The 144,179-nt window shown below is 45.3% G+C and overlaps 1 protein-coding gene across 5 annotated transcripts; it reads left to right on the forward strand.

Moving 5' to 3' along the window:
- Positions 1–3,074: 3,074 nt before the first annotated feature.
- ADM2 (adrenomedullin 2) lies at positions 3,075–117,816 on the forward strand. Of its 5 annotated transcripts, none has more exons than XM_069229440.1 (3): positions 3,075–4,235; positions 10,432–10,620; positions 115,701–117,816. In XM_069229440.1, exons 2-3 carry the CDS (start codon positions 10,499–10,501, stop codon positions 116,098–116,100), a joined length of 522 nt encoding a protein of 173 aa, XP_069085541.1. In that variant the 5' UTR covers positions 3,075–4,235; positions 10,432–10,498; the 3' UTR covers positions 116,101–117,816. The 5 variants fall into 5 exon arrangements, with proteins under 5 accessions (XP_069085541.1, XP_069085542.1, XP_069085540.1 ...); XM_069229441.1 differs by having other exon boundaries at positions 10,435–10,620; XM_069229439.1 differs by lacking the exon at positions 3,075–4,235 and adding an exon at positions 9,023–9,101.
- Positions 117,817–144,179: the final 26,363 nt, after the last annotated feature.

Raw genomic sequence — 144,179 nt, forward strand, 5'->3', positions numbered from 1 at the left:
TCCAGATTAAAACCTGCCTGACTACATTTTTTCAGTGGTTGGCTGGCCACCAGTTCAAGTGTAATTCGGAAAAAAAATGAAATTCAGTTTTTTGGTAATACGCGCCTGAATGCTGGCGAACCTTCTGGCCTGAAGAAGCTCCCCTCCTCCCCCCCTCCAAGCTTGCAAGATGGTTCAGTTAAGAACTTGGGGGTTAAATATGACGATAAGGTATCTTTTAAGTCTCAAATCAGGTCAGTGGTGTGCACTTGTTTTGAGGTCTTACTCTCTCTGAGAAAATGTCTGCACTTCTTGTCTTTCTCAGCAAAGGAAACAGTGATTCAGGCCCTAATAACCTCAAGTTTAGACAACGCTTTATGCTTTATGCTTTATACTTTGGACTACCACAACAGTTGCTGGGTGAGCTGCAAGCAGTCCAAATTACCACTGCTCGCTTACTTTTAAACTTACTAATCAGTCTGCGTATGTCTTTGCACCTGTGAGACCTCCATTGGCTCCCCATTAAGACAAGCATTTGTAATGCAATGGGTCTCGCATTTGCTCGAGTTAGAGCTATTAGCGTCGTAAATTCCTAACCGGACTTTTCTTGCCACATAAATTGAAACTGTAAAATAAAACAGTTTCACATAAGCGAGCCCATTCACAGTGCGACGGCCGCCAGTGGCACCAGCGTGAAGAGACACACAAAAGGAAAAAGAAGTTTGCTCGCAGTCAAACTTAAAAGTGCTGTTAGCCAGGTAACAGGGGCAATGGCCAATGCGTTAACAAAACCTCCCCAAGGAGGGACAAGTGCAAACCATTTACCAATGTCATCAAAGGATATTTGACGGGCAAGCCCACTGAGTGGTACAGATGGGCGGGCAGTGGGTGTGGTTAAAAACTCAGATACATACCAACACGTCGGAAAAGCAGCGCTTGCGCGCTATCATGCTCAACCTAAAAAGGATCAGGTTTAAAGCACTAGTTTTGGTGCATGTGGCATTGTACCAAACTAGAGCAGCCTATCTCAGAACAAATTTAGTTTTTACTGCTCACAAAAAAGCCTGAGATCGGCTAACAAACTGCTTGCAGTAGTTCCCAAAATCAGGCTTACCTATTCCGAAGCTGTCGCTTGAAATAAGATCCATTTGGAGCTTAGAGCTACAATGAGTCCTACTGTATTTTTTTTTTAAGTTGAATACTTGTTTTTTTGTGCAAGATTACTATTTTTCTAGATCTTCGCGCCGGGACACTCCTAGGAGTAGCTGTTGCATGAAACAAATGGTTTTATCATCATTATCATTTATCAATATTTCAGCACAGATATATCGCCTTCTTACTCTCTCACATCTTTCCAATAAGTTGGGGAGTGTAAGTAAGCACAATAAAACACCTACAATTGGGAACAAGAGTGTTCGACATAGTGTCATTGAAATGAAGAAGGATATGCGATAAAAGCAAAATGAATTGTTTTTAAACACTTAAATGACGCATGTCATAAATAATCAGCACCATTAACATTTTTGGAAGGATAAATAGGGCAGTCAACTCTGCCAGGAATTGAGCCGCAAGACGAGTGACGGTGCGAGGTGGTGAAAAATCTGTGATTAGAGTAGAGAAGGGTTAGTGATGAAGATACTAAGGCTCATATTTATACTTTTTTAGCGCCGCATATGCGCCGCTTTTTAACGCAAAAGCTGCGCAAACGTAAAAATATTATTGTATTTTGTAAGTTTGCGCCGCTTTTGCGTCAAAAAATGACGCAAATGCGGCGCTTAAAAAAGTTTAAATATGGGCCTAAATATCTATACCTGCGCACGACAAACTGAATTATCTCCAAGCACGTAAATAGGAGGTGCTGTTACTGCCCAACTCAATCATCGACCTCGGAAGGATGAAGGACGGGGCCAGCCCGCTTTGCTTCGAACCTTGAGACCTTGGGAGGTGAAGAAGAGTTTGAAGAGAGTGGGGGAAGCTTTTGCGATGTGTGGAATGAATGTGGTCAAGATCAGGCTGGGGTATGGATGAGAAGGGATGCTAGAGGGCCTGTGAAGGATGGGTGGGGGAATGTGTACGGCAGTGTGACATGGAGGGAAGCAGTGCTTAATTTGTGCCCGTTTTTGCAGGGGCTCAGCACCGGCACTTATCTGTAAACACCTAAATCTGGGACTTAAACCTACAGTTTAAAGTGACGTAGATTGTGCAGCTGTAGCGGACCCATGTGAAATACTTTGAGCCCTGGCACTTAATGTTTGACAAATTAAGCACTGGAGGGAAGGTCAGAGGTAGGGAGGGAGGAGAGGGTGGAGGCCAGAGGAATGCTGGGAGATGGTGAGTCACTAAGACTGACAGCCTAGATTGAAGTCTGCGTCACCTGCAAGTCACAAGCCTGAATCCTAGCAAAGCGACTGAGCACTTCACCCGTCCTCAATTCATAGAAAAGATTCATTCGGAATAGAGGAAACAAAAACACGTGTTTTAATCATCGAGAGGCGGTTCGGTGTGTAGTGTGCACTTTACCAAGTGCTTCAATGAGCACTATAACAAGGCCCTCAGAGCCTTTAACCCAAATGCAGGAGGCATCATGGGGAATTAATTGGAAGAGACAACGAAATTATAAGCATAACTCGTGACCTGCAAAGTAAACCATTACCACCAGCTAACTACAATTGCACTTTTGCGCGTCTGTCTCTCACACTTCTTTCCTCAATCAGACAGGTAGGCGCTAAGCCCCAATACCACAGCACCTCACTCATCACTAAGGTGCTGCTTCGAGGCGCTCCCACAAAAGCTCACAACAGCCTTCCAGCCATGTGACGCATTTGTGGATTGTGCCATTTGTCCTATAATGCGTTTGACGCCTCACGCTAGTATGTGAATCGCTGAATGAATGCTACAACAGAGAGGCGTCGAGCTGGTTGTGTGAGGTTCAGAACTAGGGAAAGAGTGGAGAAGCAGCCAGGGGAGAAAGGCACAGCATGGGGGGAGCAGGACAGGCAGCGGTGAGAGACCGGGCTAATCGTCCTGGCGCTAACCCCGCCTCGCAGGACTGGGATCCAGTGTTTCACCTGACTTAACGCTCGAGTTTGAGACATCCACTGAGGAGGAGGGAGGGGGGACTCCGCGAAGCAGGCTCGCGGTGATCATTTCGTCGCGGGTCACAGCTCGGGAGTCAGAAGTCGGGGTCAGAGATCTGGGGATCGGAGCTCTCTGCACATCAGAGCACCGGGGATCAGAACTTTGGGAATCAAAGCTCTGGGGACCAGAACATTGGAAATCAGAACTCACAGGATCAGAACTCTGGTGCGAATCAGAGCATTGGCACTCAGTGCTCCGGGGACCCTCAGCCTGGAAATCAGAGCTCCGGGGATCAGAACATTGGAAATCAGAGCTCCGAAATCAGTACTTTGGGAATCAGAGCTCTGGGAATCAGAACATTGGACGCCAGAACTCTGTGGACCAGTACTTTGTGAATCAGAGCTCTGGGGAACAGAACTTTGGAAGCCAGAGCTCCGGGGATCAGAACTTTGTGAATCAGAACTCCTGTGGTCATAACTCTGCAAATAGGAGGTCCAGAGATTCGAAGTCTTCAAATCCGAGTTCCGAAGGTCAGAACTCTGCGAATCCAAGCTCCGGAGATCACAACTCTGCATATTAGAGTTAAAGAGTCAGAAGGCTGCGAATCCATCCTCCGGGGTGTCGGAACTCTGCGAATCAGAGGTCCAGAAATAGGACGGAGTCTGACGTCTGATGTGCAGGGATCACATTTAAGTGCTTGGAATCAGAGCTTGGGACTAAGCACGTACCCATTCGGAATTAAAGCCCCGAATATTAGAGCTCCAGGAATCACAAGTCTGGGTCAGGGCTAAGAGGATCAGAGTTACAGGCACCAGAACTTGGACATTCGGAACCTCGAAATAAGACAAAAGAACACTTGGAATCAAAGATCCGAATATCAGAGCTCCAAGAGTGGAAGGCCACAGAGTCAGGCCACTGGGATTCAGAACTTTGGGACTGAGCGCTAGGGGGCGGAATATGAAGACACCAAGATCTGCTGATATTAGGGGATCAGAGCTTGAGCAGTCACAATAACGGGGATCTCATCACCAGAACCCTGAGGATCAGAGCTCTCTACGGTCAAAACCTCAGAATCCAGGGCTCGGGGTCATTTCTTTCACCTACAGACTGACCACTGGCGCAGAGATAAGGCTCAGACGCCTGGTCCATCCACCACCGAGAAAAACAAAGCTCTGCAGGTAATCTGAGACCACCTGCAGCATTTACTGATGATAAGAGAATGTATGGAAAGCCGGGTTGGACTCTGGTGAGGTAGAACCATCAGTGTGTGTTCTAGATCCCTAGAGTCTGGTGTGTCAGCTCTGGTGTTGTGGAGCCTGCAGCTAGGGCTCTGGAAGGCTAGCGGTAGCAGTAATGTTACAGAGCCAGCAGGGTTAGTTTTCATGCTCAGAGAGCATGCAGGGTCAACTTTGGCGCTCTAGAACTTGCTCAGTGGGCTGCCATGTTCATGCTGCCCGCAGCAGGTATTCTGGTGCCCTAGAACCTGTCAAGTGGCTCTAGTTCTCTAATCATCACCATATGTCCTCTGGTGCTCACCGAGCAGTAGAACCTTTGGTGTGAGGATTAACGCTCTAGAAACGTGCAGTGAGGATAAGGTGGCTCAGAACTTGTCGTGTGAGGTTTAGTTCGACTGTACTTACAATATGGCCTCTAATGCTCACATCAATATAGAAGCTGCAATGTGAGCTCTAAAGCTCTAGAAACTTGCAGTGGGGGTTAAAGTAGGTTAGAAATTGTTGTGTGGGCTCTAGTTCTCTAATGTTTAAAACATGGCCTCTCGTGCTCACATAGCAATAGAACCTGCAGTGTGCTCTAGAAACTTGGCGTGAGGGATAAGTGGTTCAGAACTTGTCATGTGGGGTCTAGTTCCCTACCCCTTGCCATATGGTCTCTTGTGCTCACATTCCAATAGATCCTTCAGCGTGAGCTCAACCACTCTAGAAACTTGCAGTGAAGGATAAGGGGGCTCAGAACTTTTTGTGTAGGTTCTAGATCTGTAGTGCTTACAGCAGTGGTCGCCAAACTTTTAATGCTACGCCCCCCCAGTTGAAAAATAAAAATCATTGGGCCCCCCTCAGAATTTTTCACAATTATTTGATAAAGATGGCAATGTTTAAATATGTCTAGACCTATTTAAACATTGGAGTTAAGTAATGTTACCTTTTTAAAAATGCAATAACATGCTTCTGCTGAAAACGAAGGCCTGTTATCTGTATAATGCTTCTTTTGGCTAGAGTCTGTCTCCCCCCCCGGGATCACTTCAGGCCCCCCTAGGGGGGCCTGCCCCCCAGTTTGAAGACCTCTGGTTTACAGTATGACATCTTGTGCTCGCATAGCAATAGTGCCTTTATTGTGACCTCAAACGCTCTACAAACTTGTAGTGAGGGATAAGGTGGGTCAGAACTTGTTGTGTGGGCTCTAGTTCTCTAGCCCTTACAAGATGGCCTTTCATGCTCACATAGCAATAGAATCTTTTGTGTGAGCTCTAATGCTCTAAAAACTTGCAGTGAGGGAGAAGGTGGCTCAGAACCTGTAAATTGGGGTCTAGTTCTCTAGCCCTTACCATATGGCCTCTCATGCTTACATAGCAATGGAGCCTATAGTGTGAGCTCTAACGTCCTAGAAACTTGCAGTGAAAGATAAGGTGGTTTAAAGCTTGTGTGGGCTGTAATCTCCAGCCCTTACAATATGGCCTCTGGTGCCCACATAGCAATAGTGTGAACTCTAACGCACTAGAAGCTTGCAGTCAGGGATAAGGTAGGTTAGAACTTGTTGTGTGGGCTCCAGTTCTCTAGGCCTCACAAAATGGCCTCTGGTGCTCACAGAGCAGTAGAGCATTTAGTGTGAGCTAAAATGTTCTAGAAACTTGCAGTGAGGATAAGGTGGCTCAAAACTTGTTGTGTGGGTTCTAGTTCTCTAGTATTTACAATACGGCCTCTCGAGCTCTCATAGCAATAGTGCCTTTAGCTTGAGCTGAAACGCTGTAGAAACTTGCAGTGTGGGATAAGGTAGCTCAGAACTTGTTTTGTGGATCTAGATCTCTAGCCTTTACCACATGGCCTCTGGTGCTTGTATTGCAATAGAACCTTTAGTGTGAGCTCTAGCTCTCTTAGACACTTGCAGTGAGAGATAAGGTGGGTCAGAACGTGTTGTGTGGGCTCTAGTTCTTACCAAATGGCCTCTCGTGCTCACATAGGAATAGAACCTGCAATGTGAGCGCTATGCTCTAGAAGCTTGCAGTGAGGGAGAAGGTGGCTCCGGACTTGTAGTGTGGGTTCTAGTCTTCTAGTGCTCACAATATGGCCTCACATTCTCACAGAGCAATAGAACCTGCAGTGTGGGCTCAATGTGTCAAAGCTTTATGGTCAGGTTTGCATTCCCTAGGGTATGCAGCGTGAGCTCTAGTGATCTGAAACTTGCAGCAAGGGATAAGTTGGGACAGAGCTTGCAGCGTGAGCTGTGATGCTTCAGATCTTGCATGGCAGCTCCTTTTGAGCTAGAAGCCTACAGTATGGGGTCTGATGCCTACAGAGCGTGCATCATGGGTACTATTCAGTGTGGCTGTTGGTAACATAGAGCTTGTAGAGTGGGCTCGACTTCCTTTCGTTACGGAACAGAGTGTGAACCCTTGGAACCCAGACCTAGCATGGTGGGCTCAGGAGCTTGCAGTGAGGGCGCTGACATTTTAGAGCTGCCTGAGTGACTCCTGATGCTACACAACTTGTGTGGACTCTGGAGTATTTGTGCATCTAGACTGCAGTGTGGAACCTGATGCTTTAGAACTTGCAGTGTGAATTGGATGCTTCCCATCCTGCAGATTTCATTGACGATCCACTAGCTTTCAGAATGGATTTTGATACTTTAGAGCAGCAGTTCTTAGTCTGTGGTTCTGTAAAACCTACTCAGGAGTACTGCGACTATTTAGAAAATTCAATAATATTAACAGAATAAAATTGAATATAAATATATACATCCGTGGTGTAACACAATTTGAGCCCCCCCTGCAAAGTACCCCAAGGGGGTGCCCCACCCCCGTCGATCCAGTCAGAGCCCTGCTGTCCGTACACAGTGTACTATGCTGAGTGGGCCCCCTGGAGCTTGTGCTCTCACCCCCCCCCCCCCCCGCACCACGGGAGCCCTTGTTACATCAGTGATATACATGAAAAGCAAAGTGTAAAGTTAAAAATATTAGGAGCTTTGTAAATATGCAGGGATTTGACTTTAGAGGCTAAAAATGAAGGGCTGGTGTACAGTTTTGCGGTCATGTTACCCCATCACAAATGTGACGAAACCCCTGTTCATTAAGTCCTTCTGGTCTTCCGGCTCTCTTCTGAGTTGGTGGGACTACCAGTGTTCCAGCAGCACTGCTCCCACAAGCTGTGCCTTCGGAAAACTTACTCCAGTGGACCGGGGCCTGGCTGACTAGGGACATCACCCACCTTATTTAGAGCAGACGGTCTAGAGTGCTTATTTCTGTCAATTGCTTCCTGGTAAGGCAGTCGGTCACAGACAGAAAAAGAAAATAATGATCTCCATGCACTGGAAAAAAACAAAAATGTTGGGTGTGCGGTCTCGTCTAGTGCGTTCACGGGGGCCAGGGCATCATTAACCCCGCTTCAGCAGTCTGAGCGGGGTTGGGTCGCATTGGGCAGTTCTATGAAACATTGAAAAATGTAATGGCTTCTTTGTCATTTACTGGACACTTGTCTCAGTGAAGCTCATACATAGGATCTCTTGCAGTGGAAGGATGAGAGGGAGGCTCTGTGGAAAGAAGGCAGGATAGAGAGAGAACTGATGGATGGATGCAGGGATAGATGTTTGAAGGGGGTGGCAGATGAAAGGAGAGAAGAATGGACGATGGCTTGAAGGAAGGATAAATGGAGCGAAGGATGAATAAAGCAGCTGATTGAGAAAAAAGAAAACGCGATGGATGGAAAAAAAGAAGGATGAGTGGATCGGGGGTTTGGCGGATGGATGGAAAGCTAGAAAAAGGAAGGATAAATGATGGATGAAGTAGGGAGTAATGAAACAGAAAGAAGAATGGAGAGAAGGAAGGATGAATAAAACAAACATGAAAGGATGGTAAAGGCAGAATGGCTAAAGGTGCAAAAAGGATAGAAAAAATAAATGAAAGCAAGGTGGGAAAAGACAAAAAGAAAAACAGTAGAAGACGACAAAGATTGAAAAAAGGATGGAAAGAAGGAAGGAAATCAAGAATCTGAAATTTCCCTCAGGGCAGCAGTGCAGAATGACTGTCAGATTTGCTTGCTTGTTGTGCTCACTCAGAGCTGTTTGATCCACGGTTCAAAGTGTGGGGGTGTTATTTTATGTCTCCTACTTCTCCCTTGACAGGAGTCTCGGTGATGGTGGAGGTGCCTCTGAAGACAGAGATCACTGCAGGGCTAGCACCGATTTCAAAATTTGGTGGGTGGTGGAAGAGATGACCTTCCACACCCACCCTCATCGCCTGCCATGGTCTGAATCACTTATTTAAACTTGATTTGAGAGAGAAGCGTAATTACAGCACATAGAAACTAATATGGACAACTGATACTATTAACTGGGGCACTTGTACGCACCAACAAATAAGACAGCTTGCTTTAACAGCAAAAAAAAACAAATATGTTAGAACCGAGCATATCGCTTTTTCCTTTTAGAAATAAAACTACATTTCGAAAAGCTCCAATCTTCCCATTAAATTTTCTATTTTGGCATTTTTGTAACGAAATAGCATATTTTGTCATGTATGTATTTGTTTGACATATACACGTCTGTGAGGATAATTTTAGGGTGCACGTTTTCCACGGTGTAGGCCGGGGTCCCCGGCTTCCAGTGGTGCTTCTTGGGGCCTCGCAGCTCTGACGTCGCATATAGTGTGGGCTTTGATTCTTCAGGGCTCGCGGCCCGGAGCCTGCAGAGCGGGGGTGTCTCCCGCCCCTCCCTTCAGACACACCTCCCCGGTGCGGCAGCCGTGGGCTCTGCTCTGGGCTACACGTACAGCGCGTCCGCCGCCCAAACGCAGCCTGAAAGCGCCTGGGACACTTGTAAGGGCACGAGGCCGGCTTATTGTTTCCTGCACCTCACCGGCGGCGCCTGCCCCTCTCGCCCTTTCTCTCTCCCTTTCGCCTCCTATTTTCAATTGTCTCCTTTTCTACACATCTCAGTTTCTTATTCTAAAGACAGATCTTAGTTTTTTACCTTCCTTTTTTGAACCCCCAGCATCTGTCCTTCCTTCAAGATTTCATTCTGTCCCTCTTTCTCACTATGTTTTACTCCTTTTCTCAAGTTCTCCTTCTTTCCTCTTTCGTTTTCCACTGAACCCTTCTTACTTTGCCAACATAGCCCCCCGGTCTTGTCCTCTGCACTCTCTCCGTTTCATACTCTCGCTCACCCGTATGTCTCTTTCTGCGCTTTTTTCATTTCTCTTCCACTGAGCCTAGCAGTGCCATCGGTCTTGTCGCTTCCATCTATTCTCACCTCATATTTAAGTTTTTATTCCCCCCCCCCCTTTCTCTGTGTATTTTCCATTATTATTTTCCTCATTCTTTAACACCCCCCCCCCCCCCGTCCCACGATTTGTTTTGTCTTCCCTTCCACACTCTCCCATCTTTCCCACGCCCTCTCCCTGCCCCATCCATGGTCTACCCCACTCTCAGTCTCACAACCCCTCTCCTGCCCCTTTCGCATGTTCCTCCTGCAGCTTTTCCCTGGTTCTCTCTTCTTTGCCGCCCTAAGTCCCATCCTCTCCTCCTTCGGTATCCGGACGGCTCTGGCGCCTCTTTCCACTCTGGTGACACACAGCCTGTTACGTGGAGCTCTCTGGCGCTGCCTCCGGGTTACTCACAGTTTGCGCTGCTGCGGTCTGCCTGCTCTGTGAGAGTTATTACCTGTGAAGACTATCGTGGGCTCCCCTTCTTTCAACGCATCTCTTTAAGTCGGGAGTCACAACCACTGGCGCCCGTCTCTATCTTCTACCTCTGTATTAACTTACCACCGCTTTCTTTTCTCTTTCTCCTCTTATGTCTTCTACTTCAAGTTCACGCCCAGTTCTGAGAATCCCTCACTTCGCCTCTGTCCCTCACTCCTCTCCCCCTCCCTCGTGCTCTTCTTTCTGCTTCTCCTCAGTCCCCATTCCTCCTCTCGCGCACTTTGTGCGTCTTTCCTCATCTCCATCTGCACCGTCTCCTTCCCTTATTAACCCCGTCTCTCCTTGTCACACACTCACTTCTGACTTACCCCTCACCCCGCCCTTTCTCTTTCACTCCTTTCTGTCGCACCCCTCCCCCTCCTTCCACTGGCTGCCCTCTTCAGTCTTCCTTGGTCTCCTCTCGCCCTCCCGCCTCTCTCACTCATGTCTCATAAATTGTGTTTCAGCAGCCGCTCTGCACGTGCTCCCGCGGGGTTCCTCCCCTCCCGGATCAGGACTCTCTCCGGCCTGCCCATGAAGGCCCCGCTGCCGCCTGCTGCCCTGGGTTACATCAGCCTGCTGTGCCTGCTGCACCTGTCGATGTGCCGGGCCCTCCCCATGCACTCCGGGCGCGAGGACCTCCCACCTGAGTCCAGGTAAGCACTGGTATGTGAAAACGTAGGACTGTGTGGTACTATAGACAGTCACAATCTGCCTAGGAGCTGTGCGACCCTGCATTCCAGCCTTGCACTGAGTGATGCAACTCAGCATCCGGGGCCATGCGCTCCCCACCTAGTCACCGTGCTGCGTCCCTGCTACTCCTGGTTGGTGCAGTTTGACCTCTCAGCCTTGCACTGGTGATGCTACCCTGCCTCCAGCCTAGGCAGAGGCTGATGCAACACTCCTTTTCAGCCAAACACTAGCTGACGCGACCCTGCATCCCTCATGCGGTGGACGACGGGCCATGTGCAGCATGATGCAACCCTGCTTCCAACCTAGGAAGCTAGGGGGTGCGGCCCTGCATCTCAGGGAAGCACGGGTAGGCCACACATGGGCTGGATGACGCAACTCTACTTCCAATTTAGGAGGACACAGCCCTGCATCTCGGCAAAGCACAGGGGGATACAGCCCTGATCCAAGCCATCCATGCGCTGGGTGATGCTACCCTGCTTCTTACCTAGGCACGGGGCGTTCAGCCTTGCCTCCAGGCCATCCATATGCTGAGTGATGCAACCCTACTTCTTACCTGGGCACAGGGGGATACAGCCCTGCATCCAAGCCATCCATGCGCTGGGTGATGCAACCCTGCTTCTTACCTAGGCACGGGGCGTTCAGCCTTGCCTCCAGGCCATCCATATGCTGAGTGATGCAGCCCTACTTACTACCCGGGCACAGGGGATTCAGCCCTGCATCCAAGCCATCCATGCGCCGGGTGATGCAACCCTGCTTCTTACCTGGGCACAGGGGGATACAGCACTGCATCAAGCCATCCATGCGCTGGGTGATGCAACCTTGCACCCTATTCATGCCAGCCCTGCATCTGTCCCATTTGTGCACCGAGTGATGCAAGTCTGTTGCCAGGCTAAACACTGGGTGATGCAACCCTGCCTGAAGAACATGTAACTCGGTATCACAGCCTCGAGCCATGCAACCCGACTCCTTGTCTTGGGTGACGCAAGAGTGCCCTGGCCTGAGATCACCATGCAGGGTTAGAGGTATTGGTGGCTAAGTACGAGCAGCAGCGGAGGTGCGCCCAGTGGGGGATCCTGAGACACCACACCTGCCCAGGCAACACCCTGGGTGCTGCTGTGGGACGGCGGCAGGACACCCAGGAGCCAAAGCAGCAAGTGGGCCCCGGGAATATGGGGCATCCACTCCAGAAGGGTCCAGGAACAGAACTAGCGGTTCAGGGGGCATCACAGCTAGAGAGGAGAGGGGCTGGGGCAACCTGTAGCACGTTCAGAACCAGAGAGAGGTACGAGGTAAGGACCAGGCAGTGTGCGGCAAAGAGAGAGGTACGAGATAAGGACTCGAAACAGTGGGGCAAAGAAAAGAGAGGTACAAGGTAAGGGCCAGTTTGTGTGGGGGCAGGAGAGGTACAAGGTAAGGCCAGATGGTGTGGGGCAAAGAGAGGTACAAGGTAAGGGCCAGTTGGTGTGGGGCAAAGAGAGGTACAAGGTAAGGGCCAGTTTGTGTGGGGGTAAAGAGAAGTACAAGGTAAGGGCCAGTTGGTATGGGGCAAAGAGAGGTACAAGGTAAGGCCAGATGGTGTGGGGGCAAAGAGAGGTACAAGGTAAGGGGCAGTTGGTATGGGGCAAAGAGAGGTACAAGGTAAGGCCAGATGGCGTGGGGCAAAGAGAGGTACAAGGTAAGGCCAGATGGTGTGGGGCAAAGAGAGGTACATGGTAAGGCCAGATGGCGTGGGGCAAAGAGAGGTACAAGGTAAGGCCAGATGGCGTGGGGCAAAGAGAGGTACACGGTAAGGGCCAGTTGGTGTGGGGCAAAGAGAGGTACAAGGTAAGGCCAGATGGTGTGGGGCAAAGAGAGGTACAAGGTAAGGCCAGATGGCGTGGGGCAAAGAGAGGTACAAGGTAAGGACCAGTTTGTGTGGTGGCAAAGAGAGGTACAAGGTAAGGCCAGATGGTGTGGGGCAAAGAGAGGTACAAGGTAAGGCCAGTTGGTGTGGGGCAAAGAGAGGTACAAGGTAAGGACCAGTTTGTGTGGTGGCAAAGAGAGGTACAAGGTAAGGACCAGTTTGTGTGGTGGCAAAGAGAGGTACAAGGTAAGGCCAGATGGTGTGGGGCAAAGAGAGGTACAAGGTAAGGCCAGATGGCGTGGGGCAAAGAGAGGTACAAGGTAAGGGCCAGTTGGTGTGGGGCAAAGAGAGGTACAAGGTAAGGGCCAGGTTGTGTGGGGGCAAAGAGAGGTACAAGGCAAGGCCAGATGGTGTGGGGCAAAGAGAGGTACAAGATGAGGACCAGGCTGTGTGGGGCAAAGAGAGAGTTAATGCATGAGAGAAACAGAGAGGTACATTATAAGGACCAGACGGTTTGGGGCAGAGAGAGAGGTTAGGAACCTGGGGAAGGGCGGGGAGTATCTATCCTTCCCAGATTATGGAGTTAGGGGGATACAGGGGACAATACCCATCCCCAGAGTTTCCCCACTTGATTACATTGTGCGGTCTGCAGCCTCTATCTTTACTTCACTATGTATCATTTTCCTTCACCATCCAGTTTGACAAGCCATGGAAGCAATTCAGTACAGGAACTATGCTCCATATATATGGTTAATTAATATAAAATCATTTTACTTTACATTTTGGGAATTTGTGGCTATGTTGAGGCCATGGAGGAATGCTTGAATGCTTCATGATTACAAAATATAACTTCAACTAAACGTCACTCAATTCAGCAGTATACTCGGTTGTCATCGAGACCCTGAGAAACGTGGACAATGCAGTGTTTTTTAATTTATCATTGTTTTATGATATTTGTTGTATGATTTACATCTTTCGATGGACCTGTCCGTGCTTTGGCGATCAGAGGAAGCCAGACCCTAGCGTGGCTCTCCCCAGGGCTGCCCACGCCCCTCTCCTCTGCAGAGGTTTCGTGTTTCCTCCACCCCTGGCAGTGCTAGATAAGGGACAGGTTGCTGTGGGGACAACGCCGAAGGTACTTCATCAGAAAATTAGGTGTTACAGGGTAAATAGCTACTGGCGTTGCTACCATTGGTGCAGCAGGTGCAGTGCCACCAGGGCCCATGAAAACCTGAAAAGTGCTGTAATTTAATATCCCAACAGTAGCCAAAGAGGCCATTTTCTTCGACTGTGCCGAGGCACATGACATCCTCGCCAGCTACTGAGAGGTAAAAGATAAGGACCAAGGCCGCCGCAGGGACAAACCGAGAGGTACAATAACACGAATGTTGTGGGCACGTTCGCTCCTGGGTCCCCCTGACAGCGGGGGCAGCCCCCCCACCATTCGGGCGGTGTGCTTTCCCACCTTCACGCAGCACAAAGGCGGCCCTGTGAGCCCTGAGTCGGAAATAAAGTGTTTTCCCGCGCCGAGGGTGATAATTACACCCTGTCTGACATTTCATACTGATGGGCAGTCCAGGAATGGAAATCTAGGGGATGAAAAGAAAGTAAATTCCATTGGGTGAATGTGCGTGAGGGCCCCTTTGTGGTGTGTGCGAGGGAGGTATATTTGAGCCTCTGGTTTGAAGCGCTCGAAAGGGCCACCTGTGCGCCACCAAGGGCGTCTGAATGCAGCTCCACGGGACCAGCTTAGGATACATATCCAAAATCATCGGGCCTGGCGTGTATTTGACATTTTTGTAAGCAGCCATTTTATAAAAGCCTGGGTTAATACATTCGTTTTGTTGAGAAATGTAAATCTGAATGAGCTGTCATCACGTGCTCGTGGCAAACCGTCGCTTCCTCGACCGCGTACTATGGAGTTTAAAGTAATGGCCACGGGTACGGGAGATCGTCATCACGGGCATTCACGTACAGCCGAACCTCATTTCACCTCAATACACGATTGGGAGTAAAATACAGCGCACTTTGGGTGGATTTACCTAAGCTCTGGGGAAATACGAAACCTATGTGGATCGTTTTGGTTCTTCTGGATAAAATGGTGGGACGCTTAACTCACCCAGATAAAAAGCTTATAATAAAACGAAAATATGAATGAAGAAACTTTGAAAAACTGGTGCCTCCTTTTTAAATTGTGATTTGTCTCTTGGGGGTGGGAGCGAAGTTCCAACTTTACTCCCTAAAAGAAGACTTGACAACCTCTCCCATTATAAAGCCCAACTTGTCTCAGAACGAACTAGCACGTTTTCAACTAATAAGCACCTTGTCTGCAATGGCCAAGATTCCAGAAAAGGGAGCTATCTCACAGCTGCAGCTCCTTTTAGACAAAAAGTTGCTCTATCTCAAATTCAATTGGCCTTTGAGTCACGGCAAGGAGTGGAGTCAGCTCTGCTCGGATCTGGGGAGCAGCAGCGCTTCTGGTCGCGCTGGACTTCAGTGCAGGCTTCGTAACGGTGGCCCAGGGGCCCTGCTGCATCACTTGTCCACCATGCTGGGGGCTTCAGAGAAACCATTAGTTGGTTTTCTTCCTTCTTGATGTGCAGAACTCAACAAGTTAAATCAGGTCCTTTTCTTTGCCAGGACAACGAGGCAATGTAATGGGATCCACAGTCCCCAGTTCAGTCACTGGATCTGTAATATATACTTACCGGTCATTGTTTGATCTTGTTTCCAATATTATTATACATTCCGAATAACAGGCAGAGGATACCCAGATGCATATTAAGTTTTCAGAGGTACCTCAACTACGGACTGTCCAACCTCTCTCGATATCCGAGGTGCAAAAATGGATGCCTAGCAACCATCTGCAACTCAATCAGTTTATAACTGAGTTGGCCACATTTGGTACCTAAAACAGGTCCACACTATCACTGCAGGAGGTTTTGAATTAAAACCTAGACCCTCAGAAAGTTAAAACAATGTTTTTTCAGTAATAGCCTACACTTAGACCCCATGTACAATCTTTTTTTTCCAGGTTGCTTCTTTAACATACATCAGTTTAAATGTATACTGTCCACTGTTCCGCCCAAGGATTGTCTGCTACCAGCAGGTGCTAAAAAGTTGGGTACTATAAAGTTGTCCACTTGGGTACTAAAAAGTTGTCCACTTCAGAATTATAAAGGGTCTGAGGGACAGGATGCAAATAGGGTAGATTGCAGCAGTCTGAGCGTTTTTTAGCTTGCGTAACAGAGACCTTGTCTGCAGTTCGCCCGGCTCTACAAGGGCTTTCTGTGTAACATGGTATTTCTCTCTATGCACTGTGCCTAGTACACAAATACCTCAACAGACCCAGAGTTACCTTTCCTTGAAAATCCACTAGCAGGTCTCTAGTCTGTAGCTTTTTAGTTCACCCCAACCCACGCTCCTGATCCTCAGCTATACTCTTAACACCGGTGGTGGTCACTAATATTTAGGTCTGGGTTTTCATGGCACAGCTACAGTACAGCTACAACACAAGCTGTAAGCCTGACACCTTACTCCTCAGAAGCCCGCAAACATCTGTGGAGTGCCTCAGAGTTCACTGTTCAGTCCACCCTCTTCAACTCATACATGATCACTCTGGCTAATGTCATCCACTCAGACAACATCAACTTCCTCTGCTACAAAGACGACACATAACTCATACTCACCCTCTTGGACAAGACCCACAAAACAAGGAACAAGTTCACCATCCGTATGACCGAAGTTGCTAACTGGATGAAAGCCAACTCTCTGAAACTCAACATGACAAGATAGGAGGAGTGATCTTCAGCAAAAAACCTCACCATGGGACTCTAAATGGTGGTCAGCTGAACTCAGACACACACCCAAAACCCACATCAGGAACCTCAGAATAATCATCGACAGCAAACTGAACATGACCGCACAAGTCAACACCGTCACAGCATCCTGCTTCTACACCCTGAAATCACTCCCAAGCCACACTAAAAAAACTGTTACTCATACCCTAGTCAGTAGCAGATTGGAATATGGAAACACTGTCTATGCAGCGATCACCAAGCAATCTCCTCACACATACATACAAGGCACTACACACCTTAGACCTCATCTGCCTGAGCAGTCAAATCTCCTTTCACCAGCCACCCAGGCACCTGTGCTCCTCAGGACTCCTACTTTCACACATCCCACGCTTACACAGAGCCAGATCAGGAGGACGGGCATTCTCTTTCATTTCTTCTGAAGCATTGAACAACATCCTACTCCACATAAAAGCCGCCTCCTCTCTTCTTGAATTCCACAAGAAGCTGACAGCCTGGCTTTTCAATTAACCAACCTACCATAGGCAGAGCTAGGCACATTCTCAAAGCCAGTGGACCTTCATTGGTGATAGTGTGCTTTACAAATATACATAACATAACATCTGTTAAAGAGGCCTACTGCTTACAAAGCCACCCATTTCAACCACTGACTTTCTTTGACCAGCCCATTTCAGAGATCAACTTGGCTCGGCCCCGTGGATTAGTCATCTCTCTCCTAAAGCTTTTGGTGGTTTGGGCATACCCTTCCACTTCACTGCAATGCTTGCATTGAACTTAACCAGGCATCGCTTTATAACTATTTCCATCTCTGTCTATTCCTGCTGGCTCCTTCCCATGTGTCTCGCTCTAATGTGCTAATACTGCTGTGTTAGCAAATTCAACAAGACCAATTGGCTTTGACATTTGTTTGTTATCCAGCATCTGCTTCGCTGGAGGTTTTTTCAGCAGATATTAGGGTCAAGACCACTGTTGCAAACTCCCGAAGTAAACTGAAAGTATAATATTTGAGTTGAAAGTTTTTTCGATCAGTGTCAACAGAGCGTGCAGGTGGTAGACGCTGTTTAAAGGTTATTGCTCACTCATTATTCTGTCCACCAAAAATCAGGATTACAAGGCCCAGAATGCAAATAAACCTGACTGATTGAGTAATTTAGGCATAGGTTTAGGAAACTCGAGAACACTGTACATCAGCACCTAAAGAAAGAGTACATAGCAGAAACTAAAGTAGTGTTTTAAAATAGATTTCAAATGTATGCATAGCGTGCGGACGCAGAGAAACTCCCCATTATTAGAGTGCTACATGAGCTCATGGGGTCCCCTGAAACTACACACATATCTTTCACAAAGATGCAAACATAAACCATGATTTGAAGATTGTGTCAGGGGGTCTTGTCTGCATAAATGTTTGTTTTCCTATGTGTGAGATTACAGTTTTCCTCTGTATGTGTAATCCACACGTACACAGTGTGCTGGTAAAGCGCCAGTGAGGTATTTCATTCACGCCTTTTTCTGTTGTTTGCTTCCATCTTAAATGTCGCTGTCCAGGAACCGCTTATCCAGGTGTGGATAGGATCTAAAAGCCAGGGAAGGGTGCAGGGTCAGGATTGTGAACCCAGTCACTTTCCTCTGGGGAAATGCTGCATGCTTCTTGGGGTCTCTTTTTGCACCCCATAATTCCCATTAGGACAGTGGAATCCAGCACAGGTCCAGGATAGCTAGATCCATGTCAGGTTTTCAGGATGACGAATCTAGTAAATGTACATACACAGAATGTAAATATAACTCTTTTGGACAGTCGGTGGCATGGATCTGGCCCTCGTAGATGTACATCATCGTCCAACACTTCTTTCTCTCATGGCTCAGAGCCCTCACTGCACAATGAGTGCGATGAGGCAGTGCTGATATCACCATCCTCAGTTCCAATCGCTTACATGATGTAAATGGAGTGTGAATTATGCACAGTCAGCGTCTCAAGCATTGTCCCCCTGCAGGATGCAGACATTGCCCCCCAGCAGGATGCTGAAAAAGTGTCAGGTGCAATGTGTCAAGGGTTCCACTCTCTCTCGCGTTGACGTGGGGTCCCTTTTTTGACCATATCACCAGCCACGTCTGCAATTTTAAAATGTCCCTTCCCCACTGCTTGTGCTTCGCTGCCCTAACACAATCACGTATTACCACACCCTGCTAAACCAAGCCCTATAACCCTCTTATTGGCTGGGCATACAGAATTACAGATCTACTGCACTAGTTTGATGGATGCAAAATTAACTGAAAACCATCTCCTATTCTCCCATGCACCTTGATCGTCAACCAGTCTCCCTCCTTCACCTCTACACTTTTTCTGCTTTTCCAATTTTAGAAATAATCCCCTCCCCCACCTCCACCCACTATTGCTTGATAACGTATCCTCCTCCTCAACCCAGCCTAACCTTTCTGGCCCTATCACACAGCTTAGACAGTACATGGCGTTGATCATCATTTTCCAATGGAAACTCAAAAAGCATTAATCTTCTAGTGCAGTGGATCCCAACCTTTTGACTTCTGTGGACCCCCTACATCTCAATAAATTAAAAACCAAAGAATCATCAGCAGTAGGCCTCTCAGGGGGCTTACTTAGAATAGCTCCTCATTTGGAATGGTGCAGATCTTACATTCTATTCAGTGGATTTCTAAGGTTTTAAAAAAAATATATTTCCTAACTATAGAATCCCTGTAACTTTTGATTTTGTTAGTGAATTTAAATTGTATATTATAACTATAACCTGTATGGTTTCAAAATGGGTATGTGAGTGCTTGTATAGGTTGGTAAGCGGGTGCATGAGTAGGTGTATGGGCCTGTCAGTTAGTGTTTGAGAGGTTTTGTGGGTCTGTGAATGGGTGCATAAATCTCTTAGTAGGTCTGTGAATGAGTGCATGAGTCTGTCAGTGGTCTGTGAGTGGGTGCATTAGTCTGACTTGCTCTGTTTGTGGGTCTGTGAGGGGGTGCGTCAGTGTCTCAGTAGGTCTGTGAGTGGATGCCTGAGGGTCTGAATGGGTGTGTCAGGGTCTGAGTGGGTCTGTGAGTGGGTGCGTGAAGGTCTGAGTGGGTCTGTGAGTGGGTGCGTGAGGGTCTTACTGGATGTGTGACGGGATGCATGAGTGTTTCTGTGCATCTGTTAATGGGTTTTTGGGTGTCTGAGTGGCTCTGTCAGTGAGTGCATCAGTGTTTGAGTGGGTCTGTGAGTGGGTGCATGAGCGTCTCAGTAAATCTATAAGTGGGTGTGTGAAGATCTGAGTGGTTCTGTGAGTGGGTGTATGAGTGAAATTTTGGGTCTGTGAGTGGGTGAGTGAGAGTCCTAGTGGGTCTGAGAGTGGGTACATGAGGATTTGAGTGGGTATGTGAATGGGTGCATGGGTGTCTGAAAGGGTTTGTAAATGGGTGTATAAGTGCCTGATTAGGTCTGTGAGTGGGTGCATGAGTCACAGAGTGAGTCTGTGAGTGGGTGCATGAGTGCCTGAGTGGCTCTGTCAGTGGGTACGTGATTGTCTCAGTGAGTCTGTGAGTGGATTTATGAGGATCTGAAAGGGTCTGTGAGTGGGTGTGTGAGGTTCTGAGTGGGTCTGTGGGTGGGTGCATGAGTGTCTCACTGAGTCTGTGACTGGGTGCATCAGTGTCTCACTGAGTTTGTGAGTGGGTGCATGAGGGTCTGAGTGCGTATCACTTTATGCACCCCTCCCAGCCCACCAAGACCGCAATACATGAGACAGGCCTATGTCATGGTGCACACACATGATCCGTGTTCACCTATGACTAAAAAATCTACATTTAGGATCCAGACAATGGGGTACAGTTGGTCATATATATATATGTATAACCTAGTGGCAGTCGTCACTAGGTAGTTCTGGGTAGTTATAGTTAGCACCTAGTTTCTATAGAAAAGGTGTTTCTTTACTTCTTGTGCTGAGATCCAATTGACTGCCAACATTTCAACAAGTGTTCAAAGCCATCTTGGGATTTGGCTTCGGGGTCGCGAATCCACGGCAAAAATGTATATAAAAAAAATGTTGGCTCCTGCGCTTGTTTTATTAAAGCCCCCGGGTGGGCCAGGGACAGAGGGCATATGAAAAATAAAGGAGGGGGTGCACGGGGCCCCCTCCTAGGGCTTATTTATGCCCCAGGGACCGCCACCTCCCCTTGGTTTAATTTATATAGAATGTGGGTGGAGGGCGCAGCCCCCCACAACCCTGGGGACCGCCACCAACCCGGGGCTAAACGAACAATGACTGTAAGAAGGCCGTGCAGCCCCAGGGACCGCCACCTCCCCAGGGCTAGAGACCTACTAGCGGTTGCGAGTAGGTAGTTATAGTTAGGACCGTGTTTCCATAGAAAAAGCATTTTTTGATTTGCCTATATCTTTTGTGCTGTTTAACGAATCTTCCCGAAATGTCCCCAAAAATTATTGGTTATTCTTGATACACATGGAAAGTTTCGGGGTGATCCATCAAGCTGGGGCAGAGAAAAAATAGGGGGTCAAAAAACGTGTGTTTCCCATGTTAATTCCCATAGGAGTTTTGAACACGACTACAGCCCAAACTGCCGGATGGAATTACGCCAAACTTGGAAGAAAGGTCGGTTTTGGTATGCAGATTACACTTTTGCTCATTTGGTGCAAATCTGTTCAGTAGTTTTCGAGAAATTAAAGGGGAAATAAATGTGTAAATCTAGGGCCCTGGATGCGTCGCAACATCTTCACGGCGATAGCGGCAAATTCGCGAATGCATGCACCAACAGGAATTCTGTGATTGGCTGGCCGCAACCTGACCAGAAAGTTGTGCCCACTATTTTAAGCAACAGACATGTCCCCGGGGCTGAAAAATAAAAGAAAAAGTGGTGTAAGGGGTCAGGGTGGGGGTATCCTGATCCCAGGGCTGTGATATAGGGGTCTTTAAAGGTGAAATTAGGACCATAATTTTTTTTTTACAATGCACGATATTCACGTATATGCCGCAATGCTCAGTGCACACACACCCTCACAGATCCACTCAGCCCCTCACATAATCATTCACAGACCCACTCAGTCACTCATGCAGTATCTCACACTCACTCAAACACTCATCCCCCCACTCACTCCCTTATGCACTCACTCACACACCCACTCAGACACTCAAACACCCACTCACAGACCCACTCACCCTCATGAACCCACTCACAGACCCATTCAGATCCTGGTGCATCCATTCCCAGACCCACTGAGACACTCACATTCCCACTCACAGAGGCACTGATACAATTACTCACAGACACACACACACACATATATATATACATATATATATATATATATATATATATATATATATATAAATACCCAAATGTACCCCATTGCCTGGATCATAAATGATCATAAATGTTTTTTTTTGTCATAGGTGAACACGAATCATGCGTAGGCACCATGACATAGGCCTGTCTCATGGATTGCGGTCTTGTTTGACTGGGAGGGGTGCCCAAAGTGATACCCTCATGGTGGTGGGAGGCTACCACCTTCATTATGAGTTAAGCAGCACAAGTGTGGTGGTGGCAGCATACCGTGTAGTGCTCAGTAGTAATGAACAGGAACGTTTTACCGTGTATCACTGGAGTGAGGCCTATTAGTTCACTCACCTTTTCAAAAGTTTTGCTGCTGTGTCCTTAACTCACCCTTTGCCTACACCTGGTGAATATGGAGTGCTGCGCAGTGCAGGAGTAGTGACTGCACTGGGTGTATGTGTGCCTGGGAAGGGTACAGCACAGAGATAGAGCAGTGCTGTGCAGTACATGTGGGATTAGTGAATGTGGTGAGTGGTTGTATGCCTGCGAGGACTTTTTGTGTGGTTACACTCATACTAGGACACCACACACTACCCAAACCATGTTCTGGTACCTAAACTCTCATGCAAACTACCTAAAGCAGTACTCAAATACTCCTCATTGTTACTCGGACAAGCACTTGAATTACTATCAATGGGGACGTTGGTCGAAAATCTATCACAGTCCCCATGGTGCGCTTCCTGTAACAACTTTATCCCCAGAAAATAATCTATACTGTCCTAGCACAGGCTCAAACTTTCAGTTAACAGAATGCCTTGACAAGCAGCTTAACGCTTGGGGTGGCAATTTTTCCTTGTGAAAAAGCATTTAGAAATTTGAGTAAATCAAATAGCTAACGACACCGCAATGTAGAAACAAAGCCAGCCCAAACTACTAAACATAAAAGTAAAAAGAATAATTTATGTTTTCCGTCTGATTAGCACATGAACCCAATCCAGATGGTGCATTTACGTTACAGTCCCCCTCTCGTCGTTCTCTTACGTTTTTTTTAATACAAAGGCTTCAAACTCAATGCATTTTAAGGTCTAAACTGCATGCAGACAAAATATCTATAGGCATATAGGTAATTCTGCATTATTATCGAATCGACGTATAATCCAACGCTGAATACGGGCAACCTGGAATGCAACTGGCCATACATTGTGTATCGCAACACTTTAATTGCTTCCCTAATAAATGTGCACCCTTTCGGCGAATCGCCATGAAATTTGTTAGTAAAATGTGCAGTTCAATCTCGAGCCTTCCTTTCAAATTTTTTGCGTTTTGGGGAAAGGGACAACTTGGTGGTGGCAAATCCAAAATATTATTTCCTATTTTAAAATCCCATACGGATGTTTGCTATTTTTTTACGCAAAGACTTGAACATAATTAAACCAGAAGGCATAAACGTAGAATTTTAGACAGAATAGATGATTTTAAAATTTTTGTACAAATCTATTAATTCGTTTTTTAGATATTTATATTAAGTAAAATGGCTTAGCTGGTGTCGTAGTGTTAATCTTCCATATATTTGGAGCGGTATGTTCATGAACTGGACTGACCACCGATTGCAACTCAAATTAAAAATGAATCTGATTTGCAGAGAAACATGTGTTTTTGGTTATTCGATGGATTCTTCAGATTGCAATCCGATTGGCTGTTGCCACTTTAAAAACGTTGTCATGACGCATGTGTTCTTGATACAAACCAGTGCAGCTAGTGTGTGAACTTTTTGTCGAGACAGAAATTGTCAGGAGCAAGAGAGAACACAGGGAGCCACACTGACGCCTGGAAGCATGATATGGGCAGAAAAGGACACATGTTGGACCCAAAATAAGAAATGTTTCCCATATTTACATTTCTGACCCAGGTGGCATCACACTGCACGTTTGTGGCCATCTGTGAAGGACTGTGACCAATTCCTAAATGGTGGCTATTTGTGCCTTCTTGAATTATTGTGACCACGGCTCTGTGACCTGGAAACATCCACCAACACTTCTGAGAAGCGACTCACTCAGAAGACCACATTCCAGAAGTAATTCATAGAAGCAAATAATTTCATCAGAAGTGTCACACTTTCCAGTAATTCCTCTGGGGAGTGGCATACTCCCAGAAGAACATCTGGGAAGTGTCATCCTTCCATAAGGGGATGGTAACCATTTTTAAATGATGGCAGTCACCATAATGGTTTGAGTTGAATGAGTTGTGGCCATTCAAAGATGGCTGCCAAGGTTTGTGGATCCAACCCCTGCCTGGGATAGAGCATGAGAAAAGACCACTTCCTGTGTATAGTTTCTAATGATCATGGCAGAAAGCTGCGCACACCAGCTTTGGAGATGGGTTAATTGAACCAAGAGTGTGTTTGAATGCCATGTTCTATGCTCAGCGCCCACAATGCAGGTCTGAAGGCAATGCACATCATGCTCTTTGAGGCAAGTTAGGGAACAAGGCATGGCCAAATGCTATACCTTATGCCCAGAGTCTGCAGAAGACTTTGTGAACACAACAAATGTATGCAGGATGTTGTTGAAGATCGTGCCCTGTACCAAGTGTTCCATTCAGAAGGCAATAGGTCACATGCACGTGCTTTGGGAACATAAGTACTGGTTACATGGCATTGTTGAAGGCCACTCCCTGCGCCCGTTGTGTATCGCACTTGGCTGTAAATCTGTACACAGAGGCTGTGGGGTCAGGAAAATTGGTCACATGGCATGGCTGAATGCCAAGACCTGCATCCACAATTTACTGTGCACACTGAAGGCCACGTTCAGCAGCCTGTGGGAGTGCGGGGGCTTGTGGGAGTGCACGAACTGTACCAAATGCATGGTGTGCATGGCCAGAAGCTGTGTGCAGTGTGCTCTAAGGATGCATGGATTAGGCAGAGGGCATCACTGCAGGCCAGGGCCCAAATATATCATTACAAAATCAAAAGAACTCACTGATAAGAAGTTGTTAAAGGCAAGTTAAGGTTCTTTCTTTAGATCAGAACGGAACATCAGCCACCTGTGGTAAAAAGCAGTAATTTCCCTAAAAAGTCAGTTAAAAGGATACTGTGGTTGTTACATGTTAGAACGAGTAGCACAATCATAAGAACCCACTCATCGTTCATGACATCACTGATGACACCACATATCACGCCACCATTGCCCTGATCAATTTTTGCACAGATTTTGTGATGTAAGTGATTATGTCAATGGTGATATGATACGTGTTATTACCAGTGCTGTTGTTGCTTGTGTAATTTGGAATGCCATCTTTGACCCAATGTGTGAAGACATAAACAGTGTCACTGGACAAGGGATGGGTCATGGTGGCATTGCTCACCATAGATGGAAAATTTCACTGTATTTTAAGTTGCAGCGTTTGAGCAACCGTTATGACAAATTACTTTTGATTTGGTGATTGTCATATGTAAGTGTAAATAAGATTTTAAATGTCTTTGACTAACTTCTCATGGTTCCCAGAACATTGAAAAACTTCATATTTTAGGAGGCCAAACAGGACCATGAAAAGGCAGACTCCCCAGGATGTGAAAGGTGACGTACATCGCATGGATTCTGAGCAGAGAAAAAAACTTGTCTTCGTTGATTTCTGAGGGAACCAGGTGACTGGCAGGTCGCAGTTAGAATAAAGAGATTTCATTAGAAGGGGCGAATCAGCCACCAAACAAGGCAAGGGTGCCCACTACTAAAATATATTGATCATATAAAATGCCAACCAGTTCCCCTGGTGTTGTAGCCACCTGTGGAGGGTTGGAATGTCCCCAGTCAGGGATAGTATAGGATCCCCCCTCTACACCAGTCCTAGCCCTCCTTTGTTGATATACTCTCTTGTCTGGAGAAACATGGTAAGCTGGAAAGAGAAATCAGTCTCCCTCTGTAATGTGATCCTGGTATGTTACAGGGCGCTGGTGGTATGGGTTGTGAGCTCTAGCCTGTCACATTCATGGAAGGTTATGTTGGTGTGTAAGTTTCACTGGCAGTGACAAAGTCAGTGCAGCGGTGGGCCTTACCTCCCGCTCTGCTCATGAGGGTCCTCTCTAGAAACATTCCCCGAGTGAAAGACCAGTGTTTAACAAACCCTTTTCCACACATCAGAAATCCTCTCCAGTGTGGATTATCTGTGCAGCAGACAAATTAGAATCCAGAGATCTGTCAGCTCACAGTTTCTCTAGATGACGCCTTTACCAGTGGGCTTGGGGTAAAAGAGAAGGTTTGCACATCCGTCTCTCTTCTGTTGTGCACTCTCGGGCTTCAGGCATAAGAACCTCAACCACGTGGATGCATTTTTAGGTATCAGTAAGGACGGGTGCCAAGACACAGCACTCCCAGCACCCAGAAGGTGAAACAACTCCCTGTTGTCGCGCAGAGGGTACATGTCCCCCCCACCCCCTGCTGCCCACAGAGCAAGGAGATGCAGCGGGTTGCACAGTCATCCCCACAGGTTCTCCTGAGGACTGATTTGAAATAATTTATATTCTTCATAGTGCACCCTAACCATCAACTCAGTGCAGAGAATGTAAAGGAAAGAGAGAGAGCAGGGAATGCCTCTCTGTCCACATGAAAAGTTTTCTTGGCCTCCACTGGGAGAACCACAATGGTGGCAGCAGTGGCCCCGCTGAGGGATCCAGCTCCTTCTTCCCTACTACAGTGAAACACTGCGCTAAGGCAGCCGGCACTAAAGTAACCTTCAGGCTGGGCCTCCACCGGATCACAAGAGCGCCATACAGTGTGAATATACAGCTTCATTAACAATTGCAGACCCTCCGACACTCCGAATAGAGACAACGCGAATTTAGAAAATAATTGGCTACATTTCACCTTCTGAGACCTAAATGTCATAAACTTTTTGTTGAGTTTAGATTAACTGTTGTGGTAACCTAATGGGACCAGACAGAACAAGGACTGAACATCAGTGGGACTGGATTACAAAGCTTGGTCTGTCATTCACTACCAACTTTTGTTACAATGTAAAATAGCAAAGTTCAGAATGTCCAGGTCTTTGAACCTATTATATGGAAGCCCTGAGCCTCTCAAACAGGGAAAAGTAAATTTTGATTGTTCCGAAAATAAACAACATCCTCTAATTAAAAAAACTCTACATGTATTTTAGCTGGAACATAGATTGATACTTCTCAGCCCAGATTATTCTCTTTGTGATCTTCCTGGCGTTATTTGTTTTCTGGTAAATCCATATCTTCATGTGTGTTTTTTTGTTGGATGTCGAAGGAACTGTTGCAAAGCGCTCGAGTGGCCAGTGAGGAGACTTAACACTATCTAAATGTATTAATGATAAATAAGAATGGCCGAGTTTCAAAGGCAATATATTACTAATGAATTTATGACACTACAGGGAGCTTATGATGGACAGATATCTGAGGAATTTACAACCGACTCAAATATGATGAAATATTATGGACATAAACACCCATGAAGAATTTATGAGGAGTGTATTACCATTAAATGGCGGAAAGACCTATGAGGAATATGCGATGGGTAGATAATAATTTGTGAATGCCAGAGAACATTTTGTGAAGTCAACGCAGGAATTTGTGATGGGAAAACAAAGGAGACATGCTTGATAGCGATTAGAAATGTTGGATTCATAAACATGAGGAATGAGTGCTAGACAGACACATGAATGCATGATGCATCGAAATATGAAGAATCTGTAAACGAATTGATATGCAGTTTTTTCATTTGCAGTGAGCAGGAGGTGTGTTGGATTCAAAAGAATACGAAAGTATTATGGCCATAATTTTAGGAACAATTTGAAGGATTGAACTAAGAAGTACTGATGATGCTAAAGGAAATAAAAGGAATTCATATTGGGAGAGATAGAGACATTATAGTGAACTTATCTTTGGGAAATTCAATTTAGACACAGGAAATATGAGAAATGTACAACTGACAACATTTTAATGTATTTTTTGTGTGCAAATTAGTGATTCATCACTCCTTTTGTACATCATTTGTTACAAAATCCATCACGATGCAGAAGCCCATACGAACTAACAACTAATTATAAAAGAGTAAGAAGTGACCACAAAGAGTAATATATGTACTGGGCCTTCATTGTCGCTGAAAGAACACGCACAGACAGTGTTTGCTGAGAGCACACGCATGGAACTGCGTCACCCGCAGTTCGCTCTTTATTTATACCCTCGTGCTCCGTGCCCCTCCCGGACACGCAGAGCACGTCAGGCGCACATGGAGAGCCCGCATGGCTCTTTATTAACTCTTTACATCCCCCCCATGTTTTACTCCACATGGAGGTTGGACTTAACAAATCCAACACCAAACTTAACACACAACGGTATAAAATCACTTAGGAATAGTTCGTACTACAAAACACACGTAAACAGTCCACCTCAATGAAAACACGGTCCTTACGAACCAACAGACCTTCCGTCTTCATCCTGTTATAGCCACCTGGCAACGGAACTCCAACTATGAGCAGCCTACATGACAGACAAAGTCCTTCAACTGACTACTCGGTGCAGGATTGGGACGTAGATCATATCTTCGACTTCTTGTGCGCAAACTTGCATTCCCAGGGGCATAAACAGGTAAGGTTTGTTCAGTCAGCACCGGCCTCCTGACACTCTCTACCTCATTGGTCACCACAAGTGACCCGCCGGTAATGTCCTCAAACTCTCCTTCATCATCAATTGGTTCCCTCCGTCCAGCTTTCTTAAAATGTGACACATTCCGTGTCACTCTTTGTCTTCCTCTGGCCGCAGTGATCATGGACCCCTTCACGCCAATAACCTCCCATACCTCGGGTTCAAACGGAGTTATAAACTTTCCTCCCCCTCTCCGACATTTCACCACCACTTGGTCTCCTTCTTGGAACCCTCGGTACCTTGCTCGTCGTTGGGTACTCGCCCTCTGATTAGTAGCTCGCCGTAGTTTTTGAGTGGCCTTAACATCCAACACCGGAGGTCTCCATTTAGGACCTGATGGAATACAGTCACGTGGAGATACTTTGAACATCAAAGAGGAGGGAGCACAACCAGTAGTACTATGAGGCGTTTGACGATAGGCACTCAGGAATTGGTGTAGACACTGTTCGCTGTCTTCCCTTTTCTCTACTCCAATTCGAAGAGCCCGGTTCAAAGTTCGCATGAACCTTTCCACGTCCCCATTTGCCTGAGGCCAGTAAGGCGTTATCTTCCGATGATGAATTGCCAGACCCTCAAGGTATGACCGAAACTCTTGGCCTTGGAATGGGGGACCATTATCCGTTCGAATCTCATCAGGCAAACCAAACAACGCAAATGTCTTTTGTAGAACTGGTCGCACGTTCTCAAACGCCGTCGACGGTACCACCTCAACCACCGGGAATTTAGTATAAGAGTCAATCAGAACAGCAGTTAATCTCCCATCTGGAAAACTTCCGAAGTCCATGCTTACTTTAGCCCATGGTTTCAGAGTAGCCGGCTCCGTTATCACTGGACAACTCGGAGGTTCCACGGACGTGATGATACAGGAGTGACACCGTCCTACCATCTCGTCAACCTGGCTGTCCATACCTGGGAACCATACCTTGGCACGTAATCTAGCTTTGGTTTTAGCAGCCCCTTGATGTCCTTGATGTGCCAGCTCAATCACTCTAGACCAGAGACTTTGTGGAAGTACAATCCTTCTTCCCCGTAGAACCAATCCTTCATTATCAGTAGACAGTTCATCTCGCACTTTCCAGATACTTTGCATGGCCACTCTCTGTTCCGGGCGAGACGCATGTGTTTTTTCTAGAAAATATTTCCACTTTTTATGGCTCAACGCATCTTTGACGTGGCTCAATATGATGTCTTCCTGCGTGGCACTTACAATCTCTGGTACGAGAAGGGCGTTAGGACACGCCGACTGCACGACCATGCTTACAAAGACTTCCGTACTCTCCTCATCTTGTTCTTGTTGCGCATCCGACACCTGCGAACAAGGGTGGCGAGACAGATAATCTGCCGGATTGTTTGCCCCTGGCCGGTAAACGACAGTGAACCTATAAGGTTGAAGGAGAACGGTCCATCGCTCAATCCGCGGAGGTGCAAGACGCGGGCAACCAGCGAACAACGGAACTAAAGGTTTGTGGTCAGTCACCACTTGAAATTCGTGCCCGTACAAATACAAGTGAAAATGGCGGCACGCCCACCGGATGGCTAGAGCCTCACGCTCAATCTGCGCATACCTGGTTTCAACGGCCGACAACGCCCGGCTGGCATATGCGACCGGGACCCATTCCTGATACCTCTGTTCTTGCAAGAGGACAGCTCCAAGCCCGACGGGGCTCGCATCTACCACTACTTCGGTCTTTCTGCTGGGGTTGAAATAGGCCATAGTTGCCTTGTCTAGCAACGCCTCCTTAATATCCATGAAGGCCTGTTGTGCTTCTGGAGTCCAGTCCCAACGATGTTGCCCTTTAGTTAGCTGCCGGAGAGGTTCAGACATGGTGGCTAGATGTGGTATAAACCTCCCGCAGTACGTGGCCATCCCTAGGAAGCTACGAACCTCCGTGGCACTTTGCGGAACCGCGGCCTGACGGATAGCCTCAGCCTTCCGTGGGTCCACTTGCAGGCCTTCTTTCGAAAATACATATCCAAAGAATTCTACCGAGTTTTGGTAAAAGGCACACTTCTTTTTATGAAGCGTTAGTCCCGCTTCAGATAGACGTTTCAACGTCGCACGTAGATGACAATGATGATCCTCTCTCGTCTTGGAGTGTATTAGAATGTCATCACTCAGGTTGATTACTCCTGGCAACCCCGACAGGGTTTCCCTAATCGCATTTTGAAACACCTCCGCCACGGAGGACACTCCAAAGTTCAGTCTCTTGTATCTTCTCAGCCCCACATGCGTCGAGAAAGTGGTAATGTTCCTGCTTTCCGGGTCTAGCTCTAGCTGATGATACCCCGCATTGAGATCCAACTTGGAGAACCACTGTGCCCCATTCAGATCTGCAATGATGTCGTCCATGGTGGGCGTTATGTGTCTTTCCCTTCGAATAGCCTTGTTTGGCAGTCGCATATCAACACAGAGGCGAATCGCTCCTGGCTGCTTGGGTTTTGGCGCAATCACCAGCGGCGACACCCACGGCGTAGGCCCATCCACCTTCTCTATGACCCCTTGGTCCTCCAGCAACTGCAGCACTTTCTCAACGACAGGTCTCAGATGAAAGGGTACACGACGATGCCTTAGCGCCACCGGAGCCACGTTGGGATCTATGTGCAATTTGATGCGTTTTCCTCTTAACCGACCCAACCCCTCAAATAGTTGTGGAAACTCGTTGAGAAGGCGTTCCACTTGAGTCTCATACACCTGTCGTGCAAAAAACACCAGTCCCAACTCTTCTGCCGTGCGACATCCTAGCAGAGTGCCACGATCCCCAGCCACCACATAGAATTTGGTTTTTGTTGATTTATCTCCACTGCTTACAGCCACCTCCACTGTTCCCTTGAGGGGAAGAGGGTCTCGCCCTCCATAATTGTATATCTTAGTAGTTGTCTGGGTCAGTGGCGGGGCAGGTATTAGTTGGTGGAAAAGCGTTTCATCCATGACATTGACCGACGCCCCTGTGTCAATGAGTACGGAAACAAGCATGCCGTTGACATGAACGTCACTCATGGGCGGCGGTCTCCTTTTCCGTGCCTTGCACCCCGTGAACGATATTACAAATATGTCCTCTTCTTCATCTTCCTCGAAGACCGGGCCACTCGCCATCGCCTGGTCTCTCACCTCCTCTGTGTCCTTGGATACAGCTCTAACACTTGTATCTCTTCCCTTCTGCTCTCCTGGCTTATTCCTCCTGGACCTACACACTTTGGCAAAATGATTTGGCTTGCCACAACAGTTGCAGGACTGTCCTTTAGCCGGGCATCCCATGTTCGGCCGGTGGTCATACCCGCAGCTTCCACAGGCCCTGTCGCCGGGCCTGGCAGCGCTTGTTTTCCGCTGCGCTGCTGGGCGTGTTCGGATCGCATCCACTTGTTCCTCCTTCACCTGGACTACACGAGACGATGACGCAGCCGCTAATGACTGACCTCTTACTGCCGCCATCGCATCCGCTCGTACTGCCGACAGTTCATGTGATCTTGCAAGAATTAGAATGTCATCGAGGGACATGCCCTGCTGTCTCAAAATCAACTTCCTCAAAGCATTCGACCGGCACCCTTGAATGATTTGCGCACGGATCTCCTCTTGCTGGTTGAGACCTGTGCACGAGCTCGCTAGCTTTCTCAACCTGGCATAAAACATATCCATCGACTCGATTTCGGTCTGCTGGGCCTGTCGTAGTTTAAAACGTTCGTAATCCGAGTTGAGTTGCGGGTCGAAGTGCCTGTTCAGAGCAGTTACTGCTGTATCAAAATCAGCCTTATCCCCTGTGTCAGGAAGCGAGTCAAAGAGCTCCTGTAGTTCATCTCCACCCATCAACAGCATTACTGACCTCCGCACTTCCCCGTCCGTTTCCCTGGTTGCACGAAAGTAGTTTTCTAGCCTGTTTATCCACAAACGCCATCTGGGCGCAGCGGTAGCCGGGTCAATTAGTTGGCTAAACGGTGGTAGCGAAACGATCGAGGAGTGAACCCTGTTGGTCAACTGTGCTGGGAGCTGGGGGTTCCCTGGTGGCGGTGGAGGATTGGCATCATCCTGTGGTGGGGCACTCATCTTTACCCCTTCTCACCCTTGCGCTGTACACACGGTGAAGCTGTCCTTTCGTTTTTTTTTTGTTTTTGTTTTTTTTTGACTCCGCCTTCCTTACTTCTTTTGTTTTCTACTTCTGCCTCCCTTTTCTTGCCTTTTATTTTTCAGTGACCATCTCTTTTTGCTTACCGCTGTTTTTTTTTCTTTTCTCTTCTTTTCTTTTTCCTTTTTTTTTTTTTTTTTAGCCCCTCCCGGGGGCGGCACACATCTGACGTGCACCACGCGTCTTTTCTTTTATTTTGGGCTTCCTCCTCTCCGGCCTCGCAGGAGACGCACGGCGCGCCCGGCCAGGGAAGCACGCGTCTCCTTCGGCTGCTCCCGGGCAGCGAGGGACGCCCTGGGCGGGGCCTTGTAGCCTCGCGTGGTGCTGCTCTCGGGCAGCGAGGGACGCCCTGGGCGGGGTGTCAGAGCCCCACGTGGTGTGCTCCTTGCGGGGGAGGGCGCGGGGCGCGGCTCACCGTCTTTGGGTTTCCCCGATCGGGAAACCGGTCAGTTTCTTCGTCGTCCGCTCCGCCAGTCGCGCGCCTGAGGTTCCCTTCGTGAACCCGGCTTTTTTTTTCCGGCGACCGGCCCGGCACCACTATCGCGGCAGCCGACACTGCTCCGCTCTCCTCCCGGTACGTTTTCTCAGCCTGGCCTCGATATTTAACTGCACTTTCTTCTACTGTCCCGCATTTCGATCCCATCCTCGTCGCCAATGTACTGGGCCTTCATTGTCGCTGAAAGAACACGCACAGACAGTGTTTGCTGAGAGCACACGCATGGAACTGCGTCACCCGCAGTTCGCTCTTTATTTATACCCTCGTGCTCCGTGCCCCTCCCGGACACGCAGAGCACGTCAGGCGCACATGGAGAGCCCGCATGGCTCTTTATTAACTCTTTACATCATACAATGTAAACATTTACACAAGAAAAATAAAAGGAATATCCAAGAACATAGTGTGGCACAAAAATAGTGAGGTTGTAGGAGTGTCAGAGAGAATAGATATTAAGAGTAGAGATCGGAACCTGATCGGAAAATGTTCCTGGGGAAAATGCATGAAGCAGATGCATGTGACTTATAATTAGATAATGGTGTAATTCATGAGCATATGGTGGGCGAAATGCGTGTAGAGATGCCTGAAATTCATGAGGAGATGACAGGACAACTCATCAACATGTGCTGGGGGAATACACGTGAGCAGATGATTAGCTAAATGAATGAGCAGTCAGCATGAAATACGTGAGCCAATTAAGGGGGAAGTTCCTGATCAGATGATGATGGAAAGTTTTGAGTAGCGTCTGAGCGGTTTCTACTGGCAATTTCTGAGCGGATGCTGAAGAAACTTGGTCAGCAGAAGCTGGGGGAAATTGTAAACAGATGCTAGGAAACATTCCAGAGTAGTTTATTAACTGAATCTAGGAAATTTACATTAGCTGATACTAATATAATGTTTTGATCGGGAACTCAGGCAAATTATGAAGATCATTGGAGAACGCCTTAACCAAATGAAGGTGAGCATGTATGACCGATACTTATGTAATTCATGAGCAGACAACTCCACTTTGGGGAATGTATGTTCTGATATGCAAAGTTCACAGGGCTGAGTAAACCCAGGAAAAAGAGAGGGAAGCTGGAGGGGCCTGGGCAAAGAAAACTCATTCCATGATGGCGGAACGAGTGAGTAGGCTATCCGCTCCTTCATTGTGGCATGATGCTTACAATTGAACCATCTGAAGGAGACGGTGCGTGGCGTTTTATTGTGGTTCATTTTTCGCTTCATAATACCTCCCAGATCACATATGTCTACCCTTTTCCCACTGTATACTCGTATGCAGTCTCCAGCTCTGTGTTTGCACTGACAGGTTTGCTTCCATCTGTACTACAGTTGTTTCCGCACGTTGCCCCCCCATCTGTGTACAGTGTATTTTTTGCATTACCTGTCTGATTTTGCTTCTGCCATAGTTGCTGGCAGTGGGCTCCTTGTATTCTCTGCCCTTTGACGCTCAGCTTCCTCATAGCCACACAGACTAACCCTTACCGTGCTGGGCTTTCTGCTTGCTTGGTCAAAGTTCTCAGCTCAGACGTGTCAGGATAGGTGACGCTGAGAGAGTGTAATGTGTCTCACCACCCCTCCCCTCCCCCCGTACCCCCTCCATCTGCACTTAATTAGATAAATGGCTTGTTTTTGTGCCACGGTTAATGTTCAATCCTGTACTGAGCTCATTTTGCTTCACACACTTGAACAAAACAAGTCATTTATCTAATTATTCGTAAACGGTGGCAAAACAAAATGTACACAAACAAAGCCGTCTGGGGAACATGTTCAGCTGACAGGGTGTCTTACACGAGTTTCTGTTCAAATCACCTTTCCCTTTGACCTTATTCACAAGCAGAAAAGGATTATTTATTTTGGCTGACCTGCACTGGGAACCATCAACTTTGCACCCACCTCCCCCCTGCACTAGAAAATCAGTAATCTCACCTGCGCTTTGAAGGCATCAACACCTGTACCGCCTTCATTGACATGGGACGTCATCAACATCGGCCTGTCCTGTCGTTGGAAACCACCAACCACCCCTGTTCTGGTAAACCCTCAAAATCTGTTCCGATGACCTGTACTGGGAATTCACAAAGACCTTCTGCACTGACCAGAGAAGCAATCAACATGTGAACTCAGACTCGGTAAACCATGATTATCTGCCGACTGAAGGGCACTGGAAAGTCACTCAATTGTGTATCACTAGGTAACCGTCCAGCTCTGCCATGACTGTCATGGGGACCATTAATACCTCACCCTCTAAACTGGTGGATCAACAACATCTGCTCTGTGGACAAACACCGAGAGGCCAGCAACACCTCGCCTGTGCTGACAAATGATGACGATCGCTCCCAAAGACCTGCACAGCGAAAGCAGCATCCATTCTCTTTGCGCTGCACTGGGAGGTTCTCATCATCACACTGTCAAGACATCAAAAGATATCTTTCCAGCACATGGTCCTCAGTCTCCCCTCTAACCTTGTAACAGAACACTGAAAAGGATCAATTAACCCTTCAAACTCATGAGAAAACAGGGAAGAACGATAGGGAAGGAAGAAACACGACGCCTCATCTGTGTCATAATGAACAGGTCTTACCTCAACCCCTCACTTGGGGAAATTTATGGAAGGTTTTGCCTCGCCCTTGCACCACGCAAGGAGATTCAGAGCGATACAAGACCTAGAATGAGATTTACCAAGCCACGCATGGCTACTTTGCGTTCACTGCGTGGCTTGGTATGTCTACAGAAACACAAGGCAGCGCAAGTCGCTGCCTAACGTTGCTCTGTCCCGGAGAGGCCTTCCATTTTGGAACATACCCAGATTTACCATGGAGTGGCAGACCTGGGAATGCGTCAAAATGTGACACATTCCCAGGGGAGGTGCAACAAGGAGAGATATCTTTATTTCTCCTCGTTTTTCCTCTTTCTGTACATGCTGCATTCTGCAGTACACATTGAAAGAGCAAAAATGCTCAAAAGATTGGCTTAATGCATGAAGGTGCCCCTTCCTGCACAAAAACAATCCTGCTTGCAACACAGGCACCCATGCACAATAGTGCAAGGGTGGCTGTATTTGGCGCTAGGTAGCACCTAGTGTGCCAGCTCAAGGAGAGGACATCAATGTGCCATATAATGGTAAATATGGGAAATTACTGCCCTCTCCCTCCCAGGCAACTGAGCGCACTAAGGTGTGACATTTTGATAAATCTGCCCTTCAGTGCAGACAATACACCACTTGAAGACTGTCAAGAGCTTTAGCCTTTGAATCAACAGCAAGCTATCTATGGTGGCCCAGGCCACGAATTAAGCATCAAACTGTTTCGTCCTTCTCAGGACACTGAGAAAACATTTAGGATGGGTGCCAGAACCCTCACGTAGAGGGGCTGTTCAAGGTCTAGTATTATCAAGGTTTGAATATGGTAACCCTCTTTACCTGGGGAGTCCCCAATCCATACTAAAAAGACTCAAGGTAATCCAAAATGCCGCCACCTGGATTTAAAAAAAAATCCCTAAACATCAATCGGCCACAGCAGCTCTGGTGACTTTGCACTGACTTTCAGTGTTCAAGAGAATTGAGTTCAAGGCACTGTCTTGTTCATCGAGCTATATACAAAAAGGGACGTTGGCTAATACAAAGACTGTTAAGATCCCACAAACCAGCTATTGTTTGAAGTCCCTAGGATCAGAAAAAGCAGAGGTGGCGGACACTCCTTTGCCTTCCTTGCTCTGAACTCTGGAACACTCTTCCAATGGGAATAAGGAAGACAGAGTCTGAATTGAGGTATAGAAACTTATGAAGACTTCCCCGTTCAGCTAAACTTTGGAAGACATGTGAACATGTAAGCACAATGCTGTGTAAACGAAATAATCTCCCAATGCTAGGAGGCCCTTCTGGATAGCCATGTGCTTTAGAAATCTACATGAATATAATAGAATATGGAACTCTCGACATAAGAGAGAGAAATTAGATATCACAGTCAAATCGTGCATGCACTCACTACCAAGGACATAAGAAGGTCAACAAACTGGTAACCTGAATAATGTAGACTGAGAGGCAAGACGAACAGTCCTAGAGAAGACACTCTATTCAGAGAGGTGGGAATACGAGAGTAGACATGAGAAAATAAAGAACAGCTAAGGTGCGAACTGAGACAAAACAAGCAGGGCCCACCAACATGGAGTTGTCAGGCACCACTCCATAGCATTTGCTTCCTTAATGACTAATTCTGCCCCTAGTAGCCCAGAAGAGGAATCTCCATGCCAAGGGACCCATCTTGGATTGGGAAGTTCCTATCTGAGTCCGACGTTTGCTGCGTTGGTGCAGGTAACACACAGTGGTCTGATGCAGAGACTGCAAGTTGAACGCAGTAAGCATAATGATCATTCTCATTTCCTTCTTAAGATCTTTTAGGGTCGTTTCTTCGTTGTTTCACGTTGCTATCAAGGTTCATGAACTTTCACTGCACTGAGAATTAATTAACATATGCCTCTAACAACCTTGGAAGAATGCAATTTCCGTCCCTGCTGACTGACATTGATAAACATCAACAATTGCCTTCATTGACCAGCAAATTCACCATCTTCCAGAGCGAAATCTATTATAGCAAATATCAACAATTATCCCCAATGAGAACCCATCAACACTAGCACCAACCAAAAAGCCATCACTAGCTGCTTCTTTGCTTAGCACTGGTAAACTGTTAACATCTGCCGCAATGACTTGAAACACTATTAACAACACCTCCCATCCACTAACATTGGCTCCTGTTGTTTCAATGTCTGCTCCTTTTAGCTTGGGAAATCATCTCTTCCCAGCAGTGGGAAACTATCAACAGCTGCAACTGCTGCCCCACAAAACCATCCAAATATTGACCTATGTTGAAACTGTCTCAACACCTGTCTTCTATAACCAGCACTGTCAAACTATCAACATCAAGTATCAACTGCGACCATCACTGGTAGAACGTACGCATCTGATCCCACTCACCAACATTGATAAAGATCAAAACCTGTGTCTGTCCAGCACATTCAAAACAACTACATCTGTCCCCGCTGACAGCTGAGAAACATCAGATCATTCAACTAGTGGTTGATATTGGAACACCGTCAGTTACCTTCCGTGGTACTATAGTAATTTGGGAAGCAGGGTGTTTGGTAACAGACAGTTTCATAAACAGTACTGATAGGAAGTCTTGCCAATTACTGTCAGTTTTTCGTCAAAGATAAATGGGTGACACCTTGCCAACATCCTACCGCTGGCCTTTAAAAGAAAGCTGCTGTGTGATTAGGAGTAGTATAACCAAGGAATGTAATCATGGTTGGACACTGACAATCAGCACTTGAGCCTGTAAACTCATGGATTATTGGCAGTGCTTAATTTGGGATGGTGTTGCTGGTGCGTGGCACTTGCATTTATTATTAAACATCGGCCCACATTTATGAGAGTACACCACATGGTGGCCCTCTCGGCCCAAGTTATGAGCTCAGCATGAGTGTTTAGCAATTTAATGTATTAAAAAAAAAGAGAAATGTGGACTTCAAGGCTATCCCTGGAGCTTAGGGTTACCTTCAGTAGTCCAAAATGTCACAGTTTTTAAGTGTGATGGTTAGTAGGTAATACTGCCACTGCCACAAGGTAGCATTGGCAAGAGCTGTGGGTGGTGTCTGCTGCAGTGGAATACCTTGGGCCTTGCACTTATATTTCTACAAATTGAGTGCTGATTATTGATTTACAAATGCTAATGTATGGCTGAAGCTGTAGGTATATATACAATTTAAAGGATCGGAGAGGTCTGAAGCTGAAGGAGCATGAAAAAGGCAGATTGGTCAGGCCTGACAAACTGCTAGTAAATATTCTGTGCTTTGTTTGCACAGTCGCCAACAGTAGCGTTACCGATCTTAGCTAGAGACCCATACTGAGAGTCAGTGTCTTTAAAAACAGACCAATGAACTGCAGTCGTTCCCTTTCCTTAATGTTTTCTGTAAAGAGGTGTAAAGCAGGAGAATATGCAGAAGGTACAGTAAGCAGGGGGAGCATAGAAATACAGGCATTAACAAGACACATGGGCAGGCAACAGAATGCGGACGTTTTGGAACACCGAGGGCCGTAATACAAAAAGCAGCATATTTACCATAATAGGGCACATTTTCTATCTATCAATCTGACCATATATGTATATGGATGGAATTACACCAAATTTGGCAAAAAGCTGGCTGTCGGTCCTCAGATTGTGCTTTTTGTTAATTGGTGTAACCGTTCAGTAGTTTTTGAGAAATGTAGGGAAATTGAAATTTGTATATCTCGTGCAGTGAAATGCACAGCTCTGATTGGTTGCCAACACTTCAAACCAGGAAATGTTGGCAGGCATCTTGAGACTCGGCTTTAACAGAGTCCCATAAAAAAAGGTAAAAAAAGCAAAGGGGGCAGGTAGGTTCCTCTCGGACCCCTCACCAGTGCTAAGGGGTCAGGGTGTCTCTACCCTAGGAGGAGAAACAACAGGCAAGAAAGAAGGAGAGCAGAGGTGGGGGGAAGCAATACAGAGGGTGGGTGTTGTCAGAAGACGCAATGGGTGATAGAGGAGAGCACAGGTAGGGGGAAGCACCAACAAGTGCAAGGGTAGAGTTGCCATCTTTCTTAGAAAAAAGTACCGGCCCATTGTTTATGTTTTGCTATTCCAAGAGCTGGTGTGTCAAAAATAATTCTTGTAAAATTATCAGGATTCTTTTTTAATGTGGCAATTGTCCCCCTGTTTGCTCTAATAATAATTCTGAAACAATTTAAATAGATAGCTCTCAAATACGTTTTAAATTATGTATTTATGTGTTTCCTGATTTAAGTTTATGTTCCAGATGGGAAAACTACCAGATTCTACGGCTACTCCCGATACTTTTCCTGGCCCAGACTTGAAAATACAGGCCGTGCCGATAAAAAAACCTGCCATGTGGCAACTCTAGGTGGAATTGAAGGGGAGATGCTCCTGGCTAAAGCAACGTGGGTGCTAGTATGGGAGAGGCACACAGGCAAGAAAACCACACAGAAAAAAGTACATGAGGGCAAGCACAACATGGATGGCAACTAGGAGAAGCACAGGGGTGACAGACAGCAATATGTAGTGCAGGGGGAAAGAAGTACATGAGAGAGACAGCTATTGTTGGAAATGACCCTTTTTGCAGGGTTATCCCCAAACTTTTTGCCTTCTTCCTCCTATTTTTTGTGGTCTGTTTATGCTGGTTTATTGTCTCTGCGCACTTTACCACTGCTAATCAGTGCTAAAGTGCAAGCGCTCCCTATAGAAATTGTACTGTTGATTGGTTTATCCATGATTGGCCTATTTGATTTACTAGTAAAGTGCACTAGAGGTGGCCAGGGCCTGTAAATCAAATGCTACTAGTGGGCCTGCAGCACTGGTTATGCCACCCACATTAGTAGCCCTGTAAACATGGCCAGACCTGCCATTGCAGTGTCTGTGTGTGCAGTTTTAAACTGCCAAATCGAATTGGCAAGTGTACCCACTTGCCAGACCCCAACCTTCCGTTTTACTACATGTAAGGTACCCCTAAGTTATCCCCATGGGCAGGGTGTAGTGTATGTTTAAGGTAGGACATATACTAGTGTGTTTTATATGTCCTAACAGTGAAATACTGCCAAATTTGGTTTTCACTGTGCAAGGCCTATCTCTCTCATAGGTTAACATGGGGGCTGCCTTTAAATACCCCTAAAAGCGCATATTACCTTTGAGAGCAGATAAAAATTTGGAGTTTAGGGTCTCTGAACTCACAATTTTAAAAGACATCTTTTAGTGAAGTTGGTTTTTAAATCGTCTGTTTGAAAATGCCACTTTTAGAAAGCAGGCATTTTCTTGCTTATACCATTATGTGACTTTGCCTGTTTGTGGATTGTCTGCGTCAGTTTGACATTTGGGCTTTTCACACCTGTCCTCTAGACAGTGACACAAAGGCGGCTGGGGTGTAGCCTGCATGTCTTGATTAGCCATCTGTGCTGGAGGGGAGAGGAGGAGTGGTTACCCACACTTGAAAGGACTGTGCCTGCCCTCACACAATGCCGTCTCTGACCCCCTGGTTAGTGTCTGGGGACTGGCCTGGACAAGGAAGGATCTTGCAAACACTTGAGACTTTGCTTTGAAGTTTGACAACTTCAAAGGCAGAACTGGGTATAAGAAGAAGACCCAAAACCCCAGACTTTTAGAATCTTTCTGGAATCAAGAAGAACCTCTGCCCAGGAGAAGAGATGAAGAGTTGAAGGAGGACTGTCCCTTTGCTGTGCAGCTTCTCTGGACTCGCCTGCAGTTGCTGCTTCTGCCTGAAATGAGTTTAAAGGGTGAACTTTTCTGTGTGTCCTGCTTGAGAAAATTCTCCAAGGGCTTGGAGGAGAGCTTGCCTCCTGTTGGAAGTCTCAGGGACACCAAAGACTTCAGTTTCCTCGACCTGCAGCACTGCGAACTGTGTGTTTTGTGCTGTTCAAGAGGAGAAACCACTGCAACGCCGGCAACTACGCTGCTGGCCTGCACCGTGACCTGCCGACGCAACACGGAGTCACATTGCCCCGCTTCGCACCACGACCCTGGTCTTCCCGACGCATTCATCGGACGACTTCACTGAGCCGCTGCTTGCACCGCGACCTGTGGGCCCCGCACTCTGGCATCGCCTGCTCACACTGCAGCCTGGGCATCCCCGCCGACGACGCTCGTGCTGACACCGGAGCCTTGTGGCCTCTGGATACCGCTCGTGAGTTACACGAAGCACCGTCCCATCCTGCACCGAAGCCCCGGCCCACCAACACCAGCACCATCGACTCCTATGTCGTCACCAGGCATCCTGCCTGCGCTGTGGCCTGTGGATACCGCTCATGAGGGTCACAAAGCACCTTCCCATCCCGCACCGCTGGCTTGGGCCTACCGGCGACATCACTTCAGCAACGGCGATGCCGCTGCCTGCACCATGACCTGTGGTCACCGCACGTCGCACCGCCCCGCTTCACACCGCAGCTCTGGTCTCACCGATGCTGCTGGATGCCTTCACCGAGCCGGTGCCTGCACCGTGACCTGTGGGCACCACACATTGTATCTTCCTTCTTCGCACTGCAGCCCTGATGCCATCCATGCCAGCACACCTAACTTCATCAGCCTGGAGGTAGATCTGTAACACGTGTGCCCTCAAGGGCCTGATGACTCCTGCACCGATTCCGGAACTGACACCACGACGTCAGTGACGCTGCTCTCCTGAGCTCACCGCGAGGATCACGACCCCCTGCAAATTCAAGGTACTGTTTGCGGGACTTCCCGACACCGTAGCTGGCCCGCAATGCTGTGGCAGGCCCGAACTGTTGGTTTTGTTGATCACGACGCCGTGATAGCCCCCAGGTGGGGCTATCGACTTGAAGGAACTGTAGTTTTGAGTAAATCTTGCAGAATTCATATTTTTCTTACTGTATGTTGGATTCTCATCGTATTTGATCTTGTTTTATATAGACAAATGTAAGAAGTTGGCTCTGTATATACTATCTCAAAGTAAGAGATAGTGTGCACAGAGTCCAAGGGTTCCCCTTAGAGGTAAGATAGTGGCAAAATTAGATAATCCTAATGCTCTATTTTGTGGTCAAGCAGTAGGCTTATCAGAGGGTAGTGTTAAGCATTTGTTGTACGCACACAGGCAATAAATGAGGAACACACACTCAAAGACTTAACTCCAGGCCAATAGTTTTTATATAGAAAAATACCTTTTCTTAATTTATTTTAGAACCACAAGATTCAAGATCTGCAGTAAATACATAGAATGCAAGGTACTCCACACAGGTAAGTAAGGGACTTTGAATAAGAGCAGTAACATACACAATATAGGTTAAAATGGGAATATGGTATTTTAAAAGTGGACACAGTACAAAAATCGACAGTTCCTGGGGCAGGTAAGTATTGGTTAGTTTTTCAGGTAAGTAAGGCACTAACAAGTTCAAGTTCCTGGGCATTGGGGGTTCAGGGCAACCCCAAAGTTACCACACCAACAACACAGGGCCGGTCAGGTGCAGAGGTCAAAGGAGGGCCCAAAACACATAGGCGCCTATGGAGAACAGGGGTGCTCCGGTTTCAGTCTGCCAACAGGTAAGTGTGTCTTAACAACCTGTGTCTTCGGAGGGCAGATAAGGGGGGTTTTGTAGAGCACTGGGGGACACAAGTAGGCACACAAAACACACCCTCAGCGGCACAGGGTCGGCTGGGGGAGCCTCTGGATCCTCTCTGCATCCTCTCTGCATGCATTTCTGTGGGGGTCCAGTGGGGTCGTCTCAGGTTACTTACGAGGTCGCAGTCGCATAGGAGTCCTCCCTGCAGTGTTGGTTCTCGAGCCCGGGCGTCAGGTGCAGAGTATGAAGTCTCACGCTTCCGGCGGGAAGAGTGAGTTCTTGAAAAGTTGCAAGAAAGTTGCAAAAGTTGTTGCTGTTTGTGAACAGTGCCTCTGTTCTCTGGAGTTTCTTGGTCCTTCGGTTTAGGGCAGTCCTCTGAGGCTTCATAGGTCGCTGGTTCCTGTCAGATGCGTTGCTGTGCAGGTTCTTTGAGTCTGGAGACAGGCCGGTAGGGCTGGGGCCAAGTCAGTTGTCGTCTCCGTCGTCTCTGCAGGGCTTTCAGGTCAGCAGTCCTTCTTCTTGTTGTAGGTTGCTGGAATCTAATTTCCTGGGTTCAGGGTCGCTCCTAAATACTGAATTTAGGCATGTGTTTAGGTCAGATGGGCAGTGGCCTATAGCTACTGTCCTTGAGGGTAGATACACTCTCTGTGTGCCTCTTCCCTGAAGGGAGGGGGGCACATCCCTATTCCTATTGGGGGAATCCTCCAAAATCAAGATGGAGGATTTCTAAAGGCAGGAGTCACCTCAGCTCAGGGCACCTTAGGGGTTGTCCTGACTGGTGGGTGGCTCCTCCTTGTTTTTCTCATTATCTCCTCCAGACTTACCGCCAAAAGTGGGGGCTGTGTCCAGAGGGGTGGGCATCTCCACTAGCTGGAATGCCCTGGAGTGCTATCACTGCCAGGTGTTACAGTTCCTGCAGGGGAGGTGAGAAGCACCTCCACCCAGTGCAGGCTTTGTTTCTGTCCTCCGAGAGCACAAAGGCTCTCACCCCAGGGGGGCAGAAACTCGGCTCAGTGGCAGGCTGGCACAGACCAGTCAGTCCTGCACTGAAAGATTGGGTAAAATACAGGGGCATCTTCTAAGATGCCCTCTGTGTGCATTTTGTAATAAATCCAACACTTTTATCGGTGTGGGTTTATTATTCTGAGAAGTTTGATACCAAACTTCCCAGTATTCAGTGTAGCCGTTATGAACTTATATACTTAATATGGCCACACTGTACTTACAATGTCTAAGACTAGACAGACACTGTAGGGGCATATTGCTCATGCAGCTATGCCCTCACCTGTGGTATAGTGCACCCTGCCTTAGGGCTGTAAGGCCTGCTAGAGGGGTGATTTACCTATGCCACAGGCAGTATTTTGTGAGCATGGCATCCCGAGGGGGATGCCATGTCGACTTTGACTTTTTCTCCCCACTAACACACAATATGCAATGGCAGTGTGCATGTGTTAGGTGAGGGGTTCCTCAGGGTGGCACAACACATGCTGCAGCCTTTAGGGACCTTCCTTGGTCACAGGGCCATTGTTACCACTGGTACCTTTTACAAGGGACTTATCTGTGTGACAGGGATGGGCCAATTGTGGAACAATGGTACATTTTTAAGTGAAAGAACACTGGTGCTGGGGCCTGGTTAGCAGGGACCCAGCACACTTCTCAGTCAATTTAGCATCAATATCAGGCAAAAAGTGGGGGGTAACTGCAACAGGGAGCCATTTTCCTACAATAAATAGTGGCTATTTTTCTAAAACTGGTGTGGTGTACTTTTGTGGTGTTTTTTTGTGTTATGTGCAAAGGCTTTACGCATTGCTTCTGAGATAAGCCTGACTGCTCGTGCTAAGCTACCAAGGGGGTGAGCAGGGGTTATATGAGCAGGTATCTCCCTTATCCTGACTAGAGTGAGGGTCCCTACTTGGACAGGGTGCAAACCGACTGCCAACTAGAGACCCCATTTCTAACAGCTATAAAGCACATCTACTCTTTTGGAGTGTTTAACTCAGATGAAAACATCAGTTGAACTTGAAAAGCAAGCAGTGGAAGCATAGAGGCTAGCCAGTCAAAGGAGGTGGTAAAGAGACTATGCTTCATAGGACGGACAAACAGAAGTTTGGACACAAATAAGAAGCAGGCAAATCAGCGTGCTATGCCAACCAGTGTTAAGTAATGGCGTAATTTCAGAAATTTTGCGTAACACGAAATACCCAAAATGACACTTATCACACCAGAATAATTGAAATTTCACCCAGACACAGAAAAAAAGTAGCAGGATTAGTGAATAATAGAGAAACAGGTGGGTGGAGATGGAGAGTGCCACACCACCCATGGAGGGACGCGCAAGGAGAATGTAGGAATGGCAAGAGTTGAATGGAAGGAGTCTTCCCCCAAAAGAATTACGAGGTGAGAGGAAATGGGGAGGGGCAGAATGGGGAGGCTCGGGGAAGGGACTGACTCTTAAAAGGAGGTGGGGTAGATGAAAGGGTAAAACCCCTAGATAAAATGTTATTTTGCGTAAGTGATCATTTACCAGGTTGATTTAGTCAGCCTGGTGACTAGGTAAAACATTGGTCAAAAGAGATTCAACTGCAATCGATTTTCGGAACAGGTTTCGTCAGACTGAATTTTCAATGAATAAACATACAATCTTTTCAAGGAATACACATACAGTTTTCTCGGTTCTTCCCCCGGTTGAGATATCTAAGGCGCCACAGGGCTGCTCTGGCACCGAGACATAGTGTCTCCCTGGTTTCAGCCTTTCTTCCTTTTATTCATCAGGCGCTTCCTGGAACCCTGTGGTAAGGAGATCAATGTCCAAGGGTCACGCTAGAGCCCATAGTAAGCATTTCCACACTCCAGCTGCCCGGAGTGAACTCGAAAGATGTTTCACAACTGGTCAGGAGCAGCCTGGCCCATGGGTAAAACAGCAGGTGTGAGTAACAGGCCACTGAAGCCATTCCAGCATCAATGGGCTGCTATGGCCACTGCAGTCTGTGAGTCTTGTCTCTAAAATACCAGAAGGGCTGGGGCAGAATCACTCGTTACGCTAAGCTTGTCACCAAAAAGACTGGTGCTGCTTGGCAAGAGTCAGTCATCAGTCGGGCTGGTCTCCCTTCCAAAGGTGAAGAGACAGGCACCTGACATGGTGAGTTTAATTCGGGATTGACTGTGCTGCCGTACTGGCCTTTCAAAGGTGGGTTTATGCCACATTTAACTGATTCAAGACCAGGGCTAGATTGTGAATCCAAAGGAGCCCTGGCAACTTTTATCAGCCCCCGTAGGGTACACAGCCACTACAATGAGGTTTGGGGGGTTCTCCCCCCAAGATAATTTGTTTAAAACGGTGCATTCTACAACACAGTTTTCATTATATATTCAATTGTATAGTAAATGATGACCTTACGAAGCACCAGGATGCATCAGTCTTTACTATGGTTCTTCTATGATTCCCTCACCATCACCCTGTAACAGTGACTCTCATCTCTCCATATCCCCTCTCACACATATATTTCATTCGTTTTATAGCGCCTCTCTTACCAGCGTAGGGTGCTGGAGCACTTTGCATCACACACAGGCACAATGAATTATACATGTGTTAATCATTGTATCGAAAATGTTACAAAAGACAAAGAGGACTACAAGATGTAGGGTTCACATGTCATTCATTCTGGTAGCCATTTTTTAAGAGTGCTTAATCATGGGAAGCATAAACTCAGGATTCAGAAGGCAACATAGGGGTTAGGGTTGACCTTACTAATAACAATTTAATTCTACCCAAACAAACCCTTTCTAACAAAATTAGAATAATAAAAGACTGGGAAGGAAACATACCTTTCAAACCTTTACCATGCTATTTGCATGCAGCTCTTTCGTGGCAATTCATATCTCACTATGCCAGAGTATGATTGTAACTTATGAACTGCACAGTAACAAAAGGAGCTCTGACAAAAGCAGTATCCCACTGAGATCTGCACATAAAATACTGTTCTGTGATCTGCATGATACATGCTTTTGCAGCAGGCATATCTACCTTCTGTGCTACCTTAGATGAGTTAAAACTGCTGATAGACAAAACTCCGATCTCTCTCTAGCAGGTACATTAATCACCAGAGTTACCTTGGCACTTTTATTGTTGAAAACTGTTGGATATACAAGGAACTCTGTAGTGCTTTTAAAACTGCTGCACTGCTACAAAACCAGCCCCCAGTAACAAAAGTGGCCCCACCCTTCCAGCCAAACTGCCCAATGCCCAGTACGGCCAGTCCGGTCTTGCTCCAGACTACGTACTGGCCTTTCAGAGGTGGGTTTATTTCATATTTAACTGGTTGTATCCTACCCCTTCTGGCTTGTTAGCAAGCAATGTAATACTTTCTAGTGCCCTGCGAGGCATCTTGACCAGTGGAGTCTCGAAGTGCATGGCTGAATGCAGAGGGACGGTGGTTTCCTGGGGGAAGGCCTGGTTCACCTGTAATAGTCTTGAGAATCGGTCTATTTTTAAGGCTTCTCTGAAGAGGCAGTGGTTTATGTATCTATAAGGTGAGGTGAGGGGCAGGTCCAGATCACAAGATTCTTCCTGTAGTGAATGGTCTATTCACATCTGATTAATTATGTCTTATATCATGGCCTCACCCCAAATTTAAGCCATTATTATCCATGAGTAATAAGGGTAACTGATACCTAAGACTGGATTTACTTTTTACTGCCATGTTGGCCATATTCCAGTCCCAATGCATAATTGTGGCCTGAACCTTTATTGGCTCTTTGGAATTAGAAATGAGCATTCAAAATTTTACTACTCAGTCGTGTCGTTATGGGGTCTTGAATATCCAAACCAAATGATAACATTTGTCCAGAGTCTACATGGATCTCGTGTTTGCATCTGGGTCTAACAAGGACACTCAGGTGGGTTTGCCTCACCTCTCAAGATCCATTGCTGTCCTATCTGCAATGGATGTGTGCCCTTAATACCCTGACTGCGGCCCTCATTCAACATTGACAAAGACTCCTTCGAATGGTTTTAGGTTATTTAGAGGGCAAATGGGTGCCAGAAGGGACTCAGGCCTCCAGGTACACACTTAAGAAACCCTTTCTAGCAATATTAGGATAATCAAAGAATGAGAAAAAACCATAACTTTTTAACCTGTACCATGCAGTTTGCATGCAGCTCTGTGATAGCAGTTCAAACCTCACTGTGCTAGAGTCTGATTGTAACTTATGAGCTGCACAGTAACAAAAGGAGACCTGTTTAGGAGAAACATGGTTTGTTGGAATCCAGCGGCCTTCCGAGTGGAAAAGTCAGTTAGGACCAGGGACACAACTAAACCTGCCTTTCGGGGAGGCCTAACGCTTCCAGCAATTGGCTCAGGTAAGGCATTTCAAGCAATGCAGGCAGAGCTATCTATGTAGCCAATATAAGGAAAAGAGGTGAAAACTGTGCAGTGTCAACAGGTTGGACAAACCAAATCTGATTATGATTGAAAGACTGGAGTCAATGCTTATCCCTAGAGTTCTCGCTGTTTGGTGGCAGGCCTGGTTTCTGAGGCAATATGGTTCATGGGTGGTGGTTGATTTATTTGCCACATATGAATATTTTGATTTGTGACATGTTTATTTTGCTGTGGTTAGAGATCATACTTTATTTGAACACTTGAGGCAATGCCTATTTAAGTATTGTCAAAGTCAGATGGGTTTCCATACTTAAACTTGATTTATGTATTATCTGCATAACAGTAATAGTTCAAATTGAGGGAGGAGATTAGGTCCAGTGGAGAGCCAAGGCAAGTGTTATAGAGGAGGTAGAACTGTTAGAGAAATTAGATGTGAATTGAGTGGAACTGCCCTGAAGGGATAAAGTGAGATGATGGTCTGCTTGCTCTGTGATGTTTACGGGACTCAGCAGCCCCTTGGTATGATGAAAAGTATCAACGGCAAGGAGGAGTTAAAGTAATAAGCATGTTGGTACTCCAATGCAGATATCTGTCTTTAAGCAGGTCTTTCAATCTTTTTATACTGAAACAGTCTGATATTGTCCAGTAGTGAGAAGGATCTCATTCCAAGGCATGTTTGTATTAGGGAGGGTTTTAAGTAGCTCAGCTCTTCATGAAATAGGGCATGTCTCTCTGAAGCAAGGCAGACATCAAGTATTGCGACTCATTAACTTTATTTGCTCTAGTCATCTTTCCTTTCTACCTTCTTCAGAAGAAAAGAAAATTAAACTTCCATATTGCTCACAATTTACAGGCTATGAAGTGGCTATTACTGCATGTTGAGGTGAAAATAATGTATGTTTAAACCAGTGAGTATACACTGAGACTTTAATATGCACTCATTTAGTATCCACAAAATATCAGATTTACAGGAATCAACTAAACATGTACAGACTCAAAGATGTGGAATTCCTTTTGTCTGACATATTGTTTGGAGTCAAGGGCAACAAGTTTCCATGTTTATTTTGTCTTTGGGACAAATAGGCCCAACTCCCAGTGGCACAAACTCTTTGCTAATTTACAGAGAGGGGGGAGCTGTCTGCAGTTGAGGTAACATGAGTGCCTGTATGGTAAAACTTGATCGACCTTGTATTAGTGCCATAAGGTTCACTAATGAAAAGACTTCATTATTAGGGTGAGCGCTGTAAATAAAAATGTTTTGGTCACACTACCGAACTAACAGTGGTTCCAAAAAAAAGTGTACACACATTTTGAAAAGTTTAACAATACGAGGCTAAGTATAATGCTCCCAGAATGCTCTCTGATTAGATACAAATGCTTGTAGAAGCTTGTAAGCAAGAGTGATGGTTCTTTGCTTTCAAAATAGAAATGTTGGGAAAAAAATGCAAGTAGGAAAATAGTTTCAATACTATGAAATTTTAGGTGCTATTTCTTTGAAGCTTCATTTAGTAAAATGTATTGATGCCTGCTAGTATTTCCAAAAAATATTCCTAATTGACAATCAGTGTAGCCATTTCAACAAAATTATGGGAAGCATTTTTTGTTAGTCATTTGGTTTCTTCAGTGAGTGTTTTGACATAGTTTTTGTACCACTTTATTGTTGTGGGACCTGCCAGGCCCTCACCATTGTAACAAACACTGGCAAAAGGAAAAAAATGTTTTTGGTCTAAAGAAGCACACATTGCCATCAGTGGCGTAACAAAGGACCCGCAGCCCCCATCCAAGGGACCCCCTCAGCACAGCACCTGCCCTGAGTGAGTCTGGAGTGGGGGGGGGTCCATGTTCTTTGCAGGGGAGCCCCCTCCAGTTTGGTTATGCCACTGATTACCACAGTAGTTCCTGGCACTGAACAAAACAACTTTGTGTGCCATATGCTCCTTGTGGAAGAGCGGAATGCGATCACTCACAGTAAAGCCAGCCGATAAATAGAGAGAGAAATAGGTTAATAAAAACAAAATGTATTTGTTGACGCCAGACATAATTAGGGACCCAATTCATAAAGAAAGTCACAAAGTGCACCCATGGTATATGTCTTTGAATTAGTGGCTTTCATGAATTCACAAGAAATTTCAAACCTTTCCCAGTATGGGAAAAGATTAGAGAAGAACTGGTGAAAATCTTTAAATCGTGCAAGTTAGTAGGTTTGCAGACTCAAAGGCATTCCAGCCCTGGAACTACTGCTTACTGCTTCCTTCAGCCCCAGTATGTAGATACGTGGAAAGGTGGCAAAATAAGGAAATTGCTACAGTAGGGATTGAAATTGCAAGTATTGAAGCCCTACTAGTAGCCCGGCATAATCAGAGAGGCTATTATCAGAGCTCTTACATAATGAAATTGCTGCCATAATTTGTTGCTGCACTACATGGCACCAAAGGGGACAAATAGATTTTTTTACAGAACAAGTAAATTTCAGAAGCAACCTGTCCCATGGACAAGTAGATATTTTAATAAATTCCACACCCCTGAAAGTGAAATGTCACTGTCTCCCAGTCTACATGGCTGCATATATGCTGCAAAACACAAAGTGACCTAGAAGTGGATCAGATGCCTGCTGTCAGCCCACACCAAAGCCAGTATCTGCATTCTTCAAAGAACTCTGGGCTACCACTCTGGCGACCCATCCTGTTACAGCCTAATGAGATGGAGGGCCACTTCTGCAACCACCACGTCTCACCCCAGAAGTGGGAGAGGTTGGAAACACTTGCTGCCGAAAGGACATAGAGACCTGCATGTGGGGAGACTGTATCAAAGGGGCAGTTTTGAAATGAGCACAAACATTATTTAACTGGGGTATCACCACCTGAGCCTTGATTCATGTTTCACAAAACTCTAACCTAACATGGACCTGCCTAGACTCGCAAGAGGAGCAACGCCTGGGAAATGGTGTAGGACGGTAGCCTCTTTCTAGCCTTGTCACCCCCACTTTTGGCCTGTTTGTGAGTATATGTCAGGGTGTTTTTACTGTCTCACTGGGATCCTGCTAGCCAGGGCCCAGTGCTCATAGTGAAAAACCTATGTTGTCTGTATGTTTGATATGTGTCACTGGGATACTGCTAGCCAGGACCCCAGTGCTCATACGTTTGTGGCCTATATGTGTTCCCTGTGTGGTGCCTAACTGCATCACTGAGGCTCTGCTAACCAGAACCTCAGTGTTTATGCTCTCTCTGATTTCTAAAATTGTCACTGCCGGCTAGTGACTAATTTTACCAATTCTCATTGGCACACTGGAACACCCATATAATTCCCTTGTATATGGTACCTAGGTACCCAGGGTATTGGGGTTCCAGGAGATCCCTATGGGCTGAAGCATTTTGTTTGCCACCCATAGGGAGCTCAGACAATTCTTACACAGGACTGCCACTGCAGCCTGAGTGAAATAACGTCCACGTTATTTCACAGCCATTTTTCACTGCACATAAGTAACTTATAAGTCACCTATATGTCTAACCCTCACTTGGTGAAGGTTAGGTGCCAAATTACTTAGTGTGTGGGCACCCTGGCACTAGCCAAGGTGCCCCCACATTGTTCAGGGCAAATTCCCCGGACTTTGTGAGTGTGGGGACACAATTACACGCATGCACTACACATAGGTCACTAACTATGTCTAGCGTCACAATGCTAACTCCGAACATGGCCATGTAACATGTCTAGGATCATGGAATTGTCACTTCAATACCATTCTGGTATTGGGGGGACAATTCCATGATCCCCCGGGTCTCTAGCACAGAACCCGGGTACTGCCAAACTGCCTTTCCGGGGTTTCCACTGCAGCTGCTGCTGCTACCAACCCCTCAGACAGGATTCTCCCCTCCTGGGGTCTGGGCAGCCCCGGCCCAGGAAGGCAGAACAAAGGATTTCCTCTGAGAGAGGGTGTTACACCCTTTCCCTTTGGAAATAGGTGTGAAGGGCTGGGGAGGAGTAGCCTCCCCCAGCCCCTGGAAATGCTTTGATGGGCACAGATGGTGCCCATCTCTGCATAAGCCAGTCTACACCGGTTCAGGGATCCCCCAGCCCTGCTCTGGCGTGAAACTGGACAAAAGAAAGGGGAGTGACCACTCCCCTGACCAGTACCTCCCAGGGGAGGTGCCCAGAGCTCCTCCGGTGTGTCCCAGACCTCTGCCATCTTGGATTTAGAGGTATTGGGGGGCACACTGGACTGCTCTGAGTGGCCAGCGCCAGCAGGTGACGTCAGAGACCCCTCCTGGTACCCAAACCTCCTTTCTTGGTAGCCAAACCTCCTTTGCTGGCTATTTAGGGTCTCTCCTCTGGGCTATTCCTCAGATAACGAATGCAAGAGCTCACCAGAGTTCCTCTGCACTTCCCTCTTCGACTTCTGCAAAGGATCGACTGCTGACTGTTCCAGGACACCTGCAAAACTGCAACAAAGTAGCAAGACGACTACCAGCAACATTGTAGCACCTCATCCTGCCAGCTTTCTCGACTGTTTCCTGGTGGTGCATGCTCTGAGGGCTGTCTGCCTTCACCCTGCACTGGAAGCCAAGAAGAAATCTCCAGTGGGTCGACTGAATCTTCCCCCTGCTAACGCAGGCACCAAAAGACTGCATCACTGGTCCTCTGGGTCCCCTCTCATCCTGACGAGCGTGGTCCCTAGAACACAGGAGCTGGGTCCAAGTGTCTCCCACTGTCCAATGGCCCTTCTGTCCAAATTTGGTGGAGGTAAGTCCTTGCCTCCCCACGCCAGACAGCAAACCTGTGTACTGCGTGATTTGCAGCTGCTCTGGCTTCTGTGCAATTCTCCAAGGATTCCTTTGTGCACAGCCTAGCCTGGGTCCCCAGCACTCTGTCCTGCAGTGCTCAACCCTCTTAGTTGGACTCCGACGTCGTGGGACCCTCCTTTTGTGACTCTGAGTTCACAGAACTTCCAAGTGCCTGCTCCGTTACTTCCGCGGGTGCTGCCTGCTTCTGCAGGGGCTCTCTGGGTTGCTGAGCGCCCCTGTCTTCTCCTCCAAGGGGCGACATCCTGGTCCTTCCTGGTCCCCAGCAGCACCAAAAAAACTCTACTGCGACCCTTGCAGCTAGCAAGGCTTGTTTGCGGTATTTCTGCGTGGAAACTCTTCTGCAACTTCCAGCATGCCGTGGGACATCTTCCATACAAAGGAGAAGTTCCTAGCTCTTTTCGTTGCTGCAGAATCTTTGGCTTCTTCCACCCGGAGGCAGCCCTTTTGCACCTTCATCCGGGGTTTCCTGGGCTCCTGCCCCCCCTGGACACTACTGCGACTCTTGGACTTGGTCCCCTTTCTTTTCAGATCCTCAGGTTCAGGATTCCGTCTTCAGTGTTTTGCTGGTGCTTGTGGTTCTTGCAGAATCTCCCTATCATGACTATTGTGTCTTCCTGGGGTAGTAGGGTAACCTTACTCCTACTTTCTAGGGTCTTGGGGTGGGGTATTTTGGACACCCTCACTGTTTTATTACAGTCCCAGCAACCCTCTACAACTTCCCATAGGTCTGGGGTCCATTTGTGATTCGCTTTCCACTTTTGGAGTTTATGGTTTGTGTTGCCCCTAGACCTATGTTCACCTATTGCATCCTATTGTAATCCTACACTGTTTGCACTACTTTTCTTACTGTTACTTACCTGTTTTGGGTTTGTGTACATATAACTTGTGTATATTACTTACCTCCTAAGTGAGGGTATTCTCTTAGATACTTTTGGGATATTGTCACAAAAATAAAGTACCTTTATTTTTAGTAACTTGAGTATTGTGTTTTCTTATGATATTGTGCTCCTAGTTCTGCCTAAGCTGCTTTGCAATAGCTACCTCTAACACCCTAAGGTGCTAGAAACACCTCTATTCTACTAATAAGGGCTAACTGGACCTGGCACAAGGTGTAAGTACCACAAGGTACCCACTATAAGCCAGGCCAGCCTCCTACAAATGGGAAAAGCAGAGCGTTATCCCAAGATGAAGTAGCTCAAGCGCAATGTATGTTATTGTACCTGCTACTATTACCTATGTGGTATTCCATATAAAATGTGTGTATTAATTGATTCTTATTATCCAAGTAATGCATTGTACTGGGCAAGTGTATACTGTACTACTTGGTGGTTGAGTTCTGAGTTTGTGCACCCCCACAATACCTGCCCGAGAAGCCTGCAAATGCTTTACATTGCTATCACTGAGACTCAAGTGCTGAATGGGATGTTCTTGGCCCGGTTTTTTCATAGCCATAATAGGATGGATTTCTGGTCATCAAACTCAAACAACCACAGCCCCTATTTCTGAGATCCAGTAGTCCATGCTTGCCCTTTGACCTCCTGGACAGGGTCTGGTACATGTCCTCTAATAGAAAGGGTATGCTTTCAAACTGACCAACTTTGCACCGTGTGCCTCCTAACTCTATATAGTCTCTGCAGTTCATCTAACACAGAATTTTAAATGGGAAAAAACCACAATGGATGCAGATACAAACGTTGCAAGTTTCTTGATACTTATGGCATTTAAGCAAAGGAGTGGAAACAGGGTGATTTTGATTAAAACTAATAGTGTTTTTAACACCACTTCACTGATTATGGACAATCACCAGTACTCCACAAAACATGGCCTAACTCCCTGCATTATTCTAGAAGAGTTAATGTACTCGAATAGTGCTTTAGATTGTTTTTGTGGGCATCTTCATGGATCTGTTTCAGTACTTCTGAGACTCACTTTTTACGTCTGCCTTCAAAGTGCAGTGGTCGCTGTACCTTGTGTGATCAAAAGAAAAAAGACCTTTGAGGGGCATGTCTGAGAGGTGTTTGCTCCCCCAATGTTGTTTACCTTGAGTAAAGCAGTTGATTGGGCAGATGTGTGCTGTAATGATGTGGGACTATGCAAGAGGAAGACCAGTCAATCATGCTGTGAGAGTTGGCTAAGAGCATTGCTTTGTGAGCCAGCAGCAATATGATTGATTGAAGTATTGGTGAACAGAGCTTGCCAATAAGGGTTTGCCCTTCATCGAAAATGAGAGTGGTGTCTAAGCCTCTTATTTTTTCTTCCCCATTTGCATTTGTGACATGAAGAAAATGCTCCCAATCTCTCTGGCACTCCAACGGGTGTGCTGTTTGCTGCAGTCATAGCCTCTAGTCCAGCGTCCCAAAAAGCCTCCTACCGATATCCCCCCACATGAACCCACAACCTCAGTTTACTTTCCCCAACTACACCAGCTCCTCCACAGCCAGCTCCCCGTCCAGCACTGACCCCAACAGCCTCAGCTCGCTCTCCCCTCCAATATTATCCCCTGTAGTGCACTACCACACTATGCAGGCCAGTGGTACACAGATGGTGGTCTACATTGTGGCTTCAGAAGCAGCAAAAACAGGTCTGGCCACCGGTGACCCCCACCTCCTTCCTTCACAGCAGCCGTTATGAAAGCCAACAGTGCTGTAGTGCAGGACCAACTAGTACATCTACAGCATGTGCTCACCCACACCACACCCTTAATCTGCAGTACCCATTCAATCCTCACACCAGCCCATAGCCAGAGATGCAGTGCTTCACCCTTACTCTGTTGTGCATGCTCCCCCTCCAGCAGATTTTGCCTGCTCTCCCCTCCCGTACCACATCACCACTCCTTCCCAGCTCATTCCCACAGACTAGGACTGATCTCGTCCACAGTGCCTCAGCTCAGTCGCCCTTCCCATTCAATCCCACAGCCTCAATACACTCTTCTCTCTTGCACCCACTCTGTGGTTGTAGACATTTGTGCATTGTTGGACATGGCACTTTTTGCAGGGTCATCCCCAAACTTTTTGCCTCCTTCCTCATTTTTATGACCTGTTATCCCTGGTTTTTGTACTCCGGGCACTTTACCACTGCTGATCAGTGCTAACGTGCAAGTACTCAATTGCTCCCTATGTAAAATATGATTGTGATTGGTTATCCAGGATTGGCATATTTGATTTACTAGTAAGTCCCTCATATAATGCGCCATGTGTGCCCGGGGCCTGTAAATCAGATGCTACTAGTTTTTTTAAGGATGAGGAGCGACCCATTAGGTAAGGGTCGCTCCCCTGGGGGCAAATTGTATTTAGACCATTTCTGCCCCCCTTGGGGGCAGATCGGCCGATTTTAGGTCAATCTGCCCCCAAGGGGGCAGAAACCACTAGGCACCGGGGATTTTTTTTTTTTGCGCCAATGTCACGCAAGGGGAGCAACCCCGTAGGGAAGGGTCGCTCCCAGGGAGGGTGGGGGGGCAAATTTATTTCAGGCCATTTCTGCCCCCAGGAGGGGCAGAAATCTCTAGGCACCAGGGCAATTTGTTTTCGTTTTTTTAGAGATGGGGAGCGACCCATTAGGCAAGGGTCGCTCCCCTGGGGGGCAAATTGTATTTAGACCATTTCTGCCTCCCTTGGGGGCAGATCGGCCGATTTGAGGCCAATCTGCCCCCAAGGGGGCAGAAACCACTAGGCACCGGGGATTTTTTTTGTTTGCGCCAATGTCACGCAAGGGTCGCGACCCCGTAGGCAAGGGTGGCTCTCGGGGGGGTTGGGGGGTGGGGAGGCAAATTTATTTTAGACCATTTCTGCCCCCCCTGGGGACAGATCGGCCTATTATTAGGGCGATCTGACCCCAGGGGGGGCAGAAACCTCTAGGCACCAGGGATTTTTTTTTTTGTTGTGCCAATGTCACGCAAGGGGAGCGACCCCATAGGCAAGGGTGGCTCCCGGGGAGGGGTTGGGGGTGTGGGGGGAAAATGTATTTTAGGCCATTTCCGCCCCCCCTGGGGCCGGCTGAGCTAGAGGCCAAAATCCACAGGTAGGCACTTTGCAAAAAACACCTCTGTTTTCTGTGAAAAAATGTGATGTGTCCACGTTGTGTTTTGGGGCATTTCCTTTCGTGGGTGCTAGGCCTACCCACACAAGTGAGGTACCATTTTTATCGGGAGACTTGGGGGAACGCTGGGTGGAAGGAAATGTGTGGCTCCTCTCAGATTCCAGCACTTTCGGTCACCGAAATGAGAGGAAAAAGTGTTTTTTTGGCCAAATTTTGAGGTTTGCAAAGGATTCTGGGTAACAGAACCTGGTCAGAGCCCCACCAGTCATCCCATCTTGGATTCCCCTAGGTTTCTAGTTTTCAGAAATCCGCTGGTTTGCTAGGTTTCCCCAGGTGCCGGCTGAGCTAGAGGCCAAAATCCACAGGTAGACACTGTTTTCTGTGAAAAAATGTGATGTGTCCACGTTGTGTTTTGGGCCATTTCCTTTCGTTGGCGCTAGGCCTACCCACACAAGTGAGGTACCATTTTTATCAGGAGACTTGGGGGAACGCTGGGTGGAAGGAAATTTGTGGCTCCTCTCAGATTCCAGAACTTTCTGTCACCGAAATGTGAGGAAAATGTGTTTTTTAGCCAGATTTTGAGGTTTGCAAAGGATTCTGGGTAACAGAACCTGGTCAGAGCCCCACAAGTCACCCCATCTTGGATTCCCCTAGATCTCTAGTTTTCAAAAATGGACAGGTTTGGTAGGTTTCCCTTGGTGCCGGCTGAGCTAGAGGCCAAAATCTACAGGTAGGCACTTTGCAAAAAACACCAGTTTTCTGTCAAAAATTGTGATGTGTCCACGTTGTGTTTTGGGGCATTTCCTGTCGCCGGCGCTAGGCCTACCCAAACAAGTGAGGTATCATTTTTATCGGGAGACTTGAGGGAAAGCTGGGTGGAAGAATTGTGGCTCCTCTCAGATTCCAGAACTTTCTGTCACCGAAATGTGAGGAAAATGTGTTTTTTTAATCAAATTTTGAGGTTTGCAAAGGATTCTGGGTAACAGAACCTGGTCAGAGACCCACAAATCACCCCATCCTGGATTCCCCTAGGTCTCTAGTTTTCAAAAATGCACAGATTTGGTAGGTTTCCCTAGGTGCCGGCTGAGCTAGAGGCCAAAATCTACAGGTAGGCACTTTGCAAAAAACACCTCTGTTTTCTGTCAAAAAATGTGATGTGTCCACGTTGTGTTTTGGGGCATTTCCTATCGCGGGCGCTAGGCCTACCCACACAAGTGAGGTATCATTTTTATCAGGAGACTTGGGGGAACATAGAATAGCAAAACAAGTGTTATTGCCCCTTGTCTTTCTCTACATTTTTTCCTTCCAAATATAAGAGAGTGTGTAAAAAAGACGTCTATTTGAGAAATGCCCTGTAATTCACATGCTAGCATGGTCACCCTGCAATTCAGAGACGTGCAAATAACCACTGCTCCTCAACACCTTATCTTGTGCCCATTTTGGAAATACAAAGGTTTTCTTGATAGCTATTTTTCACTCTTTATATTTCAGCAAATGAATTGCTGTATACCCGGTATAGAATGAAAACGCACTGCAGGGTGCAGCTCATTTATTGGCTCTGGGTACCTAGGGTTCTTCATGAACCTACAAGCCCTATATATCCCAACAACCAGAAGAGTCCAGCAGACGTAACAGTATATTGCTTTCAAAAATCTGACATTGCAGTAAAAAGTTACAGAGTAAAACGTAGAGAAAAATTGCTGTTTTTTTCACCTCAATTTCAATATTTTTCTTTTTCAGTTGTTATTTTCTGTAGGAAACCCTTGTAGGATCTACACAAATTACCCCTTGCTGAATTCAGAATTTTGTCTACTTTTCAGAAATGTTTAGTTTTCTGGGATCCAGCATTGGTTTCATGCCCATTTCTGTCACTGACTGGAAGGAGGCTGAAAGCACAAAAAATCATAAATATGGGGTATGTCCCAGTAAAATGCCAAATTTGTGTTGAAAAATTGGGCTTTCTGATTCAAGTCTGCCTGTTCCTGAAAGCTGGGAGGCTGGTGATTTTAGCACCACAAACCCTTTGTTGATGCCATTCTCAGGGAAAAAAACACAAGCCTTCTGCTGCAGCCACTTTTTCCCATTTAAAAAAAAAATAAAAAAATAATTCACTGTATTTTGACTAATTTATTCGCCTCCTTCAGGGAAACCCACAAAGTCTGGGTACCTCTAGAATCCCTAGGATGTTGGAAAAAAAGGATGCAAATTTGGCTTGGCTAGCTTATGTGGACAAAAAGTTATGAGGGCCTAAGCGCGAATTGCCCCAAATAGCCAAAAAAAGGCCTGGCACAGGAGGGGGAAAAGGCCTGGCAGCGAAGGGGTTAAAGCCAGAACCGGCTCCCTTTACATTTGCAGATCAACTTGTTGCACACATTTACATTTCATTCAGGAGGCAGGCGCCCTGGCACAAAGGTGTCTTTAGCTGTCTGTGCGGCTTTGGTTCACAGCACAGGAGACTCAATAAATCAAAGTTCAGCTGAGGCATTTTAATGATCTGACGAAGTGATGCTGGGGGAATGCGTGACCCACTTGCCCAGGACTCTGTGGCCACCCTGTGGGTTGCACCCCACTGATTGAAGACCTCTGCTCTAGACAGTCACACAAAGGGAGCTGAGATGTGCCCTGCATATCCTGATAGGTCTTCATGGGCTAGCGTGGTGGGAGGAGCTGACACTTGCACCTGAATAGGGCTGTGTCTGTCCTTACACTCTGCAGTCTCTAGCCCCCTAGAGTGTGTCTGGGACTAAGGCAGGAAAGGCAGGGTCTTGTGTACTACAAAGACTTTCATTTGAAGCTTGCCTACTTCTAAGGCAGAAATGAGAATAAGTATTGGTCCCAAAACTCCAGACTTTTAGAACACTGCTGGATCAAGAGGAGACTCTGTCAAGAAGAAGAGCTGTGAGGAAGAGCCCCCTTGCTGTGTGTGCTTTGCTTGGTTGGTCTGCAGCTGCTGCTTCTGCTTTGGAGAGGACAAAGACTCTACGTTGCTGTGTATCCTGCTTATTAAGTTTCTTCATGGAGTTGGACTGAGCTTACCTCCTGTTAAAAAGTCTCAGGTACATCAAAGGCTTCACCTGCCAGCCCCTGGGTTCTCTTGCCGAGGACCCTGACTTGCCAAGAGGTCACTGGGCCCTTCCTGGGCCCTTTGGAGTGAAGTCTGGCATAAAGCAAAAAGAACCAGGCACACCGACTCGGATGACTCCAGAACTGGTGCTGCTGCCTGACTCCGCACTGCTGCCTGCGCCCGAAGCATTGGCCCCCCTGAAGTGCGACAACAGTGATAGACACCATAGGCCCACCGCCACCGCAGCATCTCTGAAGTCCTGCAACATCGTGAGTCCCAAGTGCAGTGTCACTGGCATCCGTTACACCCAACTCCGCCATGGCACCAGTGGCCACATGGTGTGACCGCAACACTGCAAAGTTGCCTCATCGCGTCTTCACTCGCTGGACTCATCGACCCCGCTAGTTCGTAAGGAACCGATGCCTCACTGCCAAAGCCGCCTCACCTCCACTGTCTCCTTAAGGAACCAATGCCTGACCTCCCCTGCATAGCAGTAAGGAACCAACACCTCACCTCCAGTGTGGCAGTACGGAACCCAAGCCGCACTGGCTCCAGCGATGCCTCACCTCCCCAACTACGTGCCACGTCTTTGACCTCTGTCTAATGTACTGTACCTTGGGTCCGTGCAACTCCACGACTGGCGCCGCACTCTCTCACGAGTGGCATCGAACTGTTAGGAACGACTTTGTCACAGTGACATGATAGCACTAGCTGGAGCTATTGTATTTCTATGTGCTTTTATTGGGATTTAATATTTTAAAATACCTTTGCTTGTGTATGTTGAATTTTTGTAGTTTTGGTCTTGTTTTAAATAAATATTGGCTATTATTCTAAACTGGTGTTTTGTCCATTTGTAGTGTTTTCACTGTGTTACTGCGTCTGGTTACAAATACTTAACACATTGCCTGTTAGATAAGCCTGACTGCTCTTGCCGAGCTACATAGGGGGAGAGCAGGGGTTATCTTAGGAAAGTGACTCCCTTACCCTGACTAGAGTGAGGGTCCCTACTTGGACAGGGTGCAAATTGATTGCCAACTAGAGACTCCTCTTCTAACATGCATGTTTATGAATGTTGAGTAATTTAATATGTGCAGTGTGAGAGATGTGCCCACGTAAGTGCTAGGTGACAGTGCATGGTGTGAATGCATGGATAGCAGTGTGAGTGGTGAGTGAAAGGCGTGCCTGTCTGAGCACAAAGTGAGTGGTGTACCGTGTGAGAGCTGGGTGACCAGTGTGTCCATGTGAGTGGGAAGTGGGCTGTGTGAGTAATGGGTGAGCGGAATGCCCTTGTGAGCGCCGTGAGTGGTGAACCTGTGTAATTGCAGGGTGAGGAGTGTGAACTGTGTGAATGCAGAATGATATATCCTAAGACCAGGGATGGACTTGGAGCCCAAAGCAGTACTGGCAATTTTGTCAAACCAGCCCCCAAATAGGGAAGCGAAGCACTGCTGCTTTTGTTACTGGGGTCCAATATGGCAGCACAGCTGCAAAGCTGGCTCCAAGTACCAAAACCCCCACCATTGCCAAACCGTCCCCCACCCTTTCAGCCTCCTGGGGAAACACCTGATGCGGCCAGTCCAGCCCTGCCCTAGACACTCTTAAGTAACTCACTATGTCATTGATTTTTGACAAGTGGGGTTTCAGACTGAATTTACACTAGAATTACCATTCCAACAATCAGAGACTTAGGTTGGAGAAAATACATTGTCATCTGATCCTAAAACAAAACATTAGCTTTTTGGACATGCCTAAATGCATTTTCCTGGAGGTGTGCGAGCCACTGAAAGCCAGAGCTAAATCCTGAGCTCCGACTCAGGAAGTTACATTTTTGGAACCTTGAGCCTTAAACGAGCCAAGCCTTCATGTGTTCTCTGCTGCCTGCCCACTTTTGGCAATCTCCAAGCCCCCGTCCCTTTATCTAGTGGCGAACTTTTGCAACGTGAAACCAGGATACCTGGGATGAAACAGTTTACCTGTTTAACAAAATTGTGTGATCCTAGGCAATTACCGCATTTCATTGTGTATCCATTCCCTTTTACAAACTGATTTGAGTGTACCCTAATTAACCTGTTTAGGATGTGTGCATGTTTCAATAGATTTTAATGCTATTCCAATTGTTATTAAAACCCTAACAGGGTTCACCTGATAAATATATTGGATAAGTATCTTGGTTCACTAATAGCATCATCATTGGAGGCATTAATGTGTCCGGGTATATGTTTTGAAACTATGGGGTAAATTTTAAAACGTTTCCCACTTTAGATGTGTGCTGTATAGTGCAGTACAGAAACAAAGTTGAAAGGTTTAGGGAAATAAAAGCACTTCCCCTTTTTAACACCTGCCTCAAATAGGCAATATTTCTGGGCACAAATTCCTCTCTACTACAGGTCTGTGCAGTAAAAACCATGGAAGCACAGGACACTCATGCACTGCCCTTGGAGCACCCCTTTACACAAAGTAAGGGGAAGCAGAGCAAAGTGTTGCTCGGCATTACTGTCAGACAACGTTGCAGCACAAAATAAGTTTAACGCTCAAGCGTAGATTCCAAATAGACATTTGCAAACTCAGTCCATATTTTTCCTTAAATATATGCTCTCACTGTGGCAGCAACAGTCCTTCACAAGAGCAGGCGGCAGGGGGCGCAGGACTAAGTGCTAACACAAAAGACACGTTAACTGTTAAATGGTGCTCAGAAGACCTGCAAAATACTTTAAATGCATCTGAGGCATCAGCCCCTACCCAGCCGGGCCCAGGACAGCTCAAGAACTGCGCGTGTCCTCAGCGCTGACGCTACGGCAGATGGCAGGGGTCTAAGCCCTTTCAGCCCAATGGGGGTTGCGCGCCCGGTTAGCACAGCTCGGACAATTAACCAGTCTGTGATAGATACTAGGGCTGGTTTGGGGTGGTAGTTGGGGTTAAACAGTGATTAGACCCCTTGCACTGGGGTGGGGGGCGAGAAGGACTTGGAGTCTGAAGAAACTGTGAGCACCACATGATAGGACTCAGTGGGGTCGCACTTATAGCAATGGCATCCCTGTGGCTAGGATGGCTGAACAGACCCTGTGCTGCGGGGCGATTACTGATACACCAATCAACGCTTAGCTGTCAGAATTGGTGACGACCTTTGAACTGTTAGCTAGAGGGCAGGGCACAGCACCCTGGCTAGTTGTGACCCAAGCAGTCCCCAAGGAAGCGAGTGGAACTTATTCTAATGGCTGACTGTACAAGCCTTGGGTGCAGTCTGCCACAGTTGTGAGTGCAGACTTAGACTGCCTCACCCTCATTTTGTATATAATAAGGAATGCGGAGTTTGCCTAGCAGCACCTCTGACTCACAGTGCTATGAAGCAGCTTCCTCCCTCTCTGTCACAGTCTTTTATTGCACTAAATATGTTATAAAAACAGATATTTCACATGGAACCGTAATATATTGGAAATATACTACAGTATCCTGTAAAATGATTTAATCATCACAATGGCAGCTCCCCCCCCCCCCCCCCCCAAATCGCTTAGCAGAGCTTAAGCACCGTCAGGGTCACTAGAATTATGCGGCAAGGTTATTTAAATTATGCAGCTATATTGTATTGTCTGAATTATGCGGTAATAAATGCCACTAAGCTAGAAACTGCATTTTGGTAACTTTGCACAGCAGGCACCCTATGTGGCAATTATGTGGCAAAAATGATAACTCCATAATTACGTGTCAAATGATGCAGCCACAGATTCACATGAATCCACTGGTCCTCACCGTTGTTCATTGTTTTATCAACTGTTTGTGAAAAGTAAGCTTAATCTTTATAATTATTGCCACTGGCAATTGTTAGGTGCACTTTCAAGTTTTTTTTTTTTTTCAAGTTAATACTTCTAAATAAATCTTGAATTTGAACAATATGGAGTGGGTAACAATATGGAGTGGGTAATGTGTAATATGGTCCTATGTTGCCATCTGAGTGTTCTGGTGACTTTTACAAACCAGCTGACCGAACATGGTGTATGATGTCATTGTCACCAGAACCCCTGAAGGGCAATATTGGAACGTATTTCTCAGTTTCCTTTTGTGCATGGTATTCAGTGATGTAACAAAGGTGCCAGCAGCCCCCGCGGGGCATAAGAGGGGGCGCAAAGGGGCTGTGCTCGAGGGGGCCTCCTCAGCACAGTACCCTGGCCTGAGAGCTCCTGAGTGAGTTCGGAAGAGGGCCCCCTCTGTGTAATTTGCAGGGGGCCCTCTCAACCCAAGTCAAAAAGGAAGATCATCCTGGAGTCATTCTGAAGTCATCTGATGACTTCAGCTGGGCTATTCATGTAATTATCTGGGGAAGTCATCCCAAGCCATCCTGAAGTATGCCTATAGGGTGAAATATTTAAATGAGATGACTCTAGAGTCATCACGGAAACTACTCCAGGATGGATTCCTGATAACTTCAGTGAAAAACATGTGATGATCATTTACTGCTGCAGGATGACCCCAGGATGATTTCTGGATAAGGCTGGATTACTCAAGGATGGGTTCCCGATTGCTTCAGTGAAAAACATGTGATGATCATTTATTATTGTAGGATGATTTCAGGATTCAGCTGGATTAGTCCAGGATGATCCTAGGAGTATTCCAGGATGGGGCTGTATTATTACAGAATGATGTTGTGACGACATAAAAATGAGGCTGCATTACTCCAGGGTGGCACCAGGATAACTTTAAAATGAGGCCAAATGATGACTTCATGATGGAGATGCATTACCCCCAAGATAGCATCTGACTGTATTACTCCATGATGATTTCAAGATGGGGATGTATTACTGTACGACAGTGGTTCTCAACCGTTTGACTTCTGTGGAACCCCCACTACTTGAACTCGTGGAACCAACAGCATTATTGCTGGAATCTGCCCCCCTCCCACCCCAATGAGTCATCACTGGAAACCAGGGTCCCCAGCTAAGCATTTCTGATTTAAACCGCAAAATAATACACAACAAATACAGAAACAGGCATTTACTAAACAAACACACAAATGATGAAACTTTATTTCATTCACAAATAAACAAAATCAACATTTTATTAGGAATGTTGGTGCTTTCCCAAATCAATTTAGGTCACTCATCGACCATACTATATTCTATTTGATGCACTTGCAATGCTCCCACAAATAAATTTGAGGATTTACAGTTGTACATTTTGCTTCTTTATTTAAATACATTTTATTAGTCTGTTAATATTTTCAAATTTTTTTAAAGTAGTTGCACACCCCCTGAGTAAGATTCTCCCCCCAGACCACAGGTTAAGAACCACTGCTCTAAGATGATTTCTAATATAAATGGGTAAACTTTGTCTGACATACCGTGGAAGTTAAGAATTCCATATATTTTTTTTATTTTGTCTCCAGAGTGGTTCATGGCTACAAAAAAATACAAGTAACTGCTTCATGGGCTGTCCCCAAATAAAAAATAAAAATGAGTGGATTCATAGTCTGAACAGGAGAAAACCACAAAAACTGCTCAATGGAGGCATGCTCTGCCTATTGTAACTCTAAATGGGTACCTAGCATCCAATCAGAAGGGTCTAACCCAAGAGAAGTATTAACCCAAGAGAAGTATTAGGATTGTCTGAAAGCAGAAATTCAGAATTAATGTAAGAAAAGGATGTGTTAGTCTCTTCTGATTGACTTGTAGGAAGACATTCACCCTAGCACTGGCCTTGCTCACCAGTTACAGATTGTGATTGGCGGAATGGGCACGCTTACCCTCAGCATTACATGGATCACTATGGGATATTTTTAGCTGTTCACTAAGTTATGCGTGCACAGAAAACAGAAGAAGAAACACGAAAAGGCAACTTCACTTGGAAACAGAAAATTTACCTAGCCTTACCTGTGAGGACTTCAAGATACTTTTAGGTTACTACGGGGTAATTTCACAATTACTACTTTGATTGTTTTGTGCTCTACCTAATTGCACGGGTGTGTTAAGCTATTACACAAACTGGAGAATCACTAATATTTCACTTCTTTTAATCTTGTCTCACCTCGATTATTTCATTTTGATCTTTGTCACTCCAATAAAGTAATTTTGTTAACGGAAGATGTACAACAATCACTGTAAGGGTTAGCACCATTAGTGCAGGAGTGGTGTTGAGTGCGTAATTGTGCATGCATGATACTGCAAGTTGTGATGTGAAAAAAAAAAAAGCTGCGAGTGGCTTGGTAATGCTATGTGAGGCAAATATGGTTATGCAGAGCTATGGGTGAGATGTGATTGAGTGGCTCATGTGAATGATTACATTGGTGAATGATAGTTGAGATGGGTGAATGGCGTGAGCAAGTTAGACACTGCTTGAGTGGATTCAGCTTATTGTTGCTGTGAGCAAAGCATGTGATTGTGGCTTGTGTTGCTGCTGGGAGTGACTGGTGTTTCTGACTAGCCGAGAATGAATGATGCATGTAGCTGAAGGCAAGTGGTTCTTCTGATGAGGTGGTAGCATCAGAGCAGTTAAGTGAGAGAAGTGAGTGGCTACTGGAGAAGTGTGTAGTGAAAGTGGTTTTGTTAAGGGATACGAACATCATAGTGTGGTGAGTGGTTAAAGGTAGTGGCTGAGATGAGATAGTTGTTGGGGTCGTTACTGTGTGTTGGGTGATAGTCTAAATGATTGGTGCTGAAAGAAAGTGCTGTTGCAACTGCCTGAAGTGAATGGCGTGAGTGACTGGTGTAGGAAGTGGTGCCGGAAGCATGTGTCATAGCGGTGTTCTAAAAGGATAAATGGTGTTAGGTGCAACATAATGTGTGTTGTGAGGGGTCAGTGAAAGGGTGATGGAGGAAGGTGCTTATGCATCTTGTATGTGTTTAGTGCCTCAAACTCGTGTAGCTAGATGATGGGGAGTCAATGGTGTAAATCAGTGCTGAGAGTGGGTTATCAGTTCTGCTGATGTTGCTGTGTAGTATTCAAAGTGATTGAATGGTGCTTTGTGAGGATGTTATTTTGAGATAAGCGATTAGTGTTGTGAGACAGTTATATGAGTAGTGTTATAAGTGAGTGGAATGTGCTGCTGGCATGTGGATGACAGCTTTGCTGCACACAGCTAAATTACGTTAGGGGTGAATGCTTTGAACAGGTGGTTGCATGTACAGTTATAATGGAGGGTTGTTGTAAAAGACTGATAATATCAATTTTGCAAGAGGTAGGCGCTGTGTGGGAACAAAATATTGCCTAGTTGTGCTACATGAAACAGGATTTTTTAAATTTCAGGACAGGGCAAGACCACATGAGATCCCACCCGACCTGTCACAATTCTTAGCCCAGCTGTGACCATTGCAAAGCAGTAAGCTTTATCCTATGATCATTGCACTCACAGATCAGGCCTAGATTACAATGGGCAAACACGTTCTCAGGTGAAGGAGTATGGAAGAACTGTGGATAAGGAAGGAAGGAAACCATCAAGTATAGGTGAGAAGGAAAAACAGATAAAAAGGGAGAGTACAAGGAGAAGAGATTGGAGGGTGAGCCAAAAGAGAGAAAATGAGAAGAGAAAAGCAAACTGGGGAATGCAGAGACTGGAGTTGAAGAAAGTAACATGATGAGAATGAAAAGTGGAATGAGGGGAAAGGAAAGGGGGTAAGGAAAAGGAAGAAAATGGGAACTATAAAGGAGAGCATTAATGGGGACAGAAAGGACAGTGGAAGGGAAAGATTAAAAAGTGAAAAGCAGTTAGTGACTGATTGCATGGGAGAGTGAAGTTTAGAATGGGTTGGAGAGTGAGAGGCTGCTGCTCATTGCTGGTGTGAGTAAAAAGGATATGATTGTGGCTATAGTTGCTGAAGAGAGGTGTGGATGACTGGTGTTAACAGATGAGAATGAATGATTCATATAGCTGGAGAGCGGTTCAATTAAAAGGTGTTAAGTGGGAGGAGAGGTGTAATGACTTAGTAGTTAAGCAGCAGAGGTGAATGGCTACTGGACATGCATGTAGTGAAAGAGGGTTTGTGAATGGTCAAGGAACACAGGTGTCTAAGTAAGGTTGTGAGCGGTGAAGTCAGTGGTTGAGAAGAGAGGTAACTGAGTGGACAAATGATTGTGTTTGTGTGATAGTGGGAGTGTTTGGTGCTGAAAGCAAGTACTGTTGCAACTGCCCGAAGGCAAATGATTGACCGGTGTAGTAAGTGCTGCTGCAAGTGTGTGTCACAGTGGTGTTCTAAAGGGATGACTGGTATTGCATGTGACTGAATGTGCGTTGAGAGGTGTCAGTGTCTGGGTAATGGAGGCAAGTGACACTGCATCTTGTGTGTTTAATGTCTCAACTGGTGAAAGATGTGAGTCAATGGTGTAAATAATTAGTTCTGTGAGTGGGTTATCAGTTTTTGCTGTTTAGCGCTGCAAGTGGCTGTGTGGTGCTTTGTGAGGGCGCTATGGTGAATGAGTGAGATGAGCAAATATTGTTGTGATACACATAGGAGTGGTGTTAAAAGTGAGTGGAAGGTGCTGCTAGACTGGACAGATGAGCCTTGTTGGTCAAGGCTAAGTGTGAAGTTTGTGGGGTAAATGCCTTGAACAAGTGGTAGCGTGAATGAGTTATAATGAAAGTTGTTGTAGAAGATTGATAAGTGAATTGTGTAAGAAAGTAGCTTTGCAAGGAATGCATATGAGTGGAAGGATAAAAGATGCTACCTATTTCTGCATGTAGGGAAACTGTGGTGTATGCGCAAACAGACGTTGTGGCAATTGGGTTCTGAACTGTACTGAGTGCTGAATAGTAAATGGTGCGGGAGAGTTGTAATGAGTAGGTTGTAAGTCAATGTAGGTGGTATCACCAATTAAATGGTGAGTGAACAGTGTCATGAGCGAACAAATGTTGATCTAGTGGTGTGTGCACACAAATTAATTTTCCTTCAGAGCCAGGGACTAATATGGCATTGTGGGCTTTTGGAGAAGAAAAATATTTCTGCTGTTAGACAATTGTTTTGTATTCATATGTGCCTGTCAAGCTGCCTAACCATGTTTGGCAAAAAACATGATAAAACAAATACAGTGAAACCCAAAACGCTGGGGATTATTGCAAGACCTTTTGGCTTTGCCATTGCTTGTTTCGGCAGGAGAGTCACGAACAAACAGTTCTGGTGAAAACAATACTGCACAAAATTGTGTGCTAATCTACTAGGCCTGGATTCCAATCTACAAACACTTTATAAAGGTGAAAGAGTAGGGAAAAAGAGTGGTGATGAAGGAAAGAAGGAGACAGGTGGAAACCATGAAAGTTATGTGCAAGAAGGAAAAACATAAAAGGAAGAGTGATGAAGGAGGAGAGGTCTGAAGGCAAAGGTAGATATGGCAAACAAAGAATGTGACGAGAACTAGGGAAAGCAGAGATTGGGAAAGCAGATTAGAGAGGAACATAAGAATGAAAAGAGGAGAAAGGCAAGGGAAGAAGAGCAGACCGAGGAGCATGTGAAATTAGAGCGGAAGGGAAATACTGGAAGGTGAACAAGCATTAGCAAAGCCAATAGGTTTCACCCAGACAAGAGCTATGGGCTTTGGCAATGTTGTACACCAGTGTGGTTGCTGGTCAGCATGGCTAAAAGTTAGCGGCGCGGAGTGTCAGAGTGGAGTTGGGAAGTGGAGTGTCATAGAGTAGATTTGTTGGAATGTCATAAAGTAGAGTAGGAGGAATAGAGTGGCGTAGAGGGGAGTAGAGTTTAGTGGCAGAGTGTCATGGAGTGGGGTGAAGTTGATTGAGGATGGGGTAGATTGGAGTAGAGTGGGGTGGACTGAAATGGGGTGATGGGGATGGGATCAGGGTGGAATTGAGTGGGGTGGATTATATTAGGGTGAGTGGTTTAGAATGGAGCGATCGGGCTCGGTGGGGTGGATTAGGTTGGACTGGAGCGAATTAGATTGGACTGGAGCGAATTAGATTGAGAGGACTGGACTGGAGTGAGGTGGATTGGACTGGAGTGGGTTGGACTGAGTGGATTGGGTGGGGTGCATGGTTTGGAGTGGGGCGGGCTGGATGGATTAGAGTGGGATGGAATGGATTGGGATCGAGTGGGTGGATTGGAGTAGAGTGTGGTAGTTTGGAGTGGGGTGGGGTTGACTGGAGTGAGGTAGGTTGGATTGGGGCATGGTGGACTGCAGTTGGATGGATTTGATTGAGTAAGGTGGAATGTGTTGGATTGGGGTGGACTGCATTGAAGTGGATTAGAGTGCACTGGGGTGGATGGCTTGGGATGGGGTGGACTGAACTGGGATGGGGTAGATTGGAGTGGACTGGAGTAGGCTGACTGGATTGGAGTGCAGTGGACTGGGATGAGGTGGGGTAGATTAGGGTACAGTGGGTTGGACTGGACTGGATTGGACTGGAATGGGGTGGGGTGGGGTGGACTAGAAGGTATGGATTGGAGTGGGGTGGGTTGGATTGCACTGAGGTGGGGTGAATTGGATTGGCGTGATGTGGAATGGAGTTAGGTGGACTGGAGAGGGGTGGATCTGTTTTGGGTGGAGTAGATTGGAGTGTGGTGGATTGGATTGAGTGTGCTGGATTGGGGTGGGGTAGATTGGACTGGAGTGGGGTGGGATGGATTAATGCGGACTGGAGTGGGGTGGATTAAAGTGGATAGTATTGGACTGGGACGGACTGTGGGTGGATTTGATTTGAGTGAGGGGAATTGGGTAGCGGTGGACTTGATTGGAATGGGTTGTTTGGATTGGAGTAGGGTGGGGTGAATTGGACTGGAGTCCAAGTCTTGTGTTTGCAGGGCACTAGAAGTTAAAAAGAACAAAATAGTACCTTGATCACGTCAGGAGCAGCAGACGGGCACTGATTAAGTTGAGTCAATCAGTGCTTGGTCCCTGTGCCACAAAGAGGAATGGAAATGATGCCAGGCCTGAAGTGAACGAATTACAAGGCTGTAAAGAAGAGTGCCACACAAGCCAACAAATTGCAAGCGAAAGGCGGGCTTCAAGCACTTTACTGTACACAAGAGAGTCTTGCAAGCCAGACGCATGTGCTAGCGCATGCACGCGCAGGCTCGACCCTAAAAATTACATGGGGATATTATGCTGAAACAGAGACAAAGAGGAAACACAGAAATAGGGCAGAGTGAAGGCAAGGAGTGAGGTGAGACGGGAGGAAGAAAAAGCTACCACCTCTTTCAAAATAAAATCAGTCAATCCAATTCAGAGAGGTTTCAACATGCACTCTTGAACTAATAAAGCACAAAATGCAGCTGAGTCTGCACCGCTGTTGCTGAGATGTGACCATACACTCCTTAAGGAATTCCCACATTCGCAACACTGTCTAGGGTTTCCACGTGACAGGTTTAAAGATATCGAGGATTATCTAAAGCCGGTATTTTTTGCCTTTACCTGTACATTCTTTACATACTTTAACAAAAAATATAATTAGAAAGCACTTTTAAAAGGGTTATAACACTAAGCTAAAGATCCTTGGCTAATAAAAGTAGTAAAAGAGAGCAGACCGGATACAATTTACAATGCACGATTTTTTTAAAGTCCTATGTAGCATCACATCTGGGTCTTTGCAGACTGATAAAAAAAAAAGAAACAACCGATATTTTACTGTTGGCGTTGGAAAGGGGCAAATTTAGCAGTGTCCCAACGAAACCCCCACCTTCATGTACACTAATTCACAGGTTATTTCCATTCCTCTACAAAGAAAGCCACAATTTTTAAATCGCGCAGAGGAGAGATGGGACCCTGTGTTCACCTCTCTCACATAAAGCACATTTTGGCGCCGCACACACAAAGAATGGCGGGCTCCCGGCTTTGAAACAAAGCGCAGCATTTACGCGAATTCAAAGTGCGAGGAGGCGGCAAAAATCACACCTGCTTCCCTTTGCGCCTCCTCCCCCTGTCCCACCATCCAAAAATACCGACAAAACAGAGCAATGGTTTCTTCTCTCCCTCCCTAGTGAGCTCAGCCCGAATCTGCACAGTGTCCGTGCAGCAGAACTTCTCTTCACTCCTCCGTCTCACTGCTTCTAACCCTGCTTGTTACCACTCGGCTTCCGCTTCCGCTCCAAGACGATAATGTTGGAATGTGAGAAATAGAAAACGGACTGCACACACATACGGTGTAACTTGGCGGCCATCAAGCATTGGCAATCGCAAACAGTGTCCTTTTACCCCATGGAATGTAAAGGTGGGCCATCCAATAAGTTAACACAGAGAGCTGAATTACGTGTTGGCTCAGGCTCTAAGGTCCCATGCATGATCAGATTCTTGAATATTTGGCATGCCAGCATGCAAATATGCTAGTACACCCAATTCAGGTGGGAGGCTCCCGAATTTTGAAGCCAAAAATGCCTTTGTTTTGGCCGTCTCCCGGCAGAAATTGCCTCGCCCCGAATAGAAGTTAAATGGGGGGAAATACATTCGCACGTTTTTTATTTTTCAAAAATATCCCATTTTCACTTCTAAATATCGGCATGTATGAGCATGTAAAAAAGATCATGTTAGAATAAAATAAGGTGTCTTCAGAATGCAAGACAATATATATTTTTTTTAACATGCTGAAGCGTCTCACCTTAGTAAAACAGAATACTTGCTATCTATGAAAAGCGCACATTATTCAAGCATGAACTGAGAAACATTCCTGCCGGCTCTGATGATATTTATTTTACTAAACTAAGAGGCATGTCAAAGTTCATGTGCCCTATGTGGCTCGTTTCTTATAATAGCTGGGGTAACATTAAAGACTATTAAATGAAACATGAGATGTTTTTCTACAGCACACATAAGGAACTCACATATTGGAAAGTGAAAAGTATGCAATACTGAACAAACAGGAGCTTCTCAGATATAAAGAATTTGCCTAGGATCACACAGTTTGAGCGTTAAGGAAAGCTAGGATTGTTCTCAGAATTTCAAATTTCAAACTTTGAAATTCAGCCACTAGGTAGGTGTCTCTTTCTTTTTTTTAATTTCTTTCTTTTTTACTTTGTTTAATAAATGGGTACTAAAAACTCAAAATGGCAATAAAGGAATTATCAAACTCCCTAACAGAGACAGGTACATTTAAGCACAATCATTTACTTTTTTTAAATGCAACACACCTATAGCCTACTGTCATGTATAAAGTACTTCTATAACCAGGCTGAGCCAGCATAGGTAGTCATATTGACCTTGTCTATTCCTTACTGTGAAAAGGGAATCTATAAAGGCCCTCCCCACACTGCAGATTCCGTTATCCCAATCTACTATGGTCTATAGTGTCCTTACAGGTAACGGACATTTCTAATATATATCCTCTTTGGTGTGTCCAAATATCTCTGGATCAAGAAGTGTAAGTCAAAACAAAAGGAGTAGACCTGGACCAAGTTATTACAGTACACATAGCCAAGTTTCCCAGGTATGTGTGATGTGCTGTTTCAGTACAGGTTTTTTCTTTGAATTCTTTTAGTTGTAGTCCTGTTTATTCCATTTTAAAATGGGACTGTATGTCCCAGAATTAAAAGAAAACCTAGATTCGATTAGCACATCATGCATAGACTTGGAAACCTTGCATCTATTCCTTCATGGCAGGCAGAGGATCCCTGTCCCATCAAATGGCTACCCTCCTTTTAGCCAGGAGGCAGCTATAGCCATAAACCTGTTAACGCTTTCAGTGGCACCATTCTCATGACCTAATATTGTCACCAGCAGTGAAGGGTTCATCTGGCAAGCTTCCATCTCAGATAGTATTTCAAACGTTCTGAAAATATTTTGAAAGTAGAATAGAAGATTATAAATAGCATGTTTAAAAATTGCGTTAATGAAAAGCAACCTAACTGAAACGCACATCTGTTGAAATTGCATAGTTTCGGCATATACTTTGTATTCATAGCTCTGTGCACCAAAATGGAGAAACTTTACCTTCTGTGAAGGAGGGCAAAGATTCCCAACTATGCCTGAGTTCACATAGACAAAGTTTAAATCACTTGCGTCGTGAACACTAGACTGTTTTCCAGCTGCAGGTTATCCCACTATGTGTCATTTTGAGGTATACGACTGGACAGGGATGGTGGTAATGCAGGACCTGGGGTATGTGATTTTAACTTTGGGGAAGGTGGATGGGCTTAGCTATAGTGGCTTTGCTGGGGGGGAGATGGGTCAGGCTCTGATAAGAGGACATGCCAGTGGTAGGCTCACTAACTGGGGGCAGCTGGCAAGTGACATCAGTCACCAGTGAAGCTCATAGTAGAAATAGTTTTTGATTCCTCAAAAGGACATTGAAGTTACCCATTTTAAACTTTAAAATAAGAAGTGAAGTTGACAGTTAATAGGTGAAGGTTACTACATAGCACAGAACAAAAAGCATTATATGTCTTTTCATGCCACATGCCACCTAAATCTAATGACCCTGCAGATGCTCAATGTACATCTTTATTGATAATACATCTTGCTAATTTAACACAGGGTGCTTGCTTTTATCCATTATAAAATCAATTTAAAAGTAAAAAAGAAGTCAATAAAAATGTTAACTTGTGACTCACCTTTCTAAAGCTCTCCAAGAACATTGTATGCTTATCTGCATGTAAAAGGAAATTTGTGAAATTGCTAAATGGTGTTCATTGTTCACTAATCAACAAATAGTTGTGAAATTAAGAATAAAGCTTAATGTTTCTAACAAAAATAAAACCAAAACAGAGAAATGCTCTTGAAGTAATGAGTAAGTCCTACTCAAATCACAAGGGCCAGTTTAATCCTCTTGGTGCCTATGAAGTAATCAGACAGTCATTTTTAAATCATCCTCAAATCATCAGAAACAACTAATCTTGAGAAGTAATCAAGTGCTAATCCTCTGATCATCAGGAACAATCACATCTTGTGGAGTCATCAGATACTCATTCTGTAATCATCCTGAAGTCATCAAGCAAATTCACACTTTGTGAAGTCATCAGATACTCATTTTCAAGTCATCCACAAATCATCAGGCTCATGTTTCTAAACTCTGCTGATGACTTCAAGAGCTTGATGATGTCTGATGATGTGAAAATGACTTCTACAGTAGTTGGATGATCATCCAATGACTCTGGAATGGCTTCTAAAGTAATCCTGTTTGACCTGGGAAGTTTTGTTCCGCCAATCTACATATGACATGTTTGGGTTCTCTTGCTGCTAAGATTGCAGTTATAAGCCATAATTCACAGGGACTGGTAAGACATCCCCCTTCGCACAATATTTAAAAAACGTAATGGATATCCGAGACATTTGGGTTTCTTTATCATAGGGACGGCCCAGACCACTCTTCACAGCTTTACCCTTGTCATTTGTTCATCAGCAATCAATTCAAGAAAGGTAAACAAAACCTGAACATTGTTATTCCAATCAGTGCCTGCTGTGTGGTGCACCAGCTTGAATAATCTCTCCCTTCTACATACAAAATAAATGATTTAACAAAGTAAATGGTGTTTCTAAAATTCGATAGTCTTAAATGCCTATTATACTAGTTATTTTGTCTGTTTTTACAACCGAATAGTATAGTCCACTTACTGTTTTCAGTAAACATTTCCCTGTTTGGAATAAAAACGATTTTTCCAATGTAACTGGCCGAAAAAATAAACATGGAATATGAAAAAATACACAACAGTTGACCTGATAAGGCCCTGTGTTGCCATCTCGGGATTGTCTTGATATTTACAAACTACTTGGTCTCGTTGTTTACGATGCCTCATAACTCCTGGATGGCAATTTAGAACCACATTACTCAATTATCCGTTCTGTGCCCTATGTATACATAGTATGTCAGGTTATGGGTCTCGGTCATCAAACTCCTTTTAGAATTGGTTGCTTGAGAATTCCAAAAGATCGTCGCATCCCTTGGCCACAAGTTTTTCATTCTTTTGAAGGCAACGAAGGTGCGACTGATATGTTTCCATTTCTATCTGCTAATGAGTTCGTAAATATCCCGACGGAGGCCTTTGTGTACAGGCCTCTCCCTACTGCGTCTGAAGGAAGAGTGGCGCGCGGATGGCTGTGGTGAAGGGAGGAGGCCCTGGGTGGAGTTTGGCCTTGGCGTTTGTCTGCGTGACCGCAAATGCCATCTGTAAACACAGCTCCCGGGAAGGTCCATGTTCCACGCCCTGTGGCATCGCAGGTGGGCACCGTACTCTCGTGCCAGTGAGAAGGGCTGGCTTCCAGTGACGTGGTGGGTCTTACTGACGGGCCTTTGTCGGACAGGCTGGGAGGGCTGGACGGAGCAGGGTGCCTCTCATGTCCTCTTTGCAGACTGCTGCTTCTGAAGTCCCGCAGAGCTGGGACAGGGTTCGATATGTTTACCCCACGCATATGGTCGCCCCGCCCTTTTTTCAAGCAAGACTCGAACCTTAATTACTAAATTAAGGCCTAGATTTAAGGTGTGCTCGCGCGGTACTGCTGAGTTTTCCAATGCGCCCACGGGCTTTTATAATGGTTAGTACAGTTATGCAGTGCTTGGTGCCACAACAGCGGTGCCCTAAATCCAGGGACAGTAGAATTATGCGGTAGGAGAGGGCCACATTATGCGGCAGGATTGAGTAAATTATGCAGCAAGTAAATGAAATTATGCGGCATTATGTTGCACATTTTAATAGCCTTACTTCATTATTTCATCATTTTTAAACTTGGTATCACTGTATGAGCATTTGTTGCACCCCATAAGTACCAGTTTAACACCTAAATATAGCAAGGTGACCAGTCCAGCTTTGCAGAGGGCCTTTCACAGGGCGGCAACAGGTGTTGTTGCATTTTTAGTAACTTTTTAACTGTTTCAGCTCGAAACATTTTTTTAGTTATTTTGGTAAAAATCTGCAGATTTTGCGGCATATAATGGATTGTGTAGCAAATGCGACAAATTTGTAATTATGCAAAAAGTGCTGCAGCCACACAATTGCATAATTCCAGTGGCACTACCTAAATTTTAGTAAATAACCCAGTGGGAGTCGTACAGGTGTAAAGACACTATGGGTCCCATTATCACAGGTGCTCTTTTCTGCCTTGTTGCTACTCGCTCTCAGTGACAGCATACTTCCATCTGACTGAGGTGGGTGTGCTGACATACCTGATAAGCCCAAACCGGAAGTGTTGGCAATGCTAACCCTGCCAGCCTGTACAAGTCCTGGGACTGCCACCAAAGCTCCTCTTTTGCAATAGTTTATTTTGTTTCTGGGAGAAAATCAATTATGTACAGTAATCACGAATGGATGGTTCTGAATTACACCCTATAACTATGTAACTATCACACGTGGTATCAGAGGTAGTGATGCGGTCTATCCTTAGAGCATATTAACAATGCTTCTTCTCCCATGAGGTTTGCAGTCTTGTGACCCTCACATGTTAATTGGTCATGGGAGTTCTGTTTGCCATGGCAGCCATGGTACAGTCTCACACTTTTGTTAGTAGTCACCTTGTGACAGTTCTCTCTCTATTTATCCTTATTTCTTTTTTCGTCTTGTTGTACGTGTTCAAATGTATTTTTGTCAATGTAAAAACGAAGTTGCAATTTGTATATTTGCAGCTGTATTTAACGTGTGAATGCACACCACACTTTGACGTATGCAGGGTTCAATGGAAGATATTATTTCTGTATTTTTATATTTTTCAAAATAAAAACAGACTTAGAAAGGTCTATATTTGTGTAAAGACTGAAAATTCGGTGCCACAGTCCTTCCTCTGGCTGCAAAGTTCTCAGTGTGGCCTAGTATCACCCAAGGAAGCGAACACCACCACCCTCCTGTCATCATGAGAGCAACCTTAGCCGACAGCCTTTTCAAAGGAGGCAGCTGAGAATCCCTTGCAACAAGGGGAAGGCCACCAGATGGCCGAGATGAGTGGATCACAGGCCTGCAAGTACAGAAACTACACTGTAACATGTCAGCCAAAACAATTTCTACAGCTCCACGTGTTCAAAAGGTTAGTAACAGGTTTCACTTGATAAAGAACTGTTCGAAGAGTCGTTAGCCATTCCCTCTTCCCCCCGAAACCGGACGAAAGGGCTGGATATAAGGAGTGCCTTTGCCCCTTCTATTTGAACAGGCCCAATTTCATTAATGAATGGAAATCCCCTTTGGTCAATGTCAGGGTGGCTTGCTATTCTAGTAGCAGTTGATGAATCTAAATCAGGTATTTCGAAATCAGATTGTGTGGGTCCTTATCTCTACCAATGTCCAGCGTAGATGGGTGTCTGCCTCTTGGGCGGAGGCTTACATGAACCCTTGGCATGAGATTGCAGGTGGCTAGCTGGGCATCTCTACACACATTGACATAGCATTGCATCTGCGATTTCCTGAGAAGGTGTATACCTTTGCAGACGACATTTTGAATGTTGTGTCTGTGAATATTCTTTCAGTGTTACTTGTGGGTCTGAAATGCACAAAAGTGTTGCACCATCTTTTCTTGTGTGTCATTTATCCTCTACGTCCATGGCACTGTATTGAGGTATGTGCTTGCTAAATCCTCTGAAAGTAAGGACTATTTCGAAAAAGATGGACATAGAGGCAATGTCCTGATTACTCAATGACAATCTTCATTGCTCCCATCCCTGGTCTTTCTCAGCACAGGTTCAACAAAGCCCTGATACCCTGCCTCTTTTGATTCCTTCCATGTGTGAGCTTCCTATGCAGCAGGATGGGGCAATGAACTCTTAAAAAAGAAAATAGTAAGGAAATGTAGGAAAGGCTATCCATGGACCTGCAGGATTGCCAATCCTGTTGTTCCACAAACATCGTTTGTCTCGGGAACCAGGGTCTACTGAAATAGATTTCCATAATTCTTTATGCAGAGCACTGCTCATAACATCTTCCATGGAGGGAACAAAGTCCTTACAAGAACATTCTGAAACTCAAGGAGTGGTGGAGGAGTAGGTAGGTAGAAAAATACTTTCAGAAAAGTAGTTAACAACTCAGTTAAGATTCTAAGACGGCTAAAAGATATGGAGGCCCTATCGAAACGATCATATGGATGGCTAGTCCTAAATTCATATGCATTGGATAAGGAATCATGCATCCTGTCCACCCCACTAGCATGAAAAACTAAACAGAGCCTCTTATGAATGAAGTTGGGAGATCTACCAACTCTTGATTTCCTCCCAAAATGGAAAAGAGAGGCCGGGCTGCAACCACAGGTTTGCAGATTATGTCATCAGACTAGGGAGACCCTAACCCATGTGGTTTGAATCTGCCCAGCTCTGGGAAGTCAGAGAAGGGAACTACTGAGAAGAGAATTTAATACCCTAGGAGTTCGATCCTGCAGGTCGGCTGTAATGACAGCACTCGACCCAAGTAACAAAAAGTTAAATATCAGATTAATCCAGTTCTTGAGGATCTTTGCCACCCTGGCGGTCCCACCCAGTTTATCTAGCACTCTTTAGGTAAAGAAAGGAACGGTCCAGTTATATAACACCAGAGCCTAGTCTACAGACATTGCGTGTCCATAATGTGAGGGTTTTGTCTATTCTGAATGCACCTTAAGATAACAGGTTGCTTTCCCTAAAAAGATGCTGCGGATCTTTGTCTCCCCACCATGATGGTTTTGATTATCCTGAATGTATTTTCAAATAATAGGTTGTGTTTGTGTCCCAGAACTGTATTTGGGTTTTCTATGTCCCAATCATGAGGGCTTCTTTTAATTTCTGTTTACATTTTACTGTCCCCATATGTTTTAGGCTAATTGACACTGGTGCCTACTCGGTACAATAGGTCAGCACGTCATGTGGGAAGACCCAAAACCCTGTTATTGTATCTTTTAGATTTTTTAATGGTTTTGATTAACTAATAAAGTATTTTTCTACCTGGTGGAGGAGTACAAGTCGTGGATTGTAATGAATTGCTCTATTTCCACACCTTGTAGTGCTGTTAGCCCAAGGTTTGAAGTAACTCGTCCGTATGGAAGGATGATGTTCATTTTGAAATGGTGTAACAAGGTCCTTGGAACTGCTGTTTGCCTGAAGCCCTCTCCTCTCATCTTGAATGCCATCTGCCAAAGACGAAGAAGGATCGGTTCCAGAGAAAGGAAGGAACCTCAAGGGTAAGTGGGGTCAGGATGGCAGGTGTGGGGAAGACCTTCAGAGCATCATGAGTGTAGGCCTTAAGGCTAAGGCTTGGAGAAGCTGAAACAAAGAACAGCACATACCACCTCCCAAACTCGTCCTAAGGACCTTCTCTAGATAGGGATGAGTGGTGCAGCATATATTATCAACCTTGGCCACGGGAAGGACAATGCATCCACTGCCTGGGTGTTTGCTGTCAGAGACAGAGTGAAAAAGGCTGGGAGCAGAGTGTCACCTAGGGAGGCAAACCTATCCAAACACAGAAGTCAGTACTTTTGACTAACAAAGTGGAATGCCTTTGGAAGAACGCAATAGCCCACCGGGTATTGAAGAATCCAACTTATGGTGTCAGTCTTGATATTCTTCAACCCTCAAAGGTACGCTACTGATCGAAATTGTAGCCTGCCCAGATCTTCAGTGGAGGATCCATACCACCTAGCGTCACTCACATTGTGCCCTCCAAAGATGTACGCTTTTATCTCTCTCCTGTCGATGTGGGCTAGCACTGTTGAACCCTAAGGGGAGGCGAACAAAGCTTTAAAGAGCTTGAAACATGGAAGTGCCCTCCTTCCATTTTGATGAATGACCCATGTTTCATAGGCACCAATGACCATGCACAGAGCAGTTAGCCAAAGTCTCCTCTTGTGCCAGGTGAATGGCATATATCAACAGCATGAGATGAAGTGGGGTACTGAAAGAGACCCCTTCAGAAAATGAGGATCCATTTTTCGGACCAAGACACTCGTGACCTTAATGGACACTGGAACCAAGAGAGCAAGGTCTTTGATGGCCAAGGGCTAGTAGCCCAGAAGATGATGAAGCAGGGGTAATAATTGCATGGGAACCTAGAGTAAAACAGATGGTGTCACTGCCACCAACCCCTGGTTTCTGAGCTATGACTTTTGAAAGAGTAAAGGCAATAAAGCCTGAAGACTTTGGGCCCTCTCCTCCAGAAGGCAAACTGCCAGTTATCTTAGTATGAGAAGACCTCGGTTCCCTACTTATGGCACCGGGCCATGCCTGGTTTTATTAACTATTAATACCTTGGTAAAAATTCACTGGAGCAAAGACAGTCCCAAAGAAAGGACCAATGGTGTTTTTCCCATAGCAAACCAGAGCAGATACTACCCATGTGCACAGCAATGTGGAAATAAGCATCTATCAATGGAAGTAATCTGATTTGGCTACAGAAGAAAAGGACTAGAGAGATGTCAGCAGTGTTCGACATTATGAAATAAACTGTGAAATGAATTTCACTCAACAGCCCTGTGACCAAAAGCAGAATGAACTACCCCAGATCCCTTTGGGAGACAGCCACGTGGGTGATTTTTGTTCTTTTGAAGCAGTATGTGAATTTGCTCCAAGAAGGCCTATCGCTTTTGCATGCACTTGGTCAGAGGTATCATTCATAGAAGTGGCACAGATGGCTGGAAGGCAAAGTTTATGACATATTCACCTTTAATGGCAGGCAGGTCTGGGATGTTCCTTCCTCACTTCGCAGTAGAAGTATTTTTATATTCGTGTCTCCAACTCTGAGTATCTCTCAGATTATAGATGTGTATACACTCCTACAGTATATCTCAGGCGAGCCTGGGAAAGATTGCCCTTACGCTAAGAAATAATCTGCACAGAAAATTTGTTAAGTAAGATATCCTCTAACTATGCTCAAAGAGTAGGAGAACTTGGGTTCTCGGTCTCCCTGTTCAAGGGTTGTGTTATCACTATATAACTCGTGAGCTGGTACGAGGTAAAGAAAGGCATTGATCAGATGCATTTTTTTAGGCAGCAAGCTGAAAGGACCCCCCACAACACAGTGTCAGTCAGCCAGTTAATAAAAATGTATTTAGACTATGAAAGTCTGCAAATCAAATACAGCATCCAAAAACATTACCAATATGATTCATAAGACTGGGCCTTTTCGCAGAAGGCAAAAGTCAGACAAGGTCAACTGCCACATCTACAAAGCCCATGTCGAAACTGACAAAAGGAAAAATAACCTCCAAAGGAGTTCAGTTGTCTTCTGTGATTTAGCCCAAAGAACAAACAATGATCTGTGATAGATTAACCCTTAAGGAAACCGCCCTGTTCTGTTAGCACCAAGTTTTGATCTGAAATCCAGGTTTTCCGGTGCTGTAAAATCTGTTTTGATTAAACTGTATCAGTAATACTAATACAACTTTGTCAGTAATACTAATCAAACGTATTTGTCTATGATTTGCCCGGAAGGCTAGTGTTGCCTATTTTATATATTTACTTCACCATGGCACCCTTCCAAGGCACATAGAGTTGCCCAGTTGCTTCACTCAATGAAAACATGTGGTAATTGATGAACCCACCATTTCACCTTAGGTTTTATCAGCACTGTTATATTATCAGGGTCCGTGGCTCTACTTAACGACATTGACAGAATTGCTTCTCTTATGTTCTGAAAAGAAAATGTAACTGCAATATCATTGCCCGTTGTATACAATTTCCTCACAAGAGAGACCTCTTGTGTGACCATATGGATTCATCAGCAGAGAGACTCTAGATTTTCTTGTGTCACCTGAAGAAAATGCATTAGACACCAGGATCTACCTATGATAAAATGCTTGTTTTTTTCTTTCTGACTGATGATCTATAGTGATTATAAAGCTGCTTTAATTTATACTGAGGCACCTTTTATAGTTCACGTTTTGCCTGGCACTGCATTTTATGCAAATCACTATTACGCGTTTGACACAATTTATCAAACCACTTATGATGGTTAAGGCTCATCTAGGACAGTTTGGAAAGCAAACCATTTCTTCTATTGGCTGAAATTTGCAAACACACTGGTGTTCAAATTGCTCTCAAGTTATATAAACGCTCCCTGGCTTCTGATATGCTGTTTCACAGCAGCACAGCCCTAACTCAGGCAGATAAGCTGCTGGGGGATCCGGGACCATCTCCGCACCAGGGACTTCCCAGCATGATGTGTCATGTGATATTCCAGCCAGCCACTTCGGCTACACTGCATGTGTTGTGCAGATATATGCTGGATACTTGCTCTATACTGGATTCTCGTTTTGCCCGGGACATGTTAAAAATTGAATGGATTAGGCAGGCAGGTTGGAAAATTAGAAAATGTGCAAGGTATTCACCCGAGTTATAGTCCCATGCCTCTCCATCCTGCAGACAAGCCACAGTCCAACACTGTTCTCTATTGAAGTGTTTTGGTACAAAATAATACAGTATGGAATATACTGGACATGTTGAAGTGCAGGGTCCATTTGTAAGCAGGGTCACATATTCATTCAGGTTTAAATGTAATTCTTTGTCCTGCAAATCAATCAATCTATCTATCTATCTATCTATCTATCTATCTATCTATCTATCTATCTATCTATCTATCTATCTATCTAGAAGATGGGAGTATCCAATATTTCCAATTAGGCCATGGTTACCCCACAGTGGTGAAAGCTAACTCTGAAGCTTTTGGAACTGGGCAATTAGTGCCTGGAAGGCAGCAATTACGGGGATAAACCAACTTTAAACATATTTAAACCTCTGCAGATTTCTAGGTACCGAAGGGGGTCATCGCAGATGACATGGGCCTTAGGTTTACTCTCCCGTCACCGCACTCATCTTCGGCTCACAGTGGGACTCGTGAACCTACAGAGATGGATGTGGGCAACAGTAAGTCTCTTGGGCAGTCAGCTTCTAACAGGGAGGAAAATGGGGGTTAGAAAACTTAGCACAACATTTGTTGGGGTGTTTTTAACTAAATGGGGTCACTATTGAACCTGATATGAGACTATGAAGGGAGATTTAACTGCAATGGTACCATATAGGTTTGACTAGGTGTTGTCTGCCCATCATGTTCAGCTGAGAGATTTGTGGAAACTGACACTTTACGTCTGGGGTGAGTAAGAACAGCCTGAAGCTAAATGGCAACAGAACAGTGTAACTTCTTAAAAGAAAGACTGGTAGACAGTAGTGAGGGTTATCTACTATAAATATATATACTCTGTTTACAGGCACCCTGCGGATGCATACACAGGGGAGATGACCAGTGGAGAGAAAGGGGAGAGCGTTCTTTAAAAAAACTTTGCACATTTTCAGCCGAAAAGGGCGGCTGGGTCGGAACATGAAACACATTTAACTTCTGTAACAATGGGGCATAAATACATTTATGCAGCAGAAGAAAAATGTGAATCAGAAATATGAAACAAAGGTACCCTATCTATTTTAACGGCACCCAGGGCACTACTTAGATCTGGTGGTTTACCTGGGCTAATTGTGGTAAAGTGGTATGAAATGGAAGTGTCACTGAAAAACAAAACATAATGTGTTGCATTTTTACGTACAGAGACATTTACAAGGACTGGTGAAGTCTGAAAGCTGAAGACATAAACAAGGGACAGTAGTGCCCTTTAGGTGCTGTTCATTGAATGCCTGCCGAGAAGTTATTGCACCTTTAAAGTATTTTATATCCCACAAACCTACTCTCTCATTCCCCTGGTACGCTGGCGCTCTTGCTTCAAGCAAACGTCAATACAAGAACGTTGAAAAAAATTGAAATCTACACTATGTAAGTGATAAAATTTCATAAAAAGCCGTTCTTAAAACTTGTCGCTCTCAGATTAGAGGTGCACGTTCTGCATTTCATACAGCTAGAACCATCTCTCTCCACAGCACCTCTCGTGAATTGTCTAACATTATCAAAAACGTGGCTGAACTGACAGCAGCCTCTTCCACGAATAAACTTGCTTCAGATCCGTGCTACTCTGTCCACATTCTTTCAAACTACATTGAACAGATATGCTTGTCTTTTTCTCCTGTCACAGCCTCAGTTTCTTTGTCCCTGTAGCCCAGTGGTGTCTTGGCCTCTTTCTGGAAGTGCCTCTCTCGCGACAGACTACACCAAACCCCTGGCACTTTCAGGGGGATCTGCTATTTCTCATCATCTCTTCTCTTCACTAGCTCCCTGTGACATGGCGGTGGTCCATCTTTAAAGCTCTTTGCCATAGCCCTTCTCATACCCACGGACCTAGCTATGTCCAGAGTCTCTTCTTTCGATGCATACATCCAAAAGCTCTACGCTTTGCCACACCAACCCTCTCTGCACCCTGAGAGAGGAAAAGTAGAGAATAAGTGGGCAGTCTTACTCACTTGAGTGCCAAATGTGGGACCTCTGCCCCAGGAGCTACACTTCATCTCCATTGCTCTATACATCTCAGCATGCTGGCAATCCCTTAGCTCCTTGGCCTAGGACACCCTTCCCCGTGGGTTTTATAAATACAAAATAAATTATGTAATCTTTTTTATCATGTCAAGTCGCAGAACTGTTCGATTTCCCTGCCTTTTCTCCCACTGCTGCCTTACATTCCGAGAACTTCAAAGGCGTCAGGGAATGAAGTAGTTGTTGCACTCTCGACCACTTATTCCCACTAGATGGAAGGTTGCAAGAGGGTATAAGGATAGAGATGGGGGAAAGAGAATATCTGGAACGTGGAAAGGAAATGGAAGAAAAGCTCTCTGGTTATTTTTGCTGCATGGGTGCCTGACACCTCCTCGTCACAACACCAAAAAATAGGTCACTTATTTGTGCATGCTCGTAGTTTACAGCAACACTGCTTGCTGACTGCAACCAACATAGCATGTGATATTATTTATGTGCCCGGGTGCTGCACAGTGGGACCGTGGAAGTACAGAATGTGTTGTATGAAACTTCCCTTCCTTAGTTAACCATGCATCAAGGCAGCATTACAGAAGATGCCCTCTAGTGGTGCTTCTGTGCCACTGCAGTCGTAACTTAAAATATGGGGCGGCCTTGCTTCCTCCTGCTTTTTTTGTTACTTCCACCAGTCAAGGTCTCTGTAAAGTACCTTGGATTCTTAATGCCTGGTGGCTGTTCCATGAAATATAGCTCCAGACTGGCATACTGTCCATTTTTTTCAGCTCAGGAATTGGTTTAAAGGACATAAAACAATAGCAAACTTCAAATACAGACGTTATATTAAATTACATTCATAAAACATTTTAAGACAAGTGTTAGACCTGCCAGCTCTTGGCATGGTTTCCCCTGTCTTTTTAGCTTTGACCTCCTGTTTTTGATCCTGTGTTGAACTTCGTTTTTGCTGGCTTTAGGACTCTGGGCACTTTGCCACTGCTGACCAGTGCTAAAGTGCAAGTGCTCTCTGTCTAAACGGTATTGGTGATTGGTTTATCCATGATTAATTTACTAGCAAGTCCCTAGTACACTGCACAGTGTGAGCCCATGGCCTGTAAATGAAATGCTATCAGTGAGGACCTGGCCTGACAGTTTTGGGCTGGACGGTAAAGACTGATTTGCAAATGGCTGGGTCCAAACTGGGGTGGCATGGTTAGCAAAAGAATTGATGGTTTAAACCCAGATCTGTGACTGGGGGTGAATGTTTGAGTGGTTCTGCATTCCGTCTATCATTTGTGTTTGTTTGCATCAGTGGGCCTGCAGCACTGATTGTGCCTCCCACAGGACTAGTTCTGTAAACATGTCTCAGACCAGCCACTGCAATGTCTGTGTGCACAGTTTTAACTGCTGTTTTGACCTGCCAAGTGGACCCACTTGCCAGGCCCACACCTTCCCTTTTACTACATCTAAGGCACCCCTAAGATATGCCCAAGGCAGCCCCATGGGCAGGGTGCAGTGTATTTAAAAGGTAGGACATGTACTGGTGTGGTTTACATGTCCTGATAGTGAAATACTGCAAAATTCATTTTTCAATATTGCAATGCCTCTCTGTCCCATGAGGTAACATGGGGATTACCTTGAAGTATCTTTCAACTAGAATATCCCACTGGGAACAGATAGAGATATGGAGTTTGGGGTCTCTGAACTGACAATTTAAAAGATCCTCTTTTGGTAAACTTAGTTTTTAAATTGCAAGTTTGAAAATGCCACTTTTAGAAAGTGGGCATTTTCTTGCTTAACTATTCTGAGCCTCTGCCTGTCTGTGGAACACACGTCTGGGTCAGGATGACAGTTGGGCTGCTTGTGAATTCATTTTAGACAGTAACACAAAGGGAGCTGAGGTGTGCCCTGCATATCCTGATGGGTCTTCCTGGGCTAGAGTGGAAGGAGTAGCTGACACTTGCACCTGAATAGGGCTGTGCCTGTCCACACACAAAGCAGTCTCCAACCCCATGGTGTGTGTCTGGGGCCAGGGCAGGAAAGGTAGGTTCTTGTGCACTACAAATACTTTCCTTTGGGGTTTGCCTACTTCAAAGGCAGAAATGACTATAAGTATAGGCCTTCTCAGACCACAACTTCAGAACACTTCTGGAGTGAGGACCTTCTGCCAGGAAAAGAGCTAGATGCCCTAGGAGGGACAGCCACTGTGCCTGGTGATTTTGTGTGCTGGGCTGCTGCTTGCTGCTTCTGTCTTGGGAGTGAAAGGACTGGACTTTGCTTTCTACATCCTACTTCCAAAGGTTCTCCAAGGGTATGGACTGAGCTTGCCTCCGGTTAGAAGTCTAAGGGACATCAAAGACTTAATCTGCGAGCACCTGAGCTCTCTTGCTGAGAATCCTGACTCACTGTGTGGTGCCAAATCTGGTTTCAGGGCCTTTGGGTGTGAGTTCTGGTATAACCAAAAAGAAAACAAGTACACAGACTCCAGAGTGACTTTGGAACCGGTGCCTGTTAGACCTGACAGCCTTAGGGTGGTCATCCCCCAACCTTTTGCCTACCTCCCTCCACTTTTCTGGCACTGTTTTTGCTGGTTTTAGGACTCTGTGCTTTACCACTGCCAACCAGTGCTAAAGTGCTCGTGCTCTCCCCCTTAAACATGGTAAAATTGGTTCATCCCCAGTTGGCATATTTGATTTACTTATAAGTCCCTAGTAAAGTGCACTACCTGTGTCCAGGGCCTATGAATTAAATGCTACTAGTGGGCCTACAGCACTGATAGTGCCATTCACATACGTAGCCCCTTAACCATGTCTCAGGCCTGCCATTGCAAGGCCTGAGGGTGCAGTTTCACTGCTGCTTCGACTTCACATTTAAAAGTGCTTGCCAAGCCTTAAACTCCCCTCTTTCTACATATAGGTCACTCCTAAGGTGGGCCCTAGGTAACACAAGGCAGGGTGCTATGTAGGTAAAAGGCAGGACATGTACATATGTGTTTTATATGTCCTGGTAGTGAAAACCCCCTAAATTTGTTTTCAGCTACTGAGAGGCCTGCTTCTTTCATATACTAGCATTAGGACTGCCCTCATATACTTTTTGAGTGGTAGATTCTGATCTGAAAGGGGTAACCAGGTCATATTTAGTACGGCCAGAATGGTAATAGAAAATCTTTTTCTTATTGATGAGGTTGGATTTTATATTGCTGTTTTAGAAATGCCACTTTTAGAAAGTGAGCATTTCTCTGACTTCACTGACGTCACTCAGGGTCATCGCAACACTGTGAAGTCGACACATCACATCCTGACAACTAGCAACTCCGCCGATTCACAAGAAATCGACGCATCGCAGATGCCACTGCATCATTTCCCCCTGCATCCGGACGGAACCAACATCTCACCTCCACCTGCTTCACAGCACAGAACCAGCGCCTCTTTCCTCATAAGCTGTAAGGGACTGACGCCGCACCGACTCCAGCAAGGCCTCTTTCCGACTCCGTGCGATGTCCTTGTTCTTTGTTTTCAAAAGATACTGTGCCTGGGGGTCTGTGTGACTCTGTGACCGGCACCAGTGGTTTCGGATTGTTGGGAACGACTCCGTCAATGATGCTGTGAAAGCCCCAGTCGGAGCTATTGTGTTTCAAGGCGCTTTAGTTGGATTTAATCTTTAAAAGTTCATAGCTTTGCTTGTGTACATTGGATTTTCCTTTTTTATTCAGATAAATATTCTCTATTTTTTTCTAAACCTGTGTGGTGTCTTTTTGTGGTGTTTTCACTGTGTTATGGTATACGTTCTGCACAAATACTTTACACATTGCCTTCTAAGTTAATCCTGACTGCTCAGTGCCAAGCTACCGGAGGGTGGGCACAGGATAATTTGGATTGTGTTGTTACTTACCCTGACTAGGATTGGGGTCCCTACTTGGACAAGGGTGTATACCTCTGCCAACTATAGACCTAATTTCTAACAGTGCCTCTATCCAACTCTGCTCCTCTGCCTGCACCGGAGCCGTGATCCCCACTGAGTGCAATGACAGCGATGGACGCCGCAAGCCGGATGCCACTGCAGCGCCTCTGAAGAACAGGGACACTGGTGCCACAGGGGCGTAACACAGGCCTCTGCAGTCTCTTTGGTTTGGGGGGCATCCAACCCTTAGGAGGCCCCTAACACTTCAGGAGCCATGGACAATGAAGATCGGTGATCTATGTTAGACTCAGGAGTGCCTTCTCTTTACAGTCTGCAGTCTTTACAGTCTGCATGGGGCCCCATTGGTTTCTTTGTTACACCACTGTGGTGCTGGGCTGCTCGGCAAAAGCCCACCGCTCCCTGATCTGGGGACGTCTCTGCCTGCAAAGATTCATGGACGGCCCAGAGCCACGCCCCTCCTGTGCTGGTGCATTCCTCTAACGCTCCACCCCAACCACCCCAGTGTACTCACTTCCCTGTATCCTAAACCGCACATCCTCCCCTCCAACTGATGTCACCTCTGTTGGGTGCCTGCAAGAGGGTGAAGCTTTCTTTCAGGGATTTCCTACTCCAGGATGTCCCACCATTGACAGATACTGGAGCAGGAAATGGTCACTTGGAGGCAGGCCAGTACTTTTTTACTGTGTATAACATAGGTCAATCGGGAAAACTTTGACTGGCTTCACAGAGGTCAAATTATCTATTTTCTCTTAATTACACAGGCCTAAAAACAATTGCTCTTCACTTAAATAAAAAATGAAAACATCTCAGGATCCTAGGCGTATCCTTAACCTCGCCTTGCCTAGCCTAGTCTTATGCCGTACCCCTAAATCATTTGTATTACGTCATGCTGTTTAATGAAAATGTACCAAACTTAAAAAACACAGTGTATGACTTTGTCCACATGGATGATAAAATCAGAGCCAAGAGGCCTGAGGATTTCCTTTATTGGATGCCCTACACCTATGAAGCCCACTGTGTGATGATCCCTCAGAAAGGAAACATCCTCAGAAAACTGTGTTGTTTTTAGAATGAGCTTCTACTTACAAAGGGTATTCACCCACCGGAGGTAGGTTTGTGTGTGTGTGTGTGTGTTTGGGGGAGCGGGGCCTACTTAAATGGATAGGCTTCCCTTCACTGCTTACTCTTCCATTTGGAAATTCAGAATTCCATCTAAGCTGGGTGTGTGTTCTCTCCTTTTGGGTCTGGAGGGACCAGAGGAGTTTCAGACTCCCGATCACCATAGGAAGAGTACAGTTAGAACATCTGTAGACATGAAAGGAAGATATGGCATTCCAGAGTCAGAGAACTTCCTCAGTCTCCGACTTCGGCACTGGGCACTGCACTCATCTGTCAAAGAAGGGGTCACAAGACCTCTACTATCTCCTAAGGTTTCTTCAGACTCTCATTCACCGCCCCTAAACAATCTCTCCTAATTATAACCATCTCTAGCCCCAGTTCCCCTACCTATCCCTCTCCCTACTGCTTCTCATCTGTTCGTGATATCCAGTCCTTTCCGAGATTGTTCCCAACAAAAGCATCAACGACACTGGGACACAAAGTCCCTTTCGTTAGTGGTCTTAAGTGGAGAGACCAGGGACTGACTAGGCTTTGAGATTGAATGAAGAACATTACGAATGAATGAGGCATCACAACAAATTGAAATTCCTCGAAGGAAGGCGGAAAGCGGTGAGGAATAAAGCCATAGTCTGTGTCTTTTAAGCATTTTTACTAACAATCAGAGGTCATGCCATGGAAAGAGAGCATTTATGTAATCCGTAATGGAGCAAAAAGCTTTGCTGTATTCCAGGTCACAGATTTGTTTTCACGAGGGGAAAAATTGAGCACTCGCTGTGCTTGCAAATCATTTAGGGTAGGAGAAAAAAATAAAGCAAACTCATGTTGTATGTGTGTTAAATAATGGTACAAACAGACTTTTCTGTAAACGCGAATCTATGTTCCTCATTTGTAACGTGATAGCGATTTTATCTAGTTATTTTTTTATTTAAACTGCATAAAGAGCGTACATCTGGTGTCTTTTGCCCTGACTACATTTGTCCTATTTCGAAATTACACAAGCAGCAAAATATATACATATATTCTGGTGCACTTCGTTTTGCACCAGCCCAAACTTTCTGCTGGTATGTGCCTTGGCGGTTTGTTCACTGTCGCCCCTCCTCTCCTGGCTCTCTGTCCCCTCGCTCTCGCGCCAAACATTGCAGACCCCACTGACTCCCTCACTTTCCACTCACTCACAGGCAGTGCATTGTGAGACACCTTATCCCTACGTGGGACGCAGCACGTTCTTTCCCTCCCTCCGCCCCGCGCTCCCAGACCCACTCAGGTGTGCGCGTGCAGACCAGCACTGCACCTCAGCGGGGCTGCCACAGCTCTGCGCAGCCAGTGACGCTAAGGTTGTCTCTTCATCTCCTGGGGCCTGATTCAAAATTTGGCGGATGGAAGCTCCGTCACAAGCGTGACGGATAGCACGTCCGCCTAATTACAAGTGCATTTGGACCTATGGCACGTATTATTAGGCGCACTGGTTATCCATCAGGTTTGTGACAAAGTGCATGTGTGTCAATCTCCAAATCAGTCCCTAGGTCTTTTATCAGTACCACATTTACTTGTGTGACTGTGTCTTTGTCCCTGGGCCCGTCTGCCGCTCCTTGTCTAGACTGATCACTATAGATCTGTTACTGTCTGTGTAGGTCACCCTGGGTCTACTCTGGCCTCTTTGTGCATGAATGTGTGTCACTATGTATCTCTTACTCCATGTCTGTTATGTTTGCCTGTCACTTGTTTCCCGTCATCGTCCTTATGTCTGCTCTTCTGTGTCTACGTGCTTATCTGCTACGGTGTGTCTACCACTGTCTGCACTTGTCACTTTGTTAGAGTGTGCTCTGCACCCCTGTCAGTGTGCCTGTCACTGCATCTCTGCCCCTGTATACACCTGTCACTCTGACAAATGTGTCTTAGACTGTCTCACTCTGTCTGTTTCTCTTTGTCACTGTATATCTCTCATTCCGTTTGTATGTCACTTAGTGTAAGCCACTGGGTCAATCCGCTACTGCGCGCTTTTGTCAACTTGAGTTTGTCTCGCTTTGTCTTTTAGTCAACATCTGTGTGTCTCTTTGTAGCTATAATCCGCTCTGTCACTCTATGTACCCCACTATGTGCTTGTCACTCTGGTTCTGTCACCATGTCTGTGTGTCTGTCATAGTATGTAAGCCACTCTGACACCTACTGTTTGTCTCTGTGTCCTTGCTACTGCGTCAAGTGTAGGAGAGACTACATTTCTTGGGCGGATATCGGCAGGCTTCAGGAGAGCTTAGCCAATGGTCCTGCTTAGCTCCTAGACCCTAAGCACAAGCTGAGCCGTCAACAGACGTAAATTGGGCAACATGTCATGACAAAGTGCGACAAAGGCTTTTAAATATTTAAAATATGTATTTTTCAATGTTTCTCAGTGTCTCAGCTAAGGACGTACATGTATTAGCACTGAATCGTGTGACATTTATTGGAAGTAATATTTTTTAACATGAATCAATCAAGGATACTCTCCTACTGTGACTACTTTGCCACGAGTAAGCCAAAACATCTCCGTTTTTTCATGATTTCTATTTATATGGCCTTTTTTATTATTAAATGTGAACCAAGGTTACTTTATATTGCCCATATATAGCTGAGGTATTTGTAGAGTGTAGATGCTGAACTGAATTACTTCAGTGTTCTCTTAAGCTGGTTGATTCAAGAAAATTATAGAAAATGAAGTAAAATGATAGTCTTGTATGACCCAATTTTTTCTAGTGAGGAAGCCGGCTTTTGGGCACCTTTTTCCTGGCTCCACAATCAGCAATTGAGACTCTGGAGGTTGATATTCCTGATCTCTTTCACTTAACACCGAAGGTCCATGTTTTGTTTTCAGCTACTTCACATTTAGTGTTAGTACACGGAGTTCAATAAATACATTTATCACACCTTAAATCATATCATATAAAAATATTTTTTTGTTAAAACTTTTAATCGTAAAAGACACAGATACATATTAAAAACAATGTACAACATGACCTGAATCCACCTTAAATATCAATGCATATTTCATAAACTGTGTCGATCAATGGCTGTATATCAATGAAATGTTAACCAAAATAATAGGTAGAATTGAATAGACCTATGGCCCTGATTTAAACCAAAGTGGTGCAGCGCAGTGCTGTGCCAAAAATAGCAGTGCTGTGCCATTTTTGAAATGTAGGAATGCGCCATATTTATAGGAATACAGTGCAGCCCTGTGTTTCCTCCAGCGCTAAATTAAGCTGCCTGCACAAACGCAGGCATCACCATAGTGCAAGGGTGTCTGCTTTGAGGGATATATTGTTTATGTGAAAAAAGTGACCCTTCCTGCACATAAGCAATTTATTATGGCGACTTGGCACTTCTATGTGTGCTGAAAAATGACTGGTTATTGCCACCGGAGCGTCACAATAAGTGATGCTCCGGTGGCGCTAGGGGCTGTTAAATATGCCCCTATATAATGAACAGTTCAGCATCAAAATATTTGGATCCTTCCTCATTCTTATTACAATCTGTATGGATTTTACAACAGCCCAACACATGTAAACTGATGTTCACAACTGAATAAAAATCAATGCTTGTCTGCATTGCCAAATATTAGCACATCTTAAAATAGGAACCAAATAGCTCCTCCTATGAGACACATTAAATTACAAAATAAAAATAAATTGTCGATTGTGAAGAACAAGAGTCACGGGGCACACAGGCAAGTGTCTAATATAAGGCAAAAGTGTCGGGAAGGCAACCAGATGATGTTCTGTGTTCGATCTGAAGCGAGTCAGCAAAAATCTATGTTGACTAATTTGAAACCAGATAACATAAAGTTCCGTACCTAGGGTTGAAATGATCAGCGTGTGACTTGCAACAGGGTGTTTCTGTGCCTTCATGTGTTCTCTCTTTTCCTGGAACATAGAAAGAAATTTAATTTAAATGTATGTTTACAGACCGAAGAAGGAGAGACTCTGTGTCACTGTACAGTTTTGGCATGTTCAGCTTAAGGCGGAGAGTCTTTATGTATACTAGCCAGGGTATTTTCAGAGCATTGTCAAGCTGCATGCAGCCGAAAAGTACCAGACAATTGAACAAAGCCTCTTCCTTTGTCCAAATGCTCTGCCAAAGGAGAAGAGGAAGTAACTTAGGGTCAGATGTAGCAAAGGTTTTTACCCATTCTGTGTCTATGGGAAAATGTGTTTGTACATATGGCCCTTAATGTGGTCTGCTTTAGTGACCGAGATGGGCAGGGGTACTCTGAGGGACTACCAGCAGCCTTGTCATGAACATATCTCCAACTGCCGTAAGTCATCGGATGCCTTCGTGCCCCAAACACCAGGCCATAAGGGGCAGTCAATAAACATTTGGACGTTTGTACCGCAACAAGCTCTTTGAAAGGTTTACTGCTCAATTTTGTAGCAAAATTGAACAATGCCTCTAAGAAGTTCGAAAAAGGAGTTGCCCAATTTCTTACTACAGTGTTCCAATTACCCTTGTTATCAAGCAGGACTTCCAGGTAGGGGAAAGTCAGGACAGAAGTAATTTTTTTCGATTCACAAGAAACAATTTTTTGAATTTCTTGGGACCAAAATCCATTGTGAGTGTCTTGGAACGGTTAATGGTAAGCTCTAGCTCCCCCATGAATGAGCAGAATTTATCCAAAAGCCTCTGCAGGCCGAGCGGAGTCTTGGCTAATGAGACTGCATCATTTATGTAAGGCAGAGCTAGTGTTTGGCTTGAACCTACTCTTGGTACATCATATTCAAAACTCAAGAGAAATTATGACCATTTATGTAAAATGTGACAAGAAAAGGGCGAGCACCCACCCCTGACAAACACTCCCAGATATTTTAAAGGGCCTGCACTCAAGCCATATCTGACACTAGCGGTCACCCCAGTATGAAGTTGGCTCAAAAAGTTGACGATGCAGTCCTCAACCCCTATACCAGTCATCATCTCCCAAAGGTTGGAGCAATTGACATGGTTAAACGCTGAATTTAAGTCTATGAACGCCAAGAGTACACCACTACCCCTTGTTACAAAATATTTATTCTTCACTAGATGAAGATTTAGGCATTATTTAGAGCTCCTGAGGCCAGCTCTGAAACCATATTGAAGAGCAGACAAGATGTTATGTACCCTCGCACACTCCTCCAGCCTTCCTAGGAGGATTTTGTCCAAGATCTTAGCTGTGATATTTATGAAAGAGATCGCTGATGACATTTTGGGTCCCCTTTATGCCACTTCTTGAACATGGGTACAATAATTGCGTGTATCCATTAACCGGGGGGACCTGAACTGACTGCAGCATTGAAAACGTTTGAGACAAGTGCTGCCCACAAATATGGATTATCTTTACATAAGTCAAAAGGAATCCAGTTGTCCAGGAGTGCTATGCCTCTAGGACACTTATTTAGAGCTACCAATGCATCCTTGAGATCGATTTCCAAGTGGTCCAGGTGCCCCTCTTTATTTGTGGAGTTAGCAATGAACTCCTCTTTGGATGTTGGATCACCATAAACACCTGTATATTGTTTAATCCAGCTGTCGGACAAAATCACATCCTCCAGCCCTATGGCATGTGAGTCCTTAAAATATGAGGAGTTAACCACCTGGCAGAAGAAAATTCTGTTCTCTTCACTGGCACTTTCTGCCATGAGGGATTCATAGGCCTCCCTTTGCATGATTTCCTTTTAGGTAGCAACAGCTTCTTTGTATTATAAATAGAAAAGGTGTACCAGCTATGGAATTCTGGGTACTTGCATTAGTATCTTGACCAAATGTGATGAACCTTGGAGCATTGCTTATCGAAGGATGTAGGATGTGATGTTTTTGAGGTCTAAATACGGATCGTTTGTAGCTCCTTGACTGACTGACACAGCACTGAAAAGCAGGAAGTAATCTCTACGGGGCTAGCACTTGGATTTAAGCATGTAAGAAACTCAGAGTAATTCCTTCTGATCAAATTAGTCAACATACTCTCGTTATCTGTTCTATCCCTTTTCATCAAGATCCCCTTTTTTGTCAGCACAAACGGGAAGAAAATTAAGAGGCTGAGTTGCAGCTAAATTATTGCCATGAACTAAAACCGACAAAAAATTATGATTGCTGTGTGCGTTTTCATGAAAACCATAATGTGAAAAAAACTGGTACTATATCTAACCAGATCAAAATGAAGTCAATCAGGCTGGAACCATCCTGTCCATTGGATGTTTGCTTCAACAGTGGAGTACTGGAAAAGGAGGCAAGAGTGAAATGCAAAGAGTATTTAAGGAGGAACTGATTCAATGCTGAACCACAAGGAGTATGGGAGACGTGTCAGGGGGCACCATGACAGACCACCATTCTGCATAAGGGAGAACAGAACAGCTCACAAATTCTTAAACTAAAATCCCACATCCCCACAATAGGTACATAACAGCTCTGGCCACTGACAAACCTGGCCACTTCCTGGTCAAAATTGTTGTTATACCGATTAATAAATGAGAAATTAATTTGACTGCAATGTGCTGTGCAATAAAAGCTGAAAATTTGGTGAAGCCAGAAAAGACCGGATAACTTTCCCCAGAAATAAAACAGAGGTTGTTGTAGGGTGAGCTTTCCCTTCGCCCACCCAAAACTGGTGGGAGCTCCCACACTTTAAATCAAACTGACACAAGACAAAGGTATACATGTGCATAGTCCCAAGATCTGAAGGAGTTATTTTCTGTTTTGAATGTTTCCACAGATAGAGGAGATCAAACACAGTGACTGAAGATGTCACTGTGCTTCCCTTTAATGCGTCTCTTTGTAGCACTGTAACCTAAGGAGCAAACTCTGTGGGGGCTTTGAGTCGTGTTCAGGTTTTGCTAATTATTTAAATGCGGTCATTGAGGTGTAAAGCCTCCCCTAAAATAGTCCTGTTCTTCGAGTTAGGAGAGTCAGCAGTAACATTAACATTAAATAGCAGCTTCTGCCTTCTATTACTCTGCTGGCTCACCATGAGCATCAACTCACCAAAATGCCAGAGGTAGCAGGAGTGACATTGTACTCCATTTGACCTTTACTTTGACTTACACACACATACACATTCACACACTTCCTCTCACATAAACACACTTTCACCCGCAAGCATGCATACAGCATACATTTAAAAGCATGTTTTACTTAGCTTGGCTTACAGATAGGGTAATATTGTAGCTAATGTACTTCATTTTTTTTATACTAATAGTGAATATTATTATTCACTGTTTGTGTAATAAAAAATGACTGAAATCCAGGAAAGTGGAGCTCCAACCAGTGTCCATTAGACGAGCTGTCTCTGTGTTCCAGGCAATTGTTTTGCCACCTCTGAGGCCAGGGGTCGCAAAAGTAGTGGCGGGGGTTGCAAGGGGCAAGCCAAGGGTCACAGCTGCGACCCCTGGTGACCCCTAAATGAGTCCATATGGCTCAAGTGACTTGACAAACACGCCGATTTTAGGCGAGGCTCAACACCTCAGTGACTGCCATTAAAAAATTAACAAAAGAACGAGGTCTGGAGCCCCCTACTAGTTTGCCCTTAAGGTTACAGCACTTCAAGAAAACTTAGAAAATGTGCAGCATGGCTCAGAAAGTCGTGTTTGGTCTGCCACTTTTTATTCTTCTGTTTGCATTTCAAATTCTGGGGGCTTCTGTTCTTTGCTCCCTCTCCCCCACTTCATTATCCTGGGAGGATGGACTGGTTGGGTGCCCGTCAGCGTGTGTCTGTTTGCCTTTCCAAAGTTTGTGTGTCTATCTACCTTAATATAAGTCGGTCAATATATCTATCTGTCGCTCTTCAGTGTGTTTGTCTCTGTCACAGTCTGCACATCAATCAGCGTGTCTCTGTGCTTCACCATCTCACCGTGTCTGTCTGCACGCGGTGTCACTGGCACCTGCCCCTAAAAGTCCCAAGGTCACATAGCTTCCAGTACGGAACAGCATCCGTGCCTCTGATAGCACGTCCAGTCCTTGTAAATTACTTATACTTGGACACGCCGGAGGTCGGTGAACCTTTTGACCGGGTTGAGTTCTCCTCATCCAAAGAAATCGTCGGATCCCTCAAGTCAGTGATCAATAATCATTTATAATCAATAACCAATACTCAATTAGTAATCAATCAACAAATTAGTTAAACAGAAATCAGTAATTAGACACACCATGACCTTTCAGTCATGAATAACCACACCTGTTTATTAAATGTTAATGAGTTTATTTCCCTATATTAACAAAGCTAGCACAATGTAAGTAAGTCTCAAAATCAAATGATACACATATACGAACATTACTGGCTGTCCATAGCGACGGAAGAAACGCAACCTACGTAAAACTAGAATAATTATACACTCTGATATAGCTGTGCAAATCACTAATAAAAGTAACTGAAATTGACTAATTGCATACATCGGTCAGCATAACAAGATTTCAATTCAGCACGGTGCATCAAATGAATACCTCAACTACTGATTAGCATTGGCATGTGGGGCTTCATGCAAAATGAATTTAATCAACATAAATTTAGAAAACTTCTAGCTTAGGCTCTGTCAAAATAAGCAGTTGGTACCTAAGAAGGAAAACACAATGAATAGTACATTTATCCTTTCATAATTACCAAATACAATCAGCATTCAAGGTAAGTCTTCGTCCTCCAGGTACCGGTTCGATCAGCATGGGGCAGACTTCAAAGGGGCAAAGTTTAAGTCAAGTTTTCCTTGCAGCAGCAAGGAAAATGGGGGGGGGGGCAAAAGTTATTGTATGGGCAAGGCAAAGTAAAGTTAAAGTCTCTAGGGTGAGAATTCTTTAAAGTCTCTCTCTCTGATAGAGAAAAAGCATCAAAGTGTCATCAAAATGGCTTCTCAAATCTGGCTTCAAAATGGCATCAAAGAAAATGGCTGTCTTCTCTTCGTCCGATGGGATTAAGTAAGAAAAGTTCCAAATTCTTCAGGTTCTTCCATTGGAGGGTCCATGGGGTGATTTCTCTTTGACCAATGAATAGTGTCTTTTCTCTTAATACTCATCTACGCATAAGGTGTCCTTGGAGTTTTGGAACATAAGTAGCAACAAAGTTGCCAATTAATTCTGCATCAGTGTCTTCATTGTCTGCACCTGCAGAAACTGACCTTGAGCTTCAAAGGGGATGAAAGTTGCCTAGCACGCAACTTTGAGATAAGTGTATTAGTCATTCTACCGGAAAAATACAGCTTTTAAAGATTCAAAACACATCTTTGTTAATACAAGTGAAAACTATGCAGTTAAAATTGAGACCAGGCAACTAGGCCAAAGCCTCTGCTAAATTTAGGCTAAGCATATAACAGTTTTAACGAGAAAATCATAGAATATAGCTTCAATTATGACATATTAATACATTTGTCGGTTTTCATGATTAATTAAGCTTGTTTATACTAATGGCGACCTACTTCGTGGGCACGTTTTTCTACATACATTACTTTTCTTTGCTGAAATCACATTGTCTTATACGATTTTGTTGCATGATATATAAATGTTTATTAGTCTTTCTTTTTCTGCTTCATCACCTCCAATCATGCCCTCCTCCAAAACGCCGGGCCTGACACAATTTTCCCACTCACCTAATCCAGCCAGTCAGATATTTGTCAAGGAGCTCACTGGCTCACGTTGCTGCGCTCAGAATCTGTGAGGTGCTGTAAACCACAAAGACGAGACACACCATGCTACACCTAACAGGCTTAGTAACCCACGGGACTCTTTTTTGTTCAGATCCCAGCCTTGATTGTGAATGAATTGTTAAGAATCCGTCTACCTTGGGTAGCAGCTGCAATACGTTTTTGCAGGTCAAGCACAGTTTTGACGTCTGCTGGGAAACTGAGCTCTGCTTTGGGTCTCATATTTTTCATGACGTGAACATTCCCAGCGTGGCTTACAGAAAATGAATGAATGAACACGTGGTTTTCTGTCACCACCGCTCAGTTAATCAGGATTGAGACTTCCAGGTTCTTCAAAAAGCCCCCAGCGTCTAGGCTGAGGTCACACTGTAGTAAAAGTGGGATGAACACACATACACTGTTGGTCCCTGGTGACCATTTTAATGTTTGAAACACCCAGGACAGGCAAGCGAGAATTGACGTTGCAGTGCCACTCAAAGGTTGGGCCACCTTAAAGCTCTCTTGCTTACAAGACTTTTTTTAGAACCTCTGGCTTCAGTGGGGACAGAGGGCATTAGATGCATCTTCTGAGTTCCATGCCTGCGTCCTGAGCTGGTGCCTGAAGCCTCCTGCTGCTTCCGTTGGGTATTCGACGCCTCGGAGGGCAGGGCACAGGAGAGGAAGCAGGACGGAAGGAAAACTGAGCAGACGATCGTCCCAATACGAAGAAGTCTCATTTCGAGGCACTATGTTAGATAGAAGGAGGCGTCTATGTGATGTGGAACAAGTATGAATTTGGTCACGACAATACCAGAGTTGAAGATCTTTTAAGGCCTGAATTACAGACTTGCAAGCAGTACTTAATTTGTGCTTCTTGTTTCTGGTGCTGAGCACCGGCACTTAATTTTGAGGGGCGGTGCTCATTCTTCTGCCCCAAGCATTTACTGCGAGCAAAAGACACATATAGGAAAGACGGAGGAAGAGAAAAACGAAAAAGCGTAACAAACGGAGAAAGCAGAAAGCTGCTTGAGTGAGCTGAAGGGGCAGGGAGGGGTTTAAAATGGATTGACGAGGCCCGATATGGCTTCAGGATTACGCCGCCTTAGTATTCCGTGGTCCCACATTTAATTACAACACCTGTATATTTAACAGGAGGGCTTTGGGCACCATCACGTTTTTATTTACAAATTAAGCACTGCTTGCAAGTACACAGAAGGCCTGTCTGCTGTGAAGGAATCCTGCACAAACGGGACTGTACATTTTTTTTTTTTATCACAAACTCTTCCTCAGTTTACTCGGCTTCCTGCAGGCCTGCTTCAAAACAGAGCAACTGAAGCAATCAGCGCCAAGAAACTGTAACTTTTATCTGTCGTGTACAATACCAATTGAAGACAATCGAGGTCCACTTGTGACGTAACCTATCTTGCAGGGGGTCCCCACTGAAAGCAACGCATAAGGGCTTGTCTTTTTGCTATTTTTTTCTGAGCCATGGATTTTAACAGTGTTGTGTAGGGTTTAATGTTTATTGGTTATCCCGATTGGCATTCAGTAAAACAGGTACACATACTTCTCTCTTTTTTTTAGCGTTTAGGAGTGTGCACCTTTGCAGTTGCGCACCAAGGTTTTTTAAACTTTTCTGCAAAAGACGTTTTAGTGGGAGATGTTTGCGCCATAAACCGTGGGAGTTACACCGTGCTACAAAAAGTAAAAAGAGCGGGGTTTTAGCTCTCAAAACCAGTTATTTTCAGGATTTTTCATTTACTATGTTTCCTTCACATTTATAATAATTTAAGATCTTCTTTTATAAATCCTTTAGCGTGAACTTGACTGCCCTCTGCCTTTTAATATGTTAGTGGTTGTGTCTTTTGATTGTAGTGGTGTAACAAAAATTAAGGGGGCACCACTGCACAGTACATGGAGCCCCCCCCCTCCGGACTCACTCAGGGGCTGTCAGGCCAGGGTACTGTGTTGAGGGGGCCCCCTGGAGCTTGCCCCTCCCACTCCCGCACGGGCTGTGGGTGCCTTTGTTACGCCACTGTTTGATTGCTGATCCGACAGCTCTGCCGGCTTAGATAAGCCTAGCTACCTAGCATGGGTGAGCCAATGGTACTCCAAGGTTTCCTTGTATTTCAGATGTGGTGAACCACTGGACTTGGGCGTTCTGGAAGGTCGACTAGCGCATGCTAATCATCAAGCCATTCTCGCACTCTTGGCCCTACCAGCGAGGTTCTTACATGACTTCATTTTCAAAACTCACTCTGAGGCGCCCCCAAACCAATAGATGCGTTTTACGTACTACTTAAATGCCTCGTGTGTTCATGACATGTTCCATGATACACCGAACTAAACACAAGCAAGAACAACTCATCACACACTGACACTTGCTCCAGATGCTTCACAACCATTCACCTGTGCTTAAGAAACCCCAAACAATGGTCAAGAGATTACTAAAAAGGACTCAAAATCATCCTGACTGTCCTTGACAACAGATGTCTCTGGACACCCAGCACTGAAATGGATGACAACATCCCAATGTCCTGTCACACCACACGTACCTCCCCATCTCATCTGTACTTAAACTTATCTTAGCATGTGTAGTAAGGTTTATGTGCACAATAATTACACACCCCTCTTGGCTCTTTCCTCATTATTCCAACAGTCACCACTCCAAAGAAAATCACAGACATCATGTTCATCTTCAAAAACAATGTACTAATGTGCGCTTATGAGATGTATAGCTAACAAAGCCCACAGTCATGAGTGAATTTTAGACACAATCTTGACCTCCCTCAACACATCAGAGCTTCCTCCTCTCTTCTTGCGTTGCGCATGAAGCTGAATACCTGGCCCTTTAAATAACACTGTAGGGAACACAGACGTACATACCTACCATCACAGGTGATTAGTGCGCTGTACAAATTTACATAGAATACCATAACAATCGCCAATGGCAGACTTAAATTATAGACCCAATCCAATGGTTTGTTCGGTAGCATTGGTGGACTCACCATCAAATAGGATAAACTACACAACAGCAACAACAAGAGCTGCAGCGTTCCCACTCAGACACGCACTGTGTCTCTTGCAATATTCAGTCTAGAAAGAGCTGATAGAAAACTTGAGCCTTTGGACTTGACAGAGAAAAGTACAGCTCCTACCAAGGCAGTGTCCCACTTTGTTGTTGCTCTGAAACTTACATAATGTGATAAAATACAAATATTTAACACAATGCTGCTGATTCCCCTGGCAAGCACATATGACTAATTTCGTATGCTGTTTCATATGCTGTTCCCATCGGGCCACAGTTGTGTCCAAGTTATATTAATATTTAACCTCACTGCAGGATATCACCTCTCCAAATTACATTCCAGCTCTTTCAACACAACCTCTTTCTCAGCGTCAGACTGCAAAGATGCATATACCTTTTTCGCAGCATGTTGGTGGTGGTGAAATTTTCCCAAGACACTTTCTAGGCTTGTATGAGTCCTACAGAATAGCAAGGGCATTCTCCATAATATAAGGACCACCAATCACGCCCAGCCATGGAGCCTTCAAGATCTTGCCATTACGCTCATCTCCCACATCAAAGTCTTTGGGCAAGTGTTCTACTTGATGAGAGTGCCATTGTCCCACCAAAGGCCAAAAACGTCGAGGACAGCTCTACTCTCTTGTTGGTGATCAAAACGTAAAGCTTCCTCACTTGAGTCAACAGCAGTGGGTGGTTCTTCCCACACCAATTAGCTGCCATGCTGCCTATGCTGGACCACATAAAAAAGTCTGTTTCGCTTACCAGGACAAATGAACATCAGCTGGTGTGCAACACTGTGCAAGAGGCACAAGCAGAAAGTGACACAATGCTTACTTTAGAAAAGTATCTCATTAGATGCACTTCTCCTACAAGTCACCAGAAATGAATCCAACACCATGATTGCTTACACAAGCTTAGCCCTGACATCCACCATGGGCCACGTATAACGTACAACAAAATATCACAGTTGACCTGCATAATCATCTGCTGTAAGGCTTCAGCTATCTGCTGCATTTATCTTGCAGGTCTCCTAGACGTCATGTAGGAGAGCCACAAACATATTGTCAAGCAAAATGCACATTGCAAGGGACATTGGGGTCTTGTGCAAATGCTATGGTCTTGTAAACTGTCCACCTCAAATATTGGTTTCTAATCTGCTGATCACAGATTCAAATATTGACAGAGCCCACTCAGTTTTTTCGTCCCTCTGAGGTTGACAAAAATGAGTGCAATTGAATTATGTAATATTAACACTTACTAATCAAACAAATGATAAATCAGATTGTGTCACATGGTGTAAAATTAGGCAATATTATCATTTGTAGGCATGCCTCTTTGTGTATGACTGATGCTGCAAGCAGTTTTCTTGCTAATTTAATACCTTGAAATGGTACATGTGGAGCACGGGCTATGTATCGGCCTGTCACTGTGGTAGAAAAGCCATGATTCACACAAACCTACATCAACAAAGCACCCTATGATGTCCTCTATGAATAACTCCGGCATCTCTGTAGTTAAACAACCCCTGGGTTGCGGATGAGCAGCTTCCCACAATCCCTGTTCTGTTCCTTCTTTGAAAGATCCTTCTGTGAATTCAAATAACTTGCTAGAGGATTCACCTGCATTTGAGAGTGTTGCGGTGGTGAGAAGAGGCCTTCTCGGAACAGGCATCCAACACTGGCCATTTATTTAGCACAGACCATGAACAGAGTGTGAACATCGAGGGTATTATTACTTAAAGCGATGGTAGTTGTTTCACGAATCGTTTCCTTGAAAGGATGAAAGACAGAATCGGATTGGTCGGATTCAAAACTGTGACCTGCACCTGATCCACTCGGATTTCTGCATCAGACGCACAGCTCAATGAGATATCTAACAAGACCCTGTTGAAGGCGTCCTTTTGAGATTGAGGCCGCAAAGGGCAGACGTGATGGACTGAACAAATGGGCAATGACAAGGTGGGTAGCATGGATGCTGGCTGTGTTGGCATGGAGCTGCTTTACAAATCACTGGGAAAGGATCTGAGAACAAAAGAGAAATGTTACAGTTAAATGAGGCTTTATATTTCATAAAGTCAAGATGAGCTGGAGGTGGTGGATGAACTAGGTGAGTTCAAAACAGGCCAGTGCTTCTGAAATGTCACCCAAAGGAATATCATCAATGGTGCGAGAACTTGCATCACCTTTCAAAGAAAATGTGCTGGGTGTTTTACCTCATGCAGGGGAGTTCCTTCTAACTTGTCCTGCCAGGTGAAAGCACACCTGATGATGTCATGATAACCTGCCAATGTTTCCCTGTGCACATCCTTTCTCACAGAGTATTTAGAAGATTAAGCAACTAAGTGGTTTGCTCAAGTGAAGGGTCATTTCAACCCACCCCTACACAGGAGACATGAATATCTCCCTTCCTGTGTCACCCTCAGGAAGGGTACATCCTGCAGCGGCTTGTCATGGCGTGCCTACAAGAGGAAAATAGGTGGATGGCAAAAACCTTTTGAAACTCAATCCTCAGAAGGCAGAACATATCACCAAGGTACATCATTTGCAAATCCAGTCATCACTCGAAGGGGCTACACATACTCTATCCACGTATGTAAAATATGTGGCTGAGTCACTGGGTGGCACTTCTGTGCCTGTTCATGCACATTCAGTCGGTAGTAAAATTTGCAAACCATCAGTGGCACACTGAAAATCTTATTTGTGACTCAAATTCTCATTTTGTCCATCTGGATCCCTGGCACGGACTGCTGACCTTGCCTGGGATCCAGAAGCTTCCATGTGAATGGGTAATAATTATTTCCACAATTCAGAATACTGTTCTTTATCTGGGAATTACATGATAAAACAGTATTCTCTGCTATATACATTTCAGCCAGTCAGAGATCCAGTACAGTGGGATGTTTAATCACTGCACACACTGCATTTCAGAGGGCCACAGGGCACCCAGGGGTTACTGGGCCCACCGGTGAGGATTGAAGCCTTTTACCCCCAATTTCCAGGGGCCTGACCTACTGTGGAGTCTGAGGAAATGGGCCAAGTACCCCTTCTGCTCGTGACTCTCAATGGTAGTTATGGTCGAGCTGTCCAAGGCTCCTTCGGGGAGAAGTGTGAATATAGGTCAGTGAACACGACTCATAAGTTAAAGAGCGGACAGCAGTGTCAACAAGTCAATGTCCAGCAAAATACTTAGAAGTATTTTTATTTCCAACTCTGCAATGAGCACTCGGAGGTCGCCCCTTCTTGGAATGAAACCATCACCCTTCCACTATATACGAAGGGGGATAGATCTCTCCTGAGTAGTTACCAACAAATAACACTGCTGGATGCTGTTGGCAGGTTATTTGCAAAAAGTGTTTAGTCCATTTACAAAGTTGGGTTTGCAAAAACATGATCTTCCTGAGGGAACAAGTAGGCTTGAGGCCGAAATGTGCCACGCTTGACAAAATTGTAGTTATTCAAGCTATTACTAAAAAAAATATGTATGGACAAGTAGGCAGTTTGTACATGCAGCTTTCATTATCTTCTCCACTTAACCAGGTTGACAGACCCACACTTCAGAAGAAATTTGCATGTCATGGCATACCCCAATGTTTGTTGCATCTAACAGAAGCACTGCATACTTCAACTTGGTGTAAAGTGCTGCTGGGAGGAAACCAGAGTCTTTCTACAAAAGTACATACAAATAAGGGGCGAAAACAGTGGTGCTTGCTATCTCCTATGCTGTTTTCTCTGTATGTCCACGATTTACCTACAACTTCTTGCGTCAGTCAAGGGGGACCCCTCAAAAGTTGATGGTGAAGAATTATGTTTCTAGATCAACTCCAATCCTATGTGGATGAACATTTTCTAAAAATAAATATATCCAAAACCAAAAAGGAAAGTCTCACTTAAAGAAAACACATTATAGCTGGCATTTGAGGAAAGAAAAAATGGAGGTGTCAAAAACTATGTTTTCCTGGGAAAGTTGTTTAGTGCTAACCTATCGGAGAAGGATCCTGTTTCACACCTAAGTTTCAAAGCGTGGAGTCAAGCAAATGGTCTGAGAAGGTTTTATAACGCTCACAGGAGGAGACACTTTGCCACACTTCTTTTATTTTGCCTAAAAATCTTGCCAAGTCTATTATATGCATCAGAGGTTGTGGGAACTGATTGTTGGTCATTTAAGAACTCTAATGAGTGCAAAATCCTGTGTAAACGTTGCCGCTTTAACTGATTAGTCTCTGCAAGTGTGCTCTATCTGGAAATGCGTCTATCCAGCACACACGTGTTGGGTTTGATAGCCGTCTTCTGGCAGGAATACCGTTTATTGCACTTGGAGGAGGGCTTCCTAAGAAAGCTACTCTGGAGAGAAATATTCATTGAGCAGCAATCAGACAGCATCTTTAGGAAAAAATGTAATTAACGCTTTAGGCCTATTTAAACAAAAGCAAGACACACTGGGGACAATGTCTGCACTGGAGTTAAAAGCTTCCCTTAGTGGCTCAAGTCCTGACTTAAGCATGGGATTGGATGTGGCCCTGTGTTCTCCCCAGGTCAGATATGAACGGGTTTGATCCTCATGGACTATAAAACAAATGCAGCCATAGTTGAGTTGGAATATAGAGTACAAAGTGTGCCATCTGTTTATACTTATCAGATTTTCGACTGCAGCCACTAAGGAGTGTGACTGGGGCCTGGGAGAACATTAATAGAAATAATAGTGTATGCCCTCTATGTTCACAGGGAATCCAGGACTTAGATCATGTAATTTTCGTCTGTCCAGTGTTATACTTGCAACAAGTAAAGTTTTTAAAACCATTATTTATACATAAAAAGATTTCTACTGCACATAAAACACTATGGGCCTTATTTATACTTTTTGGTGCAAAACTGCACTAACGCAGTTTTGCACCAAAAAGATTTGCACCGGCTTGCACCATTTTTTAGCACCAGCTGGGCACCATATTTATGGAATGGTGCAAGCCGGTGCAAAGGGTAGGCTAGCGTAAATAAAAATGACGTTCAGCAGGTCAGAGTCAAAATAAATTACTCTAACCAGATCAGCGTCATTTTTTTAACGCTAAGGGGCATATTTATGCTCTGTTTGCACTGAATTTGCGTCATAGAGTCATTGTTTGCATGGGATTGCCTACCTTGCATCTTATTAAGAGAAGGTTGGTCTCCACTTCCAAAAAAGGACTTTAACTCCATATATTTGGCACTAGATGGGTCTAGCACCAAAGTATAAATATGGAGTTAGTTTTGCACCAAATTAGAGTTTAAAAAAATGACGCTAATTCAGTGCAGAGTATAAATATGCCCCTATGTTTTTTATACAATCCGCTGAATGAAATTGTGTGCTACAAAATGTTTACATTTTTTAATAGTTTTTTTAATTTGATGTTGTATGCTTTACAGTTTTTATACTAAAAATGGAAGGACTTCAGATTGATGAATTCAACCAACCAAAATGATGTCATCATTTTAGACATTGTATAAACCTTGTATTTTTAAGTCACTGCTGCAATCTGTTCGGAAACATTACTTATTCTGTGATCTTGTAGTTTATTATGTTGTAGTCTCAGATCAGGGACCAAAATCAATAAAATGTTTTGACCTTTTTGACCTTTCAACTCTATGCATTCAAAGTAAGGTTACAACATATTTAAACAATAACAAATTTCCCCTTGAGGTCGGGGCTATAGTGTTTTGTAAGCAATCCCTGTCCCACACGCGCTTCGTAAAGTGGCTGGGGCTGTTTCTCATTCACAGATGGCCAGATCCAGTAAATGCTCAACAGTAAGCCTTAAGTCAGGAGTCCACTTTGGCTCTTAGCAAAATAGTCAAAGTGACTTGGCACTGCTGCACCCTTAGCAGCAAGTCCCCTGGGGCCCAATAGGCCCATAACCAGTCTTACCCGCTCCAACAGTAAGTAGGTTTGCAGTGTCCCAGCGTGTGCCCTGACCGCTGTCACTCATAGCACCCTGGTCCTGTTCAGAGAGTTAGCTGCATGCGCACACGGCTGGCACGGCAGTGATTCAAGTTGCTCTTTCTGCATGGTCAGTCTTGTGCTCCCCAATGGAGGAGAGGGATTGGGTTCCAGTGCTCCCAGCTGGGGTCCCTGTAATGTGGCAATGCACCCATGAGTCCTCCTCAAGGGGTCAACTAATGCTCAGTTGTCGATGCTTTGTGTGACCTACGTGTCAAAGCTCACAGTTCTCAAGTGAAAGCCCAATGCTTGCAACAACTTAGGTAACATCAATCCCTCCTTGCATACAGAGTTGCCTTAACACTACTGCCTAAGGTGCTGGCTCTCACCACATGATAGATGTACCATGGCAGCCCCTCTTGGCATACGGGGTTGCCTCTAGGTGCTGCACAGGCTTTGGCCCTTTGTATCCGGCACATCTTTCACAGAGGCCCTTCCTGGCATACGGGTTTGCCGCTACTAGCACTATACAGGCTTCCTTCTCCCTACGCAACAGTGTGCTTATGGCTATTTTCACGGCAGCCCTCTCCTGGCACCTGCGGGTCACCAACAGTAAACTTCACATGGGCAATGACCTGAAAGGTGCAGTGGCACTCTCCTCACATATCACACCGCGAGTCCGCTCAGATGGACTCCCAAATGGACCTCCCTCCCAGACTCTTCTCTTCCTCACAGGATACACTGGTCTTGGCATGCAGGCAACCACTGGTGGTTTGGGCTCCAGAACAGGTGGTCTTAGTTTTTCTCGTGATGTCCCCTCACACAGCAGGGGAGACCAGAAGGCTGCGGCCCCCATTCTTGGTCACAGCAGAAGTCTTGAAGAGGTTCTCCTCCTCACCCAGCACAGCTGGCTACTTGGCCGATGACAAAGTAGTCCCAACCTCCCTTTTATATAGTCCATTTTCAGACGCCAAATGTGATGAAAAGTTATATGTTGGGGTTCTGCTTCTTTTGAAGTGCACACTTTTCTTCTCTCTTCTTCCTTTTGAAAGGCTGTCTTTCACAACAAGAGAGACTCCGAAGCTGATAGTCCCACAACACAAGCCATGGAAGTGACTAGCGTTCACACCTGGATGTCAGCCACAGTGATGTGGGTATCAAAAGGATAATCAGGGTTTCGAACCCTACTCTTTATGATTCCCTTATCAGCCCCATCTCCTTCCTGAGTTGTGTCCAGGCCCTTTTGTTGTGATCTCACTGGATCTAAGAGCACACTTTGAAATGTACAGAGGGAGTCTCTCCATCCCTTCTGCAGTGTGTCCCTCCCAGCTCACAGGAATGCAACAATACACCAATATCTCTGGAGTGATTCCTCTACTCCCCATGTGTTCACCAGACAGGCCTGGGCTTCCCAAAATGAAACTCAGAGTTCTCCATGTAATGTACCATTGCAGGCACATGCACACACACACATCAACCAGTACTGTTAGATAATGCATAACAAAAGTATATTAACAGTACATTATTATTTAATAGTACACACTTTCAAAATGAAAATACTTTAAATATCTTTTTTTCTAATTTTCAATGCCACCTTAAAGCCAGAAATCCCTGGCTGCAGTATTGAGGTGTAAAAGACACAAGTTGAGGGCTGCTTATGAATTTACATCCGTTATAATTAGCTATAAAGAAGAAGAACAAGAAATGCCACCCAAGGCATGCATTCATTCATCACACCATTTTTCTGTGCACCCTGCTCAGTACTGTAGCTTTTCTATATTGTGCCATAGTGTGCCACTTGCCAACTCACACACTGCTAGAACACACATTCCCCATGCACGCATTGCACAACACTTTACCCTTCATGTAAATACTTCTCACAAGCACGCATACACCCAGCACATAATATTACTGCACTCGTCCTGCAAAGCACTACCTCTGTCATGTAATGTGCCTCTCTGTGGTATGCATACACATAGTACACACACACTCACCATGCATGCACTGCACAGTGCTGCTTTATCCCTGTGCTGTACCCTTGCCATGCACACAAAATTTCAGAGCAGAGTCACCACTCCTGTGCTGAACAGCACTCTACATCTAGCAAGTTAAGGACACAGAAGTGGAACTTAAAAAAGGTAAATGAGTCTGTAGGCCTCATTCCTGGGACACAGATCAACAAAGACCTCTGCACTCCTACTGATCATTACTCTGTATGCCACCACCACCGTAATCATGATGCTTAACTCTTGGTGAAGGCATTAGCCTTCGCCACTACGAGTGTAGTGCTTTGAATGCCCCTCCCGGTCCAACAAGACAGCAATCCGTGAGACAGGCCTAGTCATTAACTTGCCCTCATTAGAATGATTAAACCATGTTAATGAGGGGTTTACTGGAACCATTTACTCTAGTGTCACTATTTTCATCTCATCACTCTTACACCTTCCTCAAAAAACAACCACATCGACATATTGGTACGCTTGTTTTTTTATGAGAAAGCAATACATTGTGACAGTATTTATATGTGTTGTGTTCAGCGATATACAGTCAAGATTAACTTGAAATAATCTGAAATACAAATAGATGTCAAACCAATATTTTAAATTAAAATGGTTCTCATTACAAAACTTCTGATTATTAGGTCTCAGCTAAGACAGCGCATATGCGGTCTGTTGCAAGTCATATTATTAGCTTACAGAGGTCTTTGAGTCCACCAATTGCTTACCCAAGGTTGGCTTTTCAGATGCGCTTATTTCCTTACTTCGTATTCATCACCTTCAGTGGGCTTTCTTCCTCTTCCGATGTTTATCCATCCCCTGGAGCATCGACTCACTTTCACTGGGCCCATTTCAGGTGCTACTTTTTAAAATTGTTTTAAGCACTCTACAAAAGTGCATGTGATTTCCATTTGTCTTCCTCATGTACATCATGTTCCTCTTTCTCTCCTGCATGTTTCTCCCCTCACGCTAACTCAGTTGCCGTTCTTGCTTCCACTCCACCAGCTGTCCACTGTCCGTTTGCTTCCCTGTACAGTATTGTAAAATCATTGCCAAAACTAGTGGGTCTCATAGGCGAGACCTTTTGGCTTTGCTGATGCATGTAAAAGACTTAGAAACACTGGCAACAGGCAAAATTGTGGGATTGTCAGTGGCTGGCCCAAACACTCACGTTTTAGGCAGTAGCTGGATAGCTGGCAAGTGATATTCAGAGGTTGAGAGATAGGAAATAGATGCACGTGTGGCGGTGGGGGCATGACTAGCAGATGCATGCCTGGGAACTCAATGACCCGACAGTACGTCATGGAGTGGTGGAGTGGGCCTGGTGTATACGGTGGATGATTAGCGTTTTATTGGGAAGAGAAACCTTGGTACTGAATTACAGGGGGTGGTTTGGAGAGTAACTGAGTATGCAGTACCTCAGCAGATGAGAGTCAATAATAGACAGCTGGAAATGCTGGAGGGATCGCCCATGTAAGAGGACCAGTTGGTCATTGTTACATAGAAGCAACAGAGATTCACTGTAAGCACACTCTAGTAATGCAATGTGCTTGTTAAGACTATTTTTGTGGAACCATTTTTGCAGGGGTATCAAATATGTAATAGCATTTCCATGTGTTAGGCACAATGGTATAAAATGAAAGGCGTAGGGGTAATAATTTGCAATACAATAAGTTCAAAACAATTATTTAAATTAAATTGGTTCTACTTACAAAAACGTTTCCATTTTAAGATGCTTTATCTGAGAATCGTCGGTGAAACAGAGACACTTCTATTTGATTTAGGATTATTTATGGGCAACCATTAGATATATTCCTGCCTTGTTCCCAGAGGTTTAACAGAGATCAGTGTGGGTCTGATATGGTATTGTACTGGTCATTGGGATATTCACAGCCAATCACATTCCTCGTAACTCTCAATATCTACTATTATTGTCTTATCCCATACTTGGTGATGACTAAACTGTAGCTTAGACCCAAAAGCCAGGAAAGGCCCACGTCAGCTATTATTGCGTATTGCAGTGATGCATAGTTCTTGTTAGGGTAATAATGCACAAGAAGTATGACGTGAAGGCTAACACTAGTATAGGAGATTGAAACAAGGGGAAATGAGGGATGAACTGAAAATCTCTCCCCCCCCCCCCCCCCCCCCCCCCCCAGAATCTGCAGCTGCTGCACAGCACCATCCATAGCAGAGGTAAAAATCATGTAGTGCATCGGACAGACACTAACCCAAGGAGGAGTCCGCTTTTTGTGTGTGTGTACATGCACGTACGTTTGTGACTCATTTATCATCTAATTGCAATAGTGTTCATAGTTGTGGAAAACTCTTTGTCAAGGACTGGGGGCAAATTAAGTCTCTCGAGTTTGTTTCTCAATTGCTACAGGAAAGAGTTACTCTTCACAATGCATGGGAGCAATGCTTGCAATAAGTCTAACCACTGTCAACTGCTCGGGGTAGCATTCCAACCCCTTGCTCCTTTGCCCACCATACCACCTCACTTTCTAGCCAGCCATATGCAAATCAGTATTGGTGTCATGCTCCAATAGGATCAGTCCAGCCTGAACTGCCAAACCAGGTCTTCCCTGAACCGGAACACAAGCATCAAGGCAGTTCAAGCTGGAGAGCTCCTATTGGAGCATGGGCAGTACCGGTTTGCATACGCCTGGTTAGAAAAAGAGGTGGCATGGTAGGCAAAATAATGATGGGTTGGAATGCTACCTGGAGTGATTGTCAGGGGTTAGAGTTATTGCAAACCTTCTTCCCATCAGCTTTTGTGTGTTTGATGTTGCTCCCTGGGTGGCCCAGCATAACCGGTACTGAGGGTCAAATACAAGGAAGAAACCTGACGGATAAAAGGCACAATATCAGGAACACGAATTAATAGAAAGAGTGATATGCACAAGAGAAAATCAGGGAATCAACGTATTCCAATGCATTCTTCTCATGCCGAAGCCTTCTTGCATATACTTGAGGCAGGATAATAATATCAAAGGAAGAAAGGTGGAGGTCATCTTGGTTTGGGATTTTTAGAAAGCAAACAACCCTCTTGGATAGCACATGGATAAGGTTAGATTCGCCTACTTTCCCCTCAAAACAGTGTTTCTGAATAATTGGTTGCGTAGAAGGAAGCCCATGTTTGACATCCCTCATGCTTCCAAGCCACACTAGCTGCACCTAGTGCCTCGCCAGGGTCACAAAGCAGATGTACCTGCAGAGAACTGACGCTGAAAACTGAAGAAACCTCACACCACGTGTCTAGCAGAAGTACCAGAGAAGTCTGTAACACGATTCACAGCCCAAACCCTCTACATTCACTCTTGCTGAAAAGAACTGGGAGAGCTTTGAGGGTAGGGTAAAGAACAATATTGTAGACAAGTATTGAGTCAAACGTTGTCAAAGAAATTGGAAAAATTTGGGGTAGTTCTGTATCTTGCAGTTGAATGTTCAATCTTAGCAAATGTACAACAGTGGTTATTGGCACAGAAGCCTAGCAGTGCAAGAGGTGAGGTCCAAGGGCGAGCTAATGGCCTTTCAAAGGAAAACAAGAGTGGAAACCTCAATATTTCACCTAGACACTTTATTGATCCCAGAATGTACCAATTTTAAAGTGTATTTTTACACAGCGGCATTGGCCATTATACCAATAGGTAAGAAATGTGAATGGATAACCATGAAAAGTGTGTGCTGAATGTCACACATGCACAGTGACAAGAAATCTCAGGCACTGCAGAGAACCTGTCAAAAAAGCAGCAGTGCTCCTTGGGTTGTGTCCAGTGCCGAGGGATCCTGGGAACAGCAGTCCCACTGGAGGCCACACTGGAATCTTGAATGAGGGTCAACAGTCTGAAGCTCAATTAAATAACATTGAGAGCTTTTGTTCTTTACTATAAATCTCTGTTAAAGAACATAACCTACCTATGGTTCGGGCAGTGGAGCCACAAAAGAAAGAAGTCTGCAATCTGGTGACACTGCTGATTGCCGACCCTCACCTTAAGGCTCAGATTGGAGCCACTACTAAAAAATCTTCTCATCCGGTCAATTTGGTTAGCGTGTTATTTCCATAGAATGTTGTGCCACAGCAGAGTTAACATCTGCATTATTCTTGGATAATCCCAGTAAGATTTCTGGATATACTAGATAATTTGCATGCAGGGGGTGCAGAAGACCAATCAATGTCTCCGTTTGGGTTGAGAACTTTCACTCAGTTATTCCTTTACCTTAAACACTCTCTTGGTTCTCTGTATAGTTTGGTGTTACCTTCTAAATTCTATACTTGACTTTCTAGTTTCCTGATATACACTGACTTGAGCCGGCAAAGTTCTGTTGAGACGCTTATATTGGCTGCAAGTCCATATATGTTCACAGGGGTGATACAAGTTTTCCTTTATAATAGTCTGCCAGTCCAGCTAGAAAGCTGAGTTTATTATTTGACTTGTGTAGTGTATTTACCAATAAATATGTAAGTACAGTTTCTATATTGCTGGTTACTGTTGGTTGTTATTAGGCACGCGGGCATAACTGCGTTTTGTTATGTGTGTTGTACAAAAATATAATTCAATATAGTAAAGTTAAGGTCAGGTAGAAGCTGGTTCAGAGAGCCTTGGACTGTGTGGTACTGCAGCTAGGTTGGATAGAGATGAAGAAGAGGAACTGGGCGGCACTGTTGATTCTTGCTAATGTTCTTTCTTCTGCTTTATTTTGCTTGCAGGAAGCCCCCTGACAGACATCTGCTGGATCCGGACGATAAGGTGGGTCTGCTGAACCGCATCCTTGCTGAAGCCAAGAGCTCCTTTTCATCCAGTGGAACAAAGAAGGATGCTGTGACTGACCTACCAGGTGCCAGAAAACGGTCCCCTGGAGCCATTGTGCGCAATGGGTTGTTTCTCCGCAGAAGCCCCAGCTCTGCTCATCATGCAGATCAAGCTCGACCTCGCCTGAAGCGCCATGCCCATTTCCGCGGTCACCGCCCTCAGCTCATGCGAGTTGGTTGCTCTTTGGGCACTTGCCAGGTCCAGAACCTAAGCCACCGCCTCTGGCAGCTAGTGGGTCAGTCGGGGCGCGAGGACACCTCTCCCATCAACCCTAACAGTCCACACAGCTACGGTTGAAGTGAGCCACACTCCAAGTGATGAAGGCAAGGAACTCTACAGAAGGACGTGAGGCAGTCCCGGTTCCTTCATGTCTCGAGGACAGACCAGGCTGCGAGTTGCGTGCCCCATTGTCTGACTGTAAAAGCTCCTCTCCGCTCGCCAAAGCCTTCAGTAGCTTCTAGAGTAAATAGCTGAAGCACACCCCGTCTCTATGTGTGAAATCAATCTCTTGTAGTCCCCTCCTTGTAGTGATATCAGTGCCATCTCTTCTTGATTAGCCAATATAAATGCCGGAACCGAGGTGGGTGGAGAGGGAAATGAAGGCAGGGACAGGACATGGGGTAAATGTCAGTATTGCCAACCAGTCTTTCCAACTCGTGCACGGAGTGAATGCGTTAAATGAACACGGAAGGTTGTATTTCCTTAGAAGCAGTCAAGTGTCACTCTTAGTGCTGTCTTCGGCTTCTTAGATGTTGGCAACTGGTATAAGTGGTCGCTCCAGAGTGAGCCCTCTAGTTCACATAGTGAATTTAGAAGTCCGTGACAAGAATTAGAGTCACTTACTTGGATTAAAGGAAGATGAGACGGATTATTTTGTATTAGATGTATTTGATCAAATATGACAAATCTAGATTCTCTTGTCACTTTACCTACTGAAGTCAGAGTCACACCTTAGCAAGTGATTAATTGAAGGAAGGTTTTTAAAAAACATTTCAGTTGATAAAACTGATGCTGAACCACATCTTGGCCAAAGTTTCTCTTAAAGGATGTCATAAGGAGTGCTCAGTAAAATGACTATTGCAAGAGGAGCGCTTCTCCATGGGAAGGTTCAGACAGTTTTCAATATGGAGGTGTCTTCATCAGCCTTGTAGAAATGGGGCAGCTAGTCCAGACTTTGCTTGATTTTTAATGCATATTAGATCTGCGGTTGCGTCATGTGACAGTCATGTCTACCCTTCACAGGTGCCAGTCTGTAAAGCAAAGTAATGGGTAATGCCTGCATTCCTTCCTGCCTGCATTGTGCTGTTATCTGCTACCTGGCAAAGGTTGGGTTCTCTGCTGGCAATGCAACTTCCTGTGTCAGTGCCATGCTTCCAGCTGACCTGAAACCCCTAAAAGTGTTCATTCCGAAAGCTGAGTTTCAACTGCTTTCTTCTTGATCCAGTTGTAGTATATGGCTTTTTTAACAGAACCTTCATGTGGCCAGCTTGATAATTCCAGAAAATACCCATCGGTTGAATGTTAGCATCAACTGGTAGTCATCAGACATTGATAAAAATTAATGACGTTATTAACTAGTTCCAGGATACAAATGAAAAACATGCGCACCCCTTCCCCCAAAAGTAAGGTGTGGATTCCTAATGGCAGGCAGGTACATCACAGTGCAAGGTGCAGTGCTGTAGAATACTTCGGACGCTATCCCCAGGTACAAGGCCCCAGACACACACATATATCTTCTTTCCTCTCTTACGCCAGGAGGCTACCCAATGACAATGCCTTGAAGCCAGTTCTGGAATTCCAGAACTCCAAAAATAGTGACCTTTTGCATTAGAATTCTTCGTCAGATCGCAAACAATTGAACTATTGTTTAGACCAGATGTTGCATTCGGGTGTTATCTTGTGGTAGCCCCATAAATCATCTACTTACAGCTGCCTTACTGTAGAACCAGCTCTGCTTGAACCTCGGATGAGGTGGACTAGAGCCTGTAATAAACGTTGTTTAATTTCTCCCAACATATGTGAGTGGTAATCTGTAATGCATTCTCCTGTTCTTCGTGTCCCTCTTCCCAGACTGGACATCTCAGGTTTGCCCCTCTGGGGGACTGTGCAGGCTCTCCATTTTGTATTTGTTTCTTGCCTCCTCTCCTGCGCTGTGTACTAATATTTCACATCTGCATCCATGCCTGTTAGTAGTATGACGCCTTACCTGTTATGGCTACCTTTATTGCCTGTCTTTAGTCCTTTCCAGGTTTTGTACTAGATTCTTATTCCCTGTCCCGCACACCCATCCCTGCTCTGAACCCTATAAAACTTGTGCTCATCCCCTGTGCTCTTCTTCAGTTTTTTCCTCAGAAACGTACTTAACATCTCTGCGTTTAGTAGTCTTCTTTGTCCCATTGCCATACTGAAGTGGGCACTGTAGTATTTCCCTGTGGGTTGAGTGCTCACTGATGTTGCCATAAGATACCCTGGCCTTGGCTTTCCGTACCACACTCCAGGTGTCTAAGATGGCGCTGGTAGTAGGTTTCACAATACTGGACACGTTCCATTCGGCCCTCGCTTAAGTTGCACTCGGTCCTTTCTTTTCTGTTTCCTCAATCTTTGGTCAAACGAACACGTGGTCTCCAGCAGTGTTTGCTTCTAGAAACCCCTTTTCAGAGGGCCAACAGGCACAGAACGTTCCCTGAGCGCACTGTGAACAGCAGCTCGTGCAGCTGGCCCCGGCTATAAAAGACGATAAGGGCCTGGAAGGCAGATAACGGGATGTGGCAACGTAGGTCGAAATCTAACTTGGGATGACTATCTCCAAGCACTAACTCTGGGTCAAACAGGAGCCATAATAAATGCGTTTAAAGAAGGAAGGAGCAGAAGTTATTCGCTGCCCATCTCCTCCCGGACGTGATCGTGACTCATCCAGCTGTCCAAGATGCACCATGATGGTGTGTCGACTCACAAGCAATAAATACCGAGGTTGACTGTCTGAACGTGCTAAACACGGGACACAAGCCCCAATGGGGCACTGTTCCAAGATGGACTCCCTCGGAATCCCACGGCCCACCGGCAGAAGGGGGCCAAAGGAGTGCCTGGCTCAAGAGAATGGGTTCCCAGGCAGGGAAGTAAGTGGCATCCACCCTCAGTTCCTAATTCCTCCGCGCTTTAGGGCTGGTTTGTTTAAAGCTTGTTCCCTCTAAAATAGATAATGTAGCTACTATAAATGTTCACCTGCAGTGATGACATCTTTTGTCTTAATGTCTAGACCCTTGGTAGAGTGACGTCAGTAGGGGTTCAGTCTGAGGGCCAATTGTAATTCAACATTTTCAGGGTGGTTAGATATGTACATTTTGGGCATATCAATGTATGTGTGCGCACACAAAAACGTACACTGGTTACAGTGGCAAGAATAGCTTCCCCATACTTGTGATAACATCTGTTAGTCCACATGAAAAGCAAGTTTTGTTTTGCTAATAACTTTCTCCCCCTTTGACGAATTTGCACAATACTTCACAAAAAAGAGTAATTCAAATGTAATGTTAACCTTCAAGTTCTCCAAGAAAAGCTTGTACCACAAAGACATCAAAATGTGCACCTTGTGAGGGGAACAGAGGGCACATTCAGGACCCTTTCTGGTTCAGAAACTGTTTTTTTCTGGCACCGAACAGCAGCAAAACATTGGAAATAAAAAGCTGCCCTCGAAAACGATCAATGCCATGATCCACCTCAAGCAGCAAGCGAGCCTGCCACACTGCAGGAACTGACAGCAAATGTGAAAAATCGCTCAGTGTACAACAGAGATATCTAATTATGCCAGCCACAAAGTGGCAAGATTTGTAGACAAATTTGAAGGAACAAAAATAAAGAAACATTGCATTAATGTGTAACGCCACACGCATTGTTTCTAGGTAGAAGCGAACCAGCTACTGGCTTAGAAGAAGGTTGTGTGCTAACCCCTCAGGGCGCCTTCCAGGGCCTGAGAGTCAGAGCAACCCTCGACCCTTCCAGCCATGAAAGCAGCCCCCAGCCCCTACTTACTGTGTATTTTCCCAGCGGCCCGAATGACCATTCCGGCCACGAGCAATCGAGACGGAAACTGGGAGTTCTGTAATGCATCACAATATTTGAAGCACGGTTATAAGGAAATGCCAACTCTGTTTTAAAGTATAAAACTCTTTTAAATCTTGGCAATTAAATATACAGCACAATACTCTAAAATTAGCCTCGATGAGCATGAGGCATGTTTTCAGCAATGTCTCAACTCCTTCAAAACCACACACGAGGGAGGGAAGGCCACCGATCCCCATGAATAATTCTGTAGATGCTGGTATCGAAGACGCAGGAAAAGAATAGTGGCAAAAAAACGAAAAACATTTTTTAGGGAGTGTCACGGAATTTGTTATCGAGATGGAAAATGTCTGGATGCCGGTAAAAACATACACACAGCAGTTAAGAATATCAGGGGACGGCAATCTATGAGGGACAGCGACTTGTTTGACTTTCTAGGGCGATCGGTGGCTTCTCAGCTTGGCACAAGGCTTTTGTCATCTAGGGTACCAGTGTGTGGGGGGGGGGGGGTTAGAGTGACTCAAGTCAGACACCCACTGGTTATTTAGTGGCTTGCGTATGGTTGTACGTCATAATACTGTTAAAAATATTGTTTACCATTAATATCATGGCCAAAATATCGTTTACAAAAATATAGCTCTTTTGAATATGGATTTTTTGTTATTACATCAATTTTGCGATATTTTTGTAAACAATGGGCCACAATAATTTTCACAGATATTTAGGCCACAATATTCTGGTACCATAGACTTTGGGGATATAAATACAGCTCAGCCGCAGAGGGCAGTTTCTCTTTCACTTGGCATCAGACATTATATGGTTTTATTTTTATTTATTTATTTTTTAGGTGGGCAACTTTTTCTAAATTTTTTTACTTTTCTTCCAGACCCTATTTTTTGCACATTGTGGCTTAGTTGCTATTGCACGCAGGTGAAACAGCATATATAAACAAATCTCCAGCGCAGTAGGCTCCATGTTCCTTGTTTTTGGAGATCTCCACAGACCAGCCCAGGACTGTAGGATTTATAAAACATGTATCTCACTAGCTTTCTTCAAAGTACAGTAGATGACTGCTAGTAATAGGAGGCGGACAGATGTACGACCATAGTTTTTGCATGTCACAAAACCGAATGCACAACAGTGTCAGTGACACTGTTTGCGATTCCCAATGGGGTCGCAACTAACCTATCTCCTTAACATTCATGAAGTAGGTCGCAATTTGCGCCCCCATTGGGAATGGCTGCACACACAGGGATGGTGGCCTGCTGGGTACAGCAGACCACCATGTCTGTGACTGCTTTTAAATAACAGAGCTTTTTTGTCTTTGAAATGCATCCCGTTTTCCTTATAGGAAAACGGGATGCATTTCAAACCAAATGTTTTTTTTTTTTCATTTTTTCCGAGCAGGCAGTGGTCCGTGGGACCATTGCCTGCTCTTAAAACTATATTTTCGCATCCATTCACAAAGGGTTTGTGAATGGGTTACCACTAATTTGAAATTGGTGGCAACTGCAATTGTTTTACGACCGCAATTGCGTTCACAAAACATCATAGATCCCCCTGCAACTCGCAATTAGGAAGGGACGCCCTCAGGACATCCCTTACTAATTGCGAGTCGCAAATTCCTATTTTGCGAGTCGGCAATTGCGACCGACTTGCAAAATAGGGATGATATCGTACCAGCCCATTTTGCGGTCACAAACGGCTATTTTCACTGTTTGCGACCACATTAGGCCTTCGTACATCGGGCCCAGGGTACGGAATCTGAGCCATCTGCTTACCCCCTCCTTGTAGGTTAGGGCCTACAGAGTGTAAGAGATGGCATGAGTTATAAATATGACCTAATGTTTTTCAACAATATCAAGTTTGATGTGAAACAGTGCCAAAAAAAAGTAAAACACAGATTCAAAAAGTATTTCTTTAAAATCAAATCGTAGTTTTTGCCTGCCTATCCGTCCATTAAATGTCCAAACGCAGGGTAGGCAAGCAAAAACAAACACTGAGCGTATTGCAGTGTGTATATTTCGTCAAAAAAAGAAAACATCTTGCATTGACAAACGAGAAAGCAGTAGAGTGGCTGGGAGATTTTTGGAGGAGGTTGGGTAGTGAGTGATATGGATTGGTTGGGTTGTGAACGATATGCATTGGTTTGGTTGTGAGCGATATCTATTGGTTCCTTAGTGAATGACATGCATTGGTTGGGTATGAGTGATATGCATTGGTTGGGTAAACAGCACTATGCATTGGTAGGACACAGCAATATGCATTGAAAGAGTAAAAGTGACAGAGACACATGTCTGAGAGAATGTGTATATGTGTGTATTATTTATATCTGCCTTCAAACCGCAATTAGTTTACATTTTCTGCAGTACTATGAGACTGCAGAGATTTCAGTGGTCAAATCTGATTTTTGATTGGCTGTACCAGAGGTCTCAGGCACCGCTGACATGACTATAAGAGAGGTCCAATGATTAAGTGCCCTGAAGATACACTTGTGGTCCATAGTCATCAAAAGCCAGGGAATGACCTTTACCCACGAATTTTCACACACTATTTAATCATGTCGACCTTTACCTGTCTGATGCACTTTAATGAACATATTTATTATTATTATTATTATTTTATTATGCACTGATGGTAGAAAAGTCATTTTGCCGCTCGTTTCCACCTTGCTCCTGGTTATTATTGAATTGAAATTAAATATATTTATTTGGCATACGTGATTTTGATTGGTTATATATTGCTATTATGGATGACAATGTATCACTGTATATTAAATATTCAAGAAAATAAACTAATATTTAATGCATTATCTATTTCTATCTTTTCCTTCCATGGAATGAATACACCATGAACGTCGTCGACGTATAGCCAAGGAGTGTGGTGGAAATGCCCCAGACAAATGTGCTCTGCCTCTACATTTTAACCTTCCAACTTTCTGTCCCGGGCTGCACCATGGCCCTGCTCACACCACTGCCACACAGGAAACAGGGTGATATGGATGAAACAACAAAGTGAGGTCCTAGGAGGAATGATGGGCTGGTGGTGTCAGGCTAGAGGGAATGAGCACAGCACATCTTCAATGTCAATCCCAAACTTCACCACTGATACAAGATCAAACCTCTTTCCAAGAATATCCTCATAAGGGGAATGGAGGAGGCTTGGGTGGAGAAAGAAAGATCGGGACTTACACGAACATTGCACTGGGTATCCTCATCCATGAAATATTGCAGGACGGTACAAGCACAGTCTTGCGGCTCAGAAGGTAACATAGTAAACCAGGTACTGTCAAATTTACCAGCACATTGATTAGTTTCCAACCACCACCCCCTCCGATATGCAATACTGAATAAGGCACTGACGTAGAGTGTTATCTGCTTGCCCAGGGCAAAGAGGATGATGAACCCAAGAGGACGGCCCTCAGTCGTGAAGGAAGCAGGCTGGGGATACATGAAGGGTAGCAAGGGTGAGACACTAAGGACAAGCAAGACTAGCACAGGTGCGAACCAAAGGGAAAACAAAAGAAATGTGAGGGAGCAAAGCTGGTTGCGAACTAATGCAACAAGCGCGAGCCTTGCAACATATGAAAAGTTGCTAGGCAATGTGCAATTGGCTTACTCTGCCTATGCAGCCTCAGAGCCACCAGCGCTACCTCTCACCTGGCATCTGTCCAGCAAGCCCCAGCCTTCACAGACAGTCTCCAGCACATCCATTTTTCTGCTGCTGTTCTAATCTGATCCTTCTCTTGCCTTGCTGATGATGTTCTTATTTTGTGCATGGCTCACAGTTGTGTACTGTGACCAAACTCAGACTGAATCTTTACAGGTGGGTGGTTTACCTCATTGTCATCTGGAATAAAAGATGAATGCACTGCCCGTAGGAAGTAACTAACTAATAGTATGAGTGAGGAAGTTACAGAAATCAGAATGTGCTGCTTAAATGCCTTCTGTCATCAGTTCTGCATCCACACCAGGTGGGTTTTTTACTACCCTAAGTCAAGAGCATCTGAATTCCACAGGTGCTGAATATGTGGCTTTTGTCCTCGTTGGGCAAAAGCAACCATCTAGGGCTCCAACATTTAGCAGAATGTCAACAAGAGTGCACAGAATGAGTGTAAAATGCTGGCAGTGGCACTCATGCGAGGGCGTCAAATTACAGGCCTTATCCCCCCACTCTTCCTATGTGGCAATCACCTAATCCCACATATTCCTTTAACAAGTTAAGTTGGCTCGTCTCAGCTCTCAAGGGACACACCCTCCGAAGAATGGACAAATGTAATGTAAGATTATTTTTTTGATTCTCCTGCCTTCACTAGATCTCCAAGAACCTTGAAAGTCATCAGACGCAACAGAAAACTATGTACTGAAGACCTAGAAGGCCGGTGCTACCATTTGAGTTTGAGTTCATATCTTCTGGAGAGCACACTTTACCTCTTGAGGTTTCCTAGTGCTGAGCTATTTGCAAAGGAAGTATCAGAAGTGAAATGGTTTGAGGCAAGTAGAGTGTTAGATCTCATTCTAGAATAGCCAGGTTTTAGACTTCTCCCCGAAGGGAGAGTGATTTAGAGACTTCTTCTCTGGAATCTGGGCAGGAGGTGGGAGATGGATCATTCTACCAATCTGATCGTATTGATTTATGACAGTTGTGGAAGATTTTGATCAGAGGATCTTACCAGCCTTACAAGGCGTTAGTTTTGCCTGCTCCCTCTTTTACTGACAGACAGTGGCGGGGGTTCAGCAGTATTCTGTACAATCTGTAACGAAAACACCAGATAGGTAGTGACTATTCAGTGTCTGGTGTCTTCTGCTAAAAAAAGAAGCCAGACAACTCAAAGCCATCCCACCCAATTCCACACGACGAAGCCGAGTCAGTACCATTGATAGAGAATGACACTGTCGAATGCAGCCGAAAGATCTAATAGGATCATTGCTGAGGCTTCACCACAACCAAATATCTCTCTCACTTCGTCGATTACTGACAATAGCACTGACTCTGTGGTTTGAGGAGGGCTAAAACGTACCTGAACATGGTCCAGGGTGGTGTTAGCCTAAACAATGGTTTACAATTTCTCCATGATGTCCACTGTGGTAGGGTAAAGACCCAGATTTACACAATAAGGGGGTTATTACAACTTTGGAGGAGGTGTTAATCCGTCCCAAAAGTGACGGTAAAGTGACGGATATACCACCAGCCGTATTACGAGTCCATTATATCCTATGGAACTCGTAATACGGCTGGTGGTATATCCGTCACATTTGGGACGGATTAACACCTACTCCAAAGTTGTAATAACCCCCTAAATGTCTTATTGGCTAAATTTGTTTTTTAAATTAAAGGTCTGATGCTAGCTTGCTTGAAAGGGGCACAATCTATGCCTTGTGCATAAAATGATAACGTGACACAGGGACATGTAACTGCATAAATAACTTTTTTCAGACGTTGAGTGCAGATATCAAGTGGAATTATGGCTTGAAAGAATAGGGAATCGTTAGTTCTTTTTAAGTAAGAGGCTGAAATCTTACAAGCTCCTTGGAGTTCCAAAGACGAGTCCAGGCTAAAGTATGCATGTAATAAATGAAATATTCGATGACATCTACGATCAATGGGCATAGTTCATCAAACAAGATTTTATTTGATTCTCTGTCTCCATTACCAGAAGTGGGAACACTTTTTAACTATTGTTTAAAGCTCCTTACTTGTATTGGAGGCTGATCTTATGCATTTATGGTGGTAACTTCTCTTAGCATTCTCAAGCAGTGTGTGTTCTGATGTTTGCAGACTTTCATGTGCTTTTGGTATCTGTCATATCACAGTAGTGTCTGTAGACCCACTCCTATCCTCTGATGGCCTTTCTAATGTTTTTGCAATCTTGAAGCTTCCTTTCCTCAGCAAAGCCTTGGAGGATGTTGTCACCTTCAGAATTATAGATGGATAGCCTTCTATATTATGGTGTTTTACACCCCTAAATAACATCCTAGGTAATGAGTATGATGCACCAGTCATCAGTGATGTCACTTTGAATCCCAAAGCAGACAATGCCCTCTTATTGTTAGTCACTCCTTCTACAAGTTTATTTTCTCACGTGCCCACTGATCACAATCATGCAATAGCAATTGGATGACACTGTGTACAGTTTACATAGATTGTTTCTCAGCATTTGATTTGATTTGGTGACCAAGGAAAAGCTGTTAAATAACTAAAGAACCCACTGACTCTCCTGGTCTGCACTTGGAGATCTCAAGCCACTGTGTGTGGATTGTTCTGAATGAGTCGATGAACAATACATTCATACCAACAAGGGAGAGCTAAAACAGGGGTGCCTGCTAGCCTCCAAACGATATTCAAATTACCTTCACAGGTTGGTTTTGCCCACCTTGCCAGATGAACCCAAGATTCATGATACCTTCTTCCGCTATTGCCTAATGCCGCAGCCTCCAAAGGCACTCAAAAAATAGCTAAGGGTGGTCGAGACCTACTGTGGAGCAAAATCTATCTAGAGATCTTCAAATAAAAAAATAAATGGCCTTTCATGAGTACCAATGACACGAGTGTATAGTCAAGTTCAGCTTTGAAAGCACCTACCTGGATAAAGCTCGTTTTTTCCTCCTGCAGGTGTACACGTGCCAACACTTTAAGCTGAAAAGTGATTATTCAAGTTATAAAAGTAGGAACTGCTTGAAATGTTATCATATTTGTAAAATCCTCTACTCAGGGTTACATGATTCTTTCAGCAAAATAGCACCTGGCATGTTGGATCACATTTTTTAGGGCTGGACGTTACACTTCGAAAATTGGAGTTAGTGACAAAGCATTATGTAAAAGATGCAGTCCAGTGGAACCCTGCTTGCAATGCAGAGAAACAGAAAAGTATATCATTTGGTTAATAAAACTTGGTCCAAGTATTCCAGATGGAAAAACCTTCTAAATTGCAAGTCACCTTATAAGGGAACTCTTGCAACTCGAACATGAAATATCTACTGGACACAGAGGCCACTCTACTGCCGAGGAAACCATTAGTTTAAAAGATATTGGAGACTACAACAGTTAGCTTTGAGAAAAGTAATGACAGACATACAACTAGGTAGGCAAGATAATCGTCTTTGTGGACAGAAATGAACGAACCTCTAGTCAAATGCTGGCAAACACTCAACAAAGACGATGCTCACAATGGTCAGTTGTGATACACTACTATTAGCAAACATGTAGCAGAGTGGAAAATGGCTAAAACTGATATTTGCGAATGCCATATATATGCCACATAATCCTTCTTGAGAACCTATGGCACTTTCTTTTACTCATTCTCCAGCACAAACGCTTAGGTCCTTGCTTATGAAGAATGGCGATAAGGAACAGAGGGACTGCAATGCATCGCTTGTTCTGTAATCAGGGTATTTCCATTACATGGATGGTAGGATGTTCCTGGCTGTGGCAGAGACGTATGAGAAGCCAAAAATCTAAGAGATGCAATGATGTATAAACAATAGTTTTAAGACAAAGGTGGTCATTCTAACCCTGGCGGTAAAAACCGCCAGGGCGAATGACCGCGGTAGCACCGCCAACAGGCTGGCGGTGCACCGCTGGGCATTCTGACCGCGGCGGTTCTGCCGCGGTCAGTAGCGGGAAACCGGCGGTCTCCCGCCGGTTTCCCGCTGCCCTGCAGAATCCCCCATGGCGGCGGAGTGCGCTCCGCCGCCATGGGGATTCTGACACCCCCTACCGCCATCCTGTTCCTGGCGGGTCTCCCGCCAGGAACAGGATGGCGGTAGGGGGTGCCGCGGGGCCCCTGGGGGCCCCTGCAGTGCCCATGCCAATGGCATGGGCACTGCAGGGGCCCCCGTAAGCGGGCCCCAAAAGGAATTTCAGTGTCTGCTTTCGCGACTGCACCCGTCGCACTCCAGCAACTCCGCCGGCTCCATTCGGAGCCGGCTTCATTGTTGCTGGGTCTTTCCCGCTGTGCTGGCGGGCGGCCTTTTGGCGGTCTCCCGCCAGCACAGCGGGAAAGCCAGAATGGCCGCCGCGGTCTTGTGACCGCGGTGCGGTCATTTGGCGGTAACCGCATGGCGGGCGGCGACCACCGCGGTTAGAATCACCGCCAAAATGTCTAAACTTTCCAGTGTCCTACTTGTAGATGTTGACTAAAGACTTGGCCTGCAGACACTGTAAGCAAACGTGATTCACTAGTTGGCTCAATTTTAATCATTTTTAAATAAGAGATGTAGAGATGCACAAATTCTAATCTTTTCTTTTTAATTTTAATTCAATGATGTGTGTTGAAGCACATTTTATCTTTTTATAGGGTTGTGTGAAATTAGAGTTATTTACTTCAGCGTAATTACGTGAAAGTTTGGCAAAATCAGGTGAAATTCCACAGAATCCAAATCTGTCTTAGCTCTATAGTTTAGCACAAAACGTGTCCCTCATCAATTTTTGATGCAAAGGCACATTCCATGCAAAAAACTGAGCAAAAAACAAAAGAACCTGTAGGAGGCTGGCTCAGTATATGGTGTACATCTATAGGTTAGGCACACTGTACTGAGTCCAGGCAACCCTTAGTGATAGTGTAGAAGGCTCTAGATAACCAGGGCTCTCAAAAGGGTAGCTGTGGAGAGCAGCTAAGGCTTATCCAGGAGGGTGTAAAGCGGTTGCAAAAAACCACACAGGCCAGTCAACTGATGTACACACAGGAAAGAACCACACCAGTGTTAGAAAAATATGTTATATTTATTGTAACACACACTCTAGAACTAACTTTGGTATATCTCCTAACCGGAGATATACACATACAAAAATATACTCTGCAACAGGTAAGTAAAGGCATAAAATAACATGGTCCCCTATGGGAGGTGGGGTAGGGGGGAACCATATACTAAAAATATGGGATGCGAAAATCACTCCCAAACTACACTACCACCCAAGGGCCCTTAGGAGTGGGAAAGTAATGAAACCCCAAAGGTAAGTAGGTAGGAGTCCCCAGTCGTCCCCTGTGCAGAGGTGTAATCCCGGGTCGGCATCTATAGGATAACAAGGGGAAGTCCCAGGTGGCGTTTTCTCAGTTTAGGACCCTTCCTAGGGGACCCCGAGGAAACCCGTTGGAACAAGAGAGGTTGGATAGTGCCCCCACCCGTGGATACCCAGAACAGTGGAGTACCTACACCAGGGTGCCCAGGTGCATAACGGTGAATTTGTGTCAGAACCTCCCGTTGAAGTCAATAGGGACATCGGTTGTCCAGCCTCTATCGTGACCCATGGACCAGGTCGATGGAACCTAGGCATGGATTCCAGAAGAAACGACCTAAGGAAAGAGAGGACAGAGTCCAGACCACCAGGAGGTGCACTGGCTGTGCAGGAGGGCAATGCCCACCCTTCTTGGAGATGCTTTCCTGTTAGACGGTGGTCGAAGAATACAGTTGTGGAGTCCAGGCGATGCAGGAAGATCATGCATGAGGTGTCCCATGCCGGTCGTCAAATTGCAGAGTGGTCAGCGGGACCACCAACAAGCCCTGGCAAATTCAGGGATTTGTTGCATGGAGTTTGAAGGATTTTTGGGGACCAGCAAGGTCCAGGTGGCCCAACAGTGACAGGTAGGCCAGGGCCAGCCCTCAGCATGCAGGCGAACCAGAAGGAATCAATGGAGCCCCCAGCAGGACCCTCTGGCAGCAAGCACAGGGAGGCCTCAACAGCACAGCGCCCATGTCGCAGGAGTTGCAGAGAGGACGTTGTTCTTGGAACTGGAGAGTGCTGGAGGCCAGGACTGAAGGTAGGAGGTCTTCGGTCTGAAAAGCCAACAAGCCTTGGCAATGATAAACAGACACAGTGCACAGGGGTTCCAGCCGAGCAGCTCCAGCGAGGGACCACAGACTTTCCAGTTACAAGGAAGCTAGGCCAGGCCTCTGGAGAACCAGAGAACCACCACCAGTGTTGTAGAGCCTACGAGAGTCCGTGGGACAGCAGGACCCACAAGCTGGTCATCGTCGTTGAGGTACCTGCGGATGCAGGGGAGTGACTCCTACACTCCAAGGGAGATTCCTTCTTGCTTTCTTTTTTAAGTGCAGGCAGAGTCCCTGGCACTCTAGAGGATGCTCAACCACGAGGTTGCAGAAGTCTTTGTGGAACTTGGGAACAAAGTTGCAGTAGGAGCCCTCCTACTGGTTACAGTCTTGCTCTTGGTTCCAGCGAAGATCAGCAGTGGTTCCGGTGTCCAGGTTGCAGAAGTGTCTTGCAGAGGAGACTTGCAGATGGTTCCTGAAGACAAATCTAGGGTCCCACCCTGAGGGGAGCCCTTAAGTACCCCAGGAAGGGGGTTGCACACTTACTGCAGTGTCCAACCTATCAGGGGGCCATGGACGTCACCCAGCTGGACTAACTAGTCAGATTCGCCAAAGCCTCTGCTCATCGTATTTCCAAGATGGCAGAATCAAGTGTCTACCTGGCAGAGCTCTGTGCACCTCCCTGGGGAGGAGCGGGATGGGGGGGGGGGTAGTTGAACCCCAGAGCAAAACTGGTGCAAACAGGTTTATGCAAGAAGGGCATCAAAAGTGCCCTTCAAAGCAGTCTAGTGGCTCTCAGAGGCACCCCTACCCCAGCCCAGAGACACCTATTTCTAAAGAAGAGCTGGTCACACCACTAGCTTCCAGGAAATCCTTTGTCCTGCCTTCCCCTGCCCGAGTTAGTCTCAACAGCAGGAGCAGGAGGGCAGAACAGTGTCTGGGGTCGGCAGCAGCACAGGCTGGCATGCAGACCCTGCAAGTCTGTACAGGCAGAAATGGGGGATCCCCTAATGAACCCCCAGAGTACATGGTATCTTGCAACTAACACTGGAATCTGTGTAATTGCATGATTCCAACATGTTTCATACCAAACATGCGTAGGTTCGGTGAAGCCATTATGTAGATGGACATCTTGTGTTGACCAGTGTCCACTACCTACCTTAAAATAGCTTACCCGCACTTTCAAAGCCCAGACAATTCAGGTCCTACCTTAGGGTTGAATTGCAGGGCCAAAGTGCAGTGACCATTATATAAGGTAAACCCTATAGCTACAAAGAAAGGTGCATGCACCATTTCACACAGGCTGCAGTGGCAGGTCTGTAGTCACAGTTTGCATGGGCCCCCATGGGTGGCATAATACATGTTGCAGGCCACTGGGGACCCCTGTTCTACCAATGCCCTGGGTACCTCAGTACCATATACTAGAAATTACATGGGTGCACCAGTATGCCAATTGTGGGGTGTAAAAGTTACCATACAACTAGATTTAGGGTTAACAGGATCCCATTGTACTGTAGTCTAAACATACTGACACCAGGCAAAAAGTGGGGGTAACTATGCCAGAAAGATACTACTTTCCTACAGCATCATGAACACCAGTCACTTGGGTTCTGTTATTCCTGTACGTTTGGTGTACATTTTCACTATGAATGGTGCATTTGTGGTAAGTTTACTGCGAATGGCGCGTCATTACATGAAGTGGCATAATCGCATAATTTTGGATGCCTGCATCTTGTCAATTTTTGCTTGGGACTACTTTTTATCTGATGAGTTGTTTTTTTTGTTTGGAGCAAAATACAAGCAAGGGTAATAAAAATCTAAACTAATCTAATCTCACACCAGCACATCCGCTGTAAACTGATCCCATGTTACCCATGTTACAGCATTGTCAAGGGAGAGAAGTCATGTGGTACCTACACACAAAATGCCCTTCCTCACACATCATCTCCATCAGACTCTTCCCCGCATCTCCCAATGAAACAATGCTTGGCTTATTACAGCCCTCACCCATCCCCTTCTAAGCAGTTCCTCCATCTTTACCATATTATATTTCAAAGGAAAATAACAGGCATTCTGTCACCCTCCACACCTCATTAGGCCTTTCCTGCCCCTCCCACCTATGAAATCATGCCCAACCACAATCAGCTGGAAACACTTCCTGTGCTAGGCAGAGAGTAGGAAGAAAGTGGCTGTGGCACTTTATGTCCATTCCCCCAGGTCTAAGGAGAACCAGAGGGAGGAAGGAAAGGCAGCAGATACTATGATCTGTCATACGCCATTGCACAACATCCTTTGGGGCTCTGGAGTCCCCCTGATTAGCTACCACCTGCCCTTTCTCCTCTTACAAAACATTTTTTTTCACTGTCCTAACACGAGAAAAAAAAACAGTTTTCGTTGCTTTCAAGTCACAGCAGTTAATACCCATATTTCGGTGCAGTATTGATACTGAAATCCATATAGAAAAAAAACAAATACAAAGAGTAGTAATATCAACCTGATTTGACTGGTCTAGCTTCAGGCATTTTGCACAAGAAGAGCCCTCTAAGATGTATGGGAGCAAGTTTGCCACACTCCCAACATGGCTGGTTAACCTTTCTGCCAGGATCAAAATCCTTGAGGGCATTGCTCTCACTACATAAGTCAAGAATTTGGAGGTAGACTTATTTCCTCCTTTTGTGGTCAGTCCGACCACGTTGTGAGAACCTGCAAGTACTTTTCCTTTTGCTAAATGTAAACATTTCTTCATGCGTGGCTGCAATCACAAGAGCTTCCCTTTTCTTGAACTTTATTCCAGGTGACAATAGACAACTTGGAGAGGGGGTTCTACACTGGTCTTCTGTCTCCGCACACATTAACTTTAAACCGCAGTAGGAGTGGTATAATGTTGTCTACAAGAAAAAACCCACTACCACAGACTGCTTGCCCAGATGCCCAAGATCAACGAGCATGAGCAGCTCTTTCCAGCATTGCCAATGTCCTAGACTAGACTCGCTCCATATAAAGTAACCAGGGGCCAGATGTAGCAAAGGGTTTTACCCATTCTGTGTCTATGGGAAAAAGTGTTCATACATATGGCCCCAGATGAGGTTTGAGGATGGATTGCAACGCACGGCTCCTGACTGTGGATCTCTGTCCAAGGAACTCTCACGACACATGAAACGATTAAATATCTAAACACTTCATTTTTTCCAGAGCCTACTTACTGCCACGCTAAAGAGCTCTATACATCAAAAGCAAAATGTTACAGTGTGCGTGTATATGTGCGCATGCGCGCGTGGACATGTGTGGCCCACAAGGCACAGGTTTGGATCCAGATGGGTAAACTCAGCATTCCACCTAGATTGAGAAATAGAATACATTGTGTTACAGGACCTGTGCTAGTAGTGCCAAGAGTCAAGTAAGTCTGTAGTGCAGTTTGTAGTGTGTGCGCTTTACATGGCAGCTATTGTCACTATACTTTTTTTTAAACATTCAAATCTAAGGTTCCGTTTTTTAAATTCATGTAATTGGAAGACTTGGGAAAAGGTTCTCTAACATCACTGCCCCTTCAGTTATGATCAAAGGTCGTCCAATTATCTTGAATGATAGCAATGGAAGAAGGCTTAAAACTTAAAAGTTAACCCTGGGTGAGTACAATGTCCATCCAGTGTCCAGGCGCAATCGCACACACACCTGCTCCCTCGAAGATGCTAGCTGAAGTCAGTCTTTCTCCAGCTAGGCAAACAGAGAAACATTGCCTGCTCTCAGCAGAGAGTAGTCTTAACCTCACACAATTTTCTTTTTCTTTCACTTTATGGGTTCCCTTTGGCATTTGTTTCCTACTTTGCGCTTTCCAGGGCTTCTGGTTTCACCATGACGGACAAGGGTTGTAGGAACTGTGGGTGCAGATTCTTGCACAGGATTACCACAAGCTCCCGCTTTCAAGCCCATGTACATGATAGCAGGGGTAGCATATTCCCTACGTAATGCCTCCTGTGTCCGATTGCAACCACCACCAACAGGCTTGATGTTCCTGTCTGCCCCTCTTGACTTTGGATCTGAAGTTACCCTTGACTGCTTGAAAACGGGATCTAACTTGAAGGCCAGTGGAGGGGTTTCAGGAACAGTCCTTCAAATCCTTGTCAAAGAGGGTATGTAATCAGTTCTTGTTCTCAGGAGCGTCCACTGCATGAAACCTTTTCTTAATCCACTCAAACCTTCCACTCAGAGGTGCTGCAATGAAGGGTTCAAACGGAGGAACTGGTGCAGCTGCTCAGTGCGCTCCCTGAGTGCTTCTAGGGATCCTGGTGCCATGAAGGTGAAAGCTGGGGTTTTGAGTACTGTACTGGCACTACAGGTGTAGTAATCTACCGAAACTACCTGCCCCTAGTACTTCCTTATTTGTACGGACACCGACAAACGACCCAAGTGACCCAGAAGACACAGAAGGACCACAGACCTTCCTGACTAATTCTACAGAGGAGCTGGTATGCACAAATATTAGAGGTTCTTGTCAATAGTGATTACTTGGTTGACCTGGTTGGCTTTGGGGCTGGTTTCAGGAGTAAAAGCAGCACTATAGAATGTTTTTATAGCGGGCCCATGCTAAAGATGGTGAGACTGTCAAGGTGCCTGACAATATGTCTCTGGCGTCATTGGAGTCTGAGATACGCACAATAACTCTTGTGTTTGCATTCCCTATGGGCAAACTTCTCCAAGGGTGTCAGCCACCAGTTTGGACTAGTGTTTGCGCATTTAAGACAACCAGTGGCTGGAGACATTCTGTATTCCCAGGTTTACTCCCAAAATGTCTCAAGAGTTACTAAATGTATTACAGCCTTTTATTTTATTCATGAGAAATCCAGTAATGTGCAAGGCCTTTAAGGCACCTTTTATCACATTAGTGGGAGGGCCCGCTGCAGGTGTATCAGTAACAGTTCTCCCTGGTCCACCCTCACGGCAGCAATTCCCCCCCCCCCCTCAGACTGCCCAGATGTCAAACATCTACACACCCCACAACCTGTCTTAGTAGCTACCCAGGGAACGTGACTTATGTTGGCGACGGACTCAGACCACCAACTCAAGATGTTGCATATCAACATCAGAATAGCCGTAGAAGAACTAGAGTTAAGAAGCTAGAATATGTGCCTCGATCTTAAAGAGTGCTCAGTCTGATTGTTCACTGAGATGTCATACTGACCCGGTCACATAAAGCATTGCCACTACCTAGCTCTTGCTCAATTTTACTCATAGTTGAGGACAATAAAGGCAGAGCCCCAGCCAGTGAATACACATGTTCGCCCAACCCAGACTATTCATGCGTGGTGCAGGAAGCCTTGTAGAGACTAAGACTCTGGCAATCTCATCCTCAGCTTCATCAGAGGGGAAATGTGTTATGCCCTGAGATGTTCAAAAGCTGTCTCCCAGAGTCTACAGCTGCAAATCTTGAACTTCGGCCTATAGATGGCTGTTATATGTCCTACTAGATACCTATTGTGACCCACAGTCCAGCTAGTTCTAATTGGGTAGTGTGGCCTAGAGAAGGTTAGCCATCCTCAGTTATGACTGTAGGTTTTTCACATTCTACCTAAGGGTGAAAGCCGGCAAGGGGTAGTGTATTATAAAAGTGTAATTTGTGGGATAGTTGGTCCCACCTAAACCCTGTGTGAACAAGTTGGTTCTTCTGTTTGGTGGGCCAGTTGTATTCTGTCCAATTACAGAAAAATTAAGACAGTTCAAGAAAAGAACGAGAACCAAATCTCTGTCCATGACATTCTTTAAACCAAAGGACTCACTGAATTTGGTAACCATTGGGGTTGCATTTGGATTATTGAAAATCCAACTACGGTGTCTGTGGTTAGGTCAAACGTGAACCTAGCTATCTTATTTCATGAGTCTTTCAGCTGAAGTACCGGACGTATCAGCATGGTCTGACTGGTGCACAAATAGTAATCGTGTAGCATCTTAACCTCCCAAAAGTAATGTCTCCACATAGCAAAATGTTGACTGCTCGCTGAGGAATCAGTGTCCTTTTCATGATATGGACGACATTCAAGCCAGCCATTTCAAACACTGCCATCTTACCTTACCCTCCCCTGATTCACAACTGGGAATCCCTGCTGTTGTCATTAAAGGTAATGCAGCTACAGAGTTGTGCATTTGATACCAATCCCGCCACTGGGAGCAGGAGCACAGGTTTATTCAACATATTTAGTTCTCTAAAAAATCTGTGTCCTGGATCAAGATCAATTCTACTAGTTACTACCACTGGGAAAATTGTACGTCACGTGCTTGCTTATCAGTTATGACATCTTGAACTTGCACTATGGTATCAACTATCAAGACACCTTCTACCATAATCAGCATGACGACATATCACTTACCTTACAGTTCATAGTAGTTCAGGATACTTCTCTCTCAACCTAATCCATCCTCTTTACAAAGCTGATCTTCAAAGATTTGAGAGGCCCAATAATTTACATTTACCTCAACCCCAGCACATGTTTGAACCAAGCATCTTCCACCAATTACTTTTTAAAACATCTAGGCTAATTGATGGTCAGACTGTCTAACTTGGCCTCTCAGTTAATCGAGCCAAGACATTGTGGACTCAGGCACCGACAAGGCAGTTCATTGTGGCTCGTCTATGTAGAGAAACTGGGAAGGTTTACCGGCCTTCAGAGCACGTTTTTACCTTGCTCAATTGTAGTTGCATAGAAGAAGCATTCAAACATGGTCACCGTTAGCGCCACATCTACATTGTTCTAAAGGACTTAATTTACGTCATGGGCATGAGAGAAGGCAGCTTCTCAGGTTATGGGGTCACGAGGAATGATTCACACAATTTGATGCCCATCATATACAATAGGTACTAAGGTCCTCTGTGGTGAGCTCGCTTAGGATGGCGTTTTTGTTCTCGCCACAGTCTTTCCTAAGGATACTTTGCGAAACATCAACAAACGACTAAACGTTCATAATGTTTTGCCCACGAAGAACAATATCACCTTTAAGGTCATGGAACATAGAGCCATTTTCAAGCTCTCCACACCCTCCTAACATAAGGTAGCAAGAGGAGACTTTTTAGACATGTGGGCAGCAAAATAGAGCTACTCTCTAGGAAAAAACAAGGTGGTGTATATACAATGGCTGATACTCTTCTGAGTAACCCTGAATGTGTGGCACTGCGCCTTACAGAGGGGGAGGTTGCTTTATGCAACCCACCTGATTGAGAAGCAAGACAAGGATGTGGCTGCAGACACCTTATTTGACCAAACCAATCTAGGCACAAGTAGACTCTTTATTCATCTAGAGGCTTATTGCATATTCTCAGCTTACAACTCCATCCCAAGATAGTTGTTAAGTGCCGCAAGTAATCCCTCTGCAAGGGGAGTCCTTAGGGGTGCCTTTACCATCACACTGGTAAAGGAGACTTGTATCCTTCTCCCCATGTAACTCTCCTTCCTAGAGTGATCCAAGAGTTGAAGAAAATGTGCCTTTACATCACGATTTTTTAGGACTGTATTGCCTAATTCATTATGGGTTCTTTACCTGCAATCAGTGGTGAAGAGTTGTGTTACCTATTAGAGAAATTCTGCTGTTACCACAGAAGGGTTGGGTTCATCATATTTCCCCAAGTTTATTGAATTTGGTTTCCTGGTACCTGGGCATTTCGCTTACCCATCCAGGTCTCTCCAGGGAGAATATGGGGATTATTCAAGCACTGAGACATGACCGCACCAAATAACAACGCAGCCGTAAGTGGCTCCAAATCTGCTACTTGGCACTGGACAAAGACGCTAACACATTGGGGTAGACTATACCAACATTTGCAAGGGCGCTCACATGGCACAAAGTAATTGCGTGTGCCCCTTTCTGGCCCTTATATTGTATAGTAAATAGGCAGTATGTTTTGCTGTGTTGCACCACACGAGCACCTCTGCAAACGCTTAGTAAATCTACACCATTGTCTTGCACACAAACCCGATGATCTCCTCTGTCTCCTTGCAGCCACTCTCAAGACTAGGGTTGGGAATTACAGCATTTAGGAATGCACCTATCGAGGTTTACTCTTTATGAAATTAAATGATAAAGATGCATTTGCATGACCTGTGTAGGTGGGTGTCATCCACCTCGCCTACAGACGCGCTGACATGGCGCCAGCCGCGCACCTTCTCCGTCCCCGACCCGCGTCGTCATGGAGACGCGTGGGGGTGGGACTCTCCCTTGGCACCGGACTTCCGGGTTGCCGCAGGGGGAGGAGAAAAGAACGCCGAGACGAGGGAGGAGGCCAGGCAGCAACGCGGGGACGCGGATGCACCGAGGAAGACGGAGGAAGCACGAGAACCCGAACCAACAGTGGCCAAGCGGAGTATCGAGGAGAAGAAGGCCAGCACAAGCGGTGAAGCTCAGAAGATACCGCGAGGAGGAGAGAAATACTGCCACGACCCAGGAGGGTCGTGGCTGAACAAGGTACGGGCGATATTAAAGGGGCACTGTCGGTAAAGGGATCAGGGGGTGGTGGCAGGAAGGGAAAGGAGGCCGGGGAGGGTAGGAAGGGAACAGAGAAGGTCGTTTTTGGGTATCAGGAATTTGGACATCACGGACCGCCTTTCCCACCATAACACCAGTATACAATAACCACAGTAATAGTCCACTCCACCCTCTCTTCTCTTCTCTTCTTTCAGCACTATCTCCTATAGTTCCTTCCCTCACACACACCCTCCCTTTTTACTAACAGATAACAGAGATAACAAACTACCGTCCTACTTACCTAGAAATATCCTCTTCTTTCTCCGAGAGCCCACGGGAACCAAGAAGAACCCTCCTGGAGTTCGCCACCTAAAAGAGAAAGAAAGAACATTAAAGAGACTGACAAGTCAACCCCAAACCATCAACAGAGAAACACCAAAGAGAGACTATAAAGAAGTACAGCCGTTATTACTACAACCATCCTGCTATAATAAATAAATGGTGTTTACGCCCTTATAGGGCCCTCACGTCCGAGTCCGAGTCCTCTGTACCACTGAACCCACCCCCACAGTGGTGTCAGAAGTGGGATCAGGGTATATTGATCAAACCCCCCCCCGGACCGTATAGAGGTGTTGTAAGCATGGAGGAGGATCCCACCCTCGAGCACGCTTGGAGAAGTGCCAGTAATGACTCTACCGGAGAGGTAGGCCCCTACTTTATAATACATAAGGACCTACTATACAGTATAGGGTTTCCACGTCGGTAAACGGTGAGAAGAGGCAATTAGTGGTCCCTGAGCCCTACCGGACTCAGGTATTATTCCTAGCTCATAACCAGCCGGGAGGAAGTCATTGTGGCCAGAGAAAACAGAGGAATACTTATTGAGACGTTTTTACTGGCCGGGAGTCTATGCCCAGATCCGAAAGTACTGTACCCAATGCCCAAAATGTCAACTAGTAGAACCAGGAGCCACTAGGAGAGCCCCGTTACACCCACTACCGATTATAGATACTCCCTTCAAAAGAGTAGGCATGGATTTAATCGGACCACTTTTACCATCTACCAAGGGCCACACCCATATCCTCGTTCTGGTTGATTATGCCAGCAGAAATCCCGAGGCCATCCCTCTTACTAGTACAACTACCAAAGCCGTTGCACAAGCCATGATAAAAATTTTTTCACGGGTGGGATTCCCCGAAGAGATTCTTACCGATCAAGGGACACCCTTCATATCTGGACTCATGAAACAGATATGTAAGACCCTAGGCATTACCCAAATAAAGACAGCGGTATATCATCCACAAACAGATGGTTTAGTGGAGAGGTATAACCGCACCATTAAAACTCTCTTGAGGAAAATAGTAGGCGATTCGGGAAAAGACTGGGATCAGAAACTACCCCTAGTGCTTTATGCAATAAGGACACATGAGCAATCCTCTACTGGACATAGTCCGTTTGAATTGGTATTCGAGAGACAGCCCCGTAATTTACTAGACATGGCGGCAGAATTGTGGGAAGAAGAGAACAAGGATGAGAGACCCCTCCTAGAGTATATCCACAATTTAAAAACGCACCTCCAGACCGTCTGGGAGGATGTAAGACACCATTTAGAAAAAGCACAAGAAACTCAAAAACATTATTATGATCAGGGCACCAAACTGAGGGTTCTTCATCCCAACGACCAGGTATTAATCATGCGACCCACCTCTGAGCATAAGTTACTTGCAAAATGGCAAGGGCCGTATCGAGTAATAAAAGCAGTCACCCCGGTTACTTACTTGATTGAACTACAGGAGCACCCTAAACGGACTCAAATTTACCACATTAATCTGCTAAAGAAATGGGAGAATCCTGAGACCCATAGGGATTCTCCAGCTACGGGATACCTAGTAACACCGACCAATTCATTAGGGCTAGAATTATGTCCGACCCTCCAGCCAGAAAAACAAAGAAGCCCCTGTATTAATGATTCCCTACCGGATACAGAGAAGTGTCAATTACTCGAGTTAATCCAGAATCATTCTGAATTCTTTTCAGAACTTCCCGGATGAATGTCTATGGTCCAGCATCATATTCGGACACCTGAGGGCCAAACCGTACGCCTACGGCCTTACCGAATTCCCGAAGCAAGAAAAACTCTGATAGAAGGGGAGATAACAAAGATGTTATCTTTAAACGTCATTGAACCGTCCACGAGTCCGTGGTGTTCCCCTGTCATCTTGGTTCAGAAACCGGATGGTTCTGTCCGGTTTTGTATCGACTTCAGAAAGCTCAATGAGATATCACTGTTCGATACCTATCCTATTCCCCGGGTGGACGAAGTCCTAGAGAAGATAGGACATGCACGTTTTATGTCCACTATTGATCTAACGAAGGGATATTGGCAGATTCCCTTAGCCCCACAAGACAAAGAAAAGACAGCGTTCGCAACCCCTTCTGGTTTATATCATTTCACCGTCCTTCCCTTTGGACTCCACGGGGCACCTGCTACATTCCAACGCTTGATGGACCGCCTCCTACGGCCCTTTCAAGAGTTTACTGCCGCCTATCTTGACGACATCGTCATTTTCAGTACAACCTGGGCAGAACATCTCCAACACCTAGAAAAAGTGTTCTCTACTTTAGCAAGAACAGGGCTCACCGCCAATCCTACAAAGTGTGTCCTAGGGCAAACCCAAATATCATATCTCGGATATGTCATCGGTATGGGGGTGTTGCGTCCTCAGAAAGATAAAGTAGAAACCATTAGACAGATACCGCTCCCCAGGACCAAAAAGGAACTTCGCTCTTTCCTGGGGTTGGTGGGGTATTATCGTAGATTCATTCCGCAATACTCTACCATCACTGCCCCCCTCACAGACTTGCTAAAAAAACAATATCCCACCACCCTTCCTTCTTTTACTCCTTCTCAACTTCAGGGCTTCCAGTTACTTAAAGAGGCCCTCTCAACCGAGCCAGTATTAAGATGTCCCGATTTTTCTAGGCCCTTTCACCTTTTTACCGACGCTTCCAACGTCGGCTTAGGAGCAGTCCTAGCGCAACCAGACGATCAGGGATATGACCACCCCATTGTGTATATTAGTCGTAAGCTGTTACCTAGGGAAACGCACTATCCCACTATTGAGAAGGAATGTCTTGCCATAAAATGGGCGATTGAGTGTCTCCAATATTATCTCTTGGGCCGGCCCTTCGTCCTCTTTACCGACCATGCCCCATTGACTTGGTTAGCCACCCATAAGGATACTAATTCCCAGGTGTTGCGCTGGTTCCTTGAACTCCAGCCCTTTACCTTTCAGGTCCGCCACATCCCTGGGTCCAGCCAATGTCCCGCTGACTTTCTCTCCCGCTGCCCGGATTCTACGGTCCTATACCAGTCCTGTTCATGGGATGTGGTATGTAGGCAGGTGTCATCCACCTCGCCTACAGACGCGCTGACATGGCGCCGGCCGCGCACCTTCTCCGTCCCCGACCCGCGTCGTCATGGAGACACGTGGGGGTGGGACTCTCCCTCGGCACCGGACTTCCGGGTTGCCGCAGGTGGAGGAGAAAAGAACGCCGAGACGAGAGAGGAGGCCAGGCAGCAACGCGGGGACGCGGATGCACCGAGGAAGATGGAGGAAGCACGAGAACCCGAACCAACAGTGGCCAAGCGGAGTATCGAGGAGAAGAAGGCCAGCACAAGCGGTGAAGCTCAGAAGATACCGCGAGGAGGAGAGAAATCCTGCCACAACCCAGGAGGGTCGTGGCTGAACAAGGTACGGGCCATATTAAAGGGGCACCGTCGGTAAAGGGATCAGGGGGTGGTGGCAGGAAGGGAAAGGAGGCCGGGGAGGGTAGGAAGGGAACAGAGAAGGTCGTTTTTGGGTATCAGGAATTTGGACGTCACGGACCGCCTTTCCCACCATATCACCAGTATGCAATAACCACAGTAATAGTCCACTCCACCCTCTCTTCTCTTCTTTTTGCATAACCACACCGGCACTATCTCCTATAGTTCCTTCCCTCACACCCCCCCCCCCTTTTTACTAACAGATAACAGAGATAACAAACTACCATCCTACTTACCTAGAAATATCCTCTTCTTTCTCCGAGAGCCCACGGGAACCAAGAAGAACCCTCCTGGAGTTCGCCACCTAAAAGAGAAAGAAAGAACATTAAAGAGACTGACAAGTCAACCCCAAACCAACAACAGAGAAACACCAAAGAGAGACTATAAAGAAGTACAGCCGTTATTACTACAACCATCCTGCTATAATAAATAAATGGTGTTTACGCCCTTATAGGGCCCTCACGTCCAAGTCCTCTGTACCACTGAACCCACCCCCACAACCTGCTACCCACATTTCCACACATACATGCGAACTCGATGTCAAGGTTTGAACACTAAGAAGCAGAAAAGTTATCCCACAACATGGGTCGAATCCTCAAACTACTTTTAATATACCAGCAGCTCTTTAGATTGTGGCTTGAACCATGAGACTTTTTTACTTGTGGAATTTAAGAATCTAAACAACAAAAGAGTGTTTTGGCAACAAGGTAAACTCTGACACATATCTCACTCAAGCAAATAACTAAAGTAGTCCCCTCTTCTGGATTCCTCTGTATCAAATCCCTACATGAGCTCCCACGCCTGATCATATACACAAATACACAGCTGTCAACACAATATGCACAAATAAAACCAGTAAAACTAGTACAATGTAGTTGTGTAATACCGCTCTGCATCAATCTATAACCTCTAGTCCTGAAAGACCTCTCCAGCGCCCTTATAAAAGTCAACATCTTTGAGGATGAACTGAGTCTTCATCAACAGATAGTCAATGTCTCATGAGCACAATGCGTCTCTTGCACATCATTAAACCTGCCAAAGTCCTACCTTACCACATCGAACTCCCACGCGGAACTCAGCAACCACCACCTCATTTACCACCTCCTATTGTTTGAAAGACTCGTCACCACTTAACTTGAGAATGATATTATACTAACTGGATTCATCTCCATGGCTATTAATCCAGCTACAGATACAGTACAAAGAGTGTCACTATCGGATGGTAGAAAATACCCTAGAAATCTCCACAAGCAATGCTCCCGCCTCCTTGCTCCAGCCAACATGTCGGATGCAACACAACAGTCGGCCACAAAGCCCGTATGTGCACCCTAGTTACAGATCGCTGTTACCTTTCTAAACTATTAAGAAAGTTACAAATATTGCAGTTACCGTTAAGGATGCGGGCACGGCCTCCCAGAGATCGTCCCTCTGCAGTTTACGTACCCTGGCTACGCCTCAATTTCGACTCAATCTATATTGTACCATTTCCGTTTGTTTACATCCGTTTCAGGGCACAGTTCTGAAAACGGTACAGAAAAAAGAAAATATTAGTAATGAGATTTAAAGACTGGTAGAGTGTCTTTTCAGGAAGTTTAAATGTTGTTGTGCAGATCTAACCAGCGCGATACACTAATGTTTAAAGCCCAGAACACGATGCTGCGAGTAGATCATCATTTTATTAGCTCTTCCGGTTCCCGTCTCGCTCATGGGTTGGATGAGCCGCCTTTTTATCTTATCATGTTTTCCACGTACGAGAAGGAAAGGTTAATTATTATTTTACCCCAGTGGTGTAGAAGCAAATATCACTTGTTGGCACGCTTCACTTTCTTCGTTTCTTCCTTATGATTGAGGCGAGGTGTTGTAGCTGCCAGCTATGAGCAGCCTCTTTTCTTCTTCGGTTCGCCTAAACTGCATAAATGGATGCGGTCTAAAAGCAGTTGTGATGCACCCTTCCATTATCAGCTAGACTTACGCTTCTCAGTGGCATGAGTGCTCAAGAGAGTACTGCCAGGAAGATGTTATGATGATCAGTGAGTCACAAGGACATCAAAACCTCACCCACACATAGTGGCATGCTCCATCAAGGATTCTATGGCAGGACCGGAGGCTTCGGATTATGCTTCTCTTTCTTTACTATGTATATCACAGCAGCCAATCATATTAAAGTTTTTAATAAAGACTACATTTCCCATGAACACATTGTATATACACGATCAACCATTGAGTTCCTGACCTATAAAACCTCCTTACAATCCCCCATCTTCAACTTTCGT

This window comes from Pleurodeles waltl, chromosome 4_1 (genome assembly GCF_031143425.1).
Source record: "Pleurodeles waltl isolate 20211129_DDA chromosome 4_1, aPleWal1.hap1.20221129, whole genome shotgun sequence".
Taxonomy (NCBI): Eukaryota; Metazoa; Chordata; class Amphibia; order Caudata; family Salamandridae; genus Pleurodeles; species Pleurodeles waltl.

What these genes read in the sequence shown, in the direction of transcription:
- ADM2 (XM_069229436.1), top strand. Translation starts at nt 10,409, where the DNA reads ATGTCTCATAAATTGTGTTTCAGCAGCCGCTCTGCACGTGCTCCCGCG. An exon ending in GACCTCCCACCTGAGTCCAG is followed by an intron (nt 10,621 to 115,700) that starts GTAAGCACTGGT and finishes TTTTGCTTGCAG; the next exon opens with GAAGCCCCCTGACAGACATC.